Source organism: Artemia sp. Qi Xiang Cuo, chromosome 16 (assembly GCF_049724085.1).
Source record: "Artemia sp. Qi Xiang Cuo chromosome 16, ASM4972408v1, whole genome shotgun sequence".
Classification (NCBI taxonomy): Eukaryota; Metazoa; Arthropoda; class Branchiopoda; order Anostraca; family Artemiidae; genus Artemia; species Artemia sp. Qi Xiang Cuo.
The window spans coordinates 2231701-2375879 of NC_142809.1; the positions used below are offsets into that span (position 1 = coordinate 2231701).

Genomic DNA, 144179 nt, shown 5'->3' on the forward strand with positions numbered 1-144179 from the left:
TGACCGTCTCAACAGTGGTGGTTTTTGGTTTGATAATCTGGGGGGGGTGCAAAGTTTACCGTGTAAAAATTCAAAATAAAAGGAATTTCATTTAAGATCTCAGAAATATTTAGAGGGGGTAGCTTGCCTTCATGCCTAGGCTTAGAACCACCATTTTGTCTCAAAGAAAAAGGGTCCATTAGCGAATTCTACCAGGGCAGTAGTTATAATTGAAAATTGTTGTGAATTTGTGGCTTGACTATGAAATTTGACAGAAAAGGCATTGAAATTGTCTCGGCAATGTTTTGAATCAAAGCGGGCTGTACAACAGAAAAACTTGTAGAGCTGCCAAATTGGTCAAATGACATTAATTTTAAGGTGATTTTTGGCATTTTCCCAGCAGGTGCGCAAGAATATTTTTAGGAACTAGGTTAGGGACGTTTTCTGGATTTTAAAAATAAAACTCTGCTCAATAAAAAAAAGAGTTGCACTTTCTTATGCTTATGATACAAGTTTCGTTAAAACCGAATATCTTTTTTCAACTGCCTACTTTTTATATTAACGTTTAAATGATGCATTTTTGAGAATGTTTTAGGTTTTTGAGGATTTAATTCACCTTGCTGACTTGTATTATCGTATTTTTTTCCATCCTCAGAACAGTCAATATTTTTCTTTTTACGGTTTATGAGCGCAACGACAGTGATAGCTTGAATTGTAAAAAACGTAAAGGATGTCTTCTGATGTAAAATATTTCTATTGTTTTTTGTAGAGATATATTTTTATTAAACCAAAAAACAATATTAGTGTTAACAGCCACCCCGAAAAGTGAAAAAACTTGTCAAAGGGGGGTGGTAAAAATACACTAAAAAATAATACAGGATTAAATAAATGTTAAAACAACTAATACAAACCGCGAATCCTAATTGGCATCATAAACCTCACAACAAAGCCAATTCAACTTTACTGTTAAGATCATACCCCAGGAGGTCATGATAAACTATTCAATTATTTATTTACCCCCCCCCCCAAAAAAAAAAAACAATTTTAATTTTAAATATTTTTATTTTCACAGCTCCTTATGTGAAGGTATATTTAGTCAATGGAAAGCGATGTATTGCAAAAGCAAAAACTTCAACGGCCCGTCGTACATTGGATCCTTTATACCAGCAGCAGCTCGTCTTCCATGAAAATTATTCCGGTTGTGTCCTTCAAGTAAGTATCAAACCTCCTGAAACTCCTTAATCCAAATACTGTCTTAGTTCGTGGATAGAAAGTAACAACTCATTCCCCAAGCAACTCTGTCTGAGAGAGAGTGAGAAAAAAAAAGAAAAAAGTGAGAGAGAGAAAAAAAGAAAGAGAAAGAAAGACAGTAGTTCAGTGAGAGAGAGTAGAGTAAGTCGGGTTTACTGCATTTGTCACAACTTCTTCCATATTAGTGATAGCCTATCTCCTTCACAGCTTGTGACTGCTTTTCTTCCAGTCTCCAACTTTGGTCCCTGAGAAACAACTTGTTTCTGGCTGGAGGGGAGGGGGGTAGACAGACAAATTCTAAGAATATATATAGTGAATTATAGAAAAAATGCTAGATATTTTGAATTTTAGAGGGTGACGAGTCGTTATACTCTTTTTAACAACAACAACTCGAAAAAATATTGCTCTGGTTTTGTCCTTCAAATAAGTAAAGGGTTTCCTAAACAGTGTTTAACCTTATTTCTCTGCTGGTATTTTGTAAAACAGCGCAAAGGGATGAATCTGGCAAAAAAATATGGTTAAATTTCCTGCTTGGGTTTTCAATCTAAAGTTCAAACTTTTTTTTTACAGTAGCGTTAGGGTATCTAAACCCAGTGTCATTTATCAAATATTGAATACAAGTTATTTTTTTCACCAAATTATTTTTTTTCAATTCATCTGATGCCAAAAAGGAATTTAGACTTTCGGAAACCTCCTTTTTAAAAGCTATTTAAAGGACACGCTAATAAAATGTACTTAAAGCCCACGCCATTTCAAAAACTTCGGTAGTATCAAGCTTGTAAATGTGCTTGTTAGGCATCATGGACATTCATACGGGTTTCCAAAGGGCTGTCTCCCTCCTCTTTCTCCTCCCTCGAAAAAAATGTATGTTCAAGAAATTCAATTCTTGTTTTCTTCTTAAAAACGCAGCGTAATTTTCGGGAAAAAAAACAGGCTGTTTTGTTTCTCCTTCTGTTCTAGTTTTCTACTCCTCGGCGAGAATTCTTACTAACACTCATGTAAGGTTTGGCTTTTTCATCTGAGAAAATAATATATTAAAACATTAGAATAAAAACCCAAATACTAGGGTGAACAAACTGTTTCTAATGAAAATTCATCAGCACTATCCGGTGCTGCTCTGAGTTCCTCTCAGCACATACAGTCAAAATACTTTAGTTTATTTCTTCAGCCCTTGTATTCTGCTAAGCGTCATGGCTACCCATGAGTTAAACTGGGAGTATCCCCTCCCCTATCCCCTCCCTCGAGAAAATCTCAGAAATTTAATTGTCAGTATTTAATGTGAAAATGGTTTCATTAGATATCAATTCATTACAGACTTTTCAAGATTGGGTTTGTTGGTAAATATGCTTACTTTTCTCCTTTGAAGATGAGTGGGGTCAAAATGATCTCTAAAACAGTTAATAAGAAATATAAGGACTGAAGTAGCTCCAATGCTTGTAGTTTTATTAAACGCTCAAAAACATTCACATTATGGTATCTTACATTTGTCTCAAGTCTACCAGTTCTTGTATGGATTTTCACTTTTTAATAAGAAACTCATATTATAAGAAATATCTACTTTAATAATTTACAAAGCTCAGTGAGGATGCTAGTAAGTTGTGTTCAAAGAACAGTGCTAATATTCTGTCAAAATTTTTAAAAATAAACAAGACCACATTTTATAGCCAAAAATGTTGCGGTGTTTTCAGCATCTGAAGGTGTAACGTTGTTGTGGGAATTCTTAAAACTTTTCACGGATTCACTTAAAATCCGTTAGAAATCACTGTTAGAGATCACTTTTGCTAGTTTCTGTCAAATTTCATAGACTGCGTCTTTATATTTATTCACCTATTGTAAAAGCACAATATAAGATACCCTGATCAAACAGTTCGTGGTAACGAACTGTAAGTAAGGAGCGACCCGACTCAATGGTAACCGAAACTCTAGAAAACGGTATTTTAATACAAATAGATACACCAAAAGAATTAGATTTTTAAGTTTCATCAAGTTTAGTCCTACCCATCAAAAGTTATGCGCCTGAGACAATTTGGCTGATTTTCGAAAAAAGGAGGAAACATCCCCTAAAAGTAATAAAACCTGAATGAAAATCACGCTATCAGATTCCATATATTAGAGAACTCCACTGCAGAGTTTTCACCCTCCTATTTGCTAAAAAGCGGATTTTTATATTTTCTGCCCTATGAAAGATCACGGGTGCGTGTTTATTTGTTGTTTTTTTTGTTGTTTTTTTTTCCCCAGGGGTGATTAGTTCACCCCAGTGGTCCTAGAATATAGTGGAAGGGCTTATTGGAATGGAAATTAAAAGTTCTAGTACCCTTTTTAAGTGACCAAAAAAAATAGAAGGTAACTAGGCCCCCTCCCACGCTCATTTTTTCCCAAAGTCACCCGATCAAAATTTTGAGATAACCATTTTGTTCAGCATGTTCGAAAATATTATAATTATGTCTTTTAGGATGACTTAATACCCCGAAGTTCCCGGGGGAAGGGCTGAAAGTTATGAACTTTACCCAAGGTTAACATATAGTATTGGTTATCGGGAAGTATACAGACGTTTTCAGGGGAGATTTTTTCTCGTAGTGGAGGTGGGTGGGTCGGGGGTTATGTGGGAGGATCTTTCCATGAAGGAAGTTTTTATGGGGGAAGGGACATTGCTATGAAGGGGACGCCGGACTTCCCAGCATTGTTTAAAAAAAGATCAGAAATTAAATATAAAAAAACAAGTTTTTCAACTGCAAGAGCAGCAACATCAAAACTTTAAACGAACAGAAAATATTACATATATGATTGGGTTTACTCCCTAGTCAATAATTCGCTCTTTAACCCAACGATTTTTTAGTACTTTCATAAGAGCTATTTATTCTAATTAACGGCCTTTGTGATTAAGCGGTCATTTTTAAAGAATTGGAACAAAACTCGAACTTTAACATATACGTATTAAAAATATATGAATATAGAAGTTCGTTACGTAAGTTAATTCGTAAGTTACGTATATTTATTACTAATAAAAACGTTCATAAATAAAATTAAACAAGTTTCGAGAAAGCCATTTAACCAAATAAAAGTAAATTAATATGCAAATTTTGTTTCTTATTCATGTACGGTGAGCCAAGATCAAAACCTGCATTTATTCAAAAACGTTCAAAAACTGAATAAAAAAAAACAAGTTTTTTTTAACTGAAAGTAAGGAACGACGTTAAAACTTAAAACGAACAGAAATTATTCCTTATATGAAAGGGGCTGTCCCCTCCTTAACGCCTCGCTCTTTACGCTAAAGTTTGAATTTCTCACAACTATTTTTGTAAACAATAAAAAACTTTAGCGTAAAGAGCGAGGCGTTGAGGAGGGGGCAGCCTCTTTCATATAAGGAATAATTTCTGTTCGTTTTAAGTTTTAACGTCGTTCCTTACTTTCAGTTAAAAAAACTTGTTTTTTTTTATTTAAACATAAGATTAGATCAATTAATTTATATGTTTTAAAAGAGAAACCCTGGTGGGGGCTGTAACAGAGAAACTTGTTATTTAAAAATTATAAAGCAAGTCATGATTAACCAACTCTTTCATTCCTTATAGTTTATTGTTTATTTGATAGTTTATTAAATGAAATCATTTTCTGTATATTTTTGTCTCCCAAGAGGTTCTTTCTCATCCTTCCCTATCCAATTTGAGTCATCAATAAAATCAAATTTTGTCTGTAGCAGTAGCACACAGTATCTTCTGAATTTAATCGTCGTTTTGAATCTGATCAAATTATGCAGTAGGGTTTTCAAAATGATGACAAGTAATAAAAAAGTATCTCATTTAAGCCGGTTCAAAGGACATGATAAAAGAGGAAACTAAACAGTTGTCTCTGATAAAAAAAAAACAAAAAAAAAACAATGTCATCTAGGGATACTCCTTAAAATTTTGAGTTAATAGCAGAAACCTAGCTTAAAATACTAGTTAAGCATAGGCTTTTACCTGTGGCTTGCGTTCGACCTAATATAAAAGGATCGTTTTTGGCTAAAGGGTACGACAGGCACAAGCGTATACTTATGAACAATTTTTTATCAGTCCCTTGTTCTGTTTACCTCCAGAGGCACATAGGGCGTCAATGAGCAGCCTCCAGTCTTCCCTGAAGTGAGCCGCTGCATAGGTGAGCTCCTACTCTGGGATGACACTCGTCTTTCTTCTGTTATATGTGTACGTCCTACGGAGCGTGTTCTATGGTCTCGCTCAGTGACAGATGCCTTCTCGTTGCCAATGCAGGAGCATTTTTGGAATTCTATGGTCTGCCACGTGGAAGATGTGTCCAAGGTATCCCCATCTTCGTTGTTTCGTAACGGACGTGATATCTGGTTGACCTGTGCGGGTACGAATCTTGCAGTTGCTGGCATGATCACTCCAGCTTATCTTTTTGGATTCGGTAAAGACAAATGTTCTAAAATACATTGAATGTCTCTTCTTTCATATATGTACGTCCTACGTAGCGTGTTCTTTGGTCTCCATCGGTGACAGATGCCTTCCGGTTGTCAGTAGAGGAATCTATGGTCTGAAAATCATAGGATATGTCCAAGGTATCGCCATCTTCGTTGTCTCACAACGGTTGCGAGGTCTGGATCGCATTTGCGGGTACTAATCTTGCCTTTGCTGACATGGTCACTCCAGCTGATCTTTTGAATCCGGCAAAGACAATTATTCTACAAGGCAGAATACATTTCACTTTTTCCGCAGTTAACCTTAAGTATTTCATAAAGTAACTCAGAACAGACAAAATATTGCTCTAGAACAGCATGAATTTCAGCCTCTTAAAGTATACCGTGGATTTTAAGACTGGTAGAAGTCTGAAGCCACTGGAATCTACCGCACTTACTAAATAAATGAAGTCTGTTACCTGTTCGATGACTTCATCCCCTAGTTGGATTCTTACATATGAACTGCTAATTGACATAGCCTTAACCTTTGAAGAGCTAATGACTAATCTAAACTGTTTTGCTATCTTTGCAAGATTTTTCAGGGATTCCTAAAGTTTCTGCTTGTCGGATTTCATAACTTCAACATCGTCAGCGAAGCCAACGTCCTGGGGAAGCTCTCCTGCAATTCAAATCCCATACAGTTTATCGGTCTAAATGTGGGGTCTATAGCTAGGACGAAGAGAATAAGTGATAAAACACAGCGTTACTTGAAACCAATCATGGATTTGAAGTAGCACTTAGGTCATCAGGTGTTTTAACACAGATTTCTGTCTCTTCATACATAGCCGCTATTAGATGAGCTAATTTTTCAGGAATGCCACAGGGTCGTAAGATTCTCAAAAGGGCTTGAGAATTTACTGAATCAAATACTTTCTTGAAGTCCACGAAGAGTATATACGAGTTTTGTCTCCATCCATGTACCTCCAAGATCATACATAGAATAAAGATCAGGTTGGAAGAGGATCATTTTGGTCGGAGTCCGTGCTATTGTTCAGACAATTGGGAATCAAGGGCAGTCTGGAGTCTTCTTACTTTTATAGCCAAGAAGAGCTTTGCTGAGATTGACAGAAGATTGATGTCTCTCTAGTTGTCACATTTTTTTACATCTCCTCTCATGAACAATTTGATTATAGTTCCTGTTCTTTATACATTTGGGGACCTTTCGATTTTCCAGAGGACCAAGAAGAATGATAGTCAGATGGCTATTATTTTTATATAATTTGAACTTTATCATTTCCACTGAAATGCCGTATGTACTACGGGTTTTTAAGTTTTCTATTGGCTGAGTGTATCACGTTCGCAGTTGGCTAGTCTTCACTGATGCAGAGATTGAACAGAGGATGATCTGGTATATCAGGTGGAACTACGGGCGCGAGGCGATTTAACACAGTTTCGAAATAGCCAGCCTATCGCTCTTTTTATTTTTCCACGTCTGCCGGGAGCCTCGCCCCGTTATCTTTTACTGAATATTCATGCAAACTTTACTTGAAACTATTTCATTGGTACGATGATACATGGCTCGTGTTTCTCTACGGTTTGGTGCTTCTTCGGCTTGCTTGGTCTATTTGTACATATACTGTCGTCTGTAGGACCAATCACTTTTCTTTACATTCCTGTCAGCCTCTATGTACGCCAAGCTCTTGGTTAAAATTGATTGCCGATTTTCCCCAAAAGAGTTCGGATTCAATTTCTTTCGATTTTCTATGAGGTTCCGGATCCTTGTGGACTGTTGTATTTACAAGTGCAATAGCGTTGTGTTTTTCATTCAAAAAAAAAATTGTTTGGACTATTCGTTTGGGACGATTGTTTGGGATTATTCTTTGGGACTATTTGCAGCTATTCTTTCGAATGTGTCTTCAGTGCTGTTCTTCAGTGCTTGGTAGTAAACGTACTAAACTATCTCTGATAGTTATAACTGTAACGATTCAAAAAGCTGTAAATAAACGTGATTCCTATAGCTCAATTACTGTCGCTTGTAATTTTATCAAACTTTTTGAATATGTCCTTCTTCGTTATGCTGTTGATTTTGTGAATTGTGATGTTAATCACTTTGGGTTCAGAAAGGGAATTTCATGTCATTAAGCATATGGGATGCTTGCTATCCTTTTTGAGAATGCACAAATGAAAGTCCGATCAATATATCTGTGCTTTAGATATATTTGATGTTTTTGACAGAGTTTTGCACCCTCCAGCTTTTAGTCTTTATATCAGCTGGGTATAAATCGATTATTCCTTGTTGTGTTAATGATTAAATTTTGAGTGTGATTAATAAGATTCCCTCTATTTGTTTCTTTTTGGATTTTAGGATGTGTCTAATTTAGCATATTCTGATGACCTCCTCCTGGTTAGTCTTTCAAAGCGGTGGCTAGAACGGAACGTAATTTTGGTGGGATGTGTTCTTAATGAAATAGGCCTATAATTGAGTACTTAGAAATGTGAGCATTTGCTATTTAAAGCTATTAATCATGCTATTGTTCGTGGTTGCAGCACTTTTGTGATACCCAGTGTCCTGTCATTAAATGGTTTTGTGTTTCTGTATGTAAATTTTTGGGCAGCATCTGATGTAAAATTATTTGTGAATTCAAGGATAAGCTTAAAGCTGGTTATGGGAAAATCGATGTAAACCGTTTACCTTTTGGTATTCACGATCTCCCTAAACGGTACTGTGGTTTTGTGACCGTTCGATTTAGCCACTTGTGTGCTATATCATTTTTTAATAAGCATGATCTTAACGCAGTGGAGGCTAATTATAATGGATTTTGTCATTTCTTTTATATATGTCTCATGTTGTGAGAAATAGGCGCCTTGTGGGTCTTAATGGTGCAACAGAGGTTTTGTAAAAGAGGTACAACAGAGGTGTAACGAAGTGGAGGCTAATTATTATTGATTTTTTAATTTCTTTAATATTTGTCTCATGCTGTGCGAAATAGGCACCTTGTGGGTCTTAATGGTGCAACAGAGGTTTTGTACTTGCAAGGAAAAAGATCAGCACCGCTTCCGCAACAAACTCAGCCATCCTCATCTACTTGTTGTTAACCGGTTATTTGTTGATATCTGAAAAAAAAATTAGAAATAACAAAAGCGAGTCTGACAAATTTGATAGTAGAAGAATAATTTCAAAAGAAAAAGAAGTCTTTCTTTTTGTTACTGCAATAGACATGTGTTTAAATCATTTTAATGATATAATGATTTATTAACAATAACAATGCTTGTTGAGATTCATTATGACAACAAAATAGTAATGACCTGTTATTGATCAGGGCTCATCAAAGGGATACCATCAGCCTATGTGGGCTTTGGCGCTTTGCATCCCTTTCCCTGATGGCACGCCTGCCCCAACATTTGTGTAAGCAAAGATCAGTCAGGATGCTAGTTCTCAGTTGGGTGCTAGTTTATTAGTGATTATTTTCAGTTTTGTTGTTCCTTTTTTATTATCCATTTACATTTATTGCAGAATAGGTTAAAATAAATTATGACCATTGGTATTATTGTCAGTTTACAAATTTTAGTACTGACGAATAGCATGTTATTACTTATTTTTGGAAAGACAAATAACCTTGCCTTTTTAAAATCATGCCGACATTAAAAAGTCTTGTGGCCATGCCTAGCTGCATATTTAATATCAGTTCTCATTTTATTTCTATAGTCAAATGTGGTCACGTATGGTCTAACAGAAGGCAGACTAGCGTTTATGGCAGTAATTCAAATTGAGCTTGACGATTTCGTGTTGAGTAATTTGGTGGTAGGGGTTGCAAGTTCTTTATAGCAGTTTTTAACACCTATTTTATAAGAGACGCTCCCCAGTGGCCTAAACTTTATAGAGTCAGTTTATGTTTATTTTTAACTTGTACCCAGTTTTCAGTCTAATTCTATGTTCCTACATTCTTTCATAGGCCCACTGTATCTGTCAAGATTATGTAACTTTCCACTTTGTGCATCAGCCATCGGCATTAAATATGATTTTTTTTTTTTTCTAGGTAACTGTTTGGGGTGACTATGGTCGAATAGAGGGCAAGAAAGTGTTTATGGGAGTAGCTCAAATTATGCTTGACGATTTAGTGTTGAGTAGTTTGGTGATCGGATGGTACAAACTCTTTGGAACACATTCTCTCGTCAGTTTACCCCCAGTTAGTAAGAGAGGCTCCTCAAATAGCCTAGACTCCATAGGTTGAATTTATATTTTTTAATATGTGCCCAAATATCTGTGTGAGTTCTATATTCCTAAATTCTTTCATAGGCTTGTTGTATGTTTCAAGATTGTGCATATGTTGTGCATACATTGTGCATTTATTCATTGCCATAGTTTCAACTTTAAATCATGATTTGGTTTACAGTTCTTATATATTTTCCAGTTGTGATGCACGTGTTAAAATTCCAAAACTGCTAGTAATTAATAAACAAAATTAAGTAAATTAAAGAATAAAATTTTCTAAAATGAAAATCAGAATTAAAAGATTCCGGATTTAATTTATGATATTATTCTTATTGTTAGAGAAAATCCCAATGAAAAAAATAACTCGAAACTCAATAAGAAAATCCTGGTTTAAATTTCTGATATTATTCTTCTTATTAGAGAAAATCCCTATGAAAGAGTAAAGTTTATAATCATTATATTATGCTAAAACTTCAAAAATGTGAAAATTGGAAATGGTTTCTAGAAGGTTCATATAGTCATTGGATAGCGAGCACCTCGTATCTGTATTTTTATTAAAAATAATTACTTTAATACATTTCTGTATTACATAAATGTAATATGCAGCCAGTGACAATCTACGAATTACTGTATTAGGCTCATAAAACTGGAAAATCTAAAGAGGCCTGATTTTGCAAAATTTCGGGTCAGATCTCCCCGTTAACCGGAAAATAGGCTATATATTCAGAAGGGTAAAATAAAAAAATAGGAAAACAACCAAGAGTTTGGCTTCGTTTTTTTACGTTTTACGTCTTTACTTAAAAACGTAAAGACGTTTGTTTACGTCTGGCTTCGTCAGTATTTTAAGTTTTAGGCCATTTCTACTCGTTTTTTGGACAAAACTGGTATGATATTAAAAAGCAGAAACTAGGTGATGACACTATCCAAACCCCCAAACTCACTTCTTGGGTCAGAGGCCGCGGCTCACTTCAAACCTCCGATTTGTTTATACATAAAACATGTAGTTGGGTCGTTATAATTTTGTACTTGTGTCGTAAAAATTTAACTTTGTTTTAAAACACGGCTTCTAATATTGTTCCTATACTTATGGATGGACCTCGCAGGGTTCCATCTATTAATCCCAGAAAGTTTTCTGTCTTAAACGTTTTACTTAATTTTGAAAAAAAAAATTCCGCTCTCCTGTCTGTTCTTAACAAAATAGAGGTGTGAGGTTTTCGCTGTCTGCCGGAAGTACCCTGATTGTGTTGATGCATCGTATATTCGTATATTTGTATATTCGTATATTCGTATATCGTATATCGTACATCGTATATTTTCAAGGTTGACGCAAGGTACAAAAACGAGCTTTCGAGTGGTTAATACTTTAAGACAGGGAAAATGTAACTCAATCCTTTGGTTGTGTTAAAAAAAAAAAAAAAAAAAAAAAAATTCTGTGCTGTCTTGAAAGCCCGCACTTCGACCAAGGTAGACTTCAAAAAATTGTCTTTGTTTTGAAAAAACATACATTCCACAAAGACAAACTTCAAAAATTTGTCTTCGTTTTAATGATCTCACGTTCCACTAAAGTTAACTTAAGATTATTTGTCTTCGTTTGGAATTACCACGCTTTCCACCTATGTAAACATCAAAATGTATCTTTTTTTTAAAAAGCATACATTCCACCAAAATAAAATTAAAAAATTTATCTTTGTTTAAAAAAAACCCACATATTCCACTTAGGTAAACTTAAAAAAATTATCTTTGTTGTGAAACACCCCACATTCCACCTAGGTAAACATCAGAAATTTTTGTTTTAAAAGATCACGCATTCCACCAAAATAAACTTTAAAATTTGTCTCCCTTTTGAATAACAACACATTTACCTAGGTAAACTTCAAAACATTATCTTTGTTTTGAAATACCAAACATTCCACCAATATAAACTTTAAAAATTTGTCTTTTTTTTAAATACCATGCACCCAGGTAAATTTCAAAAATTCATCTTTGTTTTAAAAGACGACGTATTCCTCCAAGATAAACTTCAAAATTTGTCTCCGTTTTGAATGACCATACATTCCACCTAGATAAACTTCAAAACTTTATCTTTATTTTGAAAAACCTCACTTTCCACCAAGATAAACTTTAAAAATTTGTCTTTGTTTTGAATGACCACACATTTCACCTTGGTAAACTTAAAAAAATATCTTTGTTACAAAATACAATGCATTCCACCTAGGTAAACTTCAAAAATTTATTTTGTTTTGAAAGACGACACACTCCAACAAGATAAACTTCAAAAGCTTGTCTTAGTTTTGAACGACCACACATTTGACCTAGGTAAACTTAAAAATCTGTACTAATAATGGAATATAAGCACACAAAATATTTTTCCTTCTTCCTGCAAAATTCTCTTTTCTGATGCGTCACTCTTGAAAATGTGCACGACTACAAGCTTATACTGCAAAATTTACTTTTTGCAACTTACAGCCTTTTGAAATACTACTGCTGATTTATAAATTACTGCACTGCCGAGACTTATTCCCAAGACTACAAAGGTTCGTATGGACGTGTAATTTCAGCGTCGTATGCTGTAATTTAAGCGTCGTCCATACGTCGTATGGACGTGTAATTTAAGGGTCTTATGGTGTAATTTAAGTGTCGTCCATACATCGTATGGACGTGTAATTTAAGCCAGTGAAACCTCGTGATTTAAACTTGACTTTATTTTGTACTGATCTATTTTTATGCATGTTGTACTTTTTTCTCATAATTTTAGTTTTTAGTTTAAATTTGTAATTTTTAGTAATATTCAGGTGGTTTTGAAATATCGTAAGAATTGAAACAATGCGACTGTCTTAATGAAAATGAGGACAAAACAAAAACTAAGTTCCACAGGCTTATTCACCTTAGTTAATTCCTTACTTAAAAACTCTAGTTAATTTCTGTAACGACAAAAACAACGTGCATTCAAACTACGCTAATCCATCCCAAAGAACAATATTGATTGTTTTTTGGTCAAAAACGATTTGTTTTTAACAACTTGACGACTTATTTTTTAAACAGTTTATTAGCCTTAGTTCTCTATACTTATTTTATTATGTATAAACCATGGATAATATTTGTAGCGAAAAACTATTCGGGGATTCCGACTGCACCAATAGATTTTCAAGACCAATTATTTTTTTTAGAACAGCTATTTTTGACAAAGGATGGTACATGTCTCCTTTTTTAATATGGCGGTCAGAATTCAGACAGGTGTAAACTAGGTACTGAATTTTCCCCTAGTTTTTAAAATTTAAAATTTAAAGTATTTAAAGGGGAAGTTTTTAAAATTTAAAGTATGTTCTTTGTGTCTATTATTGATCGTTTTCATAGTTTCTCTTTTAATCTCACAAACGGATTTATAGTATTTTTATTCCAAGTCAACTTTAGACGTCTTTTGATTTAGATATTGAGATCTGGTTGGAGAAGGTTCTTTTTTTTTAGCGGCAATTCGGCTGAAGGAGAAACTCAAGAAACTCAATAGAATTTAATAATGTCTTCTAGAATATTGTTGAAGTTATCAAGGCCAATTGTGACTTATGATAGTATGGTAGACTCTTAGCCGAATCTAGACGTTTTTCAATATAAATATCGTTACTATTACATTCAGTTGTCGTATCTGAAATTCAAAATCTCTGAGATAATGCCAATAAAATGTTTACTAAGCTAGTCTCAAAGGGAGGATCAGCGAAGCAATGTACGAGATGTGGCAGAAAAGCAATGATAATGATTTTTTATCCAAATTTTTGTTTAAAAAAGATTTTGTAAGCGTCAGTGTCACCTCCTTCAAAGTCCTTCTCTTGGAAATCTACACACCAATTAAGATGCAGTGCTGAAATTCTTCAATTGCTGTGGTCTTTAGCATTTTCATAACATCCTTTTGGATATTTTCTAAAGTCCTGAAACGACCTCGTCTGAGAGCATTTTTCGGTTTAGGGAAAATAGAAAGTAACATGGAATGAGGTCAGGTGAATAGGTGGGCCGGGGAATCAAAGGCATGCCTTTAGAGGTAAAAAAATCTCCTATGGGGAAGGCAGAGAAACATGAAGGGCTTTTACGATGGACCATCCATTTATGTGCAATGTCTCTTCTCACGCGGATGACCCTTTTTGTACCTCCTGGATACGTTTTTTTTATATAAAAAGGACAGTTTGTCCAGGGTAGTTTTTTTCTGGAGGAACAAGTTCTTCGTAGGCGACTCCCCTTTTGTCAAAAAACACATCAGCTTTGAATTGATGTTTAATTTTCTCTTTCAAGCTTTCTGTAGTCGAGGAGAGTTTGGAGTGAACCCCTTCTAGCTTTGGTTCTTTGTCTCAGGATCGTATTTAAAAATCCATGACTCATCATCGGAGATCACACGAAATCATGCTCATTCTTGATTCTGTAAAGCAGATGAGGGCACTTGTTTTTTCGACAAGTTTTTTTCAACTTGTTTTTATCTCCTGCTGAATTGTGAGATTTTTCGGTAGCATTCTGTTTAAATGTTCAGTCAAAATTTGATGAACGGCAAATCTCATAAAATTTTGTTGTTCACTCTACATTATTAGTGTTAAATTGGGGACAGTCTGATCTCACAAGAGTGTTGATACGCAAGATGTTTCATCTGCTTTCGAATTTGAAGACCTCCCTGCACGGTGTTCATCTTCAGCGTATTTTCTGGCATTCAAAAACGAATTTGTACCAGCGAAAAATTTGAGATTGGGATAAAGAATGTCCCATAGAACTGTTTTAACTTGTCAAACGGCATTTTTTCCCATTCTCTAAGCTTAACAGAAAATTCAACAGCATAGCGTTGCTTTAAATTCTGTTGTTCCATGTTGCATGCCAAACAACCAAAACAGCTTCGCTAATAGCGGTCACAGAAATCTAACAGTTAACAGAAGAAGTTGAAAATTGTACTCATTTATGGGCGGGTACCTACCCACGTGCTCTTTCAAGAACATCAGCGTAACGTTTCCAAATAGCTTTCAGTGTTTCCAGTCTTTTTACTTTTCTACCGTACCTCTTAGATCAGGAGGATCAAAGTATGATTGAATATACGTTGTTCATGAGCATATGTATCATTTAATATATGTGATTGAACATGTATGATATGTATGATTGAACATACATACCCTCTTTTTTAAGAACAGTTTAGCAAATTGTTTATTGACATTATTCCAAGAGTGTAAAACGTTCGTTACGACCTTTAGCTGCGCAACTCTACAGCAACGATATTCAGTTTTCTTAAATAATAGTAGATAATTTTCTCCTGAAATATATTTTCTTAACACTTTGTTTTGAAGTTTTGCTTTTCACTTTTTTTTTTAATTTAAATAATAATTCTGTTTTAAAAATAAAATATTTTTCTTATAAAAATCAATAATTTTTCTTCTTCAAAGAATCAGTATGGATAGCTACATGCTTTATTAAAAATTATTAATATTTTGCAGTATCTAGTTTTAGTTCAACGGACTAATTAAATTTACGATATTTCCTCATATAACTGATATGTACTGTGTTCCAAACCTATCTCGGTGATCGGTATTTTGATGGGAGTGTGTTTAGGATTATTGACACCGGTGCTCTTCGAGTAAAATATAAGATTTTAATTATGTTGAAGGTATATGTTAAATTTTGAATGTTCTTTAAATATGAAATGCTTATGGGAACTGCCTTTTTCTTCTTCGTTTGCTTTAACTACGATGATGAATAGTATTGAAGGATGTAAAGATTTTCAAATATAAGATAACATAAGTCTTGTTTCTGTATTTACTATCGCAGTCCTCAAGGCGTAGAATGTATTAACGTAGAACATAAGTTATTAACATAAGTCTTGTTTCTGTATATACTATCGCAGTCCTCAAGGCGTAGAACATATTAACGTAGAACATAAGTTATTAACATAAGTCTTGTTTCTGTATTTACTATCGCAGTCCTCAAGGCGTAGAATGTATTAACGTAGAACATAAGTTATTAACATAAGTCTTGTTTCTGTATTTACTATCGCAGTCCTCAAGGCGTAGAATGTATTAACTTAGAACATAAGTCATTGACATAATTCTTGTTTCTGTATATACTATCGCAGTTCTCAAGGCGTAGAACATATTAACGCAGAACATAAGTTATTAACACAAGTCTTGTTTCTGTATTTACTATCGCAGTCCTCAAGGCGTAGAACATATTAACGTAGAACATAAGTTATTAACATAAGTCTTGTTTCTGTATTTACTATCGCAGTCCTCAAGGCGTAGAACATATTAACGTAGAACATAAATTATTAACAAAAGTCTTGTTTCTGTATTTACTATCGCAGTCCTCAAGGCGTAGAATATATAAACGTAGAACATAAGTTATTAACATAAGTCTTGTTTCTGTATTTACTACCGTAGTACTCTAGGCGTAGAATTCAAAATATAAGTAGATTATTTATTTTATGTTACTTTGAAATTATTACCAGGCTAGACATACCTACATTGAAAGTGAAAATTTATTATAATCACTCTTTGTTTGATGATAATACCTGAAATTGTGCATGCTTCAAACGGTTTATTAAGGTTTCTAGAAACAAAAGCCTCAACAGACCTTAACTAGTAAATATATATATTTAGAAAATTTTTAGCCATATCAGCTCCTTAGAATCACTAGACTACGTGCGCCTGCACTCTTGAAAAAAAAAAAAAAACGCCCAGAGAATCAGCGCAAACCCTGGCTGACCTCAATGAATTCCAGTCTCGAGTCCTTAAGTGGCTTTCACCGAAATGGATGAGGATGGGAATTGTCTTCGTTACAGTTTGTCATACTCGTGACCAAAAATAGATCCACTAGGTAAAAGAAAATCTGTCAGCTTCTAGGCGCCAGGGAGGGCTGATGGGGCTTGCGTTCTGCTACACGTACAAGCAAGTACTGGAATCAGTCTTCGATACCCGGGCTGGTACTCTTAGAGATCCAGAATCAGGGAAGCAGTTTACAAATTTCGGGACCCAAGGGCATCTAAAATCAAGATAGCAACTTATAAATAAAATAGATAGCATAGTAGTATTTCTGTTTATAAAATGAGCTTATGCTCTTTAGAGACTGTATTAAATACACAATTTTTCATTTCGGTACTACTGTAGTGATTGGACTCCTCAGAAGAAAATACTGTAAAATTCTGAAAACTACTTTTAAAAGTTCTAAAATACCTACTTATACCATTCCTAAAAGCGTTTCACTTTTCTTTACCATCCCCCCCTCCCTAGCAGTCAATTATATAGCTCAGGTTATATATTCTCCATGCTTTTTCAATATGTAATTCTTTTCCTCAAATACATTTAACGGCAAAAAAGCAACGTCAACGAAATCAAACGACGGGAAAATTCATGGAGAATATGTTGTTTGGGCTATATTTGACCATTAGGGGGGAAGATGCTGGTAAAATAAAGTGAAACACTTTTAGGAAGGAAATAAATAAGTGTTTTAGAATTTTTTTAATTATGTTTCAGAAATTTATAGGGTTTCCTTCTGTGGAGGCCAATCACTACGCTAATTCTTTCAATTCTCGTGTTTTTTTTTTAACTGGGATTGGGGGCTGGGGCCTCCCAGAAATTTTAACCTGGGCTGGAGCAACCCTGGATGCTTTATAGGAAATTCAAACTTTTAATTCTCCTAACTTTAAATTTTTGGTTCTTCGGGGGGGGGGGGGGAGGAGGGAGTATGGATGAGATATATCATCGAATATTTATACCCAATTTGTTTCAATCTATATATTTTCCTAGTAAAATGGCCTTTTTCAAATAACGATCCAATCAGTATCCATCGAATGCAGGATTATTTATCTACCTTACTTAATCTGTTTTCCTGAGCATCGCCATCACAGAATTTCGATAAATTTAAATCTCTTAAAAGGTTCGCCTAAATTTGTAATTTGCCTTCTAGGCTTAAGATCAGTGGTTCTTGACCCGGGGTCAATCGAATCTCAAGGGTTTGCTGAATCATTCTCACGGGTTAAGTGAGGTGAAAATAGACCCTCCTTAGCGCCTCGGAATCGGGTATCGTAGTGAATAGAAAGAAAGGATAAATATAGATGTATCGCTTTAAGTAATAATTCCTCAACAATCTTGTTTCTCAACAACCGAGTTTTATAATAATTTAAACATTCATTTTTTGACATTTGTCAAATCAAACAGCCAACGCGTATGATTCGTGATGACTGGCCCAGCATTGGCAGCAGTTATCTATTATTGGCAGCAAGGAATTACGCAACATCGCTTGGCCTATCTGTGCTGCAGGGAATTTTTACGCCCAGTAGTTGAATTTCAACTGTCGTGACAGTACAGTTTCCTATCCCAATATTTTAATCCCTTCTTATTAGCTATGTCGAGCAAAAATCGAATGGTCGGACGAATATGTACAATATGGATTCACATGTTTAATACAACATTATAGGAGCCATCGTCCTACCTTAATGATTTGCAATTTCAAGTTGAACATTCTAGTTTGGTACCAGCAAAACTAAAAGAAAACTTCCTTGAGTCACAAGGAGACGGAAAATATAGAAACACAACTGTCGCTGAGTTCAAGGTGAAGAGAGCAAGATTTGATGAAAAGGCTACTCTGCCTGTTCCCAGCATTGTGCGCATCAACTAACCGATCCTCAAAACATCGTACGAAGTTCCTTACCTGATGCAAAGCAGGGTAAACCATACGCCGCTGGTGAAATACTCATAAAACCAGTTGTGTTAAAGTTGGAGAATATCATGCTGAGAAAAATTGTCGAAGTTAAGTTATCCCAAATTCTCCTTTCAAATTATGTCACAACCAACAGAATAGAGGATGTGATCTGATCTCAACCCCATTGAAACTTAGCCTTCAGCTCGACGAGATCACATACGCTTCCTACCTAAGCCAGCTTGCAGTATTCATGCACCATGGGAAAGACGACATTATAAAGGAAGATTTTTTATTTCGTAAACCACTTACAACTTCAACTAAGGCAGCCGATGTGAAGAAACTTGTGGAGGACTTCTTCAAAGACAATTGTTGCAGCCAAGCAGGGAAGGAAATCTGGTTTTGCTGCGCTTGTGAAAGCCGATGGACAACACAATATTTTCACGTCTTTTATTCTCAATTGTAAGAAGGGTACATATCCGGATAGTCAAGGAGAATAGGATATATGATAATTTTTTTCTGCAAGATATTGGGGGGGGGGGCCCCCCCCCCCCCCCCACAAAAAAAACGCTCCTGTTCCTGTTTAGTGTTTTGACAACACATATCAATGATGAATCCGTTAAATAAATAATTGAAATGCAGCAAATGTAGGTTCAACAGCAACTCTTCAGAACAAGAACGCTTTCATCATTTTGGTGCCGACAAATGGTAACGTTTCCTGTTATAGCTATGAAAGTTCTGGTGTGTTACTTACCGTTTGTTACAACATATCTTAGCAAGCAATCCTTTTGAGGATGCTTGACATAAAAACAAAGAAAAAGAACAGACTTTGTTGCAAGCCTAACGGAAGCGGTGTCCTTGTCGAACCAGAGCCACACATTTATGAACGGGTCTCTGAAAGCCAACAGTAGAAGTTACACTGAATTTCAGTAAATAGTAAATATTTATTATTACCTTTGTGTGAAAATATTTATTTTGTACATGTTTATATAAATATATACCTTTGTTTTAAATTTGGAAAAAGTTGCGTTTTACTTCTCTAATTAAGAAGGGTTCGGCTTATGTGCAGATGAAGCTGGTGGGGGCCAGAACCTCCAACAAGGTTAAGCACAACTGCTTTAAGTAAATAGAGTCACGACCCGGATAAAAAAAACAATCGACTTTAGTTTTAACGGGTCATATATAATTTGAGAACGCGAAGGAGATCAGACCCAACAAACCTCCAAATTATTATAATTGCTTATACAGTTTCTAATATTTTCTATATAATCCCTTATTTTCCGCTTTGTTTGAGCTTTTACCTCCTTGAAACAAATCCTTATTTACGTATCTGCGAACCCCTCAGAGGCTGAACCTGATGAAGTTGAGAACACCAACAACTAATGAAAATAAACAAAGATGCATTCCAAGTTTTAAATAAAATTAACAATAAATCTGGTGGAAATATTTCCATTATGGTTGATTATTTGAGCAGGGAGGATTCATTTGAGTCGAGTTTGGCAGGGAATTTGTAATACAAAATTTTACTTTGTATAATTGGTAGTGTCGATAACTCTCAGCGAATCACAGTCTGAAAACAATCAGTGGTGATGTACAACGGGTATCTGACACGTCTCCAAAGATACAACTTAACTTGACACTGACTTAAAAGTGTCAGTGTTTTTCTGATTATCACCAAAGGGTATGATTTTTATTTATTTTCTTCTGCAAACCTGAATGAAAGCAAGGGCTGCTTAGCATAGAAATTGCATGCAGGTAGGTATCACTAAAAGATGGCGAATTTTATATACTAATGAGCCACCCCTTTTTGTCACAAGGCTTGAGATGGATTTAATACTTCGAGGAAAGTTTTTGTAAAAGGCGCCAAAGGGCACTTTTTGTAAAGGGCACTCATAATGTTGTTTGAGGGAAGGGGGGGTAAAAACGATTATCGTGTCCTAACAGACAAGCACACGTTATAGTTTTTCTTCTTTCTTAAGCATAGATTTAAAATATTAAAGTACAAAAAGTATTAATCCTTCAATGGAAAATAAAATAATAATAATATTCTATTTATATATAGTATTCATCGTGGGAAAAAACCCTGGTTTAAATAATTTAAAAAAAATGATTACTGTATTTAGAGAATTATTATCTTATTGTAGAATAAAAGCACAATGTGGAGGGAAGTGAGATTTTATGACGTAACACTATGACGTAATCAAATTGCGATACATGATGTGACTCATTTGGGCCAGCTGCCATTTGTGAGCGCTGAAAGCTCGAGTTGCTTACGATCTTGCCAGAGCAAAGCAAGGGCCACAAAAAACACCACGAATCAGGCTTTCTGACAGAAAAAGAGCACTAAATGGGTTCTTCTGCTATTTTAAAATAATTATTACTAATATTACGATAATTTAAATATACAAAGTATTACTGGAATATCTTTTATTTAATATACAAAATTATAAGACTAATAATGATTCCTAAGAAGAAGGGCTAAGTGAAATGTTTACTATACATATTAAATAAAATAATAAAAATTATTCATATAATAATTATACTAAATGAGTTTTAATACAATATAAAAATTTTACTTTAAAAATTAAAAACTATAAATAAATATACTTAAATATTTCTAATGTTGGCACAAAGAGAACACTTTAAATTTTTAAATTCGTCAAAAATGTCCTTTTTTTAGTGGCTAAAATATTATTCGTAGTTCTTGTTATTAGATATTTTTATTAACCAATTGTTATTTTTTAATTATTTCCTTTAATAAAGGAAGTTTTGTTTCTTATTTAACTCCTCGAAATTATAATATAATATGTAAATTACATTAAAAATAATTTAGTATAATCATCTAATGGATAATTTTTTTAACAAATAAATTATTTTATTTAATATGCATATTAAATATTAGTATAACATGTATATTAAATATGTATACTCAAACATTAGTAGATTTCGGCTGTGCATGACTGAGCCCTTCTCCTTCACTTGACAACTCCATAATACAGGAAACCGAGGAAAACAAAAATAAATACGCGTATCTATTTTGATTCTACTGGTCAATCATCATAGAAATATTTGTTATTGCTTGTTTAACCTACAATGAAGTTGATTAAATTAGTTAGTTTAGCCTACCATCAGCTAAACTAAAACAGGACTACAAGAACTGAATTGATTTCGGATGATTTGCCCCCAATCACGCACTGTACTCCTGGCCAAAATCAGAGAATCAGAAGATCAGTACCTGCGCTACGCGGGACCATTGTCTGCATGCGAAACAGTTTACAAAGACTGAACGCTGAATCCTTTGGGTGCGTGGAAGCCAAGGACGTGAAGGTGTCAATATGGTACATTTAACTGGAAGATGAGGTATCAATATGCTTCCCTGAGGTCAAGGGGTCACAAGCTCTGTCACTGGTTCACCCAGCTTTGTCACCTGTCTAGCACAGGTTTTACGCCCTAACATTGATTTACACACCTACACCTTATCAGGGACTTCCATTCGTTAAAATGTAGGGAGGGGGTGGGGTAATGCATTTTTCCAAAGTCTAGGGAATTGATTATTTTGTTGTTTTTTCAATGGAAATAAAAAAAACAAGGTATTTTCAACAAAAATACCAAAAAAGGTATTCTTTACAGTCGTCTAAAAGTTGTACTAAGTCGATAAAATAGTAAAAAAATAAATTATGTAACTAATTTTAACACGGATACTTCCCAAGAAAAGGAGTTAAATAAGAACAAAACTTCCTTTATTAAAATAAAAGTTCAAAATAGGGATAAAATCCTTTTTAATAGACAGTGTATAGAAATTCACAAAAAATACCAGATATATCGGTCACATATACAGTGACCGTCATCAGTAGTAAAACTAAACTAAAACAATTGAAAACAAAAGTTTATATACGAAATCAGAAAGGCGGAATACGAAAGGCAGAAGACTTCCGCCTTTGCTTTGAAAAGAATTAGAGATTTAAACAATATATCGTTTTATTTGATTTCGTATATAAACTTTTGTTTTCAATTGTTTTAGTTTAGTTTTATCACTGATGACGGTCAGTGTATATGTGACCGAAATATCTGATATTTTTTGTGAATTTTCTGTACACTGTCTATTAAAAAGGATTTTATCCCTATTTTGAACTTTTATTTTATCGTCACGGAAAGGCAGTGTGGTCTCCGAAATTATCTACGTCCTTTATTAAATAAAATAATTGAAAAATAACAATTGGTTAATAAAAATATCTAATAACAAGAACAATGAATAATATTTTAGCCATTAAACAAGGATATTTTTGACAAATTTAAAAATTCAGTGTTCACTTTATACTAACATTAGAAGTATTTAAGTATATTTATTTATAGTTTTTAATTTTTAAAGTAAAATTTTTATATTGTATTAAAACTCATTTAGTATAATTAACTGTTTAATCGTTTTTATTATAACCATTTATACAATCATATCTCTTCATAATTAGTTATGTTTGAACAATTCTCAAGAACTCCAAAACATCTTATCTTCATTGGAGGCAATAATAAGCAAAATCCATGTGCCTCAGTTCTTTCTTTTATCTTGGGTATGAAATACCCCAAAAGTTACATGAAAAACTTAACCACTTGACTTTGGTTATAATAACTTCCCCCTCCTCCCCCCGAAAAAAAAAACAGAGAAAAAATTTGTTTCTTTTTAGAAGTTTTGTTACGTCGTAAACATTATCTTTAGCACAATTGTCCATCTCTTATATAAAACTGAAAATAATTTGATCATTTTTTACTTCTTCTTGAAGAAAAACACTAAACACTATTTGAGGCTACATTTAGATCAGTAAACACTTCTGAGGCAAAGTTTATATGATAATAATATTATAATAATACTAATAATAAATACCAGCAAAAAATTAGAACAATAAATACAAACAAAGTCTTGTGGGTTGGGTTAGCTATTACTAAAAGTGGGATAGAAAATATTTCTAGAGCCCTTTCACAAACTACTTAAATACCTGGGTCCCTCCAAGGACTATATCTTAGTTCGTGAAAACAATGTTTTAGATATGTTGGCATTTCAATAATAAAATATATATATATATATATATATATATATATATATATATATATATATATATATATATATATATATATATATATATATATATATAGTATTTAAATTTCTATAAAAATAAATATTAAAAAATAATAAATATATAAAATAAATAAAATAAACTTATAAAATAATAAAAAATATTTTTTATGAAATATATATATATATATATATATATATATATATATATATATATATATACATTTATATAAAATAAATAAACAAAGGCATGTGGATCGGGTTAACTATTACTAAAAGCGGGGAAAAATTATTTTTAGAGCCCTTTCATAAACTAATTAAATACCTGGGTCCATCCAAGGACTATATCTTAGTTCGTGAATACACTGTTTTAGATATGTTGGGGTTTTAGATATGTTGATATGTTATGGATATGTTGAATATGACTGTTTTAGATATGTTGGGGCACTTTCAAATTTCAAATTAATTTCATCCGCTATAAGAATATCTGCTATAATTCTGTCAACAACAAAAATACGAACTACAATTTGAGTAAGAAAAACAACAACTTATTTTAAAGTTACGCTGTGTACTTCGATCAATGTTTCAAAGCCTATCATTGATTTTACATACGTTTTCTGAGGATTCAAATTCTGACCAATCCATTCAACAGCTTAAACCATAAAATACTTTGAGAGAGAGATAAAATGAGATATAGGTAGAAAGAGAGAGCAGGAGAGAGAGATAGAGAGAGTTACAGAGAAAGCGGGAGAGAGAGAGAGAGAGAGAGAGAGGGAGAGAGAGAGAGAGAAAGCGGAGAGAGAGAGAGAGAGAAAGAAATGAAAGAAGAGACGGAAAGAAACAGAAAGGGAATGAGACAGTGAGAGAGGGGGAGGGAGACTGAGAACGAGAGAGAGATAGAGAGAAAGAGAGAGAGAGAAAAAAGTAGGCTACACATATTTCAAGCTCTATGAATAAAACAAATTTTAATTAACAGTTTTTGATTGCAAATAACATAATCGAATGTAAATTAATGTAAAAGCGGAAGTGGCACGACAAAAAGAGGGTTTGGAGGTTCAGACCTCCCCCAAAATCTGACAAACTGTAAATTTACATAATTATATTGATTTTATACTGGATGAATTACAGAAAGACCTCTCACGCAATTTTAACGCTTCCCCAAATGATTGGATCTCTCCTGAAAATGGATCCCACCTCAGTCCCTAAGGGAAGGCACATTTTTATAAATTAAGACTTTTCCTAAGAGGTTGAAACAAAAAAGGGATATACTGCTATGTAATATCATCTTTAACTAAAACACAAATGTAATCTCAAAATAGAACAAAAGAACAGAAAGGTGTTTTCTAGATAAAAGGCACATAAAAACTATATATAAAAAAAAACGATTTACAAATCAAAATAGTAATTCAAATATATAGAGCACAAAAACAAAATGTCAAAACGCGATAAGAACCATTTAATTCCAGATCACAAGTATAATAACAACAACGTTTTTGAAATTTTTATATTAGGGCTGTGGAGTTTAAAATTATCAGTGCCAACCCTGACTCCAAGGGTCTCGTCAGTGACTCCAGCTGTTGGGTTCTTAGAAAAGCCGATTCGAACTTCAAATCATTTTTTGAAGGAATGACACAAACCCCAACTCTCAAATGCGGTGTAACAAACTCGGACTAGTGCTTTTTAATATTAATTTCTAGAACTTTACAAATTTGTGCATTTATCTATTAAAAGCCGTAGTTCTTTTATCTAAACCAATTCCGAATACTTTCCAAATGCTGGATCTCCCCCTCTATATGCTAAATTACACATTTTCGTACTTAATCAATTTATCCAATAGAATGGAACATGACACAGGCTGAGGGGTGCCAGTGGGGGCCCTCCTCATACCGATTGAAAAATGCTTGCAAGATTTTGATTGCCTAACAAGCTTTCCCCTCTTTCCCTCAGCTTTAGAACAACAAGGTATGTTGGACCTTATTTAAAGTAGGATTCAACAATAACATTTAGTTTCTATCATTAAAGCGAAAAGCGAGCCAGGGGCACCAATTCAAGGGTAGAGGTACCCCTAAATTTTATTGCCCCTTATTTTGATATTATCCCAATATTTTTTCCCTATATCCCTATATTTTGAGTAATATTGTTAGGCATTTTCATTGAAAAAATCAGAAACAAAAATTGATCACCTTTATATTTTGAAAATTATTTTTTTTTTGTATCTTTATTTTGTTTAATGAAAAACAAATGCTTGGCTACCTCACATTTTCGTGAATTAGCACCCGCTGAAGCATGCCTGTGATCAACCTTCTGTTTTAAACGGCTTAAACTTCTTTTTCAGTAAATTAACAGTGACTCCTCAGTGACTTAATAAATTAACAGTGACTCCTCAGTGACTCAGTAAATTAACAGTGACTCCTCGGGGACTCATTAAAATAACAGTGACTCTTCAGTTACTCAGTATACTAACGGTGACTCCTCAGTGACTCAGTAAACTAACAGTGACTCCACAGGGATTCAGTAAATTAACAGTGACTCCTCAGTGACTTCGTGAATTAACAGTGACTCCTCAGCCAGGTTTTATAACTGGCAGCTCGCTCTGTTAAAGCTGTGAACTATACCTTTCTATTGTTTTTTTTTTCGGGGTGTTCACATCTAAGAATCAACGAAACATACAACACTCTCCAACGAGTCAAATAGAGATCAAATTTGGAAACTAAATTGGTCATTCAGATGGCAACACGGTTAACTCTACTTTCAAATTGTTTGATATGTTAGAGTCAAACTTATTTACTAAGTCGTACGTCAATAGAAATTCTATAAATTACTGATAATAACAAAATGTTAAGTAAACTGTACTTAACATTTCAAGCACTGAACAATTAATATATTTCACTGAGAAACAAGCTTGACTAATCATGTGTTTAAATGTATTTCCAACACATTCTCCATGTCAAACCCTTAAAAGATCTTAGTATTTTTACTCATTGGACTAGTACACAACAACTGGCAATGTAAATTTTTTTTTGTTAAATTTCCATGATGTTAGTTTCATGCGGTTACTTGCTCCATGGAGTGACCATCTATAAAATATAAACAACAAAATACAATCACAAAAAAATCAAAACATTTGTTTAGATCCGCCACTGAAATGTAAAACAAAACCCTTGGTAAGCTAGGGACAAGCAGTTAAAACCTCTTGAAGTTCCAAGAATTTTCTAAAAAATTAGTAGTAAAATCAGTGCAGCATCGCCTTGTGGTTACAATTATTCGATCTTCCCCCTCCTCCCTCCTCTTTCTTCACCACAATCAATGATTTAAAACCTTCTTGAATGAATTTGCCAATATCTAGGTCGGACATCTAAAACTCCCCCCTCCTCCCACCATCTAACACTCTTATGTTACGGACATCTAACACTCCCCCCTCCTCTTTTCTCGCCATAATCAATGATTTAAAACTCTCTTGAATCAATTTGGCAATACCTAGGTCGGCCATCTAAAATCAAAATGTAGTATACTTACTCTTGTGGTGGTTGAACAAGAACCAACGAAAGCTCATTAGGCTGGAAACTCAAGTCAGGCTCCAAAAGAGAATTGCAAATAGCATCTAACATTCCGGTCATAGTGCTGTCCATACTTTTTAATTCGATTCTTCACCACAATAATTTTATGGCGCTAGTGATATAATCTATTTTACTTATTTAGTTCTACTTGTTAGTAATACCCGTTCCATGACACGAAACAGTTTTTATTACCTATAGTGTAAGAAACACCACATTAAATCTAGTTATAAGGAAAGCTAGACAATTAACAAGCAGAGAGCGCTAGCATTTCGACCCCAACCGTGTTGCTCCGCTTTGGACCTCCTTAAGCAATGAGACCATCAAATCTCAAAAACTGGAGTCATTCAATCAGGCGAGGTTAGGACAAGAACTGGGAGCGGAAGGAGTGACGTCTAAAGGGCCCTCAAACTGGGATACCACAGAGCCCTCAACCAAACTGTAAAGTCAACACTGACAGGTGTACCACAAGGATTCATCTTTCTAAGTCTGCATTATGGAACTTAAGGTGATTTAAGGTAAGGAGATGCTTTCGATCAAAACAAAATAAAAAATTATCTCCCCAATTACAAACGTTGATGTCAACCTAGTTTTATAAATATTAGTTTTACGACTACGGAGTGCCATCGATGAGACGTTTTCGAACAATTCCAATCAAATGTAGGGGCGAGACAGAATTTGGTCACATTTTTGAATCCAGATCACAAAAATTTCAAGACAACTTACTTTAAAATTAGAAACTTGTTTTTAACTCTATAGCACCAAAGATAACGAAACCAGACACACAAAAAAACTTGTTACAAAAGATTTATACATATATATATATATATATATATATATATATATATATATATATATATATATATATATATATATATATATATATATATATATATATATATATATATATATATATATATATATAAGGCGAGGGAAATAATAGAGCGAGGGAAATAATAGAGTTTACGAGGAATCCTCCTTCATTTTGCATATGCACTGGGAGTCATTTACATTATACCAGTCCAAGAAATGACTTACTACGTATTCCTGGCTGATCAGTTAGCACATCTATATAATAGTCAACAATGGTTCGTAATAACAAAGTTCGAGTGGCACCTTTGATAGTATTAGAGTTAAACAAACTAAAAAATCAAATAAGAGATTTTTTTCCCGTTATTTTTCCGATGTCGGAAGAGGTGCGTAAACAGGCAGGATTTCTTCTTTGACTCGAAATGTAACCCATGTATAGACCAAACTACCGACGATGCTAAAAAATTTAAGAAAAAATATCAGAGAGAAAAAATAAAAAAAAAATCTAAAAAACTAAACTATACACTAAAAACTAAAATTAAACTAACAAAACTAACTTAAAACTGAACAAAATAACTAAACTGAAAAAAGAGGAAAAAAAATTTAACATGATCATACAGATTGAAGTGAATATTTACCGAGTCACATTATAGTCACACTTGCTGAAAAAATCAAATATAACCGCACAACCCCAGCGTCACCTGACTATCCCGTTCGTAACTTGCCGTGTCGAGTTGAAGATTAATCTACTTTCAAGCGTAACATTTACTAATTGACAAATGAGAGCACAAGATTTAGGCATAATTATTTGAAGTTATAAAAGGTGGAAGGTTGGGACAGCAGTTTTCCTATTTGTTATATGAATCTGGTAAAAGATACACAGAAATGAAATTAGTAGGCTACAACAGGAGAACCGCGAGGCTTACAGAAGATCCACACTATTGCGAAGAAAGAGGCCTTACGGCGATCTTCAAGGATAGACGGGACTTAAGTAAAGTCAAGCTGGTAAGCAAATTGGCGTTGATACAAGCTTTTCAAACAAATTTACTGACCACACAATTTTTCGCTTCGCCAGACGTCAGACGGGTGACGTTCAAATCAACGAAAAACAAATACTATTCATAAATCCTGTCTTCTTTATATCGTTAGTTTTTCCTATGCTGTGGATCGGACAGAAGTAAAAAAAAGTTCTGACACATGCTACAACAAAAACTCGGAACCAAATTATTGTGAGACTGAACATATTACATAAAAAACCACTTATTCTTACCTGTGGTAAATAATAGAGAAGGACTACCACACTTAAAGTACTTTAAGTGTGGTAGTCCTGTATTTCTGTATTGTGGTATTTTGGTATTTCAGTATTTAATTTTAACTAACAATAGTATTTATAAAAGCGAAAAGCTACATGGGTTTTGGCTCACAAAATGCTACTTAACAAATGATGACGGTGGGGGACTGATAATTAAGTGAGCCTGAGGATGTTTTACCGACCTGCCAATGAGATATTTGAAAAAAAAGTGAACCGCTCATCACTTGTTAAAGATGAAAAAGGGAACGTAATTTCAGATCCCAAGAAAGTAGACGAAAGATGGGCATCCGATTTCGAAAATATATTTAATCTTCCTCCACCCCATGCCCAAGAAACTGTACCTGATATCCCGTTTTTACAAATTGACGTAAGTGCTGATCCTTCCAGCACTGTAGAGGTAGAAGCAGCTGTCAAAAATCTTATAAATAGTTGTGCATCGGGAGTCGATGGGATAACGGCAGAGATGCAAAAGACATCCCTTCGAGCCTGCTTTAATATATGGACTGCTCTCCTAGTAGCAGTTTGGAGCATGGATAAGGTCCCACGCAAATGAACTAGAGGTATTCTAGTCAAACTGCTATAAGAAAGGAGATGCTCTTAGCTGTGACAACTGGAGAGGGATCAACCTGACTTCAGTGCCAAGTAAACTCTTGGCCACAATTATATTGCAGCGTTTGAGAGCAGCTCTTGACTCACATCTAAGGGAAGAACAAGAGGGTTTCCGGCCCGGTGGATCATGTTCTGACCTTATTTTTATCCTCAAACTTATGGTGGAAGAGTCAAGAGAATGAAATAATAAGCTGTATCTGCTCTTCATTAATTTTGAAAAAGCGTTCGACTCCATCGATCGCGATGCCTTATCGAAGATTTTGAAATCTTATGGAGTACCTAATAAACTAGTCCGAATAATAATGGCCTTCTACGAAGATAGCGAATTTTGTGTCCGAAAGGAAAATGGGGAGCCACGATTCTTCAAGATTCTCTCTAAGGTGAAACAGAGATGTGTGTTATCCCCGTTAATATTCATCCTAGTAATAGATTATGCCCTACAACAAGCATAAGGCTTTTGTGTAAAAGTCAGTGGTCAGCAGCTCGCAGACTTAGACTTCGCAGACGACATAGTACTTCTAGAAGAGGCGAAGCAACGTTTGCAGCTACTACTTGACACCATAGCGGACAAGGATGAAAAAGGGGGACTAACAGCAAACGTCGGTAAATCGAAGAGGATGGCCACATCCAATTCACCTTTGATCCTTGAATGCAACGGAAAAACAGTAGAACAAGTCCAAGAGTTCAAATATCTTGGAAGTTGGATCGAACATGATGGCGGAATAGTCAACGAGATAAAAAGGAGAATTGGACAAGTAACATCGGCTTTCAAGAAACTGAATGTCTGCCTCAGATGAATTCTTAACACTTCATGGCAGGACAGGGTCGCAAACGTAGTAGTCCGCAGACAAACCGGTCAGCGACCAGTCACTCATCTCCTGAAGCAGAGAAGATGGACCTATCTTGGTCATGTCCTCCGAATGTCAGGAGACCACATTCCGTATACTGTCTACGAGTGGCAACCCGAGGGTGGGCGAAAAAGAGGGCAACCGAAGCACACCCTCCGACGACAGTACAACCGAGACCTGCGGAGTGCTGAGCTGTCGTTACAACCACACTGGGAGGACTTCAGGGCTGCTGCTCTGCTCCGAGACGTCTGACTAGGCTTCGTTGATGCCTTATGTGCCACACCTGGCCCCGGAGGAATTAAGGTCAAAGGAGATGGGTTATACTCAATTAGAAAACATACCCCCATATATACACCAGAAATGAAATGATACAAAGCTGACCGTGACCAAAAAATAAAAGACTAAGATATTACATTGAAATGACCACAAAGTCAAAATCAGTAAAAATTAAATTGAGTCGGCAGAAAATTATTTGTCTAAAGACTACTACTGCAAAAATCTTAAATCAATAGCACAATCCGTATTAGAAAAAGAATTAAAACAGTCAGAACACTCTTCACTTGGCTATGTTTTTTATTTTAAGAGTACTTCTACAACCACTACTACTACTAACAACTCACTGCGGCACCAAACTAACTGAGACCAACACAGCTGCACACCCTTTTCCTCCACTCCTACACTATTCAAAGCTCCATATCTTACCCCTCCTCCGCTGTTCCAATTTCATTTATATCCTTCCATATGACATCTACAGCTATTTTTGCAGCTTATTGTTTGATATACGGTCAGTCAGACGAGTACTTAATGATGTTCCAAAAAAAAAACAGTCAGACGAGTACTTAATGATGTTCCAAAAAAATCAGTCAGACGAGTACTTAATGATGTTCCAAAAAAATCAGTCAGACGAGTACTTAATGATGTTCCAAAAAAAAATCAGTCAGACGAGTACTTAATTATGTTCCAAAAAAATCAGTCAGACGAGTACTTAATGATGTTCCAAAAAAATCAGTCAGACGAGTACTTAATGATGTTCCAAAAAAAATCAGTCAGACGAGTACTTAATGATGTTCCAAAAGAATCAGACGAGTACTTAATGATGTTCCAAAAAAAAATTAAAAATCCATGTCCCAACTCAATAATTAAACAGAAAAAATATAGATAGAAATGATAAACCAGAAGAACAATAGAAATGTTTCATTTATTCGGTTTAAAGTCGATGGAGAAATATCTTTGCGCATCGCATTTAGGGTAGACTAGACTCCCGACTGCAAACCAAATTGTAGAACCGAAAACCATATGATCATGAACAGAGTTCTAACAAGTCTAAACTAATAGTTTTTTTTTTTAGGGAAATAAATTATTTGAGACCATGAAATCTCAGGAGGATTTCGGAGGTTTCCAGGGTGTTACAACAAGATCACCCAAAAAAGTGAACTTTGGAACTAACGAGGCTAAACAAAGTGTGATTTCAAAGCACTTTCACAGCAACATAAAATAGAGTTAGGTTAGTAATACTGGGAAAAGAACTATGTTATTTTATCAAATTTTTCAACAAATTGTTAAACAAAATAACCGATAAACTTTTAGATGTTGGATTATTTTGGTAGCCGAAAGATAGACACAGCATTTGATTTGCCATTAAACACTCTTTTCAATTAAAATAGTTTTCACTGGTACAATTGCCATTATGTCCAAAAATTACATGATGATGTAACAATTGCCAACCTACACTCTTCAAAACCGAAGCATATTCTTCATTAAAAAAAAAACACTTTCCCACAAAATTGAAATAGGATGAAATAAATATTGAAATAAGATGAAAATATATAATAACGGGTAAAACTTTTAATTAAGACGGTATAAAAAAAAAACAGAAAAAAAGTGTATCATCATTAAAACTCAAATATTTTATCTTCAAGTCCGGAAGCTTTTAATAATAAGAAAAATAACTTGACTAAACGGTTAAAATACATAAGAAAATAACAATAAAACATGAAAGACGACTAAAAAAAAAAAAAAAAATCATTGAAACTTACTGCTAATAAACCAAAGTTGTTGTTAGTATAAGTTCTAAAAGAGATCCAATATGGTGCCAAAAAAAACAACACCAATCCAGAGAAATTTGAAAACAGAAATACCAGAGCTTGTTTTGAACTTATACTAAACGACAAGTATAGTTTATCATATGAAATATCTTCCATTTTTTTCCTTTTTACTGAATAGCGTCTTTCTTTCATCTCTTGCTCTTATTTTCTTCCTTGTTTTAAGTTTGAAGTGGTTAGCACGCTAGACCTCAAGTCCTTTGTCCGTAAGGACAAGGGTCCAAGTCCTGGTGTCACTGGGTATTTGGTTTGGAACAGAGGTCAGGGGCGTCGTAAGGACAAGGGTCCAAGTCCTGGTGTCACTGGGTATTTGGTTTGGAACAGAGGTCAGGGGCGTCGTAAGGACAAGGGTCCAGGTCCTGGTGTCACTGGGTATTTGGTTTGGAACAGAGGTCAGGGGCGTGACTCTGTAAGCTCAGCCAGAGTCGAACCAGCTCTAAATGGGTACCTGGACAAATCTGGGGCAGGGAAACAGGAAAGGTGTGCGTCTAACCCCCCAGCCCCCACTGCACTTCCTGGTTCAAGGGCATTGAAACAGAGATTAATACCGTCGGTAGGGACTGCGAGATCAGTTTATTCCTATTTTCGCCGATAAAAACTTCCGAACAGGCGGCCGAAATATTCGGGCTTTTGTTAGTATATATGTTTTTTCAATGTCTTAGGTAAACGTTTTATCCATTATTTTACAATTTTCATTGTTTAGGATCAGACTTGAAAATCTCGTTTTTCTAACAAGCAAAATCGTGTTTAAAATAAATAAAAGCTAGGAATGTATTATGCTCGTAAGAATGTATTATTGGTATTCATTTCAACGAAGGCAAAATTAAAAAGAATTAGTGCTCTTATAATGGAAAGAGTCTTTCTTTTCCAAGAAGTTTATTATGCCAACCACAATCGGAGGGGGAGGGAACATTTCAGCTCATGCTCTTACTTTTAAGATTTTTCCTATAGTTTCTCATACTTTCCTGATAATTTGCCGTATTTTTTAACTTTTCAAAAAGAAATTGATAAGGCAGAGCCAGAGCCATTAAGCAGCGCAACTTATACATAGAATCGAAACTAAAATGATGATTTTAAAAACGTATTTCCTTTTTTTATAAACACTATCCCCCTAGCCTGGTTCCCTAAACAGCAGGAAGGCCTAAGGACGATTTCGAAGTTTTTGCATAGCTTTTGATGAAAGTGGATATCACGAAATCTTTTTTGAATGCGCTGCTGGATTTCAGCAGCGAAAGGGAGAATTCAAATGAAGAACTGAATGAATGATTCTTCAAGCCAAATGAAGAACTACATCAAAGTGAGAATTTCTATAAAGAATTCAGATATTCTGTTTTCATAATCAGACAAACTAGTCAGAGCGACATCACATGGGTTTTTTCACCGGGAAAAAATTTACCACCTTCCCTCAGAAATTGACCTCTTTCGTATTAAAAGCCTTTTGATTTGTTTTTCTCCACTGCCTAATTTTTGTTAAGGCGAACGCCATCTCTTCTTCTTTTTTTAATTCCACCCAGGCACGTTCGCGGGATTATTTTGGTGTGGGAGGACCAATAATAATAGAAAATTACTTAATAATTTAAACAAAACGCATAGAATTGATCAGTTTGATAATTGATCACTGAATACAGTTTGGCAATTGAATTTGATCATCTGATTTTTGAAGAAGTAATATAATTCACTTTGATAAATGAAGAAGTGCACAGAAGCTTGGGAGAACTGAGGATGTGAGGGATGCCTAAGATACGAGGCTTTCCAAGCCTACGCCCCTGATCCCACAAACTCTCCTCTCATTGGTACTAACTCTTTCACTTTCCAGAACTGACAATTTTATTCATTTATTAGGTATCCTTACAAACAAACAAATTAAAAAACTTGACCAGATCAAAAATCTTTGAACTTGAACAGTAAATACTTAACAATTTTGAATTTGTTCCTTCCTTCAAGACTTTGCTATTTATGTTTGGTTGGATATTGACATGAATGTCGAGGGATTTTACTTTTTGCTCGATTTTGTAATTGCTAGCAAATTCCAAAATTATTTCTTTAGATTTCCCGAAAAAGATATTTTAAATTGACCTCAACTTTAGAAATAATTTTCCCATATCTTACAATGCGGCTCAAATTTGAGTCAATTCTCAAGATCGCCATCTACATTTTTTATAAGAGGTCTTGTTATATTTTCTCATTGAAATTATTTTATTCCACGAAATACCAACAGAAAGTTTCCTCTTCTTTCTTTCAAGTTTTAGGTTAATTCTGTGGCAGGATAGCAACTTGAAATTTGTCTTATCAATCTTACCTGATATTTAGGCCAACAAAATTTGCCAAATTAAATATATAGTCTCCACCAATGAACATGCCCAAATATGTAACAGCAATATTTTTCAAACAGCCAATCACTGTCGTCGTCAGGGCAGAATTGAGCTGTGTGCATAGTACAGTTGAGTACTGCAGTAGAAAACCCATTATGCAGGATAAACTGAACTGAATAAGAAACGCAACGTCTCCCCACCCATCATAGGCAACTGCCTGGAAAAAAAATGATTATTTAGTTGTTTTTAAATCATTCTACCCTATCCTCTGTACTTTCCATAAAGACACCAGTGAACAAAACTAATTTAGATAATATGAATACATTCTGGAGAAGCTAATAAGCAGAACTGAATGAGAAGTCCCCTAATCTTTCATAGGCAACTGCCTGAAAACGTGTTGAATTCTGATTAGTTATTAAAATCTAAAAACGCAATACTCACTTTTCCCATTAACCAGCTATGGATTGTAGAGACAAGTCGATGAATATTTCGGAAGAGATGCAAAATTAGAGGCATAGTTTACATTGTTAACTATGAAATAGATATAATCACCTACAATGCAGCTTAGGGTTACCACACGCAATTATGTTTTAAGGCCAATTCACAATGAAATCTTACTAATACCAGGAATAAGCTAGCGCTAGTTGGAGTTAACCAGAAATTTTTTGAAATTTTTCAGCCAATCAGAAAATTCCAAGAAAATGTAATAGGCTATACGCGTAATCTCCTTATTCTTAAAATCTTATTGTTAACTTTCAGAATTGGTGCTCCCTAAAATAAAGGACTTCAATTGAGAAAGGCACAGTATCTCAATTTCTTTCTTTCCTTCTTCGAATATAAAATTTGGTTAGCACAAGCAAAGGAGATGTTTCTAAAGTAATCTCAGAGCAGTGTCACAATAGTACAATGGGTCTGATCAGACCTGGCACTGAGACTAGAATCAAGCAGTGTTGTCTTTTTTATTGTATATATTTATGTTTGATATGTTTTATTGCTTAAAATGATTAAAATCTTTAAAATGTTAAAGCTGTTTGTGTGTCTTTGTATTTCTAGTATCTTTTAGGTGTTATTTACTCCGTTTATTTTTGTGTTTTTGTCAGAGAGTTTCGTGTTCTTTTATTTTTAAGTTGTTTTGAGTGTCTCAGTATTCTCTCCTTTTTATTGTAATTTACTCAACCTGCGCACCTATCACGGTAGACAGATATATCACATTTGGATAAAATTTTTGGACCACCTCTAAATAAGCTGTGATTTTTCAATTTCAAACCATGGTCATCTTATTCTTGACGCTTGAAATATCCAAAAACAAGAAACCTTCAAATATCGAATTATTTCTTTGATGCTAGGAAAGGTAGTACATGAGATCAGTGTTCTTTGCGAAGTCAAACCCTAGAGAGATCTAAGCAGCGTTGCCAAATGTAGTCCAAACTGATATCTATTAACCACCTCCCTGGAAAATTAACAACTTCAAGGTTGGTATAACAAAAATACATGTAATAAGAACAAAATGAATCCCATATGCGAACACAAGGTTCTGGACTTTGGGCTCAAGAGAGATTAAAACAGAAAACAAGGGAATTTTGTACCCTAAATTTCCAAAAAAAACGGGAATGAGGAGGAATTTCTTACAAACTCATGATCAGAAGGCCCACCACTTTAAAATGTAAAACCTAGACAACGACATTAAAACCTGAACAATTATTCGGACAAGCGAAAAATCTTCAAATAATCCTACCCTAGACAATCCTATGCTATTAAAGAAGAATTTTGATAAATTAATAGAATGAAACTAGTAAAATTGGCTTTTCGATTGAAAAAAAAAATGGCATTTTTGTAGCGTCGGTACTTTGGTTTCGACAAGACCAACAACGCCATCCACATAAAACTGAACCTCGGTAATATCGATAATATTCTTTCCAGCTGCCTCCTCTGCAAAAATACTAAGCATAAAATTTTCAAATGACTGCACATTTAAGCTGCATGCCGACATTATAACAGGAAAACACCTCTAATTTAACAAGTATGAGCAGGATAAGCATCTCCGATCGTCACCTCCTACTTCCATGTACCCCCCGTATTCGGGGTTCCAGAACTCAGAAAACACTGCTTATTTTTCAGCGGAAATAGAAGATGTTCAAAAACGTGCTACTAAAATAGTACTGGGACCCCGGTGTAGCAACTACGAAACCGCTCTTGAGTTCTGAAAACTTGCCCACTTTGTTTGATCCACAATATGATCTAATAACTAAATTCTGAAAAGCGATGTTAGTAAACCAAACACAGATCAATTTTCCACCTCCCACACCAATCAGTAGACTTACCAGACATCAGAACAAACTACAACCCCTCACGTGCTGTACAAACAGGATTGCAAACTCTTTCCTGCCCTTTTTCTTTAGTGCCTTTAAACAAGTGACCCTTTTTTCTTTTTTTTTTTTTTTGTAATTGTAAAAGTGCATAATCTAGCATTCATTTTTGAGTGCTATCGTAGTTCTTGAAATAATCAAATACTTTTTTCTTTTTTTTTATGGGAACTAAACGCTGCTCCACCTCGCCCGGTCTCCTTAATTTCACAAACAGAAGTCTTCTAATAATCGAATCCGAAAGAAATCGTATAGAGTTATCAGCTGCAAATAAAAATGAGCTGAATGTGGACATTCGAGTTCATTTTTACATTTATTATTTCTTATATTTATACATTCATATAAATATGTTATTTTACATTTATATTTCTGTTTTATATTTATACTTCTATTTTATTTTTATGTTTAATATATTTGTTGTTTTTTAGTTTATTTTCAACGAATGACTAACAACAGCGTGCCTCACACTATAACACCAATGACAAGGTTCCAAAAATGGAAACCATTAATACTTTATACGCTCAATATTACATTTATGAGATATTATAGTTTTACGAGGCTAACATTTTTAAACTTGCTAGACTGCCTCTTTGGATAGCCCTGTGTCGGGCTCTTGGACAACCCAGGAGAGTATTATGTTGTTATGTATGCTGTAAATACTTTGTTCAATAAAAAAACTCTGCCTGAAAACATACATTTCCTTAGCCCCCCTCCTGCCCTCAGAGTAATCTTCTGACCCTCGAGTAATCTTCTAAGAATTAAGAGTCGAACATCAGTACATAAGCGTCTCTGTTAGATTCTTTACTGAAATTTTAAATGGCAATGAGAAGGGGTTGAATAATATACAATATTTTGTCATGAATTTCTATCATTGAGAAAAGTTTTTAGGAGCGCTAATGGTGAGCTAACCTCAAGCAAAAATTACTATAATCAGATTTGATAATAAAAAAAAAATAAGTGCCGTTTTGGGGCATTTAAGTTAATTGTAAAGTTGTATAAATATGGAAAAAACTTTTTTTTTTTTTATTTATTAAGAAAAATAATGAGATAAAGATCTTTATACTGCAATGTCAAAGTTTTCGTTCACTAAAAGTAAATTTTTCAATAAACAGTAATTATAAAGATTAATAAATAATAGTTAATGCCATACTGGGCAGTAATCACCTATATATCCGGGTAGTCACTGCTGCGTGATAGATTTTCAATGATTTTAGTTTAAGCCGTTTTTGATGTGTATACGTTTTTCTTCTTTTTCTGTTTGTTTGATACTTCACTTCTTGTCATATATAGTGGAGGATAAATATTTATGATTATAATTATTATACTATTTTCCAACTATGATGTACTAAGCGTTAGAAAACCCTGAGACAATGGCTAAAAATACAAACTGAATAAAACAAACTAATTTTAAAATAAGTTATGATCTATTATACAATGTATGCTGAGAAATTTAAAATAACTATTTGAATAACTAAATTTTGTTTAAATAATTAAATAAATATACAAATTTATAAGACCTTGTTGGTGTCATATATTCTTAGCTTTTTCGCTAATTTTTACAAACACGCATGGTCTGTTTTTTTTTATTTTACATCCACAATTAGCAAAAACTGAACAAAAACACAAGGAGTCTTTTTCAATAGAAATTGAATTCCGAGTTTTTCCAGGTCTTTTAATATAAATGAATATTTACTTTCGGCGTGAACCAGACGATGATCCATCCTGCCCGGCACCAATGGACGACGGGATGACTGACGTAGTCCAACACGATCTGTTAGCAGCAGCCTCTTCTGCAATATTCAGCCAGTTTTTATCCCAGCGACGTCCGTGTCGTCGGAAGCTACCCCAAGGATCCAGGTCATTCTTGAATGTCTGCCAGATTCTTCCTTTGGCCGTCTGGTCTCCGTTTCCAAGTTGTAAGGGGGTCACAGGTGAGGATATCGCGGAATATAGTTCCAGCTGGTCGTCGTAGTGTGTGTCCCAAGAATTTCAGTCGTCATTGTTTTATGATTACCGAGAGAGGGACCTACTGGGCACAACGCCTTCGAACCTCAGCGTTTGAGATATGGAACCATCGACTGACTCGTAGTATGTGTCTCATGCAGCGATGTTCGAATACTTCTAGCGAACGTGTTTCTTCTGCCTTTAAAAGCAAAGTTTCACAGGCGTACATCAGGATCGATCGAGTAGTTGCCTTGTAGACGTTCATCTTCATTTTGATGCTAAATTCATGTCTATTCTAAACCGACTTCTTCATGCTTGTGAAGACATCCCATGCCTTTCCTATTCGAGCTCTAACGTCAGCTTCTGCACCTCCGTTGGGTTTTAGAATGGAACCAAGGTAGCAGAACTCTTCATCAGTCTCGATGGTTTCGCCCTCTAGTTGGATATCTGGGTGGTTTGGGGCGTTCACTTTTATGATTTTTGTTTTAGACTTGCTGATCATGAGGCCAGTTTTCTTTGATGTAGAGGAGACATTGTTGACCATCTTTTGGAGCTCAGCCGACGAGCTACTCATGAGACACACCTCGTCTGCGAAGTCAAGGTCTGTTCGGGTGATCGGATTGTCTTCTCTCTGACCAACGAGAAAGCCTTTGTGGGTGCAAGGCAAATTCGTCATTATCCAGTCTATTATGTAATTGAATAGAACGGGCGAAAGGGGGCACCCCTGTTTGACCCCTGACTCAACGTCAAATTCCGTTGTTTCGCCGTCGGCATTTCGGACTCTTGTGACTGTAGACTCAAAGGCTCCTTTGAGTATCTCGATCAGTTCTGCTGGGACACCGTCTTCTACCATGATCTTCCAAAGCTCGGTCCTGATAAGGGAGTCAAAAGCGGCGACAAAATCAATGAAGGCGATGAAAGCAGACAGTTGAAATCTCTGGCTCTGCTGTAGGATGAGGCGGAGGGTAAAAATATGTTCTTGGCAGCCCTTGCCAGGTCTGAAACCTGCTTTTTCTGGTCTTGTCAACTTGTCTCGGGCGTCCTTGAAACGGTTGAGGACGATTATGCAAAAGATCTTAATGGCGTGGTCTATTAGCGATATGCCTCGGTAGTTCAAGCAGACTGCCTTGTCTCCCTTTTTATATACCGCTATAAGTACTGAGAGTTTCCAATCTTTTGGGAATTTCTTTGTCGTCCATACCTCAACAAGCAAGTCTTTCAGCAGACACAATAGTGTGGGGGATAACTTATACATCTCTGCTGAGATGCCATCCTCTCCTGGGGCTTTGTTATTTTTCGTGTTTTTCGGTGCCCGCAGAACATCAGCAAATGACAGTGGCTGTAGATCTATCTGGTAGGGCTCCTTTGACACACTCTGGAAATCGGGTAGGTCACACGGAGCTTTTGTGGGATTAAGGATCTGGGAGTAATGTTCTTTCCATCTCTCAAGGCGGTCTTTTTCCGTATGAATAAGGTTGCCCGTTTTGTCTTTCCGGGAGTCCGTGGAGGTGAGTGACTTGCCTGTCACTTCCCTCAATAGCTTGGATGTTTTCCTTAGGTTATGCTATTCTGCTGCTTGTTGAATATCAGAAGCCATTTGTGACCAGTATTTCTTCCTGTCGCAACGAGCAGACTGCTTTACCAGCTCGCGAGCATTTTTTATAGGTTCTTTAGGGCCGCTGAGAAGGGATCGTTTCTTTTCCACTAGCTCAATTGTTTTGTCCGAGATCCAGAACCTTTGTTTCCTAATGGTGTGACCAAGAACCTGTTCAGCAACCTCTTGTGTCAAGACTTTCAGCTTCGACCATCGGTCTTCGATGTCAGTGTAGTCAGCAAGGGCCTCAAATCGGTTGTTAAATTGTAGCTCGAAATCAGCCTTGATCTGTGAACTGCATTGTTTTGATACATCAAACCGATTCGTTTTTATCTTATTTTTGTGGGTGCTTAGTCTTTGAATGAATTTACAGATGAGAAGAAAGTGATCGGAGCCGTTTGCTGAGCCTGTATCTGCGCCTCTGTAGACTCTTGCATCCAGACATGAGCTCCTCCAACGTCTTCTGACGAGGAAGTGGTCGATTTGGGCTTTGATGACCCCGTCGTTAGATCTCCAGGTCACAAGATGGTGCTTCTTGTGCTCGAACTGGGTGTTAACCAGACATAAGTTATTGTATTTGACAAGCTGTAGCAACCTCTCGCCGTTTGAGGATCTATCTCCGATGGTATGGCGTCTAATCACGCCTTCGGTGTTTGCATCTGGTTTACCGTCCCTTGCGTTAAAGTCACCAGCAACAAATAGGATGTCACGTCCTGGGACAGAGTCGAGTATTCTCTGCAGCTCAAAGTAGAATGCATCTTTGGCATCATCAGGGCTATCTCTGATAGGCACGTAGACAGACAAAATAGCCGCGTTACTAATCTGGCCTTTTAGATTTAAGCTTGAATATTTGAGCTAATCACTTCAAACAACCGCATTTCACTTTTACTATTTTTCATTGCCATTGGTACTCTATTTGTATGGTTAATGGTTATGGTTAATGATTTAATATATACATGATTGTGCAAGTTTCCACTTAACCAGTTCAAATAACCAGATTTCATTTTCTCTGTCATTGTACTTCAAAATGCAATATGAACAGAAGCTAGGCAAAGCAAAACAAATTTACCTTTTCAATATCTCCAGTTATGAAAGCCAGTGCACAGGCAATTGGAAGCATGAAAAGTGAGTTATAAAACAGAAGCCCCCACTTTCCCAGTTCTTTGGCGTCCAATTTTTTCTTCATGACAACGCTGTTGAGCGCAGTAAATAAGTCGTTAAATAAAAGAAGCGAGTAGCCGGATACGTTGAATGACAGATCGTTGCTAGAGAAAAAAATTTTTTAACATCTACATAAGTACAATACAGGTCTATCCAGACAAAAAAAAAGAAATAAAATATCATAGTCTCAGGCGTTATTGAATTTAGTAGATTTACTTTGTATTATAATTAGTAGTGTCGGCAACTGCCAGCCAGCCAATAGCTACTCTAAAAGAAGTGACTTTTTGCTATGAAGTAATGCTGTAGATTCTGTAGAACAGGTAACAGTTTCCCAGAAGAGCGCAGATTTTTGCAAAGATACCAATCAGTTTTTTTTTTTTATTCTTGCAAGAGAACATGCGTTTTTTGTTTTTTTCCTAGTGGCGGGCGACTATATTCCACTAGTGAGATTACATGCAGTCAGTTGATTTCAATAAAAGGTAACGGATTTTCAATGAAAATCCGTAATTCATTGTTTCATTTCTTAAATAAGGGTGTATTCTTTCTTTCTTAAGGGTATATTTGTCCGCAAAATTCATTATTTCATTTGACAAGTTTGTCAAATATATCCTCTTCCGACGCATAGCTCGGGGATTAAGTTCTAAATTTCTGCAAAAGCCTTCTTTTTTTGAGTAAGTTGTTGCGAGGGTAAGGGGATTTACAACCGGGCCGAATTGGGACAAAATGTTTTTCTCTGGTCCGGACAAAAAATCAGAGGCTAAGGTTTTTTTATCTCTGTCGGCCAACAGGCTCTTTGAAAGAAATATAAGACATTTTAAATTCAAGTGTAAAGTAATTGAAACATAAATGAGCCAAAACTATCTGGTAGTAGTGTTCACCACCTCAGGCTGAACGTTATCACGTTGAACCATACAAACAAGTAAGTAAAATTAATAGTCAGATTTAAAAGCGCTTTTTGTCGGTGAAACTTCAAATATTGAGATTTTGTTCATTTCCAAAGACAATTATACCTTCAAAGGGACGCTACACTTTTTAAAGCTTTTTGGTGCCATATGTTTTTAGCTGTTTTGATAAAAAGAGAGAGAGAGAGATAGAAAGAGAGAGAGAGAGAGAGAGAGATTACCTTGCAGCAATAACAGCACCAAAAACCATTGCAAACACCGACATCTGTATTGTACAACTAGCTATCTGCCTAGAAAAGTAAAACAATGGTAATTACAAATTAAGCTAACTTGGGCACGAAGTCTTACAGTATTGGCTAAATCCTAATTTAGATTATCCAGTGACTCAAATTGTGTGATTGACCGACATGATATAAGTTATAGATTCCCAAGCGATTACGATACTTCTTTTTGAAATGACGTAGAAGAGTAAGTGATGGTGAAGAAACAGAAGGGGGCGTACTTATTCAAACTTTACAGCAAGACGTGCTGATCTCGCTAAAGGCTGATGATTTAGCTGAATGCTATTCGAGCGAGCCTAACCACATCTTTTCAAAATAACTATAGAGGCTGCTAGGAGAGACAACATTTATTTCTAGAAATAAAAATAATTTACTACAGTGAATGGCAAGATTAATTTGTTAAAATCATAAAATAGAAACTGCCAAATATAAGACAGAATCAATTTATTACCTCAAATCTTCACTGTTAATGAGACAAAAGTATCAAATGAAGATATCAGATTTTAATAATGAATTCGATTTTTTTTAAGGAGCTGTAAGTGGTCAGATGTGTTTGCGCGCAAGTCAAAGACCAGTGGGCTGTCACAGAAACTTCCAGAGGATCGAATTTCCAAAAAAGATCAGTGTGAGTAAAGCAGCACAAGGGGAGGGCCATCATGGACTACAAAAAATGAAGAACTTAACAAGACGATCAACGTTTTAAATACAGTTTTAGTATTTAAGTTTATCGACCAAAGCTCCTTTTGACTAATTATAGGTTACATTTCATTGTTACCTATATAGTACCGAATATAGGTACTAACTTACCTATATAGTACTCACTGCTGCCTTTAAAAGTACCTATATAGTACATTATGGGACTTATCTCTTATACCCACCACACTCAAGAATTACGCTGCATAAAACTAGAGAACAAACCTGTTTCACCTATCTGTATTAAGAGACAATTAGCCTACGTTCAGTGGAAAACAAGTGGCAGGTGACAGAATACATTGGACTTATATAATTAGGGCTATATATTTGCATATTATGGGTGGGGGGGGGGAGTTTTTGGACAGTGTGAAGTTAGAAAACAATTCTTACTTCAAAATATGCAGAATAACTGTAGCAAACTAATTTTGCATACAGACCCGCTATACTTTACCCCCACCCCCCTAATGTGCAAATATATAGCCCAAATTTCTTTCTAAAGTATTCTATCTTTATCATGTTTTGGTGTTTTTCATTAGGATTAGCCTAACTTCACTTCTTGAGTGTGGTGGGTATATGAGATAAGTACCTACATTACTAAATATAAGTTACATCGAATATAGGGTTTTATCTCATTGAAATAGAGTACACACACATCGTCACTACGGCGCTTCAAAATCGCATCTGGCTTTTTCGTACTGCTAAGATAATTGTAAAACCCATTTGCTAACACAAAAACAATTTTCAAGGGTTAAAATAATAATACGTTTATTAGCCATAGGCCATACACAGATTAACAAGGAAAGAGACACAATAAATACACATATAATATGAACACTATTTACATTCTTTCCGTAGCTGGAGAGCTTTTCCAAGAAACCGTGTCGTATCCACAATATTTTCTTTCCGTTTGCTCTGCAATATATCCGGGAAACGTACCTCATGCACAAAACGCGGTCTTATATTGTCAGTCATTGGACACTGTTGGAGAAAATGGACCAAATCTTCATTTTCATTTTACATAAGGGACAACTGTGCCTGCAATCCAGACCAGGCCTACGCCATTCCAATTTCTTTAAACGATAGAGATTTAATTAGCTAGACCATGTTTAGCAAATGGAGGTTGACAGATTGCCAAAAACATTCTTTTTGGCGATCCTTCTTGCCCCCCCCCCCAAAAAAAAAAACAACAACAAACAAGTCGTCCTCGTAATTGGATGGGAAGAAGCAATAAAGAGGCTTTAAAGGGAACTAGGACTTCATGAGAGGGAATAAAATGAGATACTTCGAACAGTTTTTAGGGTAGTATTCATCAGTGTTGCCACGTTGAACCGTGAAAGCAAACTGCCAAAACCAATTATTTAAATTTATCGCACTTTTTATCTATAAATATTCAAACATTAGTAATCTGTTGGTTCCCAAAGACGACTATACCTTCAAAAGAATGCTACACGTTCTTGGTACCATTTGTCTTTAGCTTGGCTTTTGCGGATTTCTCACCCACGTTTCTTTTTTTTCTAAATTTGGTACTCCCTACTACCAAAAACTCTAAAACGGCATCTTTTTCATCAACAATTGAATTCCCGATATTCCCAAATTTTTCGATATTTATGGTTGCGTAAATATTCCCTTAACCGAATCCTTGGTACTTGTACAAGCGTGGCGTGTATAAGGTTTGTACGAAAGTACAAAAAAGTGGACATAAACATTGTTTTTTTCTCAGTATTTTAATGAGGTGAAGACACCTTAGGGAACCGCAAAATAGGTGGAGGGGAGTCAAGGAAGTGCAAAGTAGGTTGCAAGACCAGAAAATCCAGACATGGAGTAAGATATATTTATCAGATACCCTTGAAGGTTTGTCTTGAGACTTCTTGCACCAGATATGGTGCAAATAAATTTATTTTAATTTTAAGTTTTAGAGTTTAATTTAAATTAAGTTTCAAATCCTCTATTTTGACAGATTAATTCAATTTCGGGCAGTTTACAGTCTAACTGAAGATCACTTTAGATTAAAAGAATGTTTGGGAAAAGTCAAGATTGATGTTTCGTTCTTATTTTGTCCGAGGTTTGGTCATGGCAATAAAGCTGAAAAAGAATTGTAGACTCCCCGAACTCTTGCTTAGAAGAAATTCCGAAAAAAAATTTATACCAATTTAGTTTTTGGAACTTTAAAAAAAAAAACGAAAATATCAAATATAGAATACACGCCGATCAATTGACGGCGCACCGCCGCCGCCAAATTTATTTCGACGTGGCCTCGGAGACTAAAGCACAGCTTCTCTGTCATTTTTCTTTCTTTCATTGAAGATGTCTTAGCTAAGGTCTTTGCTAAATCATATGCACTTTTATTAAATTATTCGCTAACTGTAAACGTTCCTCATCTTGATACATTGATACATCTTGATACAGCCTCAGGCATAGCCTCTCAGGCATAGTCAGTGTTGTCTCACTACTTATAAATCACTGAAACTATTCAAAATCACAAGGAGTGGCAACACTGGTCAAAGTGAGAGCATTAGAGATTAAGAAGCCATAAAGTTGCCGCTAAGCAAATACCCAGAGTATATTTATTAGATATATAATTTTCTTTATTTGTTTAGGCATAATCTTTGTTGGATTTTGAGCTCGAAGAACGCAAATAAGAGCAGTCACACATGCTAATTAAAAATCATATACTTCAAGGTAAAGATGACGAACAATGGAAAATATAAATATAATTAAACAAAATACCGGAAACGGGGATGAAGCTACAGGACACGGATAAGGCAATCATTTTTATTTGATGAACCAATTACTGCGACAGTGGTAATATTTCATAAAACCACATTTTTCTGAAAATGGAAACGGTTCTACATATATAGTAGGAAAGAGGGGTGGGGAAACTTACCAATCCTTCGAAAAACCTAGATTTTGGTCTTAAAAATAATCTTTTTTCGTATTTTCCTCATTTCGTAGTAAAAATCCTCTTTATCCTTTAATTATAAGCATAAGAACTGGGGTGTGTGCCAATGGGGAAAAAGGAGTACTATTGCATATTTATTATGCTTCCTGGGCCAAATGATCTTTAAAAATTGTAGATTATCTACTTAATTATCCGTAGTCAAGCGAGCATTGCTCATTAGACATAAAGTCAGTAAATTAAATTATATTGGTCACAATTTTATACGGTTTTTTAGCATGCCTGCCTGATTTGTCTCATTGCTGGGTGATCGAGGTAAAACTGTCAGGATGATTCTTTTGGGGGTGGGGATTAAGGGAACTTGAGTGTAAGGAAATCTTGTTTAGGGGCATAAAGCATTTCCATTACACAATTAGAGGATGGAATCAGCTTAGGACTATATTTTGACTATGGAGCAAGGACTAAAATCAATCGATGTTTCTCTCCCAATCAGAGAACCTTCAAACACTACCAGGCATGGCAAACAAAAGATCAAGATCATCAATATAGCGGAACTGATGGTTTTAAAACTTTGGTTGGGCTATGATATTTCAAAGTTTTGAGAATTTGTAGGTTTTGAGAATTAAGGGTGAAAAATAGATTTGAAAATTAACGTTAAGAAGACTAAGTCGCCGAGACTAAGAATAACTGAAGGTGAAGAGGTGATGCTGGGTAGCAAAATATCAATCAAGTGGACAGCTTCACATACTTGGGTAGTATTATTGGCAAACATGGTTGATGCAGTGAAGATGTTAAAAGTACAATAGCCAAGGCCCAGTGTGTTTTTAACAATTGAAAAAGATTTGGAAGAAGAGGAAGATAAGTCTGCGAACCAAGATTAGAATATTGGAAGCTATAGTGATGACAGTGGTCAAGCATGTTTCTGAAGCGTGGGCACTACGAAAGACAGTGGAGGCTTTGCTAGATGCAGCCTATTCTAGAGAAATGGCCTACAGATTGCTTTGGGTACCTATCTGACTGACTGTATCTCAAACAGTAAGCTGTAAGAAAAATGTGGTTCTATTTCGCTTTCTAGGGATGTAATGAGAAAAAGGTTAAGTGGTGTACTGCCGATGAAGGATGACAGATTGCCATCGTCCTTATCGGCTAACTATCTAGGACCAAACGAAAAGGAGGTCGTCCCCGAATGGGGCGGGAGGATGTCGTAAGGAAATATTTAATGAAAATGGGAACTTCTTGGGAGGTTGCAAAACTGAAGGCTGTGAAAAGGACGGCATGTAGGAGGAGCGTGTGAACCTGTGTTGACCTTAGTCGGCTTGGTGCTGCAATGAATTGTTAGTAGTAGTAGTAATAGTAGCAGTAGTATGGTAGTTCAAGAGTCATGATATTATGTTTATCCCCGATCATGATTAGAATAAACACGTCAGGTTGACTGATCGCTATAACTGATTACTGATTACTCAGGTTGTAATAAGGTTGGGCAATCATTGACTGATAACTCGGGTTGTTCTTTACTCTAATTAAATAAAAAAAACAAGTTTTTTTAACTGAAAGTAAGGAGCGACATTAAAACTTAAAACGAACAGAAGATATTCCGTATATGAAAGCGGCTGTCCCCTCCTCAATGCCCCGCTCTTTACGCTGACGTTTTCCACTCTTAAAAAAAAATAGAGCTGTGAGAAAGTCAAACTTTAGCATGAGGAGCAAGGCATTGAATAGAGGACAGTCCCTTTTATACGCGGATTACTTTCTGGTCGTTTTAAGTTTTAATGTCGCTCCTTACTTTCAGTTAAAAAAAACTTGTTTTTTTTTATTTAATTTTTGAACGTTTTTGAATAAATGCAGGTTTTGTTCTTGGCTCACCGTTCATGAATAATTAAAACAAAATTTTCATATTAATTTACTTTTATTTGGTTAAATGGCTTTCTCGAAACTTTTAATTTTATTTACGAACGTTTTTATTAGTAATAAATATACTTAACTTACGAATTAACTTACGTAACGAACTTCTATATTCATGTATTTTTTAGGGGGTTCGTATATTAGGGGGTTCGTCCCCTAGTCAATACCTTGCTCTTTAAGCGAAAGTTCGAATTTTGTTCCAATTCTTTAAAAATGACCGCTTAATCACAAAGGCCGTTAATTAGAATAAATAGATCTTATGAAAATACTAAAATGTATTTGCCTTAAAGAGCGAGGTATTGAATACGGGGTGAGCCCAATCATATATGTAATATTTTCTGTCCGTTTTAAGTTTTGATGTTGCTGCTGTTGCAGTTGAAAAACTTGTTTTTTATATTCAATTTCTAATCTTTTTGTAAATAATGCTGGGAAGTCCGGCGTCCCCTTCATAGCAATGACCCTTCCCCCATGAAAACTTCCTTCATGGAAAGATCCTCCCACCTAACCCCCGCCCCCCCCCCCCCGACCCAGAAAAATTTCCCCTGAAAACCTCTGTATACTTCCCAATAACCAATACTATATGTTAACATTGGGTAAAGTTCATAACTTTCAGCCCTCCCCCCGGGAACTTCGGAGGGTCAAGTCATCCTAAAAGACATACTTACAATATTTTCGAACATGCTGAACAAAATGGCTATCTCAAAATTTTGATCGGGTGACTTTGGGAAAAAAATGAGCGTGGAAGAGGGCCCAGTTGCCCTCCATTTTTCTGACCAATTAAAAAGTGCACTAGAACTTTTAATTTCCATTCCCTTGAGCTCTCCCAAGATATTCTAGGACCACTGGGTTGATACGATCACCCCTGGGGAAAAAAAAAAACAAATAAACACGCACCCGTGATGTTTCGTCTGGCAAAAAATGCAAAATTCCACATTTTTGTAGATAGGAGCTTGAAACCTCTACAGTATGGTTCTCTGATACGCGGAATATGATGGTGTGATTTTCATTAAGGTTCAATAACTTTTAGGGGGTCTTTCCCCCTTTTTTCGAAAATCAGCCAAATTTTCTCGGGCGCTTAACTTTTGATGAAACTAAACCTAATGAAATTTATATATTTGAAATCAGCATTAAAATATAATTCTTTTGGTGTATCTATTTTTATCAAAATACCGTTTTCTAGAGTTTCGGTTACCATTGAGCTGGGTTGCTTCTTAATTACAGTTCGTTACCACGAACTGTTTGATATGTAGTTTGATTCTCAAGAAAGGTACATAACTATTGCTTTCAAACACCTTATGAGTATTTTTATTATTATAAAAGTTAGATGGATTTTAAAGCTTCAGATTACGAAAATTTATTACGCCATTTCTTGGGGCATTAAAAATATGTTATTGAACAAAAATGGTCATTGACAGGCCAGAATCAAGTCAAAGAACAAGCAGCTCTTTCTCGCCTTGTTCGACCCTTTTGAGCAAGGATACTGAATCATATACCCTAATACTGCGATGGACAAAAGCATCCTAACAGCTAAATGAGTAGTCACATAGTCACCCATGACGTTCTATTTGAAAGTGGAAAACTTATCAGTTGTTTTGTGTTTTGTTGTGAATGCCACTTTTATTTGTTTTTGTTTTCCTTCGTTCTTTTCTCTTTTTATATTATTCTCCATTTGTCATTGTATTTACAACTGATCATAGAATAAATTCAATTTAAGTAATAATACAAAAGTTTGTATTTACATGGAAGAGGGGTCAGGATGGATTTTTTGAATTGAAGTTATCAAGTATTTTGCAGTAGGTTGCATATGGTTGCATCAAGACATGGCTAATTGTAGACAGAGAAAAGCCAAGACAGATAGTTCAAGTAATTGAGAGGCAAATGTTAAAACGGGTGTTTTTCAAAATTAAGGGGGAAGCATATTTGGCTTAATTTTTTTTTTAATAAAAAAAATCAAACAATAGGTAGGCAATTACTCCCCATGCCCCTTTTTGTCTAGAAATTTATATTCATCTAGAAAAAACACATTTTCAATTGCATCAGCAGATCTTAGTAATTACGGAGCTTACCTTAGAATAAAATATTCTAAAATCATAGTCATTAAGATTGAAAATCGTCTAAGGGCCGTCAACATGGGAAGACTAATTTGCTGTGTGCCACCCAATCCTGTAAACATATTGGCAGCATATAATAGTGGCAAGGGGAACACCTGAAAAAAATCACTGAACTCCAAAGAATATACAAAGTTTACTTGTTATGTTAATCTAAAAAGTAACCAAAAATAGCCAATTAAAAACACACAACATGAAATAAATAAAAATCATATTAAACAACGCAACAGTGTACATTTTTTTTCTTTGAACTGTTAAACTGTTCAAACTGGAAGCCTGGAAATTTACGCAGAATAATTTGGAATCGAAAAAATATATATACACTCTAAATATCAAACAAAGAAAAAGAAAAGAGAGACAAAAGAATACAATAAGATGTCCGCGCAAATAAGATGTCTTAATAACAAGCGGGAAGGTGTCAAAGGCCCGAGCTAGCGACCGTAATCAAGCTACACTATTATTTGAAAGAACTTTGGAACAAAAAAACCACAGGAAAAAAAAAAGAAGAAGAATTTAAAAATATATATAAGAAACAGATTTTGTATATTTTTGGAAAAAAGGCTAAGGAGCTTCTGTTTCGATCAAGATGACATATCACTAGTGGAGAACCAAAACCATAATGCTTTATTTTTGTTTTTGTTTTTATCTTTTTTTTATGAAGCTGATTCAGGAATGGTAACTATTATTTCGATTAATCTTAGTTCTAAAAGTTTATTCCGAAAATAAACTCATGTGAATTTGAAGATGAGCCTGAAACTCCTCGAAAATGGTGACATTTTCGAGAAATGGTGACACCTCGAAAATGGTGAATTTCTTCTTAGTCAGGCTTCTCAGGTCTGGATAGAATACCGTATCAATTAAATACCTGCTCGTCATAAACTTGGGGCACATACAGAATATAGAGATTTAGTTCCAGACTATTTTCTACGGTTGATTCTCATATAATCATGTGAAGATAAGCGCTACAACAACAGAACTGACAGGCTCGTGAAATGGCAGGATTCGGCATTTTAGAGAAAATGAAACATGATTGCCATGACAATTAGGACATTTAGGGGTAGCCTGGCACGGGGAATCGCGCGACGATTCATGCTCTTCTGCACAACGGGAGCAACGTTTAGGGTTATTACAAGACGACTTCAGATGATTAGGCGATTGGCAATTGGCGATTGGCTGGTTCTGACCATCTTCCATTGGTGAGTGTTATGAAGTGTCGGTTGCACAGACCAAAGAAAAAGAAAATAAAGACAAGGTTAATGAAAAAAGGGAATCAAGCGACCAAAAAAAGGTTGCTCAAAGACCAGATAAAGTTGCCCCTGTTCTCATCCAGTTTCGATCAAAAGAAATAGCTCGCCATGTGTTTAAAGCGAAGAAGCAGCTTAGTGGCTCAGGCTTATTTGTAGCTGAGAACCTTACAAAACATAAGCGCAATCTAATGAGCGCTTCAAGAGATAAGTTTGGAAATCGCAGTGTGTGGTCTGATCAAGGCCGTATTTTTGTGCGCAAAACTGAGACTGCTCCAATCAGGCGTGTCTGGTCAATTGAAGACCTTTTATACATTTTTTTTTAATATTTGTGTTATTTTTCTATTTTTTTCTGTCTCTTTTTTCAAGTGCTATTTCTTGTTTTTCTTATATGAAAAATGATAATGTCTGATCAAGACCGACTTAGTCTTCAGGATTATTTATTAAGAGGTATTGTCGGCGATGATGATATACCGATTGTTGAGCTAAAGCCTATGAGGGAGAGTGATTATATTCGGTTGCAGTTCATTCATGATATAAATGAAAAGAGTCTACGACTATGTTCTTGGAATGTTCACGTGACTACAAGCTACCTGGATATTTTAGAATTAATTGAAAAATTTTCTTCTTCTTTTGATATTATAGAATTATATGAAACATTTTTTTTAGTTCAAACCAGTCTCTCTCACTGTATTCATTTCCAGGTTATAGTCTTTGTGTTAAGAACCAAGGGGTGATGGGTCGTGGTGGTATTGGATTCCTTATAAAGAATGGGTTGGATTATAATGAAAGGGATGATCTTAGTATATGGATTGAAGGTAAGGTTGAAGTTTTTTCAATTGAAATTGAATTTGATGGGAGAAAAAATATAATTAGTATGGTGTATAAGCCGCCCAGCGCTCACCTGGAGGATTTTGTAAGAGGTATAACTCAGCTCATTTCAAAGGTACCGTCTGGAGCTAGTCATAATGTTATGGGTGATTTTAATTTTTAATTTGTCTAATCTTAATGTTGATTTTTTTAATTTTATGATATCGAATGATCTATACCAGCTTGTGAGTGTACCCACAAGGATTATTGGACAGAGTGCAACCCTAATTGATAATATTTTCGTTCGTTCTGCCAATTTGAAGCTTTGTTATTCTGATGTTGTGGCCTTTCCTGGTTCTGACCATCTTCCATTGGTGAGTGTTATGAAGTGTCGGTTGCACAGACCAAAGAAAAAGAAAATAAAGACATGGTTAATGAAAAAAGGGAATCAAGCGACCGTAATCAAGCTACACTATTATTTGAAAGAACTTTGGAACGCTTTAAGCTCGATTCCAAAAAAAGGTTTCTACTAATCTTGGTGTTTTTTGAACAGTTAAGGATATAATTTGCACACTAAAAGTCGCTTCATTAATTCCAGATATGTTTGATAAGCCCATAACCTACTAGATGAAATCTTTACATAGATGCAATTTTTTTTTAAATAAAACAGTCATTAAGCCATTTATGGCGACGAACAACAAGTGCAGTGATCCTTGCTCTTAATTTAATATCCAAAACTATAACCAGAATAAGTTTGAAAAAATACAGGATGTCCTGTATTTTTTACCCATTTAGCACGGGTAAGCAGTGACAGAAGACGTCAAAGCACATCGGTTTCGCCCATAAATATACCCAACGTTCTTGACTAGTCAGAGCTTCACGTGCAATTTGGCAAACTCCTATCAAATTTCGACTTTTCAATTCAAAGGATAGCTTCAGAGCTGCAATTTTTTTGTCAAACTATATGACATGCAGATTGTTATATCGGTTCAATCGACATAAACAGCAATTGACATTTTTATACAGTTACACACAATCACCTTCTGGCTACGTATCTCCATACTGTGAAGAAGGAGGAAAGGGGCATTTCCCCAGGAATCTCTCAAGATCAACAATTTAAATATAGAAACAAATTTTGTGGAATACTAAAAGCCTTAGGATAGAATATAGAGCTCAAATTTTAACCATCGGAATGGGAATCACAATTGGGGATCATATTAAACCCCTAGGATGAGGCAGATGTCACCCCAGCGGCCCCCGACACAAAGGTTCTGGGTTATTCAATATATATAGCAGCACTTCAATATTCATAATATATTGAGACCTTAGCGAAGAAGGGGAAGAGGATCAGGGGAGGGGGGGGGTATGGAAGCCCCCTCATAGCCTGTATATGATTCTTTATGTTCATTTTAAGTTTGATGTCATTCTTTACAGACTTGCACTAGCACCAGTCAAGGGGAACACCCAGTGGCGTTTTTAGGCCTGGGCCCCAGTTTTTTTTACATCCAACATTAAATTCTTTTTATTTTATATTTTTATACCCCTGTGGTATACCCCCCCCCCCCGCAGATTAAAAAGTACGTGGCCGCAACTGGGAACACCCTTCCATGTGCAAGTATACTTTGGCGAGTTGTTGATCCCTACATACCCTTGAAATATAGAAATTTGTTACGATTGTTTCTATAACATCTTGCATATTCATTATCAAGAATGCGGGCATTTGTTGTTGGATTTTTTTTTTTGCCAGGAGTGATCGTACGGATCACCATTCACCAGGGCTTGGTAAAACCGTATGATAGGGAACTAGGAGAGGCCTTGTTTAAATGAAAACTTTTAACTTTTTGTCCTTTTTTAGGTAATAAAGAGAAAAAGCGTAAAGAAGTTTCGTTTTCGGCAATTCTATACCCCAAAGGGTGTTAATTGTGAATGAAAGCCACCCAGAATCGAGTCGGTCAAGTCAAATTTAAGTGGGAAATTCCAAGAATGGATATCGGGGAGAAAAATTGTATTTTGTTCTTAAAATTTTTGAAGGGAAAAACAGTTTATTTGCAATACAGGATTGTTATATTTGTTATTGACTTCATCTCTTACCTAAAATAAGGCAGAAGAAAGTGCGTTTGTTTAATTACCCAGGAAAATTAGGGTCATTATACAATATCTCAGGAACGAAAATGTATTTAGTTGAAAATGCCGGGGAAAGCTGAAGGGGTTGTTGAACTAAATCAAAAGACACTGTATGTATCCAGGTTATCAAAACAGCGTGTCTGGTTTATCTGGGGAACAGCGAAGGGTATTAAGTTAAAAATATCAAGGAATGTTAATTCAGATGCTGAATCAAATCAAAAGACACTAAGTGCATCCCGGTTGTCAAAATTGCGTAAATGCAATATCTCAGGAACGGTAAGGGTATTAAATTCAAATTTTCATGGAATGTTCAACTAAATGGAACGACACAATGTGCAACAGATTGTCAAAAGAGTGTATGCGAAATATCTCAGCAATGGCTAAGGGTAGGCCTATTAAGTTGAAACTTTCAGGGAATATTGAGGGGGACGTTGAATGCAATAAAAAAAAATTATATGCACCCAGGGTGTCAAAATCTGCTCGTTTTAAGTTCGACTTAAAGGGTTTTCAGTCTAATTTCTACTCGTTTTAGAATTTATTTCTCCATGCATGTCAGTATTTGTTATATTTAATTGCGATGTGATTATTAACTTTAATTTCGACTCAAATTGGGTTTCATTTGCTCGTTGATACTAATTTATGACTATTTTATTGATTTTTTATATTTATTGTTACTGTCATCCAGCTAACGTTAAAATTGGAGATTTGTTCCTCGCCAAATTTGCGGGTTATCCTCTTTGGCCGATTCGAATCCTAGAAATTATGAAGACAAATACCGGAGACAGCAAATTTTTTGTTTTTTGCTGCGGAAAAAACACGACCGTCAGGTTCTATCCGTCGCGAGTTTACTTAGTTTTGATGTCAATGAGAAGGAAGCATCAACAATGAAAACTAAGGGTGTTATCATGCGTTTGCAGAGCTAAAAAATCATCCTGATGTTTACCGCCAGTTTCTAAGAAAAGGGCAAGATTTGGTAACGGATGGTCTATTCTCAGATCCCACTGCTGATCTCCGTATACTAATAGTGGTTACAGAGAATGAACTTGTGGCTACACAACAAAATCTAACTAAAGAAATCGAGATAAAAATTTAACGAAAAGCTGAAAAAATGGACTTTGCAGACTACAGCTAATTTTAATGCTGAGTTTCCAGTGGAAACAATGGTTTTTGAAATCTATGATGCAGTACATATTGAGTTTTATCCTAAATTTGAACTAATTGAAAAACATCTAAAAACATGCATGCATATGATTAATTTGTTGCAAAATCGCGTGAATCAGCTTGAGCTCAAGCTAGACAACATTCAGCAGGAAGGGAGAAGTGATTCCCTGTTGTTTAATGGTGTGAAGCAGATTCCTTCGCAGAGTGTGGGGGACACCATGAAGCGTTGTTAAGATGGGTCTAACTAATATCAAGGATTCAGACATAGTTAGTGTTCAGCGATTTAGAGTTGGAACAACTAATGCTCAAAGACCAGATAAAGTTGCCCCTGTTCTCATCCAGTTTCGATCATAAGAAATAGCTCGCCATGTGTTTAAAGCGAAGAAGCAGCTTAGTGGCTCAGGATTATTTGTAGCTGAGAACCTTACAAAACATAAGCGCAATCTAATGAGCGCTTCAAGAGATAAGTTTGGAAATCGCAGTGTGTGGTCTGATCAAGGCCGTATTTTTGTGCGCAAAACTGAGACTGCTCCAATCAGGCGTGTCTGGTCAATTGACGACCTTTTATACATTTTTTTTTAATATTTGTGTTATTTTTCTATTTTTTTCTGTCTCTTTTTTCAAGTGCTATTTCTTGTTTTTCTTATATGAAAAATGATAATGTCTGATCAAGACCGACTTAGTCTTCAGGATTATTTATTAAGAGGTATTGTCGGCGATGATGATATACCGATTGTTGAGCTAAAGCCTATGAGGGAGAGTGATTATATTCGGTTGCAGTTCATTCACGATATAAATGAAAAGAGTCTGCGACTATGTTCTTGGAATGTTCACGCCACTACAAGCTACCTGGATATTTTAGAATTAATTGAACAATTTTCTTCTTCTTTTGATATTATAGGATTATGTGAAACATTTTTAGTTCAAACCAGTCTCTCTCACTGTATTCATTTCCAGGTTATAATCTTTGTGTTAAGAACCGAGGGGTGATGGGTCGTGGTGGTGTTGGATTCCTTATAAAGAATGGGTTGATTTATAATGAAAGGGATGATCTTAGTATATGGATTGAAGGTAAGGTTGAAGTTTTTTCAATTGGAATTGAATTTGATGGGAGAAAAAATATAATTAGTATGGTGTATAAGCCGCCCAGCGCTCACCTGGAGGATTTTGTGAGAGGTATAACTCAGCTCATTTCAAAGGTACCGTCTGGAGCTAGTCATAATGTTATGGGTGATTTTAATTTTTAATTTGTCTAATCTTAATGTTGATTTTTTTAATTTTATGATATCGAATGATCTATACCAGCTTGTGAGTGTACCCACAAGGATTATTGGACAGAGTGCAACCCTAATTGATAATATTTTCGTTCGTTCTGCCAATTTGAAGCTTTGTTATTCTGATGTTGTGGCCTTTCCTGGTTCTGACCATCTTCCATTGGTGAGTGTTATGAAGTGTCGGTTGCACAGACCAAAGAAAAAGAAAATAAAGACAAGGTTAATGAAAAAAGGGAATCTTCAAAAGTTGTGGAGCAGGTTAGTGTTATCGATCGGACCCCTGTGTTTTCTGAAGAAGAATCCCCTATGAGAGCACTTGATAATCTAATGTCTCTTATTCTACCCATTTATGATAGTGCGTGTCCTATTAAGGTAATGAAAGTGATGAAACAGGAACCCCGTAAGCCGTGGATAACGAGTGAAATACTGGAAGAAAGAAAGCTAAGAATTGAGCTTTATTAAAGATATCTAGATGATAAAAGTGATGTTTCGTATGAATTGTTAAAAAAAACAGCGCAATTTAGTGAACAAATTACGTCGCAAAGCTATGGCTGAATATTACGATAGAAAGTTTTCAAATAGTAAAAGAAAAATGAAAGAAACATGGAAACTGATAAATGAAGTGACCAATGGGACTGCTGACCTTGGAAGAATGAAGTAAAACTTGAAGGGATTGCCCCTGATGATAACCCTAGCGTTGCAAATAAATTTGGTAATTTTTTTTTCTAATATTGGCACTAAAGTGCAAAATAGTGTATAAAATAGATGTGAACAGTTTCAAGAATACATTATATGTGGTAACAAAGGGGAGAGTTTTGAATTAACCTTTGATCCGTGTACAAGTGATGAACTGCTTAAAATAATAAAATCTCTGAAATCAAATTCTGCGGGCTTATCTCTTCGAGCGTTTAAGGCAATAATGCATTATATTCTACCGTGTCTGCTTTTTATTATAAACCTGTCACTTGAAAAGGGCATTTTTCCTGACCAGCTAAAAGTTGCGAAAGTGATACAACTTCATAAAGGTGGCCCCAAAAAGGAAATTGAGAATTGGAGACCGATTTCGATCCTTCCATTGTTTTCGAAAGTATTAGAAAAAGTTGTTCACAAACGTCTATATAGTTTCCTACAGGCTAATGATTTGCTGAGTGAGACCCAATTCAGATTTCGCAAAGGGCACTTGACGACGAATTCTTTGCAACAACTTATGGAATGAATTAACAGTGGTAATTAACAGTGGTCAATTAATAGAGGTGAAACACCATTGTCTATATTTATAGATATTCGCAAAGCATTCGATACAGTTGATTTTCAAATTCTGCTAAGTCGGATGGAGTCGTTAGGTGTCCGCGAAAAGTGCTTAAAGTGGTTTGAAACTTATCTCATAGGCAGATCCCTTAGAGGAGTATTGAGTGTTGTGGGCTCAGCAGCATTTCCAGTGACATGTGGAGTACCACAGGGATCAGTGTTAGGTCCCCTGCTTTACTTCATCTATCTTGATCTCAAGCGTCTTTATTTGAAAGATGTGTCTTATCTCGTTTGCTGATGATACCGTTTTAACTGTGTTTGCCTCATCTGTGAAGGACCTGGTGAGAAAAGCGAATCTCGCACTGGAAAGGCTGGAGATTTTCAGTTTATTAAGTCTATTATGTGTAAATGTTCGCAAGACATTTTTAATGACGTTTTGTAGAGTTGGTACCCCACTGGATGTGTCTGGCCAGGTAACTTTATGTGGTAATCTGGTTCAGCAAGTTGATCATCTCCACTAACTTGGTTTTTATCTTGACTGCCATCTGGCATGGAAGTGTGACAGTGACGCAATTTCATCTAAAATTGCCCATGGGGTAGGAATACTTCGACGTCTGCAGCACTTTCTCCCTCAAAGAATACTTTTAACTTTATATTATTCATTGGTTTATCCATATATCTCCTACGGTTACCTCCTATGGAGCAGTAACTTCTTATGCAACTATAGAAGAGTGCAAGTTCTACAAAATATAGCTGTTAGAACAATCGGTTGGTATGTCCAGGATGTACCTGACACATGTGCTTGTTTTAGGTCCCTGAAGCTCCTTAACGTAGGTCAGATAAGAGATTACCAGGCTGCAGTATTTGTGTTTCAGTGTAAGAATGGTTTAACCCCTGATGTTTTTAAGAATTTTTACCAAATTAATAGTGACCTGCATAATTATGGAACTAGGCAAAGTGATAATATAGTTGTTGATTTGCGTCGTGGTACCAGGTCTTTATTTTCAATGAAACACCTGGGTCCATCAGTATGGAATGAGCAACATTGAGCATTAGAGAGGCAGAACATGTACCTCAATTTAAAAAGAATTTAAAAGATTATTTTTTTGGGTGAATTTGTTAAATTTTATTATGGCTGGTAGTTTGGGTAGGGGAGGAAGAGGAGCTGAAGAGGCGAGGGTGGGCTGGGAAGGTAGGGGGGGGTAAGGGATAAAGTAAGGTTGGAAGGGCAGGGTGGGGGAGGGGAGAGAGAGTTGAGTATAATGAGTGATGGAGACTGGATTTGTTATTATTATTTTTCTTTTATATTTTATTTATCTATTATAATTTTTTTTATTATTATTTTGTATATATATATATATATATATATATATATATATATATATATATATATATATATATATATATATATATATATATATATATATATATATATATATATATATATATATATATATATATATATATATATATATATATATAGGTTATAATTTATCTATTTTTTGGTTTCTTTCTATAGTTTTGATTAAATAGTTGAGGTTTATGTAAATATTTGAGTTATTAGGTAAGTAGTTACGTGGACTTTCGCGCGATCGCAAACCTTCATAGGTTTTCTCCAGCGTGAAAGTGTTGTTTAATTTATTTATATGTTCATGAATGTGGATTAATAAACTTATGAACTTAAAAAAAAAAAAAAAAAAAAAAAAAAAAACATTTAAGTTTGAATATTTAAAGGACTTTATTTATGGTCGTTTTGAGTTTTAATATGGCTCATTACTTTTCTTTGAAAAAACCGCTTTATGTTATTCAATTCTGCAAATAAAACTAGCTATTAGTTGCCGCTACAGTAAACAGAGTTCAAGTTATGGTAATTCCTTGATCTAAGAGTTATAGACATTTACATCTGCTTAGTTACTAAATTGGTAGTTGCTTAGTTAGGAGGTCATATCCAGGGGGAGGTTGGGGGTTTGACCCCCCCCCCCCTTGAAATGTTTTTCCGACTCGTAAAAACTTAAGAATAATGAATATGGACAAATTTTTTATGCGTTTTTTGTGTAACTCCCCCCCCCTCCCGAAAAAAAATTATTTTGTAAAACCCCCTCCAGAAAAAACTGGATATGACCTTGAGTTAGAGTAATTAATTTTCGCTCTGGAGGGGGTATCCTTTGGGATAACCCCTCCCCCCGCCAAAAAATTATCCGATTCGTAAAAGCATAACAAAAATTTATACAAACAAATTTTTCATGCGCTTTTTCGCTCTGGTTTTGATCTGTGCATACTTTCCGGTATGCACAGCTATGATCAGTGCATATTCATGCACTGATCATGAATATGCACTATCAGATGATCATGATGCATATGAACTATCAGTGCATATGCATCAGTGCATATTCATAGTAGTTGTAGGTGACATGGCCAAAGGTGAAATCAAACTTTTGACGAAATTTCTAGGGGATTGAAGGGATAGGTGAACCCTGATGTACCATATTTTTTTCTAATCCTCTCCTTATTCCATAATCTGGAGGATTCAAATTTAGCCCTACAATAGGATAATAATTTAGGCAGTTGTCAAAAATTGTGTTAAGGTTTTTAGTCTCGATTTTCTCGTTACAAGTTTTTCTTATTTTTTACTGTACGAGTTTGAACTTTTTCGAAATTTTAAAAGGGAAAATGATCATAAGGAAGAAATAGATTATACGAATAACAGCTATTGCCCTATTTCAGTGAAAAGGAGTTATGGGACGCTGGAAGGAGAGAGTCAGATTGAGAGGTCTTTCTAGACTCAGTGGGTGGTAGTGCAATGTCACTCTTAGTGATTTGGTTGAGCGATTTGTCTGGTTAATTCCGATAACGATCAAGATTCAAGCCGGCTAATCCAAGTGGCGGTTGGCTTTTCTTAGAGGGAACCAATTAGTGGTAATATTAAAAGGATAAAAAACTAATTAGTAGTAATTTACAGTAAAAAACTAATAAAACAGTAATAAAAAATAAAAACAGTAATATAAATAAAAACAGTTAAAAACTAATTAGTGGTAAAATTAAAAACAAAAAAAACAGCAATATAAATAAAAACAGTAAAAATTATTTCACTAATAATATTAACCATTGGTAATATCTTTCATTTACATATAACTTCATGATTATAAAACTTCCCAAGCTCAATGCTTAAAAATCCCACTTTACCCTGAGAAGGAAATTTAACCAAATTCATTACCAATTCATACCTTGGCTAAAGTTCCATTTTCTAGTGCAGGAAAGGAGAGAATACTGAGCTGGCGTGCCATATATAGGACTACAACTGTCGTCGTCATCTGAAAAATAGATGAAAGGGTAATAATCATACGAAAAAAAAATGTATATATAGCTATAAAATCGGTAAGTCACAGTAACTCGCCGATAATCACTTTCCTTCACCTTTAAAAACAGTCCATTAAGTTATACAACGAGTATCTGAAGCGTTCCTCATACACAGACACAGTCAGCAGGCATCCGATCCTCCCAAGAGAGTATACATTATGTTAGTTTTGTATCCATGTCGTCCAACTAGTTTTGCTGCTAGTATAGGCCTACATATAAGACCAGTAAAATACCAAGACATAATGAAAGGCCGACAAATATTTAAATTGGATATTCTAATGTGTCCGCCACCACTTAACAAACTTTAAAAAAAAGCGGAAAATACCGATTCGGATGTTTCCCTCCCTATGCACAAAATACCTCACGCCCAGGATCTCTTTTGTTATTTCAAAGTAGGACCCAAGATTAACGTTGGAATGACCTCATTTCAATGGGGCTCCTTAGCCCATTCTAGGGTAGGTATACTCGTTGCATTGGATGTCCTAGTTCTCATGAAGATTGCAGCACCTTTAGGGGTGTTTTCCCTTTTATAAAATGACATAATTCTTTTCAAACAATCACTTTTGACAGGTGACTGAAAACTTGATAACTTTCATATTTTTCGAGCAAGAACGAAAAGTCAATTACTTAGATGCAAATGTAATATCGTCTTCAAACTCTTATTTTATTTGGAGATTCGGCTACATATGATGACATTCGTCATAAACGCCAGTGAACACATTTTTTTTCTAGAGGGGGTGAGGTCAAAATATTAAAAGAATAAAGTTTAGTGCCATCACTTTTTTTCCGGCGGGGGGGGGGTGTTCAGACCAGAATCAAGAGGGAAAACTCCCATTATCATCTTGCACATCACTAGTCGTGATAGAACTGTAACAAAACCTATTTCCAGACTAAAATCTACTTTTAAATATGTGACTGTCCTGAAGAGCTATAATAAATCAGGCCATTAAGGCATGTGTATTGCTTATGGGCAATTAGATAATTACCTCCCGCCAATAGCGATTACAACATATCCACGAGCAAGCTCGCCATTATTAACAAACTGAGGTCATTATTAGCAAATTTTATACTAGCCAGGTTAAACCCTGGGATGTAGTTCCTGGAAGGGAGAAAATTTCGAGGGGCTCATATTCGTCAAAACCAAAAAACTTTGTGGAAATTATGATATAAATCGAGAAAGAGGCAAGAGGTACCCCTCCTCTCTTCAGGGGCTTAGCTGCAGCATTTTTATTGGATGGCAAGAGGGGTCCCCCAAACGACGCCACTGCCTCTTTCCATGCGTGCCTCGTGCTACTCTCTACGTTCTCTTCAAATTTTCAATATAGGCATTGACATCTATCTCGAGATTAAGCACAGTTTCACATACCGACCAATTAAAATATGATAACATAAACTAAAGGGAAAAAAACCAGCAAAAGCAAAAAAATTAATTGTTTCCATAAATATCAGTCTAAACTCAAATGTGTTTATTTTTTCCCTTTCTTTAATTCGAAATTTATTCTGCTTCCAAAAGGAGCGTGGCTAGGGTCCCATTTTGGGGAAATGGGGGGGGGGGAATAAACAAACTTCAAGGATTTGCTGCCATTTCCAATAAAAAAGAAAGTCCTGATTTTCATCAGATGTCGTCTCTCTGGTAAGGGCACCATGGGCGCCGATAAGGGGGAGGGGCACACCCCTGGATTAATGACACTGCCTTATATTTTTATATTTTTGTTTGGAGATTTTTATTATACACCATTGGAAGTGCCGATTAGACCAGGTAAGCCCCTCCAAGATTCAGGTTATGGGTGCCCACGAAGGGAACCGCAACTGAAATACCACGGGTTATATGTTGAGAGCTATGGATAGAAAGAACCTAAGTAGTATCAAACAAATTTGGCCTAAAAAAGTACTTTTTGACTGTAAAAAATCCTTTGACTGGAGAAAAGATAAAAGCAAAGAAAACAAAAAGAAAATGAAAAAAGAAAGTAAAAAGAAAAACGATAGTATAAAAAGTAAACCAATATAACACCGGGATGGGGAATATACCGCATAATGAAGGCCGTATCCATTGGGATACCCCCTCCCCCCGCAAAAAAATTATTCGATTCGTAAAAGCATAACAAAAATTTATACAAACAAATTTTTCATGCACTTTTTAAAGTTCTGTATTATACCCCCCCCCCCCCTGAACAAAAATCCTGGACGCGTTTTTGGGCATAATATAACGAATAAAAAAGCAACATGTCAGGTGGGCCAACAGTGACAAGACAAAGAAAAAACTTAACTCTTACTCATTAGTTCTACAATGAAAAAAAAATGATTGGCTCAGTGTAATCAAGGTTTTTGTGGACAGAAAGAAACTATCGACAAAAAAAAAACTGTAAACGCAAGCCTCCTTTACACCTTATAGTTGACTTTTAACTTGTTAATAGTTAAATAAAAGTTCAAATAGGGATAAAATCCTTTTAATAGACAGTGATGATGATAACAGTGATAGAAATTCACAAAAAATACCAGATATTTCGGTCACAAATGCAGTGACCGTCATCAGTAGTAGCCTAAAACTGATCTAGTTTTCAGTAGTTTTACTACTGATGACGGTCACTGCATTTGTGACCGAAATATCTGGTATTTTTTTGAATTTCTATCACTGTTATCATCAGTAGAGATGACCCTAAAGGTCGTGACCCCACACCATATATGGGCATAGAATACTGTCAGTACACCAAATATGGGCATAGAGTCATTAGGGAGAACACGTGGTTAATGGGGTCAATGACCTCTTTTTCCAAGGTCGATTTATTTGATGTTTCTATGTGTAGTAGATCCGGGGCAAAGGTTGCACATGTGCATTGAGTTCTAACGGGAACAATATTATTGATCTGGGACTCGAGGGGGAAGTGAATTTCCGAGAAATTGATTGCGTAATCGATCGCGAATGTCATGGTGTCCAGAAATAGTATTTGTTGTTGTTTTGGTCATGTACATGCTCGAGGCGAATGTCATGGTGTCCAGAAATAGTATTTGTTGTTATTGCTCTAGGCAATGTTATGACTTTCCCGGAAACAGTTAGATCACGTGTTTCCTTCTCAGCCAATCAGCGAGTAGGATACATCCTCCATCTCAGCCAATCAGAGGCCGGGTTACATATGAGCGGCGGTGTAAATATTGAGGACGGGTTTTTTGCTGGATTATTCTTGTTATGTTTCACTACGTAGTTTGAGTGAGAACAGTTTTGTCATTAATCAGTTTGAGATACTTATTTGATTGTAATGAGTGGACGGTTTACACAATTAGAAGTTGATAATGTAGTTGATTATAATAACAAAATTGAATCAAGCATTGCGATGGAAATTACAAAGGTATTATGGCTTTTTCTGGAATGGGATGCAGTATATGCAAGATATGTAATATCCTTGAGCAAATTTAAAATGGAGGATCAATTATGTTTCGCTGCAAAAGTTGATATAGCACATGTGAATAGACTTAAATGTGCTTTAAGTGCATTGGTGAAACATATTGAAGACAATAAACTCTATCACTAATTGTACATGCTTTTCTGGTTAGAGCTGACGAATCAGGGTCAGTCTAGAGTCAGCAGTTGGAGTGAAAGGATTGAAAAATGAATAAATTTGAGAAAGAGAGAATTAGATCAAATCTAGTGTTTATGGAAAAACATTTGATTTTGGATGATGATTTTCTCGAGTTATCTCTTAAACGCAGGATATTCTCTTGTCAGGGAACACTTGAAAATATAATGAGGACGGATTCTCCCCCATTGGACTATTGTATGAAAATTTTAAAATGTGACTCAAATGTTTATACTCAATTTATTCATATATTAATTGAAACAAAGCAGAATCATATTGTGGATATACTTTCGGAAACATTGCCAATGGATTCAATGTAGACGGCTCCCCCATCATTCGAAAGAGGTAACGTCACAGAGCTACTCCTCTCTCCCCCCAATTCCATCTCGTTGAATTTATCGAACGAAGAGGATCAGTTTCGTTTTAGCTGTGAGTGAGTTGACATCGGAAACCGAAAAATGTTCTATATATGTCCATTGTGCATGTACACTCTTGGCAGTTGGAATCAATGTAAGAATTTTACAGTTATAGATGACTATAGTGAAAAGTGTAAATTATGTGATCCTTGTAAATTACATAGAAGTTATGCAGTACAAATCAACGGATGTAACTCGAGTCTTGAAGAGGTGTGTGATTCACACCATAGAAAAAGCAGGTGTTCCAAGTGCCACTATGACAAATGGGATGGGAAAGAGAATTTTTATCCCACTTTGATTGGGCTTAATTCTAAAAGAGTTTTCACTTTATTCCTGCAAGAATGGTATCGTCGTTGATTTAAATTATTACTGGAAGAGGAATCATGTCTACGATTCAACTGTTGCGGTAACAAGACAATTTGGTTTCTACGTCATTGTTGTGATGACATCACCTACTATGACTATAAACCAAGTGATTTTTATTTGGCGGTTACCGAATGTGATTCACCACTTGAAAACTTTTTATTTGATATTGATTCAAATTGAAACTCGTGAATTTCATAATATGAATGCAAATAGTGTAATTGAATATACAAAGAGATATGACAAGAGTGAAGTTACATTGTACTGTAGGAAATGTGACCTTGACTGTGCAGTCAATCAAGATCAATATATATACAGCGAATCCAAATGATTTATCGGCATTAGTGGTTCACGACAGTTGCCTATACATCGAAGATGAAGAAATCTAAAGTGTAGATTTAAAGACATTGTTGTATATATATACATTTTATTAATAAGCAAATTCACAAACATTTTTTATGCACTTTACTCTTATGGCACTAAAATCAATATTATATAGGTCTGAGACGATATTTTCCACTAGAAAGTCATTCAGAAGTGGTTTGTCAACACAATTGTTGAGAAACTTCTCTTAAGTATATCCGCGACCTCTGAACATAAAATATATTAGTGCATGGAAGCCGCAGCTTTTAGTCGTTAGATCCTGAACCCTCTTTCGAGTTTGAATAATAGTTTTCCCACTGCTCGCAATATAGTTGCTGATGTGGGGTGTGTAGAATGTATAGGGTAGCCCAAGAGGATCAAAAAAATCAATCGTCTTCATTGGTTGAAAGATGCACAGCCAATGACCCGTCAGCACAGTCGACGGACTGCTATTAACAATAATTAAGGTATTGTTGACACATTGAATTTTGCCAAGAAAATCCGCGGGCAGACGAGAAGAATTTTGCTGCGACATGTAGAGGTCCATATTAAACACTTTTATTATTTGTCTGGTGTTCATGGGGCCAATTCTAGTAGAACACCGCCTTCAGGAGTGACTTTCCAATAGGTTTCATATTGATTTAGTGAGATTAGTGCAATACTCTCAGCCAGTGGGTCGGTAAATGTGCACTCTAAACGCACACTCCCCGTACGTACTATACTCATATCCTGTGTACCCGACAAATCCAGTACAGTGATACCATGTGTTTTAGCAAACATTTCCTCTGTTAAACCATTTTCGAGGCGTCGAGAATCATACTCCAGGGTTTGAAGTGTTGAATCGTTAAGTGATCCCTTAGTGTTTTCTTAACGTATAGAGTTTAGATTTTAAGGCCATTTCAGTACGCACACGATATGGCGAACAACAACTCTCGAATGGCGGGTTAAAGCCAGTTCATTTCGCACTTGCCATAGCGTATTTTACAAATGCCAAAGCCAATTTTGAGGGGATTTCACCATTGATAAAGGATGACTTATTAAAAGCACGAGACCTCCGGGCGCTATGGCATGGAGTTTTGATTGTTTATGGACCACGAAGTGTAATGCTAGTACCATTGGCTCTCAGTTTTTCCACGGCCAATGCAACAGAACTCATAACCTGCTGTTTGCGTACATGTAGTACTACCGAGGTGAGGGAGAGACTTAAATCGGGATTGGCAGCAAGTTCTTTTCTCAAAATGAAATTGGAGGGTGCAAGCGTTAGTTTTATATTCACTTTAACATTGGGTGGCAGCCAGTGGTGTATATTAAATATGTCATGATATGTTTTTCAAACTAGATGTAATTCACTAGTTGTAGCATTTTTAATCGACTCTGTACAATCAGTATTAGTAATGTATTCACACCAATTGAAGTCACCTTTCAATTCCTTGTACGACTCAGGTGTCATAAACGTGAATTGCATATAGCTTGTATAATTTGAGAGATTGTTGCTTGTGCTCACCAGCGTGCCATTGATGTAGACACTAATTTAAACAAATACAACTTAAAAACAATAGGGAAATTTTTTCTTCAAGACAGTGCAATTTATACTAGTGAGTATTTCAGCCCTATGTCCAAGGGCCGTCTTCATCACAACATTAAATAAAAAAATATATATATAAAAACAAACTTACATTAAAATACTAAGTTTAAAAAACCACTTTTAAAAAACCTTTAAAAATAGCCCTAGTATCCTTACTTCAACGAAGTTCAACCAGGACTGATAAATAAAATGACGAGAGAGGATGAGTTCATTCAAACGAAATAAAGTGAAATTATTAACTGCAAGTTTTCAGAGCTAATCTTGCTTTTTTAGCAGCTCGTCTTCAAGGCCTTTGTGTAACGGGTTCAATATTATTTTCAATTTGTTTAATAAAATATTTTGTTAGATCATTTTTAATTAAATTTGAGTATAAAGAATTCAGTGAGTATTCTCCTAAGTCTCTATTTAAGGAAATATTTTTATTTATTTTGAGCCTAATTTCGATTGATTCCCAGACCACCTGTTTTATCCCCAAATCACTACTAATGAGAGAAGATTTTTCAAAAAGTATTGTGTGGCTGGGATTATCAAATATATGGCTAGCTAAACCAGAATCAAAGGAGTTATTAGAATTATTAGCAATTAACGCTGTGTTTATGTCTTCTTTATGCTGTTGTATACGTTTTTCTAGAGTCTGATTAGTTCTGCCAACGTAATAATTGCCACAATCGCATGGTATTTGATAAAACCCTCTTTGGAGAGTAACTGGGGTTTTATCTTTACCGGAGTTTAAGAAATTTGTGATTTTAAAATTATTGTTGAAAACTAAATACAGATTGTTTTTTTTTCAAATATTTTTTATTTTTGTGGTGATTATTGGGATGTACGGAGGATAGATTATATTAGAGGGTTTTTCCGGAGCATCACATTGTGAAATATCATTGATTGTACGAAAATGTTATTTTAGTCTATGTTTAATTGTATTATTTACAAAAGGAATGTGGTATCCGTTGCCAAAAAGAATATCTCCGATAAAAATTATTTCTACTTTTATGTATGAATCGGAGTATATGTTCAGGGCACGGTCAATGAGAGAAGTTACAACTGCTCTTTTAACTTGTGGGGGGTGATTTGAATTAAAATGAAGATATATAGTGTTTTGTGTTGGTTTTCTATAGATAGTTAAGTCAAAATTATTAGAACTATGGATAATTAGCACATCTAAAAATTGTATTTTATTTTAAAATTCAATTTCTAGGGTAAATTGCAAATTTCTATCATAAGTATTAAGAGGATCTAGAAAACCCCGAAGTTCAGTTTCTCGATAATTCCAAAGTGAAATTACGTCATCCATGTAAGGACCCCAATAGACATGTTTTAAAAAATAAGAATTTAATGCCCAATTTTCAAGGTTCTCGACATAAATATTAGCCAGTAGGCCTGATAGAGCTGCTCCCATTTGTAACCCATTCATTTGTTGATACAATGAATCACGAAACTGAAAATACATTGAAAACTTATTACAGATTTTAACAAGAATAAATAAAAATTCACCATCAATCCCTGTCGCTGAGTCTTCGATTAAGTGATAATTTTCTTCTATTTTGGTTTTTAATAATTGCTCAGAAGTAGCCACTTCTGATGGCGCTAATTTGACGAAATAAATTATGTAATATACAATTTTCATAGGATATCCCATCGGCCCGAATCGGCATTGTATTATTAGATTTCCAAACTTTCATTTGCAAATCTATAAATTTTGAAGATAAGTCCATAAAGTAGTCTTCATTGGAATAAATTTGAAAGTGGATATTGTCGGAGAGGGGTTGTTGCGGATAAAATTGTTCATAGTATCCATGCATGACACTCACATCGACATTTTCGGCGTTGAATATATTCAATGAGGTGGTAATTGAAGGTTGGAAGTTTGTATTTGGTAGATATGACATCTTTGGATAAGAACTATATTTTCGATCAGATACTTTTAGTAATGTTGCTTTTAGTTGAACTACGCGTTGGGTATTTCCTTCTGTTCATTGAACCAAGGGATGTCGTTAGTGTCCGTCCTGGGCAGAGAGTGATAAGGTATTTAGTGTTTTGCGACTTTTTTACGCCAGGCTCAGTTTGAATGTCTTTTTTAAAAAGGGGATGCGCGCTATACCGATAATTTTCCGTAGCACTTTTTTTATAATCCATTAATTAGACCCTATAGTATAGTGACGATGATGCAATAAATTTCACATCCTGTCAAAAAAATAGTCTGGACACGGGTAGGGAAGAGCGATACCGATTAGCAAACCAGATGCTAAGACCGTATCCAGAAATTGACGAGCGTCCTTTATAATAGTCCATTCCATTGCCCTGTTGTCTTGGTCCAAGAGCATTAACATAGCAGTCAATATCAGGACAAGTGAATACCACTTTTTTATGAGACATCTTGCTGTTGAACGATGGGTCGAAAATGGCATGTAATCACAGCCAAACCTTTTGAAAGTTCTATTGGATCAACCATTTTATTTCTTAGTGTTAACTGACAGAGTTCGAAATAGTAAGTGTTTACGGGAATATACTGAAGATGCTTTATATTGTAGTGATGAATATGTTCCTGATTGGTTTTTCGTTCAAGAACTCGTAGGAGGGGAACATTTGATTTACAAACTCGAGATGTTTCCACAAATGAAGCATAGAGAATATTGGGTATCTGTGGAGAAGGCAAGCGGGTAGTCAGCAAAAATGAAATTAGTGTTTCCCGCACTTTTACCATTGATTATATTGAGCTTAAAGCCAAGAACATCCTTTAGGTTATCATTGAGAATAACCTTTTCACTGGCAATAGGTGAACTAATGTAGATCTTGCCCTCCTCCTTTGAATAGTTGAAATGAAAAGCTCCCTTTTTACGAGCGGAAATTCTTTTATTAATAGAACGAGATAAATCGTTCATACAGGTGAGTTCCTCGTAGGGTAATTCAATATATGGATAATCCAACCAATTGATTTTTTGAATTTGTTCTTGATCACCTGGTGGTGGCGGCCAATCATAGGGTCTAATTCTTATTTCATATTTATGATCCCTTCTCAGGATGTCGTATGTATTTTTGAGAATACAGTCGACAAGAGCCACATCATACTTACCGTCAAATTTGATGGTGGGGGAGAGTTTCGTCCAAAAATCACTTGTTCTATTCAGATCATTTTAGAGAGGATCAGAAACATTAGACATGAAAGTCACATATAAATCATTGGGCATTTTTAATATATTCAGCACTGACACAATAATCAATATCTGAGTTGTATCCTAGCCATCAAACAAGCAACTGTTTCTTACCATGGCGCGTACGTCTCTTTAATATCCTTTTAATTTGAAAACTTTCACTTGTGTTTCTAACTTTTTGAAGTTCATATTCATAAAAAAAACAGAGAATTTCATAATCTTTGGTGTCTCGCAGTTGATAAGTTATGGGTATGGTGTCTAGGATTTTAGACACCTTGAAAAGTTCGATTCTCCATAAATAATTCCCCTTTTCAAAAATATTGGTGGTTCTATTAACTCGAACAGTATCACCAACATTGAATTTCTTCTTCTTTTTCTCTTTTTCACCCTTGGAGTATTGCTTTAGAAAAGCATCAAATGTATTTTCACTATAGTGAACATCCGTTGGTGTAGAGTTGGACAGAGATCGATGGGGTCGTTGATTATAAATAAAAAAGATTTTATATAAATAAAGAATAAAATCCGATTTATTTTTAAATTTTAAATATATTTAAAATAATATAATAATAGTTATTATTAATAGTTAATACAAATCATCCATTATATGGCAGTGACTATTATAAAGTGTTGTATTATATTTCAAAATAACCTTTTGAACATGGGGATTAACAAATTCACTGCCACGATCCGATTGAATTTTTCTATATGAATCCTGTTCTAGAATACTTTCAATGGCCCGAGCAACTTCAACACCTCTCTTTGACCGTAGTGGAATGGCATAGGCATAGCGACTAAAGACACTGATTGCCACTAGAATATATTTGTAGGGGGCATTGTGACGCCGTTGAACTGCGTCTTAAGTTAAAAGATCCGTTTGCATTATGTGCAGAGGGAAAAAGGCTTTAGTTTGTCGATATTGTTTACTGCGAAGCCTGTGTTTCCGATGCTGCGTGTAACTCGCCTAACTTTGTAGATCATATTTTACTTTTTTCAATGTGGTGGTGGTGGCTGACACAGAGTTGGAAAGCACTTAGTTAGGCCTTAAACTCACCGTCTCGCCAATCTTCTCATATACATCTTTCAAAACTTCATCCATTTCGAGCGTAAACACGTAGTTTAATGTCTACTCAACTTATGCACACCTGGTGGGCGAATCAATTTGTCCTCGCTTTTGAATAGCATCCATATGTTTTGTAAAATCATTGCTGCTGCTAGTATCTTCAAATATTGAATCTTCTTATTTTTTAAATGGTGATGTTGGTGAACTATAGTCTTTTAGTTTCTTTAGAATTTGCTTATTGTAAATAAGACCTTTGGGAAAGTTTGATACACACAGAAAGGTGCATAGATTATTGTTAAAGGATAAAAGTCCCTTACAATTCATCACCATATCACAAATTAAATCAACTAGATTATAACTTTTTCCCTGAATTATAATTCGTTTCCCTGTGCTCTCGACTTGAACTTGATCGCCAGTTTCCAACATGAGATAAGATAATACTCTTTTACTCTGGTCTCGATAGGTCACTGGCAAAAGGTTTCCAATTTTCAATACAATTGAATTCAATTCCTTCTCCTTTGATGCTAGTGTAGAATCTTGAGACGTGTTCTGTTGGAAAGGGTCGGCGGCGGGGATCAAACGATTAAGTGTATGCTTTTACATATATTACTGAGCATCTTGCAGTAAAATCAGTTTTTTGCAATCGACGCTAAAATTGTCATCAATAAGTTTGTTTAGATGGTCCTAAAACGGCTTGACTGGCGAGAGTACAAGTTAAATGAATTTCAATGGAGATGTTTGAGACATCTAGAGAAAACTTCTGTCAAGTAATTAGATTCTTGTCAGTAAGCGTGATGAATATAACGCCTACTTGAATTAGTCGTTTTCTTTTAAATTTTTTCCCTTGTTTTTGAAAGACCAGATACGGAAAGTGAAACGAAGTTTCGTTTTCTGTAGCCTAAAACCATATGGCAGTTCAACATTGCCCTCAGTTAAATTTATACAAAGTTCAGATATTAGATTAATGAAATTATTGTCAACCCCATGTTTGAGTATAGCCTTCCTAAGCAATGGTTTTGAAGTGCTTAAAACGGAAAAAATATGCCGTTGTTCGTGTAGTTTCTTCAGTGTCATAATGGCGACTAATTTTCTTTTCTACTGTTCACGGGAAGATATACTGTAATTTCATTGTTGAAAATGTCGGTGACTACACGTAGATCCTCGGGCGTGCTCTGATTAAGTTCTAGAAAAATAAAACCGTAGGGGTTGATAGTCGTCTGTCTGTACGCTGAAAACAGAAATTTTGGTGCGCCGGGGTATATCTCTTTATTGAGAGTTATGAGCGAGATAGAATCACGAACAACTCGATAGATAATATAGACGGTGCAATTCAGTTCAAGGGTTTGCATACATTTGCTCTGATGAAACAGATTGTGTAGAACTAGGGTAATGGAAATGTGTTCATGGTGGGAGAGAACGGTGAATAGTTGTAACATTTCCTGTGAGAACTGTTCAATGGATTCAGCCAAATAATCAATAATCAACAGCGAGTTCGATTCAATACTATTGAAAACATCAAGTCCCCGTATGAAGTGTATTGGTATGGATATGGTAATAGCTTTTGTTTTATCATAGGACTCCTGCCAAATACTATAGCAATAGTAGATTTTTTTTGGTTTTTCCAAAAACATTTTATCGCAGCTTTGAATTATTTTAGTTAAAATCGTTGTTTCCCCTGAAATTGAGGGACCACATAGAAATGATCTGAAGGGCATTTTAAATTGATGCTGCTGCTGGGGACAAAGGTCAGACTAAAACTAACTCTAAATTATATGTGCCCAATGAATAAGTAGTAATTTCCCCCATAGATCTATCTATTCAAGAACAAAAACATGATTTCAGGACAGTTTTTATTTTGGCACAGCATTAAAATATTTGTTAAACATGCACAATGATAAAAATAATAACAATTGTTCAACGTGACAAAATTTACTGGTCAACATAAAAATTCTATTTTTTCAACATGAACACTGATAACACTTTATAAATAAGCACTTATTGTCTTTAAAAACACTTTTCTGTACATCACTTTATGTACAATAAAAAACACTTTTTGTCTTTAAAGACTATTGTCCATCTACAGCACTTTTTTTTTTGTACAACATTTTTCGGTACAACATCTTTGTACAACACTTTTCTGTACGATACCTTTTGTCAACTTAAACACTTTTATGTACAACAATAACACTTTCTGTACAACAGAAAATACACACACACACTTGGAACAATAGCACAGTTTAACATGATGAATTTAAAGGTGTGTGGGCCCCCCCCCCGGGTGCCGGGGGGCCACCGGCCCGCCGGCCGTGGGCGGGACCCCCCTGGGCGGCCGCGGGAAGGGACCCCCCCCCCAACCCCCCGGGAGCGGCGGTGGAAAAAAAAAGTTGTCGTCACTGCTATGGGTTAGTTGAGGTTGAGTTAGTGGTGGTGATGATGGTTAGTGCTTGGGCTAGATGAACAGGTTGGGGTGGAGGTTAGTCAGATTAGGTTAATTTATCCAGACCAAGTTGATTGCGATAGTCAATGCATTCAACTCGATACGAAATACGATAGTGTCCATGGGGTAGAACACTCACACCATTCTCGAGCACATAGACCTTGTCTGATATACCTGACATTGCATTCTTTTCCACTCTCACAGTATAATTTCTATATTGTAGAGAGAGAATTACAAACACTTGTGCTCTCGGCACTAGGCTACTTTATACACAGTCTTTGTACACGCTCATGTTGAATTTGCTCTTTACAAAATGTGTTGGCACCCCTTTACATGACTTCTTTTCGTCACCACGATGTGTTTCAACGCAATAGACTTTGGGGCCCGGGAACACCCCCCGGGATATCAAATCAATCCCCGTCTCTGATTTTTATATTAATATTTAGTTGGAGGCTTGTTGTTTTACCAACTTAGGTTATAGAGTTTGATTCCACTTTTTGAAAGCTATCTGTGAGTCGATGTATCCCACACCATGCTATTCACCAAATTCATCCAATTAGCTCACGTGTACCATTAAGCTCGGATAATCTGTAGCCCATCATTAAACTTTAAAACCCCCCTTCCTGTGACATTGCTCCTTGAACAAATTGAAACAGAACGATAACCTCAACTCCTTGGAGATTTCGAGTACTGAACTACCGCCTGCATTATTCTTGGTCAGTACTACATTTCGCTTTTTCCTATGTAGAAGAACCATGCCGGTCTCTATGCTCGTGAACGATGTAAAATTGGGGTCTGCAATACTTCGTGCACACTCTAGAGGGTCAGTCATGACGTCGCAGCGAGATCTGTTGCGTAGGCTTTCACACATTTTGCCAAACGCTGAATTTAGGATGAGCTTATTCATGTCCTTCTCCACCTTTGAATTTGCCCTAGAGCGTTTATCGACAAAAGTCTCGATAAACGTTTTCAAATAGGGTCACTGATCGAAATGCAGGACCCTATGTATTTTATTGATTTTGAAACCATTGATCACCAAACAATGCAAAATCAAAAGGTTAACAACGATATGATCTTTAAGGTCCAAATCAGCAATCAGTTTATGTTTGGAGGGAGTCCAGTGCATCCCCATATCCTCAACCACTGATAAATTGTAGGGGCTCAGAGAGTCCCTGCTCCCCGGCCGATTGATACAGGGAAAGACAAAATCTTTGACTGAGTCGTGAAGCGCCAACGGAATGTGACCGTCAACTTCGAAGAACCATCCTTGTGGCCCATTGTCCTCGACGGTGGTAATGTCGGGGAACTCACAAGGATTCTCAAGCCCTTGATAGTTCCCACACGGTTAAGAGTAGGTTGACATTGTCAAGGGGTACAATGAACTCATGTCCAAGAACACTGCAGTTGACTTTACACCGATGCTTTGTCCGCTCGGATCAGTTGATAAGACGCAATCCCCAAGAAAAATATAACCCCCCCTACATTAAAGCGATAAAAAAATGTTCTGATATACATAGATGGTAATGATTAATTACTAACTGCAAATTTTTTAAAATAAATAAAATAATAACATGGGTGTTGAAAAAAAGAATCCTATATCTAAACCAAACTCACAATAGATTTGGTCTTTTTTCTTACAGATTATATCAAACAGAGTTAGAACGTTACTGGACAAGTACAGTCTACAATAATTCCACCTATTTTTGAAACCATCCCGGGACCACACCATCTAGGCACACTCATACTTCTCGGCTGTGCATTGACTGTTGGTCAATGAATTGTAAAAAGCTGCCATGAGCGGTAATTTCTCCTCCCTTAAGCGTGCACCAAAACAGAAATGATCGTATGAACATACACCTTTGCATGTCAACAGGTCATACATTTCACTGTCTGGAAAGTGCTGTTTAAGCAAGGGAAAGCTATCACAATTGTCGCTTTTTTGCACTTGAATCAATTGACTCAATGCCTTGGGGAAAAAACTAAAAGAATCTAAAAACCTGATTTTATTCCAACACGTATGCCCATTATCCACTGCCTGCCATTTCAGCTCGAGAAGCAATAACTTCTCGGCTGATTTGGGAATGATGTTGTAGATAAATGAACTATTTACCCATGGACAATCTACTCCCCCTCCCTCCCTATGCATACGTGCCAGTGCCGGTAAAATAAATTTTAAATCATAATTGGAGTTATGAATAAATACAGTGATAAACAACTGTTGGATAACATTTAAATTACACGATTGATGAGCAACCCCCTAACAGTCATACCTACCAATGAAATTTCCTTCCCTACCAGGTAATGATCTCGAAGTGACACACTGCCTACACGTGTCCCTGGATCACCCTTATCCCCCTCCGCTGTACACTCTCCCGGACTAACCCACCCGCTGTGTTGTTTTTTATTCGCGAGACGATCCTCTGCAGACAACACCCTTGGTTAATGGGTATTTCTCAAACGAGAAATAGCACCATTAGCCGTGCCAATCAGTTTAGTCAGCGCCTTGTCCATGTACTCCCACTCAGCCACTGTCTTTACTATTTCTAACAACCGCATAGTGTTAGAACTGTCTCTTTGGGCGTGGGCGTAGGACACTGCAATAGCCAGATTTTCTTTGAATTGGTTTGTAAATTTGTGGTCGGTCACTTCCACTAACTGTGCCCCATAGTCCAAAGATAATTAGGGGTCCTGGAGGAGGGTATTCTTGAAAAATTTGACGCGTAGAACGACCCTATTCCCTGAAATCATTTCAACTTTCTAATAGCCAAGCCCGCTACCATACTTCATGTGATTTCGCCAATTTAATTGACTCCAAAATATGGAGAGGCATGTTGGACAGTAGAAACGGGTCCCCCTATTCATACCCTCCCTCATACCTCTCCTACTGTCAGTGATAGGGTTAAAATGACCGATTGCGTTCGGTTGACTAGGTGGTGTGTAGAACAATCAAACCCAGTGTTTAACCAAATCAACTGAGGGGCCCCTTACGGGGAAAACCACCCCCTTCTTTTTAGAACGAGTTCCATCATCAAATTCAGTTTCATATTGTACCCCAGTACCGCCGATATTCAAATGTGTATTAGCCCTTTCAAACATGTCAATAGCTCGAAGCGTTACTGGATATTTCCCTTCTAAACAAGAAAAATCTACACCGGGGAAATCAGACCCTTCCTTCCCATGCATAGCCCACACGTCTAAATTTTTCTTAGTAGCGTCCCGAGCTTAAGGCTCGTCTGCCGAGATGATGAAAACATATCTGAAACACTTTTGATCTGTTTCAAAAAAAACCCGCCGGACACCTTGACAACCCACTAGATTTGGATTATATTTTAATTCTACTGCCCGCCCTCCCCCCGGTCCCCCGTGTAAAATAAAATAGTTATTTAATTTACATATATTAAAACTTAAATTTTCAAAAAATAAAACAAATGAGCCACTCCCAATTTCATTATAGCTCTCGAGATGCGTTATAATTTGATCGACCCAATCTAAGAAAGCACCATCAAAATTTTCCAAATTCGAATAAACCAAACGCATCTCGGAATGTATAAAATGATAATACACTTCGCTTTTCCCCTCATTCAAATAAAAAACCTTTAAAACAATGGAGACCTTAATTGAATCCCTCCCCCACAACTGAATCTGGTTCTCCAGAAGTGCACGAATTTTGTCTACATATGCATGCACAATTTCTATAGGATCAAAAACAAAATTACCACACAAAAGCGAATTAAAAGGGTCACCAAACGTTGCAGTGAAAACAACAATATTATTTAAAATTATGTTGGACAGCTGAAAGTCTGGGAGAGGTGTACTCGTCTCCTCCTCTTGTATATTACCCCCTCCCCCACGTTTGTACATCCTCTTGCGCTGGAACGCCCCGTCAGTCGCTTTACGTGGGGAACAGTTAAGGTTAAATGTGGGGGCCTGAGTTCCCCTCAATCCACCAACAGACACATCCGAAGGCTGCCTAATATTTTAACTTAGCAATGCTAAGTCTGAATCTGAATTATCTTCATTACCATGCTCAACTGTGTTATTATCTATATTTCAAAAATCACCTAAGCATTCGTCAATATTATCTGGAATTTGATGTAACTCCTCCCAGAGTTTATTGTTGGGGGGCTCAACGTGGGTCTCCTCATCTTCTCCACCTGACAAACGGGGGGGGGATGGCGAGTATGGAACCAGGAAAACCTGTAAATGAAAAAATAGCTTATTTTCAAAGTGTTCAAATCCTTACTACTGTTTTTAAAATTTGGATTATTATTGCTTAATAGCATTTGGTTAATACAACTGAAGATAATATAAGATATGACATAGAAGGCGACAATTTGTTCGTTTATTTTCAAAGTGCTCAATTTTTTTTTTTTTTCGGCGCTGCCCCCAACGGCCCCCCCCCTAACCTTGCCCCACAGCGCTTCCTGGACCACCCGTGGCGTGTGTCGGAGTCCCAGCTCATCAATGCGGTACGTCTCTGATCCGCGGAGCTCTTCGGAGCTGCATCGCTCCCCTGCGGCGCTTTTCGGGCCTACGGCAAGTCCCACGACTCGCCCCCGTCTCAAAGGCTCCGTGGGGCCCGGCAGTTTACATAATGTCTCAAAAAAAGTTTAAATATTTCTAAGTCCGTTCTACAGGTTCGGCGAACACAAGAGTCGTAAATTATGAAGGTTAGATGAACTAGTTTGAACTTCAAAATGTTGAGAATTGTTAAGTCACTTTCCCCATACACTTCTTATGCATTAAACCGCTATGTTTTGACATAAAGCACCCCGCGTGAGGTTATAAATAATTTTGGCATCTCCTTTCCCTGTTTTACATTAGCGGTTTTTAGTCAATCACGGTTTCAATGGCCTTTGCGTAATTCTGTGTTTTCTGAAGTAGCGGAGAACAAATTGTCTGCAAAATTAATATTTTAGGACATTGGAGTTCTTTTATTCTATGTAAGAGCGAAACATGGCACAATAGAAATATTCCGTGTAAATTAGAACGACAATATGTGACAGATGGGATAATCTCTCTCAAAATTATGTGAAAAAGAGCATTCACGGAGTATCAAAGGTACCTAAAAATATATGTGATAGCAATAGAGAAAACAGTAAAGATTAGAAAAAATCGCATTTTGAGTTTCAAAGGCAGTGATTATTAATAGAAATTACCTAAAAATATTCGCTTATGAAATATCGAAGCGATAGCAAAGATTAGAAAAAGAGCGGTTTCTCTGCAAAAAAAATTACATTTAGATATGTAATAGGGGTTAATATCTCACAGAGATATGTTTATAATGGGATTGAAAAAGAAAAAACATTGGAAGAAATAGACAGGTAGGAAAAAATGCTCACATTTGCATAATCCCTATGAACTTGGGTGCCGGATGGTCCAGGTAACGTGTGTTGGAGGGTGGACGGGGTGGCGTCGCTATTTTCTTGCGCGACTGGGCCGGGTCCAGGTAAAGGGTGTTTGAGGGTGGACGGGGTGACGTCGCTATGTTCTTGCACGACTGGGCCGGCTATTTCACGATCTTGCATAGCTTCGGCAGGGTTCACCATATAAGAAGCCGTCCACTCTCTCTTTAACTTAAACCCAGGCTGCATTGGGGCTGGCACTGATGGGGCTGTCTTGTCATCTCTGGCTTTCTTAGCGGGCGGCGGTGCCATACATTCTTCATAATTGGCCTTAAAAAGAAGAGAAAAATTTAGTATTGAAATAATTTGCCCCCTTTTTTACAGAAAGAAAGTTATTAACTATAATTTTGTCTAGAAAAGGCATTTATCACTAATAAAGTACATCTTCAAAAATTTCGTTAAACGTACTCACTTAGCCCTTCAAAAGCCGGCCTAGTTTTTATATTTATCACACCCCCAGAAAAAAAAAACAGACCACGGAAAATAACCCCCACGGACAAAATCCCTGAGAAAAAACAGGGAAAAATATCCCCGCCCCCCCCCGCAAGATATCGCATAATTTTTAATCTGATAATTAAGACTAAATGAGCCAATCAAAAATAACGCCGAGTTTTTATATTTTTAACAAACCCAGACACAAAAAGACCACGGAAAAAAACCCCCCCGGAAAATAATCCCGGAGAAAAGACATGGAAAAATATCCCCTCCCCCCACCGAAAGATATGGTAAAAATGCTATTCAATTTACGCATAATAAAGCAATGTATCTTTTTCTTAAACTCACCCCCCTTACTTTTCATGCGAAGAAACAGTTTGTTTTCACCTTACAATGATGGCGATAGACTTGAGGCATGGCCCCCTCCCCCTTTCGCCAATGTCCTAAATATATTGTTAGATCTTAATTTGAAAATAACGAGATTTCACCGGTTCTCCAAAAAGAGATTGTATATGCCTGCGCTTAATAAATTGCAATTGTCTGCATGAAAGCGTTTTAATTTGACAGGAGAAACAGTTCCTTTTGACTTTGGCTGGTGCGTTCGTAAACACACCGGAAAGGGGTGACAGCTAATTATGGGCCTCGCACCAGAGAGCCTTGTGTCAAATCATAGCGAGCTAATAACAATAGAGCGATGGATGTCTCAGAGAAAATATTAAAATTGAGAAAATTGCATAAATTTAACTAAGGTATAATTATTTGTTTTTGCGAGAGTTTTGTTGTAAACCGGTGAGGGGGGGGGGTTAGGTTTTGAGGGTAAAAGAAAATATTTTATGTATTTAATTTTGACGGAGAAAGAGTTCCGTTGACCGCGTTTGTAAGCCGGAAAGGGTGATAGCTAATTATAGCCACGCACTGGAGTCTTGTGTCAAAACCATAGCAAGCTAATAACAACAGAGCGATGGATGTCTCAGTTAGAGAAAAGATTACAATTGAGAAAAGTCAAACTTTAACGAAAAGAAAATTATTTCTTTTTGCGAGAATTTTGGTTGTAAAACAAAGGGGGATGGGGTTAGGTTTTGAGGGTAACAGAATATATTTTATGTTTTCCATTGATTATAATGATGTTTGTATGGTTTGGGGGGGGGATTTGGGGTAAAGGAATATATTTACGTTTTAGCTGAATATACTGGAGGATGTTCAAGGAAAATTCGTTTGAAAATAAAAAATGTACTTACATGGTAAATTGAAGTTGCCAAGGCTTCAAGTTTATCAAATTTATCCATTGTTGTTTACACAGTGTCAAAATACTTTCTGATAATTTAATCACATTGCATGTCCGTTATATACGAAATCTCGAGGGTGAATTCTTATGTAACGGGGAAATCATATGTAACCAGCCCTCTGATTGGCTGAGAAGGAGGATGTTTCCGACTCGCTGATTGGCTGAGAAGGAAACTCGAGATCTAACTGTTTCCAGGAAACTCATAACATTTGGCTCGAGAGCAACAACAACAAATACTATTTCTGGACACCATGACATTCGCCTCGAGCATGTACATGACCAAAACCACAACAAATACTATGTCTGGATCATAACGGTCACTGAGAGCATGCACTTACAACAGCATCAAATACTATTTCTGGACACCATGACATTCGCAATCGATTACGCAATCAATTTCTTGGAAATTCACTTCCCCCTCGAGTCCCAGATCAATAACTTTGCTCCCGTTAGAATTCAATGCGCATGTGCAACCTTCGCCCCGGAGCTATTACACATAGAAACATCAAATAAATCGACCTTGGAAAAAGAGGTCATTGACCCCATTAACCACGTGTTCTCCCTAATGACTCTATGCCCATATTTGGTGTACTGACAGTATTCTATGCCCATATATGGTGTGGGGTCACGACCTTTAGGGTCATCTCTACTATCATCATCACTGCCTTTTAAAAGAATTTTATCCCTATTTCAACTTTTATTTATCGTCATGGAAAGGCAGTGTGGTCTCTGAAATTATCTACGTCACGTTAATAGTTAATTCTAGCATTGCAGAGATAAGAAAAATGTACTCTCATTATATGCTTAAGGAGTGCGGTACTGAAGTATCATACAGATATTACACCAAAATAAAACATTTCGTTCGTTCAAAATTGTCATGAATTTTAAGCTCAAATGCACATACTAGTTGGGTTACCCCTTTAAAAATCAAAACTATGTACTGTTTATTTCAAATCTTTCTTATTTAAATTAAACGCCATTTTTTTCATGTTTACACTTTAACTATAATAGTAAAAATAATAATAGTATTTATATTACTTTAAATATACACAATATCTTAATGCACTTTGGTAACTTAATCTAAAATGGACCAATATAATAATAAAATATTTTAAATATATATTTGCTCCTTAGCTCAAAGGTCTCTAACCTTCCGAATAATTCGAAACCATTTAACTTATAAAAAATATTACGCTCATATTCTATTGAAGTTTAAGATAATTTTCAACAATAAAACAGGGAAGCTTCTTAAAAAAGTTGAACGTTCATTGGAAGTTGAAAATTAAACTTCATTAATTTTTTAACAAAGTAACGAAGTGAAAACCTTAAATTACCAAGGATAATGAAAAACCTAAAGACAAAAATTTGTATTATCTAAACTTCTAATCTAAGTAGCCACAGGCAAGTGTTCTTACCGCTGGTCTATTAAGTCTTTTATAATAAAATTAAAAAAAAAAATTCCTACTGAAAGTAACGAGCAACATTAAAACTTGAAACGAAAAGCAATTACTCTGTAAACGAGGAGGGCTGCCCCCTCTTCAATACCCCTCTCTTCACGCTAAAGTTTTTTAAGAACTTTTAAAAAAGTTCCTGATAGTAGTGGCCACAAGGCCCTTGTGGCTCAGGAATCATTCTTAAAGAATTAAACAAAGAGCGAGGTATTAAGGAGGGGACAGCCCCCCTCATATATGGGATAATTTATGTTCGTTCTAAGTTTTAATGTTGCACATTATTTTCAGTAGAAAAACTTTTTTTTATTAAATTCCTTATTTTTTTCAAATAAACCCAGGAAATCCCCTCCTCCGTGGAAAATCCGCCCACGAAAAACGTGAATCCTCCTTGCATGGAAAATATATCCCAGAAATCCCACCCAATGGAAATTTTCTCCCGCAGAAAATTTCCCCATGGAGAATATTCCCTTGTGGCAATTCCCCCATGGAGATTTTATCCTGTGGAAAATCCCCCGCCATGTAAAAATATCCCAGATAATTCCAACTCCGCTGAAAATTTCCCCCCGATAATTCTCCCAAAGCATCTTCACATGTAAAGCGGTAGAAATAATGTAAAATAAAGCGGTAAAATAATGTAAAGCACAATTATTTTCAGTAGAAAAACTTTTTTTTATTAAATTCCTTATTTTTTTAAATAAACCCATGAAATCCCCCCCCCTCCGTGGAAAATCCGCCCACGAAAAACGTGAATCCTCCTTGCATGGAAAATATATCCCAGAAATCACCCCCCCCCCCTCAATGGAAATTTTCTCCCGCAGAAAATTTTCCCATGGAGAATATTCCCTTGTGGCAATTCCCCTATGGAGATTTTATCCTGTGGAAAATCCCCCGCCATGTAAAAATATCTCAGATAATTCCAACTCCGCTGAAAATTTCCCCCCCGATAATTCTCCCAAAGCATCTTCACATGTAAAGCGGGGTAGCCAACGAGAAGGTAAGACAGATAAAACGAGTTTTGCATACGAATCCTGGCAAATTCCCCCCAAGTAAAAATTTTCCTGAAAAGTTCATCCACGATAACTTCCACCCCAATGGAAAATCCATGCCCAGAAAATCTCCCCCGTTGAAAATGTCGGTTTACTTCCTTATACCCAAATACTATATGTAAGCAATGGGCAAGTTTCATAATTTGCCCTTCCTCTGGTGGTTCTGGGGGGTCAAGTCACCTCCAAAGACAAAGTTATTGTACCTTTCAACTTTACTGAACAAAATGGCTATCTCATCTTTGATCTGATGATTTTTGGGGAGAAGGGCGTGGGAGGGGGGCTAGTTGCCCTCCATTTTTTTGGTCACTTAAGAAGGACACTATAACTTTTAATTGCCGTTCAGATGAGTCTTCTTGCGACATTCTAGGACAACTGGTTCGATACGATCACGCCTAGAAAAAAGCAACAAATTAACATGCATCAGTGATCTTTCTTCTTGGGAAAAATACAATTTTCACGTTTTTTTTTCAAATTGGAGCTTGGAACCGATACAATAGGATTCTCTGATACGCTGAATCGGATGTTGTGATTTTCCTAGATCCCCCCAGATTTTGAAAATGCCTTTTTTGGAGCGTTTTCATTGGAAAATTCCCTTTTTGGGTATATTTAATTGAAGAAAGACCCCCCCCCCCCCCGCCTCTGTTACATATTGAAAAATGCATTTTGTCCCACATCTAAATTTTCATGAGTTGAAGCCATTGGTTTTGATCAGCCACAATGTCGATTTAAGGGGTATCTCTGGTATTATTTAGAGACTAAAAAGGGGTAGCAACAGATTCGAAATTTTAGTACTTTTCACGCCTCGGGTTTGACACGTAAAGAAAGAAACATGAATAACTACATACCTGACCTATTCCAAGCATGATGAACGATGGAAACCTAAGAAAGAGCAATCTTATTAGTGAAAACATAAGTCAAGAATACAGGCGGGTAGACACTTGGGCAACCCCCTTTTTAAAGTTAATATCATGACTAATACAATTTTCCATAGTTTTCGTACAATTATCCAGTTTTCGATTTTTTTCTTTCTTTCTTTTTTTAAAAATTTGCCAACCTCCCCTCGTCCCCTGATAAATATTTCTCTGCGAGGATATCACCATTACAGCTACTGCTGCTACTACCAACTTGTCACAGCCCACTGCCCTCTGAGGTCGAAACACTGCACCAACAATTTGAAACAAAAATATCACAAAGCAAGAACTTGTGGATGTTCAATCCAGACACGGACCTAGGGGCGCCTTCGGTAAAGTACCGACCCCTTCCACAAAGGATTTCCACAGATGTCCCGGTACTTATGTACTATAGCGCCGACATCTAAGTAGAACCGGTTTTTCATCTGTCTGTATTAAGAGACAATTAGCTTACGCTCAGTGGAAAACAAGTGGCGGGTGACAGAATACATTGCACTTATATAATTTGGGCTATATATTTGCACATTAGGGGGGGGGGTAAAGTATTTGGACAGCGTGAAGTTAGAAAACAATTCCTACTTCATAATATTCAGAATAATCGCAGCTAACACATTTTGCATGCAGATCCGCTATACTTTACCCCCATCCCCTAATGTGCAAATATATAGCCCAAATTTGTTTATAAAGTATTATATTTTCATAATGTTTCGGTATTTTTCATTACGATCAACCTAGCTTCACTTCTTGAGTGTCGGCGCTATAATACATAAGTACTATAGGCCTATCACAATATTTTCTACATGTTCACTATAAACTGCCTATTTATGGGGCTTTCCTGCGCATCTGCGCCCCTGCTACATGGTGGCCCCCCTCTCATGTACCACTTATGTGGTATGATCTGGAGTGTACCCTCCTTCAGGGTTGCCACCCTGACCTGGAAGAATTTACTAAATTGGAGAGGAAAAATTTGCTAGATCGCATTTTTTTTTATTAAATGCTTAAAAAAAAATTTTGCGCAAATTGTAAATTGTAAAACAGACGAGCAAAAATTATAAATTGTCATATGTTTACGATAATTTTTTTCCCTTGAATTCATGGAAAAAAAAAAAAAATTGTTTACTGCAAATCATGACTTTTGACTAGTTTTTACTAGATTTCGGGAAATTTACTAGATCCTCTAAATTTACTTACTAGACTTATTTTTACTAGATCTAGTAAAATCATACTGACGGTGGCAACCCTGCTCTCCTTTGTTAACGACTGAATTTGAATATTGAGACATTCTTTTATAGGCTTGTTGCACGGCCCCAAATCTCATATAATTACTTCAAGCTACTTAGAGGTATTACTGTCACCGTTTTTTATTTCAGACAAGTTTCGAGCAAAAAAAAATCCCAAGCGATAATTTTAAACAGCCGTCAGTAGTGATTAATCTATTTGACAAACCACATGTAAGATATGCTAAGGGCAAGGTAACTGTCTTAGGTCGTTGACTTAAATCAGTTTTTTCAATCTCAGAATTTCTCTTCATTTTCCTCGGACAAAGAAAATAATTTGATGTCATGACTGGTTCAAAAGCACTTTAATTTATAAAAGCAATTAGCTAAAATTATGTAGCAAATTCGAGCATCATGAAAAAATAATTAGTTCTGCAACTATTTCTTGATGCTTTTTTTATAAATACCTATTGTCTTAACATTTTTTTTTAAATCATGTATCCCACTGTGAATCATGTATCCCACTGTGATGATCTGAGTATGTAATTCATATGTCTTCCCTCTTTGTACAGGCCAATGAGCCTTTGAGGGATTAATAACATGTAATACTGTATGTGTATTTAATGAAGAATAAAACTTATCTTATCTTATCTTAGTTCACTTAAAAATTAAATAGGTGAACCCGTGAAGATGGCTGAAACTTGCGTCTACGATTTAAGTATGCGTGCATTACAAAAGAAGAAGACAATATTGAGTAAACAAAGCAAAATTCATAACCTGAATCAAGACACAGGCACAGTAGGAATCTAATCAGAAGGGGGATAATGAAAAGCAATCTTTATTTGATAACTTGAATACTGAGTGCCCAGGAATTCAATTCGTGTTTGTGTATTATAAGCAACTCAAGCTTATAATACACAAACATGTTATTTGTTTACTTCAGAAACAAATTTGGGCTATATATTTGCACGTTAAGGGGGGGGGGGGGTAAGGTATAGCGGGTCTTCATGAAAAATGTGTTAGCTAAACTTATTCTGCATATTATGAAGTAAAAATTGTTTTCTAACTTCAAATTGTCCAAATACTTTACCCCCACCGCCCCCCCCCCCAGTAATATGCAAATATATAGACCAAATTATATATTTTCGATCTATTCTATCACTTGTCTTTGTCTTGTCTCAAGCTAAGGTGAAAGAAACCAACGAAGAAACAGGGTTTTTTTTCTTGAGTTTTACACAGCTTAAACTTGAGTGGCGTATAATACACAAGTACCATTCACTTAAATTTAGGATTTGGTCCCCCCTCTCCCTGTAGACTTTCCTGACTGAACGAGATGGCGACATCACATCAACCATTAACAGGCAAAAGTAAAGAAAATTTCCCTAATAGTAATAGATTGTCTTTATTGGATGATGGAAACCCAAGCAAGGCAGAGTTCAGGACCAGCATGGGTTACTTAAGTTTATTTAAAAACGGACAAGGAGCCCTTATACTTATTTACAAAGGGATATTTACTATCAGGTTCAATCACTTGATGAATTCAGTTCTTTTTTTTTTCAAAAATTAGTTGAGGCAAGCTAGTTTAAGCTACAAATTTTTATTGCTTTAACCCATACAAGCCTTATTACATTGAATATGCGTGCACATATTAGGTGATTGGACTGTAAAAAAAAGATTAGTTTAAAGAATCCCCCTTATAAATAAAACATTATGACATAAAAATACAGTCTCTTTGTCCCCCAACCCGCCAGTTGAACCGAGTGTGAGCCCAAAGGATATATGTAAAGCTTAAACAATTAGGTCCGATCATAATGAATCAGTGGCGTAGTTTGGGGGGGGGAGGGGGACAGTTGATCCCCCCAATAATTTGGGGAATTTTTTATATAGTCCATGCCCTTTGACTCTCCGGATGTGGACCCCTTTTGCCCCCCCCCCCAAAAAAAAAAAAATGCCGGAGCTACGCTCCTGCACTGAATGTGAATTTTAGCTGCCAAATACCTTTATACAGAAGGATAAAGGGTGAATTCTTTCGATTCAAATATTTAATCGGATATTTTCAGGGGAAAAAAATACATATACGGGCATAAAACTATACATCTTCATGTTTTGCCAATTGATATTGGTTTTTATTAATAAGTACTGAAAAACACATAAAATAGGCATTCTTGCCTGGGGCCAGCTAAAGTGGTTAGATAACTAGTTCAGCCCCATTTTATTGATTTGTTATTAGAAAACTGGGGGGCGATGTTTAGAACAACCTAAGGAAGACAACAGTAACTACCCCCCTCCCTCTTTGGGGAGTGCTGAAAACTGCTTGTGTATTGTGTAGGCCTATAAATTAGCTCGTATATACTGTATGGAATCTAGTGGGCAATTTGGTCTAAGTCCAGTCACAGGAATCACAAACCAGCATACGGTAGGCTACATCAAAACATCAAAACATTGGAATGTTGCCTAGTGTCTAAACAAAAAAAAATTGATTTTCTGTTTACAAGCATAAAACACAAATTTAGCACCATAGATACCACCCAACAAACTTTTACGTCGCAATGGCTTGCACCCACACAACAAACCCGTCCAATGGGCCTTTCAAAGCACTAAAATAGAGTGGCGAATGTGGTCCGCCAGCATCATTTGTGCAACTCCCCAGTATCGCAATGTTAACTATCTGTCTCAAAAGTTGAACCCTCTGTTTAAATTTGAACCAACAGTAGCGTGGAGTTGTGATTTTACTCGTGAAAGAGCCGTTTTTATTTGCTGACAAAAGACAAATTTGGCTTACCCCGATTGAGAAAATTCGGGACAGACGGTGTAAATTTTAATACTTGCCTTACAACGCCTAGGTATTGTCGCATTGACGATGCGGATGCGCAGTGGTCCAAATAGCGACACTGGGGTGTTACGTTTTCAATTCAATATAATTTCATCTATGCATAGCATATTAAGGACACCAAAAAATTCAAATCCTTAAATAGAAAAAAAATTTCTTTATAGAGTTTCCTAGCCTTTGCTGAGCTTCACTCGGCTCAGGTATCCATACTTTCTTTTAATGGATTTTAAATTATTGTAAACATAAAAATGGAAATATAATATATATAATATAATGCATGATTAGAAGGAAAAAGACATGGATCAAGTGAAGTAGCATAGCAAAAGGTAAAAGCCACCATGTGCTATGTAAAATACAACTTTTACATGAATAGACCTAAAACTCGAAGTAGGACTTATGAAGATATTTTCAACATCCTAACTTCCTCCTACATTGCTGATGGGGCTTCAAAAGGTTCCATTATTAATATCTGCCCAAACTATCTCAATCTAAATAAATTAGATAAAACAAAATCCAACTGAAAGTAAGGAGCAACATTAAAACTTAAAACGAACAGAAACAATTCCGTATATGAGGGGGGCTGCCCTTTCCTCAACCTTCGCTCTTTACGCTAAAGTTTCATTTAACACTTTTCATTCCAATTCAAGTCCTTGTGTTTGAGCATTCTTTCTTAAATAATTGTGACAAAAATCCAAACTTAAGCGTAAAGAGCGAGGGCTAAAGATGGGACAGCCCCCCTCAGATACGGAATAATTTCTATCCATTTTAAGTTTTAATGTTGCTCCTCATTTCCTGTTGAGAAAACTTCTTTTATTTAATTTCTGACCTTTTATCAAAAGATACCAGAAAATCTTATCCCCTCTCCCATATAAAGTTTCCAGGGGAAATTTGGCTCCCTACGCAAAATTTTCCACATGGAAAATCCCCCTCCCATAGAAAATTTTCTCCCTCCCAAAATAATCCGTATATTTCCCAATAACTAATGCTACATGTAGACAACGGGCAAATTGCACAACTTACTGCCCTTTAATCATGGGCATTGGGGGGGGGGGTCATATCATCCTCGAAAGCAGATTTATTGGACCTTTAAACTATGCTGAATCAGATGGTTATCTTAACATTTTGATTGGATATCTTTGGGGGGAAAGGGGGCGTGGGAGTTCCCCTCCAATCCTTTTGCTCACTCAAAAAGGGCACTAGAACTTTTACTTTCCGTTAGAATGAGCACTCTCCTGACCTTCTAGGATCATTTTTTCGGTGCGATCATCCCTGGGGGGGGGGGAGCAAACGAACATGCATCTACCATACTGGCAAAAAAATATACAAATTACATTTTTGCAGATGTGAGCTTAAAACATCTACAATAGGATTCTCTGATATTCTGAATCTGATGGTGTGACTTTCTTTAAGATCATTTGACTTTTTGGAGGTATTTCTGCCTTTTTTTTTAAATTATACAATTTTCTCGGGCTCGTAGTTTTGATATGTAACATTAAACTTAATGAATTCTATATATATGGAATCAACACAAAAAGCCAATTCTTTTGACGTATCAATTATTACCAAAATTCCGTTTTTTAGGGGTTTTGCTTACTATTGAGCCTAGTTGTTCCTTACTTGTAGTTTCTTACCACAAACTGTTTGCTACATTTCAATAGTTCTCATGATTATCCAAGAATTCAGATCTGACAATGTTAGTAGTCCTACTAGTCCTAGTAGTTTCAATTATCTAACTCGACTACTTTTGAGGCATCAAAAACCCCACCAAATCAAATTTTAGTGGTAAAATGAGCTTCAGTTATTTATTTATTCATATAAAATGCAGTAAGCTTTTAAAAGTTTGTTGCAATAAATATTAAAGACAACAATTAAAAACAACACTGAAACATACTTTATAACAACACATATCAACTGGAAGAACAACTAATGCAAAATATTTTTTTTCTAATAAGAGATCACAATAAGACTTAGCTTGGAACCCTGCAAAGGCTCATCAACCTTTGAAAGACTATACTGTGATAGGATACTTGTAACTATTGCTGGTGGTAATGCATTCCAAGTGCCCCACGCATAGCTGGGCAAAACTACCTTGCTATCTTGAAAAGTAGTTGAGCTGAGAGAAAAAAAATTATTCCTTATTACCACAAAAATTCTAATTTTTTTTTCTAATTTATTCTAAATTCTAATTCTAAACTATTCCCAGATTATATGTATTCAAGCCCCTATCCCTCCCTCCTTATTTCCAAGTCTTAGAAAAAAAGTCTATATCTGTCTTTAGTTTTGAAAAAATACTTAATTTTGGCTTAAGTCTAAGTTCAATGGGGGTTTATTATCAAATCGAAAAATAAGTTACACCTAATAACAATACTCAGTCCATTCCTGGACGCCGAGATCCTCAATCGCTACCTTTTAAATATAATACCCAGCGTGGTCACTGCTCCTACTCTCATAAAAAATCCTACCTCTCATTTATTCCAACTTACTACCAATTATCCTCCCGCCCTTTGCCCCAGGGGAAACCACCTCGCCATCATATCAAAATAAAATAAAATCTTAAGTTTATTTTTATCTATTTATATTTAATAAGTTATATATATATATATATATATATATATATATATATATATATATATATATATATATATATATATATATATATATATATATATTTTACCAATATTTAACTGATCTTTTCCAATGCTAATAAATGATTTTTTACTTTCATAGGCAGCGCGATAGCGCTGCCTATGTATAAACGATGTGGGCACAACGTGATTTTTCTTTTCTCCATACTCGGGCACTTCGTACGAAGGAGTTGTCGTAGAAACTTGAAAAAGGGCTCATGCGATTGGAAATTGGAGTGGCTAGTGCCTTTTTAATAGTCGAAAGTGATTGGAGGGCAACTAGCCCCCCTCCACGTCCATTATTTCCCCAAACACATCCGATTCTGATTTTGAGATAGTCATTTTATTCAGCGTAGTTGATTTCCAGATAGAAAATTTGTTTTTGAGGAGGACACTCCCCCATGACCCTCAGGGCAAGGGTTTTAAGTTATGCCCTGGGGGCATACAAGGTTTTTTAGAAAGTATTATCGTGGAAACTTTAAAACAGGCTCATTCACTTTGAAATTCAAAGGGCTATTGCTCTTTTCAATAATCAAAAGTGATTGGAGGGCAACTAAGCCCCCCATATGCCTATCATTCCCCCAAACACATCCAAACAAAATTTTGAGATAGCCATTTTATTCAGCGTAGTTGATTTCCAGATAGAAAATATTTTTCTGAGGAGGACACTCCCCCACAACCCTCAATGCAGGGGTTTCAAGTTATGCCCTGGGAGCATATAAGGTTATTTTTTATAGAAGGCGTTGTCGTAGAAACTTCAGAACAGGCTCATTCGATTGGAATTTCAAAGGGCTAGTGCACTTTTTAATAGTCGAGAGTGATTGAAGGGCAATTAGCCCCCCCCCCCCCACGCCCATCATTCCCCCAAACACATCCCATCAAAATTTTGAGATACCCATTTTGTTCAACATAGTTTAAAATTCTGGAAATTAGGTCTTTGAGGATGAACCCTCCCCCCCTCCACAGCCCACAGGGCAAGGGTTGTAAGTTATGCCCTGGTGGCATATAAGCTTTTTATAAAAGTTTTGTCGTAGAAACTTCACAAAGGACTCATTCAATTGAAAATTTAAATGAAGAAGTGCCCTTTTTAACAGTCAAAAGTGATTGGAAGGCAACTAACACCCCTTCCACGCCCACCATTCCCCCAAACACATCCAATCAGAATTTTCAGATAGCCATTTTGTTCAACGTACTTGTAAGTTCTGGAAATTATATCTTTGAGCAGGACACTTCCCCAGAGTCTTCAGAACAAGGGTTATAAGTTATGCCCTAGGGGCATATATGGTTCTTATGGAAGGAATACTCGTATAAACTTCAGAGAGGGCTCATTTGAGCCCTCTCATTTGAGGGTAATCATGTCATTTGAGGGGCTCATTTGAGGGTAACCATCCCCCCCCCCATTCCCTTTTTTCCCTAATGCATCCGATGAAAATTTTGAGACAGCTATTTTGTTAAAAATAGTTCAAAGATCATATAACAAAAACTCCGGTGTCAACACAACCTCCCAGGGCCCGGGGGCAGGCGTTGTAAGTTATACTGTAAGTTGACGCAATAGGTTTTAGCAGTAAATATTTGTCATAAAATTTACAGTGAGAGAAGGAGGCGATACCCAAACACTTGTTTGTAGTGATTTTTGTTCGTTTCAAGCTTGATTTCCATGTTCAATGGTTTCACTCGTTTTAAGATTTATTTACTCATTTACATTAACATCTATTGTATGTTAGTTTGCATTGAATGTTTATTTAATATCTGTTCGTTTTAAGTTTCACTTATACTTTAATAGCAAAATTTTTTTTTTTTTTTTGGTTTAAGCTTGATTTTCATATTCAATCTAAGCATTACTCGCTTTAAGACCTATTTATTCATTTATTTTATTACTCATTGTATGTTTTTTGCTATGATTGTTTATTTAATTTCTGTTCGTTTTGGGTTTGATTTGTTCTTTAGCCTAATAGTAATTTTTGGTCGTTTGGAGTTAGAATTTTCAATAGATATTTGTATCTGTTGAGCTTAAGTTTAAAATGGCCTTTACTTTTCTTTGAAAAACTTATTTTTCGGAGTTTTTTTTTTAATTAATAGCTTACAACAGCAAAAAATAGTGCGTGCCGGGTTTAATAAGTTACTCAGATCGTTAACGTCAATCAGGAACAGCAGTGGTCCTAATATTGACCCTTGGGGGGACACCACAATTGACTACTACGTTATTTCCTGAGTCTTCTCTCAAATAAATCCTGTGGTCCCTCAAGTACGATCAGAACCAACCCAGAGTTTCGCCTCTTATTCGTATATGCTCCAGTTTACCGAGGAGAATAGGATGATACATAATAGCAAATGCTTTTCTGATATCAATCAGGACCGCTGCAGGTAGAAGGCTAGAATTCAAAAAACTGAAAGAGAGGAAATGTCTATATTCCGCAGGATCAGCTTGAGAACCTTCTTCGTGCAAAGGAACTATTCTAGCTTTCTTTAGCAGTTCTGGGAAAATACCTTTTTCAGAGACAAATTGATCAGGTAAGTAAGAGGCACAATGATTGACGAAGCAACTGTTTTTAACATATTAGTGTGTACTCGGTCGAATCCAGAAGCAGAATTACCTATTAGGTTTCGTATAATCAACAGAATTTCAGGTGGAGAGACAGGAGCGACAGCCATTGACTTGGTGCATGCTGGGCCTAGGTAATATTTAAAACTCTTCAAGGGGTTTTCAGCGGAATTTGCTCTTTTTTTTCCCACCTCTGAAAAAAATTATTGTGCATTTGCAACGTTTTCTGGCCCTGATTTAGTTTCCCCATTTACAGATAATTTCGAAGGAAGCTCAGGTGGGGCGCTGCAGGGACGCAGTAAAGAGTTTATAACTTTCCATATCTTCCGTGAATCTTCCCCACTTTCGGCTATTTTTCAAATGAAATAATTGCTCTTAGCTTTACGTAAAATTGATCAAGGGCATTTTTTATATTCAACATATTTCTCAAGCGTCGCTATGCAAGGCTCATTTACGTGCTTAGTCCAAACCTTATTTTTCTTATTAATACACTGGAGCAGTCCATGACTAATCCAAGGGCTGATAGGTTGATTTTTTCCGTCCAGTCTTCCCTGTATACTTTTTAGAGCAACAATCGTAATACTTTCTCATAAAAATGTTATGTAATTCCTCAAATCCTGCATTGACATCTTCTGTATCCATAACATTATCCCAGGATGTGCTCTCCAGTACTTGTTTAAGGGTTTCTAGGTTCTCGTTATTTAATTTCCACGTTACAAATCCCTACGTAGGCGTGGCATTGGGCTTAGGACATTTGTGCTGTATTTTAAAATTCGCAAGCAGAGGGAAGTGATCAGAAGTGTCAGATAGCGATGAGAATCGATATTGGATGCAGCGTCAAAAAATGTTGTCAATCAATGAGTGGGGGGGGGTAGTTACTCCAGTAGGTATCGTAGTTGAGGGGTACATGTTCGAAGCAGACATTATACTGAGCAAATCTATCGCACCTGATGATAGAGGAAGAGTCAGATTGATGTTAAAGTCCCCCATTAGGATGGATTCGTTCCCTCATGATTACATTGAGCTGCATCAAATTTTAAGCCATTTTGGGTGTTATTTTTCTTTTTTTAATTCCTCGCTTAATGCACTTTTCTTGGGTCTCATTTATGCTGCATATCTATTCCTGTAAGTATCACTTGTAACACAAAGTCTGTCCCAGGTCATCAACAGTCAGTGCCCTTTAAAGGGGGAAGGATCGGAGGTAGATGTTTTGAAAGACCTCCCAAGGGCATAGTATTCTGAATCCACTTGCAGCAAGGCCTCTTGAGTGACAGGCATAAAAAAAAAACCATAGTGTATACTGTTTTGCAAGAAAAAAAAATATTTTCTGTCTTGAGCTAGGAGTGCAATGCGTGGCTGGGGGAAAACCATCATATGCTTCTTGTGTCCCCCCCCCCCAGATTTCTCCAGATACCCATTTAGAGCTGGGTCAACTCTGGCTGAGCTTACAGAGCCATACCATTGACCACCATTCCAAACCAAATAACCAGCAACACCAGGACTAAAAGAAATTATTTTCTGATTAGATCCGAGAAAAATTATTTTGACCCCCCCCCCAAAAACAAAAAATTGCCTGAAGATTTCAACCTAAGAGGTTTAACTCAGCCATGATGCAGAACAAAGTAGACTTAATAAATTTTAAACTACTCATTTACAAAGAAAAATATCCTTCTCCCCTTCAATCAAATCCTGTATCTATTTGCATGCAACGAATAGTTTAATATCCATACAATGCAACTTTTACTAGAAAATGAAAATGTTCTAAAAAAAGCGCAGTGTCCAGCTTAAACCCCTGACCCTAAGATTGGGAGTATAATGCTCTACCATTTGAGCCTTTTGTGGTTGATCTACTATTTGATCCATCAGGTTTTAACCTTCGCTGCAATAATATGCAGAAATATATAAGTTTTCTATAGAGTTTATGACACTGTCAGTTAAATATATAGTTATAGTCATATAGTTATATAGTTATATATAGTCACTATATTGTCATATAGTTATAGTTGTACATGTCAGCTATAGTTATAGTTTTTTATTGTATAAAAAATAGAGTTGTGAGAAAGAGTCAAACTTTAGCATAAAGAGCAAGACGTTGAGGAGGGGACAGTCCCTTCGATATACGGAATAATTTCTGCTCGTTTTAAGTTTTAATGTCGCTCCTTACTTCCAGTTAAAAAAACTTGTTTTTTATTTATTTTAATACAAAAACAGCTGCTAACCTCATTTCCTACCTTAGCCGCAGCAGTGTTATTCTTGTACGAGAGAGAAAAAAGAAATCTACCATTTGATTCTGTATCGAATGCTATTTCTAAAGATAATAATCACTGTCACTTGATTTTATCTCAACCTCTCCACTTCCCCCATAATAGGGCCAGCCCAAAGCTATTTTGAAAGTCTGCTGATTTGGTTGATGTGAATGACTTTCTGTGCTTATTTTTCATCAAAAGTTGACGAGTCTCCCCCCCCCATGTCAAGAGTGATGCCCCCGTGGAACAAAACCAAGACCAATGCTGTTTAACCTCTACATAACTATTGCTCCTGCAGTGGTTAAGAACAGCTAGGAACTCTGTGGATGGTTCCCAACTCTTTGGATCAGCAGCTTCCACAGAAAATTTCTCTTCTCCACAAGAAAATCACGTAAACCTCTGTACATAAGCATCAACATGGACACATGGACAACCTGAGCAAATAAAAAAGTCCTGCATCTTGATCAAAACAACCCTGCCACAATTATCATATGGTGAACTCTGCAGGTGCTGATATTCCAATTCAGAGTGCCGAGGATGAATGCTATCTTGGGGTATATTATATAATTAGCTCAAGTCTCACAGACACTGATGAATCCAAGTTGCAAAAGCAAACAAGGTCCTAAACCCAAATTTCAGAGCTTCAAGGTGCTGCAAACTATGCTGTGGTGAAGACACTTCCAATAATGACAGTGACTCTGATGAACTAGTGACATTTGCAGATGATACTACAATGGCCTCCTGTGATACTAGCATGTCAGCACTCTAGAGTAAACTACAAGTCATCTTGGAGGAAACTTACACATGGATTGACACAAAATCGAGTTGTACGTAATGTTGACAAATCGTGTGTTCTCTTCTTTTCGAGGATCGGAACTCTTCATCCAGGGATAACGACTTCTCGAGGAACGATCGGCGACCACAAATTGCCAGGTATCTAGGGTCCCTCCCTCCCTCCTGGAAGCACAATTCCCTCCCCTAATTTACTGTGAAATAATAAATATGATCTTAAATACCAAACTTGTTTTAATCCAAATTAACTTCCAATTAATTGACCTTTCCCTAAATATTTCCTTAAATTGTTTTTGAAGGACCCAAGTGAGCTCTTACATCTCAGCTCTTGCGGAATCATGTTCCACTCTATTGTGGCAAAGGGGTTTTGCCAGGTATCTAGGTGTAGCTTTGGACCAAAACCTCTCCTTTTTACACCACATCCAAGCTGTGGAACTGAAGCTTTCCCGCAATCTTGGCATTATCAGGAAACTGAAGCACACACATTTCCACAAAAAACCCTTTGTCTACTTTACAACCAGACTTCTGTAGCCTCATCTCCAATATCGTGCAATTATTTGGCCGTCAACGTTTAAATCATACTTGAAGAGACTTGATTCAATCCATAGGTGTGCACTGAAAATAATTGGAAGTATAGATGACTGTCTCTCTCTTGGTTCACTCTACTGTCTGTCATGCTCAGTTTATGTTTCTAGGTTCTTTTATGGGTCCCTTCTATCTCCTTTCTGCTATTTCTTTAGGTTGACATCTGAACAACATGATCAGAACACCCAATCTACTTTCAACATCCAGGTGAGACAAACACCAACCGTACACTCGGATTGATCCCCATATGTGACTTGCACTATAGAGTGGAACATGATTCCACAAGAGCTGAGATGTAAGAGCTCACTTGGGTCCTTCAAAAACAATTTAACAAAATATTTAGGGAAAGGTTAATTAATTAGAAGTTAATTTGGATTAAAATAAATTTAGTATTTAAGATTATTTTTATTATTTTACAGTAAATTAGGTGAGGGGATTGTCCTTCCAGAAGGGAGGGAGGGACCCAATAGTTAAGGTAATAATAAGTAATTGTGGAGGAGGCGTGTAGTTGTCTTGGGAGTGAAGAAAGAGCTGTTCTGCATTATAGTGATGAATATTTATATTTATGATTCTCAACATCCAATATGTGACAGAGCAGTGTCTTTCATGTTATTTTATTTCGTTTTCTTTTTAAAATAAGTCCGATTGAACTTCAACTTGACAAGTTGCCACTCTAAGAGTCATCAAGAATTTCTATACAGTCCTTATCTGGTATGGCATGTTGACTGTAAGCCTACACTTCAAGTGTGGCACAGAGTCACTTGAGAAGGTCCAGCACACAGAAACCAAGCTTCCTTTTGCCAAACAACATGTCCCCTATGAGCAATGACTAGAAAAGCCTGGCCTCCCTGCCAAACATATTGTAGAAAAAGGGGAAACATCAACCTAGCATTCAAGATGATGAACCACAACACAATCAAGCCCATTTTTGGTCAAAGTGAATACACCAGTACATGAGGTAGCCCAAAGAAATTGAATCAAGAGTTCTGCAGAGAGCCAGAGAATTTCAACTTCTTCACAACCATGTCATTCATTGTGGAACTCACGAAGCAAATCTACTATGTCTGCCAAATCAGTTGACAGCTTCAAAATCAGTATTGACCATGATTTGAAAACAGCCATGGAAGGTCAGCAGGATTAGCCAAGTTCCACTTGTGTTTCTAATACTCAACTGTCCAGTATATACATATGAAGTGATGATCTATGAACAAACGTTTGCCCACACTTCCTGGCAACGTCTACTTGTTCCTGTAACCTTAGTTACTAGAAGATATGATTTAAGGTATTTAAGATAATAAAATAAAGACAACTTGAAAAGAAACAGAAAAATTAGAAAACCCATACTTATAGCCTGAGGCTCTAGTTGTCCTTAATAGGGGGGCTGAGACATGGTTGCAACAGAAGGGATTATTATAATTGGGAAGAATATTGAGTGGAGAACTGGAAGGTAAATGTTTACATAATTCTTTTACTAAAGAAGAGACCAGGTGGACACACTACTTGATGCCTTTTTAAAGCTATTTCTAAGAATGGGCATAATTCCAGCATTTTTGTTGGAGGGACGGGAGGGGCAATAGGGGGTCCACATCTGAGGAGTCAGGGGGATGGCATACCCTTCTTTCAGGGGAAAGGAGTCATGGAACATGTGTGAAAAATACAAGCCTAAACATGTTTTCAAAACTTATTTTGGGAAATTATTCTATAATGGACACTGAGCACCCAATGGCAAAAAAACAAAAGGTGGTATGTGCCTGCCCTAAGTCTTCAACAGCACATTTTTCTTCAAGCAATAGTGAAGAAAAGTTACTATTTATCTGAGATGCTACTCAGTTAATTTCAAAACATTGCACAATATATAATAAACAATATACATACATCAAACAAACATTAAATTATTTGCTGATGCTCAACTTTTACTAGAATTGTCAGCAATGAGTTACTGCAGATGACAGTAGTGTAAGCAAGCTTTTGGGAGGGTAATGGTGAATTTCATAGAAGCTTGACTTTTTTGCCAGCTTAACCACTTTACCACTAATGTTAAAGTGCTGATCCCTATTCCCCTTCCAACAACTCCCACTTCCAGCACAGAAGAATAAATCTTGCAACTGAACTACATGCTATTCCAACAGCACTCTGCATTGCATCATTCAGTTGCACATGATTTAAAAATGGGGTCATAGCAAACCAAAACTACACCCTTTGAATTGCTATTACTGAAACAATATACAGGACCCCTCCTTGAACAAGAGGGATAATCAGTTTTTTGCATGGGCAACATTGATATGTCCAGCACAGAACAATAAATCTTGCAGTTGAACTACATACTATTCCAACAGCACTCTGCATTGCATCATTCAGTTGCATATGATTTAAAAATCAGTTCATAGCAAACCAAAACTACACCATTTGAATTGCTATTACTGAAACAGTATTCAGGACCCCTCCCTGAACAAGAGGGATAATCACTTTTTTGCATGGGCAGCATTGATATGTCCTCTTTCCTTTGCTGCTTTTTTTCTTTGTCTCTATCAAGGCACTGAAGCATCAAAAAGAACTGCTTAAGGGCTCATTTAAAAACTGTTTTTTTATAATTGACTCAATAGAGCCATCATAAAGTGCCATATGCTACCCTAAAATCACAATTTGGGGGGACATTTTGGGAATGGAAAGGCTGGGCTGGACATCATAGAGAGCTAATTCTGAGTTCATTTATAAACTATTAAAATCACATTTATAAACCAAAAATTGCAAATTTGGGGGGACACTTCAGAAATAGAAAGGCTGGGTTGGACACATGCTAATTATGAGCTCATTTATAAACTATTTTTTACATTTAATGGGTTTTTATGAATTTGAATTAATGAGGCAAACATAAAGTGTCATATGGCACCCAAGAAGTGCACTTTGGGCTGTTTCCAATTTCTCAAATGAAAATAACAATAAAAGGACTTGTCCAATGAAAAAACTCTGTGGACAGATTTCCCTCAGAAAATTTTCTGACCTATACAGAAATTCTCCTGCAGGGATATTTCCCCTCATTTAAAATATTAATCATATCTTTAATCTAATGTATTCAAAAAATAAAGCTAGAATTATAAACTTACCCACAATGCATTGTTTGATAGAGAATATCCACAAAATCTGAATAATTCTTACCAGCATTGTGGCACAAACCTTTAATTATTTAAAACTTGCCACGGATACCTATCAGAGGGGGATAATTGAAAGTCACCATTCCCTTGTGTGAACCAGGGTATGGAGGGTATACATTTCTGGAGGGGGAAGGTACACTGATAATTGTTTTAAGTCTAAAATTCCCTTCACCAGGCAAAGCTCAGTCCCCTAGCATTGCATGTTAAACTGATGACAATAGAAAAGAGTATAGGTGGAGACATCTTATATGTGCATACAAATAATTTCGAAGACCACACTGCCTTTCCATGATGATAAGATAAAAGTTCAAAATAGGGATAAAATCCTTTTTAATAGACAGTGCATAGAAATTCACAAAAATACCAGATATTTCGGTCACATATACAGTGACCGTCATCAGTCAGTTGTACCAAACCAATCGTGCTCAAAATCCTCCTCAGGTCCATATTGTGGTGTTTCTTTTGTGGATGGTAGTTTTTTTTCCCCACATTAGAGTACAGACGGTCTGTTATCATAGAAATATCCTTTCTTGTTTAGATTAAAGCTTATTCCAATAGGCAATGCATAGAACTCCCCCTAAATAAAAAGTCCCCCCAGATCCCACCCCAAATACTAATGAAATTGATCCCCATCCTCGCTGGTCAAGCTCACTATCACAAAGCTCACAAGATAGCTCTAATTCTGAGAATAGGACAATGATCAGTGTAGGGGCTAATGTCACTCTAAATGATGAAAATGGGTTTCAAGAGGTCCTTTCTAGAACCTCCAAAAAAAAGGAAAAAAATCTCCCCAATCAAAAGTATTTCCCCTCTCCCTGCCCAAGATTCTCCCTCCAAAAACTTAGGAATTTACCTCAAAATTTCTCCTAATACCCCCTTTGAAATAAAAAAGATTACTGCAATAAGAGTTGCAATTTTCAAACTGTAAAAATCAATGTTTTCACTTAACATTTACCACGATGAATCTTTGCTAATAGCTGTCCGAGATCAGAAATCAGCAGATACAATAATTAATCTAAAATCTCTTCTGAATATCCCAGTTAATGCATCTAAATGGAACCCAAAACAATCCCCAACAAAATAGTATTATATAGTGTTCCCCCAGAAGTACCCATTCAGGAGTTAAAAGAAGGGCTCTCAGATAGGACTGGCAACACAATCCCTGTTGAAGATGTTACCCAACTTAGTAAACCTAACTCTAATGGCCTAAAAACAAGTAGATTTTTCTTATTTACACTGAAGGGAAAAATTAATTTCCCAGAAAAATTATTCCTATTTGGGCAAATCAAACCGCACAAGGAATACAAGCCAAAGCCTATCCAGTGTCAGAAGTGTCTCAAACTGGGACACACAACAAACAAACGCAATGAAATTCTCCTAGCCTGCAGTAATTGTAAAGCATCTCATCCTAAAGAGTTGACAACTTGCAACAACACTCAGCCTACATGTATCAATTGTAAAGGCCCACATGAATCTACCAATAAATCACAATGCCCTGCATACAAGAAAAGAGCACTAACACTCCAAATACCAACAGAGAAGGCCAGTCCATACCCCTTTGCTGCTATGGAAGCAAATGCTGCCCACCCATACCATATAAAGCCCATAATGAAACCAATCAAAACTCCCAAGATAAACACTCCCAATACATCAAGTACCCCTTATAAAACACCATCCTCTAAGCCCCCTACCTCACATCCCTATCAGAAAGAATCACCAAGTCAACAAGCCTCCTTGTCCAATGAGATGAGGTCAACCTGGCCGCCCCTTCCAAGAAGAAACAAACCAGAAACACTACCAGGAATTAATCCCTTAACTGACAAACAGGATGCACAACTAAACATGCAATCCCCAAATATATGCTTATTCATTCTAAACTGTAATGCAGTTCAGGCCATGAATATACATCAACTACAGAAAACAAAAATCATTGCAGAATGGGCAAAAATCTACATCCCTGATCATACGCTCATTCAAGCAACAAAAGATCTTGCTTTACTATTAACAAAGCTGAACATTGATACACGGTCATATGGAAAATAAATCGACAACACAACACATATCAATACTCCAGTGGAATGTAAGATCACTCACAGAAAAGAAGTTAAATGAAGTGATATCTTTTATGAATAATAATTCCATCAATATTGCTTGCCTCCAGGAAACTCATTTAACCCAAAATCAACAAATTAAGTCTCTGGGATATACTATTCTGAGAAAGGATAGATCATCAGAGAGAAAAGGAGGTGGAGCAAATTTAATAGTTAAAAATAATATACAATTCTGTGGCATCAACTTTCCTGATTTTGTAAATGATGTTGATACAATTGGTATCAGTGTTTGGCTGAATAATACAAAAACTTACATAATAAGCTTTTATAACCCTAATGGCCAAACTACAGATGCCATGGATTTCTTCAGTTATATAAATAATTCTAATTTGTTGAAAAATATCATTGTTTGTGGAGACTTTAATGCCCATAGCCTTTTGTGGGGGAATAAGCCAGCAAATAAAGCTGGTAAGTTCATTGAGCGTATGACTTCAAATAATACTGAATTAGCTGTTGCTACCCCTCCAAACCTGAATACATATTTCAACCCCAAAAGTGGCAGTTTCTCTACAATTGACCTACAAATTGTGTCTTTAAATATTTTGAATAAAATTTATATAAATAAAATTGACAGTCCATGTACTGACCACTTTGCCATAGTTTGCTCCCTAAACGAACCTGCTGAAACCCTATCACTTACCTCCAAATATATCAACACTAAAGCAAATTGGCCTACATTCCAAAATAAGCTAAATTATGAGATTACAAGTTTCACCAACAATTCAGGCATTTCAAACGCAACAGTTGATACACAAGCTGAAGTTCTGGCATCTTTACTAATAAATACAGCTAATCATTCTATCCCCAGGACAACACCCAGGAAAACCTTCCCTAAAAATATTCCCAAAGCATGGTGGACAAATGAGTGCCAAAATAAATGGAGAACAAAAACGGTAGCTAGGCGAACATTCTTAAAAAAACCATCACCTACATATTTAAAAAAAATTACAAGCAGAATCTAATCTAAAAGGGACCGTAATAAATACTTAATATAATAAATTTGCAAATAATCTCTCCAGAGAAACACATGAGCCAATTATACATAAAGTCATAAGCCACATCTGTGGGAAAAAGACTTCCCCCAACCCACTCCTGTATGAGCTTATACATAATAATACACATTATGACAATGATAATGAAAAAGCAAAGCTATTTGCCACTCTTTTTGTTAATAAGCTAACATCAAATAATTGTAGCAAAATGTCCCCAATTCCTATGAACCCAAATTACCAACCTGGCCCAGGATCCGAGTATATAACCAGCCCATTTTCAATCCAGGAAATGAATAATGCAATACATCATATTTGGACCAAGACTAGCGGCAGCTATGACAATATACACCCTACATGGATAAAGAATCTCACCCCTTCATACAAACAGGAACTTCTAAATTGTTATAATCATGTTTGGGCTTCATCTATGTTCCCAATATCTGGATATGTTCGTCCCTCCTACCAATCCTAAAGAAAAATAAACCCAAAAATAACCCTGAGTCTTATAGGCCCATATTGATTACTCCTGTGACGGGGAAAATAACGAAGAAAATGATATATTATCGACTCCTCTGGTTTGTTGAAAAAAATAATATGATCCCTCACACTCAAAATGGTTTCAGGAAACACCACTCCTCAACAGATGCTTTCATATTGTTAACAAATGCAATGAAAGAATCATTCTTAAAAAATAATGTCCTAGTTGCAGCTTTCCTAGATTTTGAAGGGGCATATGACAATGTGAACCTCTAAGTCCTTTTAAATAAACTTGCAAACCTTAGACTACCCCCAAAGCTAGTATCTTTTATAAAATCTTTCATAGAATTGCGAAGTTTCATTGTTTGTGTAGGTTCAGCCTCTTCACCCCAAAAGACAATAACCAAAGGCCTTCCTCAGGGAGCAGTCCTCAGCTGCCTCCTCTTTGCCCTATATCTCTGGGACAGGAGCCTCCCCCACACGAATATACAATATGCTGATGATCTGGTACTATGGTCATCTGGCAACATCATTGAGATTGCACAGTCAAAGCTGCAAAAGTCACTCTTTCAATTTGAAAAATTTTATCAACATTCAGATCTCTCCGTCATCCCTACCAATTCAAAATTTGACAAATGACAACGAAAGCAAATCATTGTCAACATAAGATTGACTCTAAATGGAACGGCTATTCTACAAGATGATCGAATCAGTTCTCTAGGGCTCAAGCCTGACCAAAAACTTTATTTCACCCCCCTCATTCAACATTCAAACCTAAATAGCTATAGAAAAACTAGTATACTAAAAAGACTTCTTTCCACACCCTGGGGCTGTAAGGAGAAAACCTTACTCCAGTTTTATAAATCACATATAAGACCCCATATTGACTATGGGTTCATCGTCTATAGTGCATGTGCAAAGACCCAGATGCATAAAATTGAAACAATACAAAACGATATAAACGTCTCAGATTTGGTCTTAGGAAACCCACAAGCACCAAGTTTCTGCTTATGGAGAGTGGATTAACAACAATAAGGGAGAGACTTAGCTTTCTATTGATAAAACATCTTACAAAAATTGAATCAAATAGCTCACACACCCTACATAATTGGTTAAGAAATCCAGCCATGTATAGAGGCATTGCAGATGAGTATGCCAATATTCAGAAGAAGTTCCCTGTACACGCACAGTCTATTGCACCTACTTTCCCCCAATCCCCTCCATGGAATTGGTCAATCCCCAAAATAAATACTGATTTCTCAAACTGAACCAAAAAATTAAACCCCATCGCTTTTGCCCAGAAAAAATTTGCTGAACTTAGTACAATTACTTATAAAAACCACTTCCAAATATATATTGAGTGGTCCAAAATGAATCAGAATGTAGCAAGTGGTGCCTTTCTTTCTGACCTGAAAATTGCAATGAGTGAGAGATTGTATAATAAAGTATCTATAATGTCTGCAGAGTTAAATACCATAATCATGGCATTAGAACACCTTATGGAAAACAAAACCTTGATTGCTAATTCAAATAATATTATAATTTATTCTGACTCTTTATCAAGCATTGAGTTACTGTCTTCAGCTCCTCAGCATAAGCTGGATATTGAGACTTATCATTGTCTTAGTATTATAGTTAATCTTGCTTCAAGTGGCATAAGAACTTATCTTCAGTATATTCCTAGCCACTCTGGTATAAGTGGTAATCATCAGGTTGATGAAATAGCAAAAAATGCTATAAATATTGACCAGCCAAGTGGGAAACAAATTCCCATTAGAGATATTTACTGATGGAGACTATCAGATATTATGTTTAATAAGAAAAATCCTACTCTTTCTCCCTTTCCCAATAAGTATTTTTCTAAAATTTATCATAGAATTCGTTCTGGAACAAATGGACTAAATTTTCTTCCATTCTCGTATCAGTTTCCTAATTCAAGTGGTTCAGTTCCCCGGTCCCCTCTTTGAAGGTATTGCATTATGAATAATGAAACAATTGACCACTACCTATTTGAATGTAATATGCTGACGTCTGCACAGTAAAGCTTGCATTATAAACTGTTAAAGTGCTTCAAACACCACAAAATCTCACTATCAGCCAAGAGCCTAGCCGATTATTCATGCACACAGAGCACAGAAATCGATATCTATCATCTTATATTTGAACTCATAGAGTCGAAAGTCTACAGAAAGATATCTGAGAATATCGAATAAATAAGAGACAACCAAGCCAGTAGCTCTGTAGCCCACAGAGTGAAGCAAAAGGAAAAGGGCTAAATAGTATCAACTGAAAAGCCCGCCTGCTGTGAAATAGAAGAAGAAAGTAAAACTAAGCTTAGTTTTACTACTGATGACGGTCACTGTATATGTGGCGAAATATCTGGTATTTTTGTGAATTGCTATACACTGTCTATTAAAAAGGATTTTATCCCTATTTTGAACTTTTATTTTATGTGCATACAAAATTTCAAAATGTGAGAAAAATATAAATATTTACTTTGAATTCCCTTTATCCTAATTGCAGCAGACATTTCCTGCAGCATGCTGATACAGAGATAAATGCCCCACAAGGAGCACTGGCACTACATAAAATGCAACTAATTTCAGTCATAATCATTAGTATATTTGTCTCAATTCTTTTTTTTTATAGCTGGTTAAAATAAATATATAGAATAGCAAAATAACAAAAAGTGACCATGGTATTATAAACAGTTCTACATGGTACTATAAGCAATTCTATATTTATGGGCTAGTATATGGATCAAAAACATAAAGAATAGGACACTATCAGCTCTTGTTAAGCATTTCAATTACAAATAAGAGAATTTGGAGCATTATTGGAGTTTCAATCAAACATTGGAAGTAAAAATTAAAATAATCAAATGATTCATGGAGCAGACCCCCCCTCCTAATCCCTACTAGCTTCCATGATCAAACTACAACCCATTTTACATATCTAGTTATAGTACAAATATTATTATAAAAAGCACCAAGTCTTATTTTCTTTTTCATTCAAAAAATTAGATTCATTGTGTGGCATTCTACCAGATTATTAGTTAATTTAAACTCAGGCATCTAGAACAAAAAGCATAATAAGCAACTGCTAGAATGAGAATAAAAGCATAATAGGCAACTGCAAGCATATACAAGCACTAGAAGCATAAGCACAGCAATCATGCATGATGTTAAATCCTCCTTCTTCTATAATAGAAGATTAAGGTCTCTTACAGCCAGTGGAGGATAAACTGTTGGTACTGTTACTAACATCTGTAGCATTCCCCTTAATTCCCCCTTAATTCTTGTGCTTAATTCCCTGTATGTGCCTATACCATGCTTGCGCTTACTTAATGCTTGTGCTGTGCTTAGATGTTGCTTTTCTTTGTAGGTAGACTGGGTCAATAAACCTTTATACTAGAAAAGTATTGCATGGTGTCAGAAGTAGGATCTCATGGATGTACTACAGCCATCAATCAACTGGGAAGCCAGCTTCCTAGCAGAAGAATGGAACCGTTTCCAAGAGCATGGCCAACTGATGTTTGCAGGCCCACTGGCAGGCAAAACAGAGAAAGCTCTCTGTGCTTACCTACTTATCTGGGCTGGAGTGAAAGGACGAGAAATATTCAACACCTTCACTGTTGCAGACGAGGAACAGAACAAAATTGAACGGTACCTTGAGAAATTTAAGGTGTATGCATCACCACAGAAGAACACAGTTTTTGCACGGTATCTGTTCCAAAAACGAGACCAAAACGAGGCAGAAAGTGTAGAGAAATATATTACAGAGCTCAAGACATTAGTGAAACCATGGTCTTACTTGGACCCAAACGAAATGGTCCATGATCGCATAGTGTGCGGAATACTAAACCAAAACGTACGTGAGAAGCTCCTGGCTGAAGGTGATGCACTTACACTTGAAACAGCAACCATTATATCCAGAACTCAAGAAGTGACCCAGGCACAGCTTAAGACATTCCATGGAACTAAGTCTATTCCCATAAAGCAAGAGATCGATGCCATCTCACGCTACCCAAACCAGAACAGCAGCAGGAAAAAACAGGAAGCAAGTGGATCAAAGAGCAAACCATGCTACTTCTGTGGTGGAACATACCCCCCCTCCCATGTCTGCCCAGCAAAGGGCAAGTCATGCTCCATCTGCAAAAAGCTCAACCATTTTGCATGAGTTTGTCAAAGTAAGACAGTAAACGTAGTGGAAGAAGACACTGCTGAAGCGGACTCTGGTGATGAAACTGTATTCCTGTACTCCATTGAACAAAGACAAAGCAGTGATACCTTTGATCATCAACAATCAGTTCCCTGTCCAGTTCAAAATCGACACAGGGGCCCAGGTCAATATATTTCCAAGGAAGTACTTTGACTTCATCACCCCAAAGCCTACCATGAAACCCACAAGCCAGCGCCTCACCAGCTACTGTGGAGCAAGGATCCCTGTAACTGGAGTTTGCGAATTATAATGCAGCTACAAAGATAACCTCAGCAGCAGGCAACAGTTCTTTGTAGTAGAAACTTCAGCTGCCCCCATCATAGGCTACCATTCAAGCCTTGATTTGGACCTGATTAAGCTCGTACTGAACGTAAACTCAACATTATCAAGAGTACCATTCCTGAAGTAAAAGCACAAAGAAGTGTTTAAAGGAATCAGGAAACTCGAAGGAGAATGCAACATATACCTGAAAGACAATACCACCCCAACTGTCTATGCAGGATAAACTCAAGCAAGAACTCAGCCGCCTAGAAGACCTAGGGATTATCGAGAAGGTCATTACCCCAACAGAGTGGGTCAATTCGATGGTTATGGTTGAGAAGAAGGACAGGTCCATAAGACTGTGCATAGACCCCGTGGACCTAAACAAGTCCATCAAACGGCCCCACTATCCCATTCCCACTCTAGATGAGGTCACCTCCAAGCTATACGGAGCAAAAATATTCACAAAACTTGACGCCCGTTCAGGTTACTGGTCAATTCCACTCTCCGAAGATTCGTCTTAACTCATGACATTCAGCACAATATATGGAAGATATTGTTTCAAGAAAATACCCTTCGGAATCATGTCAGTGCAAGATGAGTTTCAGATGAGGATGGAAGATACCTTTGAAGGCCTAGAGGGTTTCTTCATCATCATTGATGACATGATCGTTTACGGTGCCACGCAAGAAGAGCACAATGAACGCCTAGCAGCGATACTCAAACGTGTCCTAGCTAAGAGTATCCGTTTCAACGAAGATAAGTGCGAGTTTTCAGCCTCCAGTGTCAGCTACTTTGGACACATAATCAGCTCCACAGGGATACAGCCAGATCCCGAAAAGATTCGCACCATTAACCACATTCCAAACCCATCATGCCGAGAAGAACTGCTAACCCTCCTTGGGATGATCAACAATCACGCCAAATACATACCAAGCCTATCCACAAAAAACAAACCACTCCGTGACCTGACCAAAGTGAACCCATTCACCTGGTCAGAGGAACACACCCAAACACTCGAGGACCTGAAACGCTCTATAGTCTTGAACACCCCATTCTTGAACCATCACAGCAAGAACGTCAAACTCATTGTCAACCCCTCCAGCCACGGGCTCGGCGCCCACCTTGTTTCAGAAGGGTAGGTCACAGCGTATGCATCGAGATCACTCAGAAAGACAGAGCAGAAGTATTCGCAACTCGAAAAAGAGTTATACATCATTGTGTATGGCTGTAAACACTTCCACCATTATCTGTACGGTCGCCACGTTGACATCACAACTGACCACCGCCCCCTCGAAACCCTTGTAGCAAATCCTATTCACAAAGCCCCACCACGAGTGCAACAATTAATGCTTCAGCTCCAGCCTTACGATTTGAGTCTGAGGTTCCAACCAGGATCCGAAATCCCAGTCGCTGACGCTCTGTCACGCCTCCATCTTAGCAATACAGATCCAAAACTGGAAGAAGATCTGGATATCTATGTACACCACATAGTATGGAACCTTCCAGCCAGTGACCAGAAGCTTGAGCAGATACAGACGGAAACAATGCAGAATGAAACCTTGAGCACCATAGTCAAAACAATTCAAGAGGGCTGGCTGAGTACTAGAAAAGAGTGCCCAACCAACATCCTAACCTACTGGAATGTCCAACACGAGCTGTCTTTCAAAAAAGGCATTCTTCTCAAGGGAGACAGATTGATCATTCCCAAGAACCTGCAGCTTGCCACACCCCAGCAGCTACTTGCAGCCCACCTTGGAACCAAGAAAACCAAACAGCAAGCAAGGATGTTAGTGTACTTGCCAGGCCTCAGCGCAGACATCAAACAGTACATAGCAAAATGCCAAACATGCTCCAAGCACACACTGAACAACTTGAAGGAGCCGATGATCAACCACAGCATAGAAACGCTCCCTTGGCAAAAGATTGCTACAGATCTGTTCGAATTGAATGGCTCCAGTTTCCTAGCAACTGTTGTTTATCACAGCTGTTTCTTCAAAGTCAAAAGACTTACAACGACATCATCCAACGCAGTCATGACGCAACTTAAGGCCCACTTTGCCCGGCATGCAATACCATCACAGCTAATGTCTGACAATGGCCCTCAGTTCACTTCCAGGGAATTCTTCAATTTTGCCAAAGCCTGGGGTATTTCACTGAGCACATCTAGCCCCGGGTATCCCAAATCCAATGGACTCGCTGAGAAAGCTGTGCAGATTATAAAAAACATCATGACCAAGGCAATGGAAAACAGAGAAGACCCCTTTCTGGGTCAATTAGAATACTGGAATACACCAATCGATGGGTTTGCATCTCGATGCAATCTTGTTTGCAATCGATGGGTCTTCCAACTAAGATCCATCCTACCATGCACCACACATCACCTAAAGAAGAAGGTCATCCAAACCAAACAGTTCACTCAGCAAAGAACTGAAATGCAGAAACATCAGAAAATTTATCACGACAAATCAGCCAAGGCTTTAAATCAGCTCAACCCCAGCAATGCAATCCACATTCAGAAAATGTCCAGCAGACTGTGGAAACAGGCCATTATAGCTTCTCATGCAAAACAGCCACAATCATACTGGGTGCAGACAAACAAAGGTACAATTCTGCAGAGGAACTGCAAGCACCTATCAGCCCACCCACATCAAAGTCCAAAAGAAACAAGTTTGGTTTGCAAAGGACTTGACAATGCCATAGTGCCAGGCGCAACTGCCAAGCCACCACCCTCGCTGTTACAGGCCGACCAGTCCATGTCCCTGTTGCCAATCCAAGATTGGAATCAAATCCAAAGCCCCTGCCAGAGCGCTACCGCAGTGCTGCCCCTAGAATCAAGCGCGACACCAACAACAGCATGCACAAGATATGGCCGACTTGTAAGAGAACCCCTGAAACTGAACCTGTAAAGAGTGATTTTAAAAGTAGACCAGCAAATAGAGACAGTATGAGAGGAAGAAGAAGTGAACTAGTTAGTGAATATGTAAGAGCGCTACCGCAGCGCCACCCCTAGAATCAAGCACAACACCAACAACAGCATGCACAAGATATGGCCGAATTGTAAGAAAACCCCTGAAACTGAACCTGTAAAGAGTGATTTTAAAATAAGACCTGTAAATAGAGACAGTATGAGAGGAAGAAGAAGTGAACTAGTTAGTGAATATGTAAGAAGCAAGCCTAGCGCCTTCTTACACATACCTTTCTGAAGGTACTTATTACAGTGTGTGATTTCAAAAGTAGACCTGTAAATAGAGACAGTATGAGAGGAAGAAGAAGTGAACTAGTTAGTAAATATGTAAGAAGCAAGCCTAATGCCTTCTTACACATACCTTTCCAAAGGTACTTATTACAGAGTGCAAGCCCGCTAACAGTGGATGAGCGGGAGCAAGTCTGGAGTGTTGGTGTAAGAGGAAATGCAGGCAGCTTAAATGACAAAAGAAGGAAGATGTAGCATTCTGCTTAATTCCCCAAAGTTCATGCATTTCAAACACAACAGTTGACACACATGCTGAAGCCTTGACATCTTTACTAATAAATACAGCTAATCATGCTATCCCCAAGACAACACCTAAGAAAACATTCCCTAAACAAATTCCTAAAGCATGGTGAACAAATGAGTGCCTAAATAAATGGAGGATAAAAAGGCAGCTAGGACAGAATTCATAAAAAAACCATCACCTACTACATATTTAAAAAAATTACAAGCAGAATCTAATCTAAAAAGGACTATAATAGATGCTAAATATAAATACTTGAATAATTTTGCAAATAATCTCTCCAGAGAAACGCATGAGCCAATTATACATAAAGTCATAAGCCAAATCTGTGGGAAAAAGACTTCCCCCAACCCACTCCTGTATGAGCTTTTACATAATAATACCCATTATGACAATGATAATGGAAAAGCTAACCTATTTGCAACTCTTTTTGTTAATAAGCTAACATTAAATAATCAAAGCAAACTGTCCACAATTCCCATGAACCCAAGTTACCAACCACGCCCAGGATCCGAGTACATAACCAATCCATTTTCAATCCAGGAATTGAATAATACAATACATCATATTAGGACCAAGACTAGCAGCAGCTATGACAATATACACCCTACATTGATAAAGAATCTCACACCTTCATACAAACAGGAACTTCTAAATTGTTATAATTACACTTGGGGATCTTCTATGTTCCCCAATATATGAAAATGTTTGTCCCTCCTACCAATCCTAAAGAAAAATAACCCTGAGTCTTATAGGCCCATAATGATTACTCCTGTGATGGGGAAAATAATGGAGAAAATGATATATTATCAACTCCTCTTGTTTGTTGAAAACAATAATATAATCCCTCACACTCATACTGGCTTCAGGAAACACCACTCCTCAACAGATGCTTTCATTTTGCTAACAAATGCAATATATGAATTTTTCTCAAAAAACAGAATTCTAGTGGCAGCTTTCCTAGATTTTGAAGGGGCATATGACAATGGGAACTACCAAATCCTTTTAAATAAACTTGCAAACCTTGGTGAACCCCCTAAGCAAGTATCTTTTATTAAATCCTTCATTGAAGTGCGAAGTTTCATTGTTTGTGTTGGTTCAGCCTCTTCGCCCCAAAAGACAATATCCAAAGGCCTACCTCAGGGAGCAGTCCTCAGTTGCCTCCTATTTGCCCTATATCTCTGGGACATGAACCTACCCCACACAAATCTACAATATGCTGATGATCTGGTGCTATAGTCATCTGGCAACACCTTTCAGATAGCACAGTCAAATCTGCAAAAGTCACTTTTCCAGTTTGAAAACTTCTCTCAACATTCAGATTTACCCATTGCACCCACCAAGTCAAAAATAATCCAATTTCACCGGAAGCAAAACCATGTTAATGCAAAACTAACTCTAAATAAAAAAAACTATTCCAGAAGATAATAATATTAATTACCTAGGTCTCATGCTTGACCAAAAACTTAATTTCCACCTCCACATTTCAAAGACAATAAAAAAATGCTATAGAAAAGCAAATATACTAAAAAGACTTCTTTCCACACCCTGGGATTGTAAGGAGAAAAACTTACTCCAGTTTTATAAATCACATATAAGACCCCATATTGACTATGGGCTCATCTTATATGGTGTATGTACAATGACCCCGATGCAAAAAATTGAAACAACACAAAATGATATAATATGTCTCATATTTGGCCTTAGGAAACCCACAAGCATCAAGTTTCTGCTTATGGAGAGTGGATTAACAACAATAAGGGAGAGACGTAGCTTTCTCTTGATAAAACATCTTACAAAAATTGAATCAAATAGCTCACACACATTACATAATTGGTTAAGAAATCCAGCCATGTATAGAGGTATTGCAGATGAGTATGCCAATATTCAAAAGAAGTTCCCTGTACCATCAAAGTCTATTGCACCTACTTTCCCCCAATCCCCTCCATGGAATTGGTCATTTCCCATAATAAATACTGATTTTTCAAAATGGAATAAAGATTTAACCCCCATTGCTTTTGTCCAGAAAAAATTTGCAGAACTTAATACAATTACCTATAAAAATCACTTCCAAATATTTATTGATGGGTCAAAAATGAATGAGAAGGTTGCAAGTGGTGTTTTCCTTCCTCACCTGAAAATTGCAATGGGCGAGAGATTATTTAATAATTTATCTATAATGTCTGCTGAGTTAAATGCCATAATCATGGCATTAGAACACCTCAAGCAAAACCAACCTTTGATTGAAAATTCGAATAATATTATCATCTATTCCGACTCTTTATCAAGCCTTGAGTTGCTGGCCTCAGCTCCTCAATATAAGTTGGACATTGACACTTATCATTGTCTCAGTATTATTGATAATCTTGCTTCAAGTGGCATAAAAACTTACTTTCAGTACATTCCTATCAGATATTAGGCTATCAGATGGAGGCTATCAGATATTAATTTTAATAAGATTAATCCTTTCCCCCTTTCCCAATAAGTATCTTTCTAAAATTTATCATAGAATTCGTTCTGGAACAAATGGACTAAATTTCCTTGCATTCTCATATAAGTTTTCTAATTCAAGCGGTTCAATTCCCCTGTCCCCTCTTTGCAGGCATTGTAATATGCATATTGAAACAATTGACCATTGCCTATTTGAATGTAATATGCTTACGTCTGCACAACATACCTTGCTTTGTAAACTGTTAAAATACTTCAAACACCACAAAATCCCACTATCAGCCAAGAGCCTAGCCAACTATACCTGCACACAGAGCATAGAAATTGACATCTATCATCTTATATTTGAACTCCTAGAGTCGAAAGATCTGCTGAAAGATATCTGAATATATCTAATAAATATGAGGCAATCAAGCCAGTAGCTCTGTAGCCCACAGAGTGAAGCAAAAGGAAAAGGGCTAAATAGTTTTACTGAAAAGCCGCCTGCTGTTAAATAGAAGAAGAAGAAGAGCGCTACCAAAGCGCCACCCCTAGAATCAAGCACAACACCAACAACAGCATGCACAAGATATGGCCGAATTGTAAGAAAACCCCTGAAACTGAACCTGTAAAGAGTGATTTTAAAATAAGACCTGTAAATAGAGACAGTATGAGAGGAAGAAGAAGTGAACTAGTTAGTGAATATGTAAGAAGCAAGCCTAGCGCCTTCTTACACATACCTTTCTGAAGGTACTTATTACAGTGTGTGATTTCAAAAGTAGACCTGTGAATAGAGACAGTATGAGAGGAAGAAGAAGTGAACTAGTTAGTAAATATGTAAGAAGCAAGCCTAATGCCTTCTTACACATACCTTTCCAAAGGTACTTATTACAGAGTGCAAGCCCGCTAACAGTGGATGAGCGGGAGTGAGTGTGGAGTGTTGGTGTAAGAGGAAATGCAGGCAGCTTAAATGACAAAAGAAGGAAGATGTAGCATTCTGCTTAATTCCCACTTAATGCTTGTGCTTAATTCCCTGTTTTTGCCTATACCCTGCTTGTGCTTACTTAATGCTTGTGCTGTGCTTAGATGTTGCTTTTATTTGTAGGTAGCCTGGGTCAATAAACCTTTGTACTAGAAAAGTATTACAACATCCATGAGAGAAGGCGCTAGGCTTGCTTCTCCTGGACCTCTACAACATAGACAAGAACACTAAGGGCTATGCACGTGGTAAAGCTAGCAAACATGTCCTGGAGAAGGCACTTGGCTCACTCCTCACCAGGCAATATGTACACTATATACATACTTCCACTTCTCTTCTTTTGAGAGTTGGGTAATGTCACAAGTTTAGTCTGGTTGATGACTTAATTTGCCTTCCATATCTGGTTTTGGTCACTACTACTCTGCTGGTACACTATCTTTGATTGTGTTCAGGCTATTGGTGGTATGGGGCAGGGTTATTCTGTTGGGTGAGTTGATGTTGGATGATGCAGTAGGCAGTGTCTCATCTGTACAAGTTAAGTCAGATATTGGATTGCTCACTGGTGGAGTGGCAATATCCTGCCCACTGCACTATCTTTTTTGTACAGGGGGCGCTGGCAAGGTATTTGATATGTGCTTCCATATAGGATTCCTTTTTAGGATGGTTCTGGTTGCAATATGGAATGATCTGGGGCAAGCTGCTGGTGTTATGGTGTTGGCAGTGCTCCACTGACTATCTGTTTGTTTCTGGTAAGCCACAGTGTCACCTGAATGGAGTGTGGGCTGAGACTTGGCATGTTTATCATGCTGCAATTTCTGTCTTGATTGTGCCTCTTTCCTCTTCAAAAGGCATTTGTTGGTAGGAACAACCTGTTTCTGCAGGTGTTTTTCTGTGCGGGGTAAGGTGGAGCATAATTGGCAGCTCATCAGTAGCTGTGCCAGAGCAGCATAACTGTCTACAGGTGTATTGCTATATTCTAGGAGACCCAGGTATGGGTCATCTCCACCTTCAGTTGCCTTGGTGAAGATATTCTTGCATGTGTTAACAGCCTTTTCTACCAACCCATTGGACTGAGGGTAGATAGGGCTGGATGCCTTGTGTTTTATACCCCAGTCCTGTACAAATTGTTTAAACTCTGAGGATGTGTATTGAGTTCCATTGTCTGACATGATAGTATGAGGAATGCCATGTTGGGCAAAATGTGTCTTGAGTTTGCTGATGACTTCCTTGGATGTTAAGTTCCTCAGCCTGTCAACTTAAAAAAAACGGCTATGGTAGTTGACTGTTATGAAATATTTTGCTTCATTCCAATCAAAATGTCTAAGGCTACCTGCTGCCATGGAATCTGTGAGTTTATAAGAGGCTCTTGCTGATTGTTGTGGCTATGTTTCTGGCAGGCTGGATAGTTTGTGATTAGTGCTTCAATGTCACTGTTCATCTTTGGCTAGTAAACAAGCATCCTGGCATGTTGTTTCATTTTTTCCAAGATATTGCCATCTTGCAATTATGTCATCTTTTCTTGACAGAAGCATTCCATCTTTGCCTCTCACTCCAGTTGAGTATGACTGCCCTGGATTATGCTGATGATGTTGCTCTTCTTGACAGAGCCTGGAAAATGCTTGTGAAAGTCTCCAAAGTTGCTGCCCCAGTGGGGCTCAAGATTAATATTGACAAGACTAAAGATATGTCTAATGCCCCAGATATGAACTCTACCCTATAACCCTTAACCATATGCAGATTGAAGTTGTCAATAAATTCAAGTATCTCAGATCATACATTAACAGCAGATGTAGCAAAGAAATACAATGCTGCATTGCATCAGCTTCTGCTGTCTTTGCATAGCTGTGGAAGCCACTATGGAAAAAGAAGGAAATCCAGCAGAAAACAAAAATTCTTATTTATGATGCCCTTGTCTGATCAGTCTTACTGTACTGCAATGAGACATGGCCCTTAAAAGTCACCAAGGCACATGCCCTCAACACTTTAGAACACAGATGCCTGAGGAGCATATTGGGGTTACAACTCAGCAACTGAATTTCAAATACAATCTCCATCAACAATGTGACCAGAAGTATGACATCACACCTATCATTTGATGTTGGCACCTGTCCTGGTTCAACCATGTTTGCTGAAAACCAGCCAAGACTTTAACAAATCAAAGCATATGCTGCAAGCCAGCACCTGACTAGAGGAACCAACATGGAGGACAAGCCAAAACTTGGTTTAACACAGTCAAATCTGACCTCAAGCCAATTGGCAGTTTCTGGAGACATGATTGCAGATGGGACCCTTCATGGCTTGAAATTATTGCCCCATTAACCCAAGACCATAACCAGTGGAATTCAAAAGTCTGCCAGATCTTGTTGCCAGGGAGAGCTACATAGCTTTTGTCCTGATCCAACTATATGTAAGTAAGTACCAAGGTGTGAGACATGGAGCAGTTTGAGGATGTGGGGTTGCATCTTCAGGGGAATAACAATTCTGTTGCCCAATTCAGGCCAATTCAGGGTTAGGTTAGGTATAGCCTATATAGGGGGGGGGGGGTTGAAATTCATTTCCGATAGAAATAATTATTATATTCGTAATCAGCATAAAAAAAGGCATTGAATGTTGTATTCACTTTATTCCTAACTCAATAATATGATTTCGTAGATATTGACCAAAAGGTAGGTCTATTGACAAAGCTAGTGTGTTCACCTTGTCTCTTGGTCAGCAATGAAATTATCTAAATATTTACGAAATGAACAATATCTTTCCCTTTTTTTCTTATTTTTATTGTATGTAAACTTCATAGGTTAGCCTATGGTAAATTTAGGCCTAGCCTACCAAGAGCAGTCAATGCCCAAAAGTGGTGATTCCTCCTAGGCCTACAAATTAAACAAATGATACACTTACTTATAACTTGTCAACACAGTTTTGTTGACAACAGTAATAAAAAAGGACATCAGACCATAAAATAAAGCAGCCAAAATTTTCTTGCATTCTGGACTACATGTCTTAGGAAATATGACAGTCCTTATAGATCTTTGCATTCTTAGTCCTTTTGCTTCACAAAGCCCTAAGTGTTGCTTAAAAGCGCTTTCACTATAATAGCGTTTTAATATTTTACTTTCCCAGGGTTTGGCTTTGAGTCATGCGTCTCTGGTTTAAATTAAGCTTTGCTACTTCAACGTTGTCAAATGCTACAATTTTTCACAATAAATCTTTTCTAGACAACAAAGGACCTGTTTCGGGTATTTCGAATAATCTTCGGTAAATCTTTTGTCAATTCAAAACCTTGAAGGACAAAGTTCTATAAAAATTTAAAAACATTAAAATAAAAAATGAAACTGGTAAATTTCCTCATTTAAGAAATAGCCGTGCGTGGCCACGTTTGCATTTTAAAGTTTTTTTTTGCATTTTCATTATTTTTTTCAAGTTTAAAATATTTTGATAAATCTTTGTTAATACTTGAATGTTCCATTTTTAACTATTCACCAAACTACTGTGCTTCTGTGAAACAAAAGTAACAACATATTAATGGTTAGCAATTTTGTCTAGCAATCTAGCGGAAACTTTTTGATAACGGTTTTGGTAACGTTCGGGACGACAGAAAATGTTCCAAAGAAAAGAAAAAACTATATGATATTTTACATAAGATCGTAATCTGTAAAATTAAATCACTGCTAACTAAAACCAAAAAAATTATAGAATACTTGTGTACTTTTTTCCTTTAAAAGTACTACAAGTATACAATATGCCAAGGTATTCGTAGATGCTGACATATTTTGAAGTTTTATGTCAACTAATTTTATTTCCCCCCCCCCCTCGCTCTGGGGAGCTGTTTTCAAGCTCCTGCTTTATGAAAAATACGTGTGGCACCTTAACTCTAAATTCATTAATTTGAGAAAGCATAAATTCACAAAGTTTTTCCGTCATGAAAATGACTAAGTCTATGCGGAAAAAATAGCTTGTACATTAGTTGGGGAAATGCAAATTGATTGTATGCTGCATAATTTCTTGTTTTGATTTATTTCCTTTAGTGAGTTTGGCTCCTTGAAGGCGTATGTTAGGTCAGGCTCCAAACTCCATAAATTTCATCTTGAGATGTATCAATTCTTTCAATATTATGATAATCCATCTTTAACTTGAACTGCCTAAAAATTTGGTTTAGCTTCCTTTTCTGTTGTAGTTCTTTGTTGTTATTCAATGTTTGCGTTGAAAAACAGTTACTCCTTGTATTTTCTATTAGTTAAGTTAAAAAAAAACTGGCAAGTTAGGAAGTTACCATTCTAAAAGTTTTTTATACTTCGGCTCAAATTAAGCTGCAACTCATTTTTAACCAGTAAAGCCAAAATAATGCATCAGTATTTTTATAATTACTGAAACAGAACAGCCACAAGGAATATATACCCATGTATTTTTTGTTTTTTTCGGCCGTTCCATGCCGAACAGAGGGCAGTAGAACCCTAGGAAAGGATTCATTTGATAGTGCATTGCCAATTCTGGTAGTCTTTTTAAGAGCTCAAACTAACGGAAAGATGACCTATAACGACATCAGTGCCCCATCTATCGTGAACTTCCCCAAAAACTCTGTCTGTTATCGTCCCAGAATTTCAACATGAAAGCCATTTCCACAAAAACGGCTGAGGAGTCCAAAAATCTGCCTTCTCAGGGGCTTGATCGGTGAAGACCCAAAATATAAACAAAGGCTTCCTAGGAGGGCAAAACTTTAATAGAATAAAAGTGCACATAGTATACTTTGTTAAAATCAGTGCCATGCAAGGTCTTTCCCAGTTGTGTTTTTGTGACCAAGTGGAGCCGTTGGACCTATCTTGCCTTGTTACCAAACCCCTAATTTTGGGCTCATAACACAAAACTTATGCACCAACTTCTTGAAAGAGACAATTGTCACCTTAGCCTTTTGAGAGCTTTTAGGACTGGTGATGCTACCCTTGTTTGTTGAATTATATGCTCCTTACAAGTTTTGCTTCATTGTTTTTTGTTGTTGTATATTCACTTTGTTAGCTTTCTTCCTTCATAGTAATATCAGCTCATTTAGTCTATTTTCTGTCCGTTTTAAGCTTAAATTTGCTCTTTAATTTTCATTTAAAAACTTCACTTTAAGAGTATACTTCACTGATAATAATTAATTTTATTCATTGATTTTGCTATTTTAGGGATAAAATTACAAAAGATAATTGTATTGACAAGAGACGTGGATTTCAGCATCGACTGGAGTAGATCACCATCTTGCTTTTGAAAAGCAGCCCATAACCGGAAAAGCTGTTTGCACCTGATGAAATGGTGGCACAGACCCTCGTCAGTATAAATGTGAAAAAAGGGCAAGATTGCTCAATTTCTTTTATTTTCATTTTGTTTCCAGAAACTTCTTCTTAATGTGGGTAAACTTTTTCTTTTACTTGCAACCTTATCGCTCATTTTTCTTGGGTAACATTAGCTTCAAATAATGTTTGGAGCGGAACTTACGAACATTAAATGTTCGTATATAAGGGGGGCTTCCCCCTCTTCAATCCCTCGCACTTCAAGCTAAAGTGTTTTAGTATTCTAAAAGAGCTACTTTAACAATTCCCTCATGGAGTCAACAATTCCCTCTACCGCAAAAAATTACCTCATGGAGAATTTCTTCCGCGGGAAATTCTCCCCTCTCCCCCACAGGAAAGTCCTTCTGACAATTCCAGCCCTACTGAAAATTTCCTTGGAACATCTCCAAATATAAAACTGAGTCACCAAAGAGAAAGCAAGACAAATAAAAAGAATTTCATATAGGAGTTCTGCCAAATTCCCCACTGTAAAATTTCCTCTGGAAAGTTCACCCCAAAAACTTCCCCCACAAGAAAATTCTCCCCGTAGAAAATCACCCCTCCAGATCCCCCCGCCTCTCGAAAGGGTGTGTATACATATCAGTAAAAAATACTATATTTAAAGACACATTTCATAACTAACAACCCTTTCCCCAGAAGCTTTGGGGGTTCACGTCATCCCCACAGGCATAGCTAAGGGACCTTTCAACTATACTGCAAAGAAAAGCTATCACAAAATTTTGATCGGATGATATGATAGAAAAAAGGGGCGTAGGAGGGGTGTTAGTTGCCCTCAAATCTTTTTGGCCACTTAAAAGGGTACTAGAACTTTAAATTTGCGTTCAAATGAACCCTCTCCAGATCTTCCAGGACCTTTGGTTCGATACAATCACCCCTGACATGAAAACAACAAATAAACACACATCTATGATCTTTATTCTGACAAAAAAAAAGGTACAAATACAAAATTCCACTTTTTTGCAGATGGGAGCATTAAACCGCTAGGCTAGAGCTCCCTGATACGCTGAATTTGATGGCGAGAGTTTTATTACAATTCCTTGACTTTTGGGGATATGTCCCCCCTTTTCTGAAAATCACGCAAATTTTCTCAGGCTCGTAGCTTTTGATGGCTAACATTAAACTTGATGAATGTTATATATTTAGAATCAGGATAAAAAGCTTATTCTTTTGATGTGTCTATTATTATCAAAATTCAGGATTTTACAGTTTCGGCTACTACTGGGCTGAGTTGCTCCTTACTTACAGTTTGTTACCACCAACTGTTTCAAACCATGATTTTAAAAACAAACTCACAGGAATTTAAAAAAGTGCCTGAAACACCTCATCGGATTGAAATGATAATTAAAAACCTGAAATTGCCCTTGTCGAAAAACATATACAAGAAAATTACAAAAATGAAAGCCCCTCCCCTTGAACAAGAAAGAAAATCGATTTTTTGCACGGGTATTACTGATGGGTTCTGTCCTCTCTTTTCTGCTTCCTCTTCTTCGCCTCTAGCGGGGCACCACAACATCATAGAGAGCTGTTCAAGGGCTCATTTTAAAGCTAATTATTAGATTTAATCGCTCTTTATCAATAAGGTCTGACCACACATGGTAACACGCCATATGAAACTCAAAAATGCACTTTGTTTACCATTTCTGGAATGAAAAAGCTGGCGAAAACGGAAAGGGTACAATCGTAATCTCTATGGTTATAAATCTTAGAGCTGAGATTTAACCCCCCCCCCTTTTGTATATTCTCCTTCCCAGTCCTTTTAATATTTTTAATAAATCGTCTACTTACTAACAGAACTAGAAGGCTACTGCAACATCATAGAGCGCAGTTAAAGATCTCATTTAAAAGATAGTTTTTATCTCTACGCATTTTTTTTATAAGTTTGTCTGGATATCGCCATCAAAGAGTGCCATATATCACCAAAAATGGTCCTTCTTGATGCCATATCCGGAAAACTACTACTGCTACTACTAACAACTCACCGCAGTACCAAGCCGCCTGAGGCAAACACAGCTACGTACAATCCATCCCAATCTATTCAAAGCCTCCCTTTTTACGCCCGCCCATGAAGTTCCCATTCCCTTTAAATCTCTCTTTATGACTTCCTCCCACCCCAGACGGGGACGACCTGTTTCCCGCTTAGCCCTAGATAGTTGGCCAAAAAGAGCAATCTTCAGCTATATGTCTTCCTTCATCCACACAACCTGCCCTAGCCACCTAAATCTTTCTTCATTATTGCCCAAGAGAGTGGTATTAAACCACATTTTTCGTACACCCTATTATTTGAAATACAGTCAGTCAGCCGTTTACCCAGAACAATCCTTAAGCAATTTCTCTGGAAAACATCTAGCAAATCTTCATCCGCTTTTCGGAGCGCCCATGCTTCAGAGCCATATTTGACCACTGTCATCACTGTAGATTCTAATATTCTAATCTTGGTTTGCAGACTTAACATCCAATTTTTCCAAACTTTTTTTAACTGTGAAAAAGCACACTGAGCCTTAGCTATTCTACTTTTGATATCTTCACTGCTCCAACCATCTTTACTAATAATACTTCGAAGGTAAAAGAAGCTGTCCACCTGATCAATCTTTTCATTACCCAACTTCACCTTTTCATCTTCACTTATTCCTAGCCTTAGTGACTTAGTATTTTTAACATTAATTTTCAAACCTATTCTAGCACCCTGAACTCGCAATACCTCTGAAAATTCCTTCATTTTGCTCACACTTTCATCTAGGATGCTCAAATCATCAGCATAATCTAAGTCCAGGAGAGTTTTTCCTCCCCATTTGATTCCGTGGTCTCCCATTGCCTTTTCTGTGCTCCTTAAGACTAAGTCCATCAAAATAATCCGCATAAATGGGAGGAGAGCACACCCCTGCTTAATTTATAATTCTATACAGAACCGGGTGTTTATCTTATTTCTTTAACCAAAGCAGTTTTTTTCTCGTGGATGACATTTATCATTGTAAGTCGTTGGTCTGGTATACCATATAAGGATGTAACCTTCACTAAAGCTCTTCTATCAACAAAATCGGACCCTTGCTCATAATCTATAAAACTGAGGACCAAAGATGTTTGAAAACTCAGGCACTTCTCAATTATTAACCTAAGAGTGCAAATTAGGTCGACACATCCTCTACCTTTTCTAAACCCGCACTGTTCTTCTCTTAGAACTTTGTCTAGAGCATCTCTCAGTCTAAAAACTATCATATTACTAAGTAATTTGCTACCTACAGAGACCACACTAATCCCTCGATAATTAACACACTCACTTTTATCACCTTTCTTTTAAAGTAGCTTAATTAAAGTTTTCCTAAAATCGTTAGGTACTTCCCCTTTTTCAAAAATCATATTCATAATCTTCAAAAACTTATTTCTACCTCAGAGCCACCACATTTAAGAGACTGATTTACCACCCTATCAGCATCTGGAGCCTTATTATTTTTAGTCCTTTTAGTACTGTCGCTAATTCCTCCTCACAAAACAAATCTTTCTTCACATCCAAGGTATCACACACTTTTTCATTTTCCTCTATATCTCTTCCTTCAACTCTATCTCGGTTAAGCAACTTCTCATAAAGTATCGACCCATCTCTTTTTAGTTTTTCCCTTATCGCTAATTGCGGCCCCATTCCTATCTTTAGCTGGGCCAAGTCCGCATTGACTACTCCCTCTCAATTTGTTAAAATGCCAGTACAATATTTTACTATTATGCCGTCTAGCTGCATCTTCCAGATGCTCGGCAATTTTATCCATGGCCTCTACTTCACACCTCCTTAGTTCATATTTTAATGCTTCCTCCACTTTCTTACATTCCTTTTGTTTTCATATGATGTATCACTAAGGTAATTCTTGTACAAGTCCTTTCTCCTTTCTATTAAACATAAAGCTTTTTCACTAATATTCTCAGCTGTAGTTCTAGCTTTCTTCCCTAATACACCTTCTGCAACTTCACAAATTATTGTTCTAAAATTATTCCAACCATCTTCCACATTATAAAATTTTAAACTCGCAAGTTTAGTATTCAACTGTTCCTGGAAAGCTTCTCTCAAATCCCCATTCTAGAGTCTACCAGCATCATAACTTCCCGGAAGGTAGTTACACTTCCGATATTTCAGCTTTAACTTAACCCTTGGCACTTCTAGATGGTGATCTACTTTTAACATCAATAACAGCACTCCAATATACCCTAGTTTCTTTTATTGATCCTGCCAGTCTTCGGTTTACTATAACACAATCGATAAGATTTGCTGTCTTACCATCACGTGAATACCACGTTAACTTATGAGCCATTTTATGACCCAAACACCGTATTGGTTATAATTAGATTGTTATACCTACAAAATTGCAAAAGTCTGTATCCATTACTGTTTTCTTTTCCTTCACCAAATTTACCTAGGCTAGAGTACCATCTATCCCTATTTCTACCAACCTGAGCGTTAAAATCTCCCAGTAAAAACATCATATTTCTATCTGGAACCCTGTCTATTTGCTCTTGTAACTGTAACTAGAATTCATCTGAGTCCCTAGTATCTCCGTCAGTCGGTTCTACAGGGGCATATACTACTATAACTGATGCCCTGAGCTTTTCAGTCATAAAATGAGCAATTAGTATTCTATTATTAATACCTTCCCAGCCTAAACAAGACTTAGCAGCTTCCTTATTCATCATGAGCCCTACTCCCTGTCTATGTACCCCATCCTTCCTACCTGAGTAAACAAATTCGATATCACCTAATTTCATGCTTCCTACCCCTGAGATATGAGTTTCTGAAATTCCTAATAAATTCAGTTCGAATCGTCTGAATTCATCAGTCAAAATGTCGACACGATAGTCATTTTTTAATGTCGTAACATTCCAAGTTCAATTTTCATGTTCTTTAAATGATTGAAATTATTTTCTCCTCAGGAAAAGCAATGATCCCGGGTACCAGTGCAGGACGGGGATCACATATCTTCTCAAGTCTACACCGAAGTGCTTAAGCCGGCTTAGAACCGGACAGCAAGAAGTCCCTGGGACCTCCATGAATGGGGGCTTTGTGCAATCCTGGGCTCATCTTGGTCACAACATGGTTTTCAGCACTTGGCGATGCTCTTCTGTCAACAAGATTCGAAATCCTGCACAGACAGTCTCAAGCCTATTACCTCCGACTCATTATATATTCATGCCTACAAATATTATGCTACTACGGGGAGGCAGCCCATAATAGACAAACTAGCTAGCAAGAGTTTTTTCAGCCCGAAGACGCCCGCCAAAACAGACCAAGACCAGAAGAATTATCCATTAATCAGAAGTCCTTGTGAGTGTTGTGTCGTTTACTAGGCTATAATTTCCTCTATGAGCGTCGTTCCTCGAGTAGAAAAAGAGATGATCGCAAGGTCCCCAGTCTTGTAGGTACCCTGAAAGGGCCGAGGCAGCGCTTCGCAGAGACCGTTGTCCATAGACCTGGATCTTACGCCCTGCCGCAGTTGTCCTCCTATAGAGGATCCTCCCGCGATGGTGTTCTGCATCATCATGCAATTTAACCCATTACTGGGAGAAGATTTGTAACTCCTGGGACTTGTGGAGAAACCATTGGGCCCTTTTGAGTGTACATTTGAGGGGCCTTCTTCCTCCTCCGCCTGTATTTATGACCCCGGGCGAGGGTGCCCTAGTTTCTATTATGGATCCCCAGGGACAAGGTCCCCCCTTGGTCCGTGCCTCCTGTGGAGGTACCCTACATATCTATAGAGTGTTCCCCTATCGCCACCTGGGGACACGCTGAATTGCCTGGGGGAGGCCAAATAATATCTAGCCTAATTTATTGATTCACTTCAACATTAGCTTGTAAAACTAATGTAAGATTAATGTCAAGCCTGATATATTGGTTAACTTCAACATTAGCTTGCAAAACTAATTTAAAACTAATATCTAGCCTAATTTATTGATTTACTTTAGCATTAGCTTGTAAAACTAATGTAAAATTAATGTCTAGCCTAATATATATATATATATATATATATATATATATATATATATATATATATATATATATATATATATATATATATGAAGGAAGAAGATGATGCTTTAATCGAGCAAGTTAGGGTAGAAGAAGCATGGAAAAGTTTAAAAGAGATGAAGGGATGTTCAGCACCTGGTCCTGACGGTATTCCAGCAGTTCTATGGAAGTATAGTAGAAGCGTAACATTGTATATTATTTCTTTGATATTTACAGCAGTTCTTCGATCTGAAATTTGGCCTAGTGAGAATAGGAAACTACAAAGTAGTTTCATACGAAAGGGAATAGGAAACTACATGAAAATTATAGATGTATACATTTAGGTATCACACTACGAAAGCTAATGGCGAAGGTATTAGATAACAGACTTAGAAGTTGGCTCCAGAAAACTGAAAGGCTAGCCGCGGAGCAGTCAGGATTCAGAGAGGGACATAGTACGATTGATCAGATTTTTACATTAAAGTGTTTAGTTGATAAGTTTATAAATAAGAAAGGAGGTTGTTGTAGCTTTTTTGGATTTAAAAGAGGCATTTGATAATGTAAAGAGGGAACTGTTAATGAAGGATTGTATAAATATTGACCTGCCATGCCCACTTGTAAGGATTTTAATAAATATGTATGAAGCTACAAAGTTTGTTATTAGGGTTGCAGGAAAATTTTCAGATGTAATTTGTTCTAGAAAGGGGGTTAAACAAGGTTGCCCCCTGTCTCCGCGGTTATTTTCGTTGTTTATTAATGATTTGCCGGATTTTCTTAGCAAGCAAGGAGCCCCAATGGTGTCATTAGATGTCTGTGAACTATGCATGCTGATGTTCGCACATGACCTCGCACTAGTGGCGAAGTCTAGAGAGGATTTACAGTTCTTGTTGGATTATATAGATAGGAAACAACTAAGCTTGAATGTAAAGAAGTCGGTAGTTATAGTTTTTAGATAAGGGGGTAAGATTACAAGTAGGGATAGAGTAGAATCGGAGGGAATAGATTTAGAATGTAGGGATGAGTTCACGTATTTAGGATGTAAGTATTCGTCAAATGGTAAGTTTGGAAAGCAGCTGAAGCTAAGTCTTGCTGAAGGAGAGTCCTTCGCTTATGCTGTGACTGGCAAACATACAGAACCTGAAGATACATAAGCAGATATTTCAGGTAAAGATTGAATCGGCTTTGCATTATGGATCTGAAGTTTGGGGAGACGTAGCTGGTGAGACGATGGAGAAGATTCAGCTTCAGTATTTAAGAGAGTTTTAGGTCTACATTTTTCAACCAATAGTTTAGTATTGAGAGGAGATCTAGGTTTATTTTCTTTAAGAAGTGATAGGCTAGTAGAGATAATAAGACTATGGGAGAAAATCCTGAGTATGCCCAGAGTAAGGATAACAATAGCAGTATATGTAGAAGCTCTGAGGATCCCAAAGAGTCATACGTGGCTTTTTAAACTAAAGAAGATATGGGAGGATTGTGAATTTTCAGAATTATGGAATGGTGGGCTAGGGATTGGATTGAAGGAAGGAGAAGTTGCAAGTAGGGTCAGAGAGAGGTTAAGGGACCATGAGATCCAGATGTGGCATGCATAAATGAATGAGACCCGGTCATTTGATTTATATGCAAAGGCTAAGGAGTAGTGGGGAGAAGAATAATATTTTAAGGCGGAGCTTCAACAGAGGCAGCTAAAGTTTATTATTTGTGTTAGGTCAGATGGGTTGCAATTAGGTTAGAGAAAGAGGTATTTGGGAGGGGTTAGGCAAGCTTCTGGTCCTTACTTCTGTTCCATGTGCGGGAAAGAGGACGATTTGGTTCACTTTGTGGGGAAGTGTAGTGAATTAATAGATTTAAGGAAAGAATTGTTTGGGGTTGAGGCTTGGGAGAGAGATGAAACATTAAATTTTTTAGCAATGAAAGATATGGGAGGTATAAAGAGATTCGGAAGGTTCCTGACGATGGGTATAGAGCATAGAGAAAGGTTTTTTGAAGGTTAGGGGTGAGGGTGATATTTCACTAGCCTAGATTATAGTTTTCTGCCAATTTATGTTTGTATGAAAGTGTCCTTGTTTTCGTGACCACGGCCCTTTGGGCTTTTGTGTCAATAAATTATATTCTATAACTAACTAATCTTGCAGACCAAGAAGGGGATTACGACTGGTTAAAAGATGTTTAGATAGATAGATAAGTAATAATTATGATAACAATTAACTAAAGAAAAATAGACGGAAGTCATAATACTCAAAGTGCAATCTCAATATTAAATTTAGATTCAGTAAATACAATCCAACCACCAAAAATAGCTTGGTTGCATCTTGTTATGATTTTGGTTTTTGGTTGACTTGTAATAGACTATAGACTATAAAAATTGTTAACCCAGTTAATCTTATATCGTAGATAAAATTCTAGAATCACCAGGAATATAACAACTTCATATTGCAAACCCAGAAGAAGATTACCACGGGTAAGCATATAACAGATAACTAATTCAGATCACAATCGACTAAAGATAAATTTGATAATTGACAGCCCTCTCATCCCCTCTTTTTTCTACCCCTCAGCCCTCCAAGGCATGCAATCAAAGTTTCAAGATATAAATTTTTTCCGAAACAGTCAAAAGATTCAATAACTAGGCCTCGAATATTACATAAGCCCCAAGAGGCCTTGGGGCTAGGGCTGTAAATTATGCAAGTTTCCCATTATTTACATAGAAGGTTTGCTGAAACTTTCAATATCCCAAAAAAGGCTATGGTCATAAAATTAAAACTTCCTGGTCATAACAGAAGGTAGAAATTCAAATAAATGTACCCTGAGAAATCAACATCAAATGGCCCTCTGTATGATATAACCAGCTAGATATAAAAAAAGGATGCAAGTGAACAGAAACATCATTAGACAACTCAGCTTTCAAATTAGATGGATAGGAGAAACGTTTCTCGCATGTAGGACACTTAAACGGCTTTTCTCCAGAATGACTTCTTTCGTGTCTTTTCAAATTAGCAAGCCTGGAATATCTGGAATAGAACGTCTAAGCAGCATGGAAAGGATACCGTCAAAATCTCCACTGTCAAAAATCATAACCCCGAGTTTGAAACTCCTGCCTCTGGTATACTCTTTCTTCCACCACCTAGTAAGTTCCATAACCACATAATCCATAACCCCCATAAGTTCCATAAATCGTGGACTGACTAGCAGAAGTAGCAGGCTACTGCAAAATCGCCAAGAGATGTTTAAAAGCTCGTTTTAAAGTTCTTGATCATACGTATGTGCACTTTGTAAATTCGACCTGTTAATACCATCATGAAGTGCCATATGGTATTTTGTGGTGCAATTTCTGGAGTAGAAATGCTGGGAGGTATGAAAAGTGCACCGTCGAAGTTTACATGATCGAAAACCAACAACCATAGGTTTACAATAACTTGCAGTTTTACCCCTCTCAGCGCCCTTAGCAACCGAGTAAAGAGCAAACCACAGCACATAGTAACCGGAAGTTCAAAAATTTGTTTTAAAAAAAAACCGTTTAATGAGAAAAAATGCCGCTTGAAGCAGATTCAGAAATGAAATCGTTTCAAATATTCTTCATAGTAACAGTTTACTACGAAAAAAAATAATATAGGAATTGCAAGAAAGAGTCTGAAGCCCCTCAAAACTACTTTTACCTTGGGGGCTACGATTATCTTTTCTTCTTTGTCTCTGGTTCAACGAACAACAGACTCATTTAGGGTAAAAACTTGAATTGAATTGCTAGCGCTGAACATTGTAGCTCGTAATTTTCAAATCTTGACTTTTTCGCTCACTTCTGTTTTTCTTTCTTTTCACTATTTTGCTAAACATTTGATTTCACCTAAAATGTTCAGGTCCAAGAAGAAAAACAACGATAGTATACTTCTTCAGCTTCCTAAAATATCTATTTATTTCATACAGGAGAGCGTTTCATGAACAAGGGTATTGTATTACAATTCCAGATTTATAGAAGGAAAAGTTTAAGAGAGATGTGAAATAAAACCTATATATGTACAGGTTTCAAGCTTCTCCAGTTTCATCACCTTTCAAAACAAAATTTGGGTAAGGTTTATTGAGCATATTTTTAAATCCTAAAAGGGACAAAAATAATAAAAAACAAAATTTTTTGGATGGAAGTAGAGAGCAAAGATGAAACTTAAAACGAACAAAAAATCATTGCTTCACAGTCTATGCCACATTTATCTGCGAAATTGCTTGAAATAAACTGACTCGTAACATTTTTCTACTTTTGTAGAATTTTGAAAAATTAGCGCTCTACTGAAAACTGTGATCTTATTTAAGATTTTTGGCAAAATGAAAATTCCTTACTAAAATTTACTGATTTCATGACCAGTGGAAGACTATTGAGAGAGTTATGAATTAGTCTTGTATCTTCTGCAGGGTACTTAATGAATTTTCTGCTCCTAATCGTGTTTTGTTGCGTCGATTTTGTGTCTTCAGTAAAGCGGTAGTTTTACAGAAATCTATAAATTTGAGGATATATTACGAGTCAGCTCATTTGAACCAATATTATAGGTACAAATTGTATAAACTGTGAAGCAATATTGGTGGAAGCCTGGAATTGGCACTGTTGAAAGGAAACGTGTTAAGAAAACAATTCTTCTTTCATATTATACAAAATAACTCTAGTTAAACACATTTTTAACGCAATACCACTATACATTATCCTAACCCCCCCCCTCCTAATGTGCGACTATATAGCCCAAGCCCAAATTATATATTTCCCGTACTTTATCCGCTTCTTGATTTCGTCAGCGTTGATTCAATTTACGGGTAGATAGGTTGAAACAAGAGCGACGCATGGCAAAATGTAAGGGAAATATGCAATTTGGACTAAATATTTGCACATTGTAGAGTGGGGAGAAGTAGTAGATGTACAATTCGTTTAAAACCTAAATGCAAACTTACGACAGAAGGCATATATATGTGTGTAAGTTTTCAACGAATTGGGGTTACCAGGGTCATTAGCAAAGAGGTATCATTTCTAATCTGCTCTGGTTCAAGTTTTTTCTGACACAATTAACTGAATTTCTATATCATGATATACAAGTTTTTTTTTAGGTTAGATCCGTGTCGGAAAAACCGGTGTATCTTTTTAGTTTTCTTTACAATTCATATTAGTAAGAGAATTGAATTCAAAGAGAATAGTTTTTATTTGCAAGGATACTAGTAGAGGAAAAAAATGAGTGATGCATTTACATTATTGGAGATTAATGATGGAGCTAGCAACAGTGATGTAATTACTTCTTTAGTTTACGAGATTTGCGAATTTTTTGCGAAGAGGTATTAGCGTAAAGGTATTGCGATGGTTAGGAATGCCTCACGGGTAATTAAAGAATGGGGTGCTTACATCAGATACTTAATAGATTTGACGCTTACAAGAGACATTGCTAGAGTCAAATATATTTGGTGTTGGTGATATTATGACCCTCCAAGTCCCTTGGGGAAAGGGCTGCACAGTGTATCGGCATCGGATGTATCATTTTTGGGCGTATTGCTATCGCAGTTATCTATACAGACTTTTATTAGCTCGTATAAAATATATTACTCATATCTACGTTTTTCTTATAAATTCAACCATCAGCAACTTCAAAACGGCACTAAAACGGCACTTTTGGTGCAATGTCTCAAGTGGAAAAGCTGGGGCTAGTGGACTACCAGCACTTTTAGATTGACGTTTAATGGCTCATTCGAAAGCTAATGCTCGTATCTACGTGATGTTTATAATTTCTACCATCACTTAAAACAATACTTTTGATGTCACTTCTTAATTAGATTAAATAAAAAAAACAAGTTTTTTTTTAAATTAAAGCAAGTAACGACGGTAAAATTTAAACCGAACAGAAATTATTCCGTATATGAAAGGGGCTGTCCCCTCCTCTACGCCTCGCTCTTTACGCTAAAGTTTTTTTTTGTTTAAAAAAAAAGAGTCGTGAGAAAGTAAAAATTTTGCGTAAAAATCGAGGGGTTGAGGAGGGGGCAGCCCCGTTCATATAAACAATAGAGTTGTATGGATATTGGTAAACGTGGTATTTTACTTTTAAAAATTTCAAGATTCGAAGCTAGCGTCAGCAGGAGCTTAGGTTAGTAGTGCTGAAAATTGGGATATAAGGAGCGATTGCACTATATTTTTGGAAAAATACCTTGTTTTGGCAATTATTCTTTAAAAAAATAACCAGTTCAATAATAAAATCTAGCTCCAGCAGTAGCTTAGGTGAGTAGTGCAGACAAATGAGATTTTAGTAGCAATTGCCCCCCTATTTTTTAAAAAAAAAATAAATGTTGAAAATATACTTTAAAAAAATAAAAAGTTCTCAAAAAGAAGCTCTAGTCCGCTTTTACTTATGAGAGTATTGGGGGGCCTTTATATATAATTAGCAATTGACCAAAAGTTTATATAAAATTCCTTTGTTGGGGAATGAAACTTTTAAAAATACAAAGTTCAATATTCTAAACTAGCTCCAGCAGGAGCTTAGGTTAGTAGTGGTGGCAATTGAGATATAAGTAGCAATTGCCCCCTATCTTTGAAAAAATACCTTTTTGTGGCATTTATACTTTTAAAAAATACAAAGTTCAATATTCGAATCTAGCTTCAGCAGGAGCTTAGGATAGTAGTGGTGATAAATGAGATATAAGGAGCAATTGCCCTCTATTTTTGAAAAAATACACGTTTCTGGCATTTATACTTTTACAAAATAAAAAGTTCAATATTAGAAACTAGCTACAGTAGGAGCGTAGGATAGTAGAGGTGACACTTGAGATATAAGGAGCAATTGCCCCCTATTATTGAAAAAAAAACCCTTTGGTGGCATTTATACTTTTAAAAATAAATTTCAATATTCGAATCTAGCTACAGCAGGAGCTTAGGATAGTAGTGGTGACAATTGAGATATAAGGATCAATTGCACCCTAATATTGAATAAAAAACAATATGCTGGAATTTTACTTTAAAAAAAATAAATAGTAGATAATACTAAGATCGCGTAAGCATGCTGTTAGGATAGTAGCGGGTTACAATGATAACTTAGTATAACTTGCCCCATAATTTTTAAAAAAATCCTGTTTTTGTGATTTATAATTTATAAAAAAAACACAGAACATTATTCTAATCTAGCTTCAGCAGGAGCTTAGGATAGTTGTGGTGACAATTGAGATATAAGGAGAAATTGCACCCTATTTTTGAAAAAATAATATTTTGGATCATTTTAACTTTAAAAAAATACAAATTTCAATATTCGAATCGAGATTCAGCAGGAACTTAGGATAGTAGTGTTGAAAATTGAAAAATAAGAAGAACTTGCCCACTATTTTTGAAAAAATACCATTTTTTGGGATTTATACTTTTAAAAAATTAAATGTTAAATATTCGAACATATCTTCAGCAGGAGCTTAGGATAGTAGCGGGGACAATTGAGATATAAGGAGCAATTGCCCCCTATCTATTAAAAAAATACCTTTGTGTAGCATTTATACTTTTAAAAAATAAAAAGTTCAATATTCGAAGCTATCTTCAGCAGGAGCTTAGGATTGTAGTGGTGACAATTGATATATAAGGAGCAATTGCCCCCCTATTTTTGAAAAAATACCTTTTTGTGGCATTTATTCTTTAAAAAAATAAAAAGATCAATATTCGAAGATAGCGACAGCAGGATCTTAGGATAGTAGTTGTGAAAAGTGAGATATAATGAGCAACTGCCCCCCTATTCTTGAAAAAAAAAATACATGTTCGTTGGATGTTTAATTTAAATAATATAATTATTCGATGCTAGATCCATAAGTATATTCTTTTTGTAGGGTGGAAAAGTGAGATATTATCAGAAAGTGTCACATATTTTTGAAAAATAACTTTTTGTTTCATTTATAAATTTAAGAATTACAAAGATCATTATTTGAATCTATCTTAAGCATGAGCTTAGTATAGTAGTTTTGACAATTTAGATATAAGTATGAATTACCCCATTTTTTTTAAAAAATAAATTAGTATTGCATTTATACTTTTTAAAAATACAAAGTTCAATATTTGAAGATATCGACAGCAGGAGCATAGTATAGTAGTTGTGACAAATAAGATATAAGGAGCAATTGCCCCCTATTTTTGAAAAAAATAAATATATGAGGGGGGTCGCCCATTCGTCAATACATCACTCTCGAGGTTTAAGGTTGTCTATTACTTTCAAAAGAGCTATTTATTCGAATTAAGCAACCTTTTTGATTCAGGGTCATTTTTAAAGTCTTGGAACAAAATTTTAACCTAGCTTGAGTGGTAAAGTGTATGAAGAGGGAGCCCCCCTAATATAAGTACTAGTTCTGGTTCATTTTTAGTTTTAGTGGTTCTCCTTACTTTCAGTTGAACATTGTTTTTGAATATTTATAATACACTATAACATAGAGCGCCACAAACATAAGAATCAACTTTATTGGGAAATTTTATATTTAAAATTGGTTTTTTTTTTTAATTAATAAATTGTTCTTATTTTTTTTTTTTTAAGGTGTAATTGTATTCATGAAATAACTCTCCCCCTTAGAAGCGACCAAGATGGAACGAGACTATAACGATGCAAGCTACAAAAATAAACGGTGAAAAAAACCATTTAAACATTGACAACGATTCGAGTGAAACAAGAAAACAGTTAAGAACACTTGCAAAAACACAGAAAAAGGACAAACAGAGACCTCTGTATAATGGTAGAGATGTGAGACACTTTAGTAGATGAAACCATGAAATGACATACCCGGTGATATCCTTATACCCCGTGTTATTGTTTTGCTAAGCATTCCAAAACACGAAAATTCTTAAACTAACAAAGATTTTATTTATTTTTTTTTATATTTTTCTGTACAGTTTGATTTATAAATGAAATGATATTAAATTTTTAAAAATTTAAAAACGTTTAATATACGAATAGAATTTAAATTTAAGAAATTTTAACAAAATTATATTTTAAACAGATGATAAATCATCCATCAGACGATGAATAGAAAATATACTTTCAGATTCAGCATGCCAGGAAACACACTTTCATATCCAGTATGTCAGAGAACCCTAAATGTTCACACCCTTAAAAGGTAATTTAACCATAAATGGCTATTGGTTAGTGAACTGTAATCTGTTTGAGCATTATAAACGCTTGTGGAGTACTACATTACGTTATATAAATAAACTGGGAATCTCGGATAGAGTAGTAACACCACTTAAGAATACTGCTCGGGAGCAGAGACATGTCCAAGAGGAAGTCAGTGTAATTTGCAGCTTTTTTGGACTTGAAGCACTTTTCGTACAGGGCCGTGTACCTACAGATAAAGTTTTAATTCAAAAGTATGACCCTAGGATTCCACTTTTCAATCTAGAAGAGTTTAAGTGTCCCAAATTTGAGGGGGGTTATCACCGTCCTGAAGACGAGGTTAGGTTCTTCGCACAGTGGACACCTAAGAACATACCTGATCGTGATAAATCCATAAGACATGTTAAAAACTATTCTATATCATGGGACCATCGTTTGTGGATGTTTAAGAGTGAACTCTAAGTACTATTTTTATGTAAACATTTGTTGATTTTGTTTTTTTCTTTCTCAAAAAAAAAAAAATATTTTTTAAAAAATAGAAAATTTTAAACTTTATTTTTTATATACTTTTTGTAAAAAAATTTAAAATTCAAAAAATTATTAAAGTTCTAAAAATTGCGCTCTTTGATTGGTCAGAGACATGTTACGACTTCCCCATCGTTAGTCTATGACCAGTTCTTGACACTACCCAGTAGGGTTTATGTATTAAATAATTATTTTTTACGCATTTTAACTATAAAAACATAATTAATTTCTTAAAAAAAAAAGCGAAGTCGGAGTATTTTAATAGAGTGTTTTTAAATAATATTTCGATTTCATCATTGTATGACGACAAAGAGACGTTGTTTAAATTTTAAACAATTACAGGTGGTAGCACTCTTAGAACTGATTGCATGCATTGTCATGACAGTAAGGAATTAAATTTCTTTGGAATGCCGAAAAAATTCAACTCTTATGTTGGTGGTTATGCGAGATTGAGATCTCCAGAGATGATTGCACTCAAAGAGAATGCCAACATAAAAATAATCATTGATGATAGAGGACAACTCCTTGTTACTGTTTTAGCTAACACATTACCTACTGATACATCCAATCGTCACCTTTCGGCTATTAGCATTCAACGGAAGATCAATAAAAGAAAGGCCTACTCTTCTACTAATATCGTAGACCATATATTGTCTACGTGTCGAAACTGTTACCTGTTTAAAAATAATGTGATAATAGACAGTGAAATTGCCATAAAAATAAAAAGGACATTGTCAGAAAATATCACGATGGAATATAAAGATGAATCGATGAAAAACAAAGCACCAGCAAACGTTACTGTCATTGATAAAACAGTCATTGATCCAAATAATGCTAAAGACGAAACGGATATTCAGCCTGTTGAGGAGACACCATTAAAAATTGTGAATGACTCAAAATGGAATAATGATTATTCTACTGTTTAAGAACTAAGAGAATACAATAGCTATAATATGAAGTGAGAACATGGTGAACTATTTTTTTGAACATGTTCAAAATGTCAAAAGATAATCATTGATATTAATAGTGTATCATAATAAATTTTTTGTATTAATACTCCACATAGCATTATTTCATTAAAAATATATTATACATTAAATTGTTATGTGTTCATTATTTTTAGAGTAAGCTAGCATATCAAACGTTTCAAATGTCTAATAAAACGTCGGAGATGTAAGATAAGGAACTTGTATACATCTATTGTCAGACACATGGGAACAAATTCTTTCTTGAATTTGCCTCCTGGATAAATAAAAAAAGACATTTCATTCAAGAAATTATGACGAAACTCTAAGTAAGCAACAAACTCTTTCTTGAAGTTACATCATGGATACACAATGCAGAAATTTCATTTAAGAAATTCGAGATAGCTGAGATATGTAAAGTCGAGATAGCTTTATTTCATTTTTTTTAAGGTTCATTTAGACGTGGTTCCGTGCGCGCACGTAACCTCGTCTAAATGAACCTTAAAAAAATGAAATAAAGTTATGTCGACATTACGCATCTCTACCGATTGATCCCTAAAAAACCAGACTGGTTGATAAAGTGGAGTTTTCGTACTTCTCACTGTTTTGAAATATGTATGAAGCAGTGGGGAATCCCCGCTCGTTTGGAAAGGTGCCGAGGAAAGGCATACAAATAGCATGTAGTTTCAAAACGTGTTTAATCACGTTTCTTGAATGAAGTATCTGTACTCTATATTCAAAAGGTGAAATCAATAAAGAGCTTGTTACTTACTTACAAATATTTTTTATAATTTCTTGAATGAAATTTCCTGTTTTTGTTTATCCATTATTTTAATCCAATAAATAAATTGTTAATGACCAAGAATTTTATAATAAATTCTATAAATATTTTTATACATCAAGTTTCTACTGGAAATTTGATTGTGATAAAGAGAAAAAAAAAAGAGAATTTAGTGCGTTATTTCATAAAATTCTTTAATTTATATTATAAGTATTATATCACATATTTGAAATAACAGAATAGTTGTTTAATTAAGTAAAAATTGTGTAAGAATATCCTTAATGAAATGTACGTAGTTTGTATTCAAGAAATAACTTCAAGAAAGAAATTGTTACCTACTGAGAATTGTTTCATAATTTCTTTAATCAAATTTCCACATAGTGTATCTAAGTCATGAAATTCTTGAATGAACTTTCCGTAATTTGTATCTATGACTTTAATTGAAGAAATAAATTGTTACTTACTGAGTATTTTTTCCTAATTTCTTGAATTAAATTTCTAAAGCGTGTACCTAATTGAAAATTGTTTTTGATAAAGAGAAAAAAAAGTTACTTAAATGAGGTTTTTTCATAATTTCTTGAATGAAGTATCTGTACTGTATATCCAAGAGGTGAAAACTAAAAGAGTTTGTTACTTACTTACCAATATTTTAATAATCTCTTGAATGAAATTTCCGTATTGTGTATCCAAGAGTTGACTTCAAGAAAGAAATTGTTTTTTTTTCATAATTTACTAAATTAAATTTCAGTATTTTGTATCCAATAGTTGACTTCAAGAAAGAAATTTTTACTTAATGAGAATTTTTTTTCATAATTTCTTTAATTAAATTTCTACACCGTGTATCTAAGTCTTAAAAACAATAAAGATTTTTTTACTTACTTGAAATTTTGTTATAATGTCTCAAACAAAATGTCTTATTGTTTATCCATAAGGTGAATTCAAGAAAGAATTTGCTACTTACTTACAGTTTTTTCATAATTTCTTTAATGAACTGTCTTTTATATTGAGCCATGAGGTGAATTCAAGAAAGAATTTGCTACTTACTTAAAATTTTTTATAATTTCTTAAATGAAATTTTTGCATTGTGTATCCATGAGGTAACATGTGTGTGTTACCTATTTACAATTCCTTCATAATTTCTTGAATGAAATTTCAGTATTGTGTATCCAATAGGTGAAAACAATAAAGACTTTATTACTTACTTTCAATTTTATTATGATTTCTTGAATTAAATATATGTATTGTGTCCAGGAAGTGAATTCAAGAAAGCTATTGCTACTCACTTAGAATTTCTTCATAATTTAATGAAATACATGAAACTAATCTAAAGAATAAAGATTGGTTAAGCTTAAAGATATTTATTGCTTAAACATATTAACATATTTTTGAATGAATTTGCTACTTATCTACAATTTTTGATCATTTCATAAATGAAATGTCTGCATTGTTTATCCCTGATGCGCCTTCAGGATAGAGTTTGTAGCTTACTTAGAGTTTCGTCATAATTTCTTGAATAAAATGTCTTTTTTTTTATTTATCAAGGAGGCGAATTCAAGAAAGAATTTGTTCCCATGTGTCTGACAATAGATGTATGCAAATTACTTTTCTTACATCTCCGACGTTTTATTAGACATTCTAAACGTTTGATCTGCTAGCTTACTCTAAAAATAATAAACACATAAAAATGTAATGTATAATATATTTTTGATTAAATAATGTAATGTATAGTATTAATACAAAAAATATATTATGATACACTATTAATATAAATGATTAACTTAGGACATTTTGAATCTGTTCAAAAACATAGTTCACCCTGTTTTCACTTGATATTATAAGTATTGTTTTTTCTTAGTTCTTTATCAGTAGAATAATAATTATTCTATTTAGAGTCATACACATTTTTTACTGGTGTTTCATCAACACGCTCAATATCGGTTTCATCTTTATTATTATTTGGAGCTATGACTGTTTTATCAATGACAGTAACATTTGCTAGTGCTTTGTTTTTCATCGATTCATCTTTATATTCCATCGTAATATTTTCTGACAATACCCTTTTTATTTTTCTGGCAATTTCACTGTCTATTATCACATTATTTTTACACAGGTAACAGTTTAGACACGTAGACAAGATATGGTTTACGATACTAGCAGAAGAATAGGCTTTTCTTTTATTGATCTTCCGTTGAATGCTATTACCCGAGAGGTGACGATTGGATGTATCAGTAGGTAATGTGTTTCCTTCAGCAGTAACAAGGAGTTGTCCTCTATCATCAATGATTATTTTTATGTTGGCATTCTCTTTGAGTGCAATCATCTCTGGAGATCTCAATCTCGCATAACCACCAACATAAGAGTGGAATTTTTTCGGTATTCCAAAGAATTTTAATTCCTTACTGTCATGACAATGCATGCATACATTTCCAATAGTGCTACCACCGATACTTGATTTAAACTTTAAATTCTTCTCTTTGTCAGCATTCAATGCTACAATAACCTTGTTATGTAAACACAGTTTATTAAAATGCTGACCCTTCCCTCTTTTTTTTTAAAGATATTACTTATGTGTTTATCATTCAACTGCGTAAAAAATACTGATTTAATACATGCACTATATTAGGTAGTGTCAATAACCGCTCTTATAAGACCGGTGTGGAAGTCGTATCGTGTATATTACAAGACAAAGAGCGAAATTTTAATAAAGTATCGATATTTGTTCAAAATATATATTGGTACAAAAATAATAAAATTATAACATATTAAAATTCACTAATTTTTAAAAAATATTTTTTTTTGTTTGAGAAAGAAAAAAAAAAAGTACAAAAATTGGAAAATAACTTTATAAATGTTTTGTAACTCTTAAAAATACAACCACGCGGGGCCCAGGATAAATAATAGTTTTTTATAATTGCTTTAGGATTTATCAAGATCATGTTTGTTCTTTGGTATCCACTGTGCGAAGAACCTAACCTCGTCTTCAGGACGGTGATAACCCCCTCAAATTTGGGACACTTAAACTCTTCTAGATTGAAAATTGGAATCCTAGGGTCATACTTTTGAATTAAAACTTTATCTGTAGGTACATTGCCCTTTACGAAGAGTGCTTCAACTCCAAAAAAGCTGCAAATTCCACTGACTTCCTCCTGGACATTTCTCTGCTCCCGAGCAGTATTTTTAAGTGGTGTAACTGCTATATCCGAGAATCACAGTCTGTTTATATAACTTTATGCAGTGCTCCACAAGAGTTTATCATACTCAAACAGCTTACAGGTCATTAACAAATAATCATTTAGGGTTAACTTACCTTCTGGGTGAGTGAACTTTTAGGGCTCTCCGAAATGCTGAAAATGATAGTTTGTTCCCTGGCATGCTGGATCTGAAAGTCTATTTTCTACTCATGATTTTATTGATGATTTATCATCTCTTGAAAATATAATATTGTTAAAATTTCTAAAAGTGAGATTCGATTCGTATATTAACCTTTTTTAACTTTTTAAAAATTTAATAGCCATTCATTTATAAAAACAAATTTACATAAAAATATAAAAAAATAATATTAAATCTCTTTGGTCATTTAAGAATTTTCTTGTTTTGTAATGATTAGTATAACTATATAACGGGGTATAACGATATCACAGGATATTTCAGTGAATGATTTAAACTACTAAAGCGTCTCGGATCTCTACCATTATACAGAAAGCTATGCTTGTCCTTTATCAGTGTTTTTACAAGTGTCCTTAACTGTTTACTTGTTTCACTCGAATCGTTGTCAATGTGTAAAGGGATATTTTCACCGTGTATTTTGGTAGCTTGCATCGATGTGGTATCGTTCCATCTCGGTCACTTTTCAGGGGGAGAGTAATTGCATGAATCCAATTCCTCCTTAAAAAAAAAAAAAGAAGAAAAATTTAGTAAGGAAATAATAACCCCTCTTTTACAGATAAATTGTCCCTCTAAAGTTGATTCTGATGTTTGTAGCGCTATATGTTATAGTGTATTAGAAATATTCAAAAAAAAATGTTCAACTGAAAGTAGGGAGAAACGCTAACACCTAAAATGAACCCGAACTAGTAAGTAGATTATGGGGGTCCCCTCCTCCTCAACACCTTACCTTTCAAGCTAGATTAAAATTTTTTTCAAGTTAAAACAACATGACCCCTGAATCCAAAAAATCTCTTAATTAAAATAAATACCTATTTTGAAAGCAATAAACAAACTTTAGCCTGAAGAGTGATGTATTTACTAATAGGCAACACTCCTCATATAGGTATTTTTTTTTCAATAATAGGGGGCAATTGCTCCTTTTATCTCAATTGTCACCACTACCATACTTTTATCCTGCTTAATATATTTTGGAATATTGAACTTATTATTTTTAAAAATTATAAAAGCCACTCAATTTTTTTTTTAAAAAAATAGTGGGAACTTTCTCCTCATATCTCAATTTTCATCAATACTATCATAAGCTTCTGCTGAAGATAGCGTCAAATAAAGAACTTTGTATTTTTTATAATTATAAGCGCAACATTTACTTATTTGTAAAAAATAGGGTACAATTTCTCCGACTATCTAACGTTTATCCAATAATAAAATACTCTAATTCTTGATATATAGTAGGAGTTTGAAATTATCAATATTAAAACAGAAAAGAACATTTGTTTATTCATTAATAGGGGGGCAAGTACTCATTATAATTAATTTTTCCTACATACAATTCTCAGCGCCTTCTGTAGCTACCTTCTAATATTTATCTTTGCATTTTTTAATGTTTTATAAGAGACAAAAAGTTTATTTTTATAAATAAGAGTGGTCACAAGCTACTTATATATAAATTGTCACAACATGAATTATACTCTCCTGATGAATCTATGTTCGCACCCTGAACATTGTATTTTTTTAAATTTTAAATGACACCAAAAGGTATT

At 36.1% G+C, this 144179-nt stretch overlaps 2 protein-coding genes and 1 pseudogene across 4 annotated transcripts in view; 1 reads left to right on the plus strand and 2 right to left on the minus strand.

Annotated features, from left to right (window-relative positions):
- Rim (Rab3 interacting molecule) overlaps nt 1–15581 on the plus strand; it is a 555972-nt gene extending 540391 nt beyond the window's left edge. The window contains exons 22-23 of the mRNA XM_089102610.1: nt 1052–1191; nt 9658–15581. Coding sequence (XP_088958736.1) covers nt 1052–1191; nt 9658–9852 — 335 coding nt within the window. The 3' untranslated portion in view covers nt 9853–15581. The remainder of the gene's footprint in view (nt 1–1051; nt 1192–9657) is intronic.
- Nucleotides 15582–28011: 12430 nt separating this feature from the next.
- Nucleotides 28012–119745, minus strand: frc (UDP-sugar transporter UST74c fringe connection). Of its 3 annotated transcripts, none has more exons than XM_089102051.1 (8): nt 89684–89778; nt 85572–85605; nt 62024–62110; nt 50897–51036; nt 43280–43348; nt 42065–42260; nt 35082–35311; nt 28012–28368 (listed from the first exon to the last, which is right to left on the minus strand). In XM_089102051.1, the coding sequence occupies exons 1-8, from the start codon at nt 89707–89709 to the stop codon at nt 28275–28277; spliced, it is 876 nt and encodes a 291-aa protein (XP_088958177.1). In that variant the 5' UTR covers nt 89710–89778; the 3' UTR covers nt 28012–28274. The 3 variants fall into 3 exon arrangements, with proteins under 3 accessions (XP_088958177.1, XP_088958176.1, XP_088958178.1); XM_089102050.1 differs by lacking the exon at nt 89684–89778 and adding an exon at nt 119486–119745 and having other exon boundaries at nt 28032–28368; XM_089102052.1 differs by lacking the exons at nt 85572–85605; nt 89684–89778 and adding an exon at nt 119486–119619 and having other exon boundaries at nt 28032–28368.
- Nucleotides 68691–69749, minus strand: LOC148942473 (uncharacterized; annotated as a pseudogene).
- Nucleotides 119746–144179: the final 24434 nt, after the last annotated feature.

Excerpts from the sequence above, each read along its gene's own strand:
- frc (XM_089102050.1), bottom strand. The coding sequence starts at position 119,622 with ATGCAAAGATCTATAAGGACTGTCATATTTCCTAAGACATGTAGTCCA. Across the intron at positions 85,606-119,485 it reads ACTGTGTTGACAAGTTATAA|GTTTCCATCGTTCATCATGC; the intron begins GTAAGTGTATCA and ends GCTCTTTCTTAG. Across the intron at positions 51,037-62,023 it reads AAAATGGAACTTTAGCCAAG|GTGTTCCCCTTGCCACTATT; the intron begins GTATGAATTGGT and ends GATTTTTTTCAG.